This window comes from Taudactylus pleione, unplaced genomic scaffold, assembly GCF_031769625.1.
Source record: "Taudactylus pleione unplaced genomic scaffold, aTauple2 ptg000327l, whole genome shotgun sequence".
Lineage (NCBI taxonomy): Eukaryota > Metazoa > Chordata > Amphibia > Anura > Myobatrachidae > Taudactylus > Taudactylus pleione.
The window spans coordinates 1,688,520-1,832,698 of NW_028284728.1; positions in this window are offsets into that span (position 1 = coordinate 1,688,520).

Consider the following 144,179-nt stretch of genomic DNA (forward strand, 5'->3'; position numbering starts at 1 on the left):
AACCAAAAAAAAATTATTTTCTGTGTTTGTGAATTGTGTGCGCAGTAGCCGCACGTGCATCAACAAAGTAGTGCCAAGCGTGCGCCTGTGTCATAAGTAAAGGGCCGGCTGGCTTGACCGTTAAGGGTGCTGTAACCCCCGAAAGTACACTCCAGTCCAAACCAAAAAAAAAATTATTTTCTGTGTTTGTGAATTGTGTGCGCAGTAGCCGCACGTGCATCAACAAAGTAGTGCCAAGCGTGCGCCTGTGTCATAAGTAAAGGGCCGGCTGGCTTGACCGTTAAGGGTGCTGTAACCCCCGAAAGTACACTCCAGTCCAAACCAAAAAAAAAATTATTTTCTGTGTTTGTGAATTGTGTGCGCAGTAGCCGCACGTGCATCAACAAAGTAGTGCCAAGCGTGCACCTGTGTCATAAGTAAAGGGCCGGCTGGCTTGACCGTTAAGGGTGCTGTAACCCCCGAAAGTACACTCCAGTCCAAACCAAAAAAAAAATTATTTTCTGTGTTTGTGAATTGTGTGCGCAGTAGCCGCACGTGCATCAACAAAGTAGTGCCAAGCGTGCGCCTGTGTCATAAGTAAAGGGCCGGCTGGCTTGACCGTTAAAGGGTGCTGTAACCCCCAAAGTACACTCCAGTCCAAACCAAAAAAAAAATTATTTTCTGTGTTTGTGAATTGTGTGCGCAGTAGCCGCGCGTGCATCAACAAAGTAGTGCCAAGCGTGCGCCTGTATCATAAGTAAAGGGCCAGCTGGCTTGACCGTTAAGGGTGCTGTAACCCCCGAAAGTACACTCCAGTCCAAACCAAAAAAAAAATTATTTTCTGTGTTTGTGAATTGTGTGCGCAGTAGCCGCACGTGCATCAACAAAGTAGTGCCAAGCGTGCGCCTGTGTCATAAGTAAAGGGCCGGCTGGCTTGACCGTTAAGGGTGCTGTAACCCCCGAAAGTATACTCCAGTCCAAACCAAAAAAAAAATTATTTTCTGTGTTTGTGAATTGTGTGCGCAGTAGCCGCACGTGCATCAACAAAGTAGTGCCAAGCGTGCGCCTGTGTCATAAGTAAAGGGCCGGCTGGCTTGACCGTTAAAGGGTGCTGTAACCCCCAAAGTACACTCCAAACCAAAAAAATATATATTTTCTGTGTTTGTGACTTGTGTGCACTGTGGCTGCACGTGCATCAACAAAGGAGCAGCGCCAAGCGTGCGCCTGTGTCCCATAAATAAAGAGCTGGCTGGCTCATTTCTTAAAGGGTGGTGTAACCCACAAAGTGCACTACTCTCCAGCAAAAATAAAAAAATATTTTCTGTGTTTGTGTGCGCTTTAGCCGCACGTATATATATATCAATATAACATAAATGGAGGACCAAACTTTCTCCGATAAAAATAAAATAGGGAAAGATCAAGAACCACTTCCTCCTAGTGCTGTTGCTGCTGCTGGGAGTTGTTCATCATCCCAGAGAGGAAGTAGGAACATCACTACTTTTACTAAACAATTGACCATCCAACAGTCCCTAGCGATGAGGATGAAGTACGACAGCAGTCATCCTGAAGCAAAACGTATAACTGAGGCCTTGACTGCTATGTTGGTGTTAGACGTGCGTCCGGTATCCGACATTGGTGCAGTGGGATTTAGACAATTGATGGAGGTAGTGTGTCCTCGGTTCCAAATCCCGTCTAGATTCCACCTGCATCCTCAAAGCAGCAGCGACAAGCGTGCGTCTGTCTGTTAAAGGGTGGTGACACCCTCAAAGTGTGCTACACAAACAATTAAAATATTGTTCTTTTTTTTTCTGTCTTTGTGAATTGTGTGGGCTGTAGCCGCACCTGCATCCTTAAAGCAGCAGCGACAAGCGTGCGTCTGTCTGTTAAAGGGTGGTGACACCCTCAAAGTGTGCTACACAAACAATTAAAATATTGTTCTTTTTTTTTTGGTCTTTGTGAAATGTGTGGGCTGTAGCCGCACCTGCATCCTTAAAGCAGCAGCGACAAGCGTGCGTCTGTCTGTTAAAGGGTGGTGACACCCTCAAAGTGTTCTACACAAACAATTAAAATATTGTTCTTTTTTTTTCGGTCTTTGTGAAATGTGTGGGCTGTAGCCGCACCTGCATCCTTAAAGCAGCTGCGACAAGCGTGCGTCTGTCTGTTAAAGGGTGGTGTAACTCTCAAAGTGCTCCAAAAAATAAATTTTTTTTTTTTAATGTGTTTGTGACTTGTGTGCGATGTAGCCGCACCTGCATCCTTAAAGCAGCAGCGACAAGCGTGCGTCTGTCTGTTAAAGGGTGGTGACACCCTCAAAGTGTGCTACACAAACAATAAAAATATTCTTCTTCTTTTTTCTGTCTATGTGAATTGTGTGGGCTGTAGCCGCACCTGCATCCTTAAAGCAGCAGCGACAAGCGTGCGTCTGTCTGTTAAAGGGTGGTGACACCCTCAAAGTGTTCTACACAAACAATTAAAATATTGTTCTTTTTTTTTCGGTCTTTGTGAAATGTGTGGGCTGTAGCCGCACCTGCATCCTTAAAGCAGCAGCGACAAGCGTGCGTCTGTCTGTTAAAGGGTGGTGTAACTCTCAAAGTGTTCCAAAAAATAAAAAACTATTTTTTTAATTTGTTTGTGACTTGTGTGCGATGTAGCCACACTTGCATCCTCAAAGCAGCAGCGACAAGCGTGCGTCTGTCTGTTAAAGGGTGGTGACACCCTCAAAGTGTGCTACACAAACAATTAAAATATTGTTCTTTTTTTTTCGGTCTTTGTGAAATGTGTGGGCTGTAGCCGCACCTGCATCCTCAAAGCAGCAGCGACAAGCGTGCATCTGTCTGTTAAAGGGTGGTGACACCCTCAAAGTGTGCTACACAAACAATAAAAATATTCTTCTTCTTTTTTCTGTCTATGTGAATTGTGTGGGCTGTAGCCGCACCTGCATCCTTAAAGCAGCAGCGACAAGCGTGCGTCTGTCTGTTAAAGGGTGGTGACACCCTCAAAGTGTGCTACACAAACAATAAAAATATTCTTCTTCTTTTTTCTGTCTATGTGAATTGTGTTGGCTGTAGCCGCACCTGCATCCTTAAAGCAGCAGCGACAAGCGTGCGTCTGTCTGTTAAAGGGTGGTGACACCTCAAAGTGTTCTACACAAACAATTAAAATATTGTTCTTTTTTTTTCGGTCTTTGTGAAATGTGTGGGCTGTAGCCGCACCTGCATCCTTAAAGCAGCAGCGACAAGCGTGCGTCTGTCTGTTAAAGGGTGGTGACACCTCAAAGTGTTCTACACAAACAATTAAAATATTCTTCTTCTTTTTTCTGTCTTTGTGAATTGTGTGGGCTGTAGCCGCACTTGCATCCTCAAAGCAGCAGCGACAAGCGTGCGTCTGTCTGTTAAAGGGTGGTGTAACCCTCAAAGTGTGCTCCACAAACAATAAAAATATTCTTTTTTTTTTTCTGTCTTTGTGAATTGTGTGGGCTGTAGCCGCACTTGAATCCTCAAAGCAGCAGCGACAAGCGTGCGTCTGTCTGTTAAAGGATTACATCGGTGACAGCATCCAAGTAGGCATGTCAGACAGTCCGTACCTGTACTGGCAGGAAAAAGAAGCAATTTGGAGGTCCCTGTACAAACTGGCTCTATTTTACCTGAGTTGCCCCCCCTCCAGTGTGTACTCCGAAAGAGTGTTTAGTGCAGCCGGGAACCTTGTCAGCGAAAGGCGTAGGAGGTTGCTTCCACAAAATGTGGAGAAGATGATGTTCATAAAATGAATTATCAACTCTTCCAGGGAGACCAGCCTCCAGAACGTACAGAGGGACCTGTGGTTCCAGCAGGGACGAATTAATACTCTGTGAGGATGAGGATGTACACACTGAAGAGGGTGAGGAATCGGTGGATGAGGAGGATGAGGATGACATCTTGCCTCCGTAGAGCCAGTTTGTGCAGGGACAGATAAATTGCCAGCTTGTTTTGTGGGGGCCCAAACGAACCAATCATTTCAGCCACAGTTGTGTGGCAGACCCTGGCGCTGAAATGATTGGTTTGTTAAAGTGTGCATGTCCTGTTTATACAACATAAGGGTGGGTGGGAGGGCCCAAGGACAATTCCATCTTGCACCTCTTTTTTTTCTTTGCATTATGTACAGTTTGGGGCCTAGTTTTTCAATGCCATCCTGTCTGCCACTGCAGTTTCACGCCTAGATGGGTCACGTGTTTGTGCCGCCCACTCGTGTCGCTTAGCATAGTCATCCAGCTACCTCGGTGCAACCTTTTGGACATAAAAACACTATTGTGAGGTGTGAGGTATTCAGAATAGACTGGAAATGAGTGGAAATTAAGGTTATTGAGGTTAATAATAGCATAGGAGCAGAAAAACCTACAAATTCTGTGATTTTAGCTGTTTTTATGCTTTTTTTCAAAAAAATACAGATCCAAAACACAAAACCCAGAACCCAAAACACGCAAGGGTGGTTTTGGCAAAACCAATCCAGATCCAAAACACGAAGAAAGATCCAGATCCAAAACCAAAACACAAAACACGAAAAGTGGCCGGTGCACACCCCTAGTTTATACAGTTCATTCCTTGCAGTATTGTCATCAGGACTGAAAATAGCACAGTACTAAATTGTCCTATATAGACTAATTTGTATATATCACATGGCTGCATATATAATTCAAAGCAATATCACAGTTACATAAATTACTTACTACGAAACAATGTTAAACTGAGTAAAATAATAGCTAACTGACATTACAGTGTTAATTAATTTTCTAAAATAGCATTTTAGTGTAATGATTAAGATAGGGGATAAAGAGCAAAGAGCACATACAGTCAGGTGCATAAATATTGGGACATTGACAGAATTCTCATATTTTGGCCTCTATTCACCACCACAATGGATATGAAATGAAACAAACAAGATGTGCTTTAACTGCAGTCTTTCAGATTTAATTTGAGGGTAATTACATCCAAATCAGGTGAACGGTGTAGGAATTACAACGGTTTCTATATGTGCCTCCCACTTTTTAAGGGGCCAAAAGTAATGGGACTATCAACTCAAAAGCTATTTCATGGACAGGTGTGGGCTATTCCCTCGTTATTTCATTATCAATTAAGCAGGTAAAAGATCTGGATTTGATTCTAGGTGTGACATTTGCATTTGGAATCAGTTACTGTCGACTCTCAATATGAGATCCAAAGAGCTGTCACTATCAGTGAAGCAAGCCATCAATATGGCTGAAAAATCAAAACAAACCCATCAGAGAGATAGCAAAAACATTAGGTGTGGCCAAATCAACTGTTTGGAACATTCTTAAAAAGAAAGAACGCATCGGAGAGCTCAGCAACATCAAAAGACCCGGAAGACCACGGAAAACAACTGTGGTGGATGACAGAAGAATTATTTCCCTGGTGAAGAAATACCCCTTCACAACAGTTGGCCAAATCAAGAACACTCTCCAGGAGGTAGGTGTATATGTGTTAAAGTCAACAATCAAGAGAAGACTTCACAAGAATGAATATAGAGGGTTCACCACAAGATGTAAACCATTGGTGAGCCTCAAAAACAGCAAGACCAAATTAGAGTTTGCCAAACAACATCGAAAAAAGCCATTACAGTTCTGGAACAACATCCCATGGACAGATGAGACAAAGATCAACTTGTACCAGAGTGATGGGAAGGGAAGAGTATGGAGAAGAAAAGGAACTGCTCATGATACAAAACATACCACCTCATCAGTGAAGCATGGTGGTGGTAGTGTCATGGCGTGGGCATGTATGGCTGCCAATGGAACTGGTTCCCTTGTATTTATTGATGATGTGACTGCTGACAAAAGCAGCAGAATTAATTCTGAAGTGTTTCGGGCAATATTATATGCTCATATTCAGTCAAATGCTTCAGAACTCATTGGACGGCGCTTCACAGTGCAGATGGACAATGACCTGAAGCATACTGCAAAAGCAACCAAAGAGTTTTTTAAGGCTAAAAAGTGGAATGTTATGCAATGGCCAAGTCAATCCCCTGACCTGAAACCGATTGAGCATGCATTTCACTTGATGAAGACAAAACTGAAGGGAAAATGCCCCAAGAACAAGCAGGAACTGAAGATATTTGCAGTAGAGGCCTGACAGAGCATCACCAGGATGAAAGCCAGCGTCTGGTGATGTCTATGCGTTCCAGACTTCAGGCTGTAATTGCCTGCAAAGGATTTGCAACAAAGTATTATTAGTTAGATTTAGGATTGTTTAGTTTGTCTCATTACTTTTGACCCCTTAAAAAATGGGAGGCACATATAGAAACCGTTGTAATTCCTACACCGTTCACCTGATTTGGATGTAATTACCCTCAAATTAAATCTGAAAGTCTGCAGTTAAAGCACATCTTGTTTGTTTCATTTCAAAGCGATTGTGGTGGTGAACAGAGGCCAAAATATGAAAATGATGTCAATGTCCCAATATATATGCACCTGACTGTATAAATGTCAGTTTTATAAACTTATGATTATCATACATTTCATTACATGTTATGTGATGATAGTGTATACCAGGGGTGGCCAACCAGTCATAAGCAGAGAGCCCAAAAATATCTGTTGGTATATCAAAGCCGATATCATGCGCAAGCCGAAGTCGTATGCACAAAAAGGGGTGTAGCCTTGTGTCAGCTAGGCCATGCCCCTTGTATGATGTTTGTAGGAGCATGTAAAAATGCATACACATAATCACTGTGGAGGTAACTATTAAAGGGAAAGAAAAAGCCAGAACAATATAAAAACCATTGAAAAAAAAACAGATCCACATAAAATACACTGAAAAGCCACATCCGCAAATAATACATTTAAAAAGCCACATCCACAAAAAATACATAAAAAAAAATAAAAATTCACATAATACAATCCAGCCCCCCATGTGTCACTCCAGTCCCCCTTGTGTCACTTTAGCAGCCTCTCATGTGTCATTTTAGCCCCCCATATGTCACTCCAGCAGCCCCTCCATGTGTTACTTCAGCAGCCCCTCATGTGTCACTCCAGCCCCCAATTTGTCACTCCAGCAGACCCTCATGTGCCACTCCAGCCCCCTCTCTCTCCCCGGGCCACTCCAGTCCAGCCACCTTCCCCTACACTCCCTCCCACACCATGGGCCACTCCAGCCCCCCCACATGTCACAAATAAAATGAAAAAAACAAATAAACCCCCCCACAGCTCTTACCTTGTTGTGGATTGTCTGTGTCACGTAGGTAGGCTCTGGCATCTGCGACCGGGTCCTCCTCGTGGCTGCAGGTACAGTTACAAGTTGAACTACGCCTGCTGTTTGCGGAGTGACGTCACTATGTCGCCCATACTGTACATGTCTCCGGAGCGGAGAAGACTGCTGCAAAAAAGGACGAGCCTCCTCTGAACAGCTGTGCTCCTATCTGAGAAGGCAGCCAGTGTCAGTCAGGGGAGCCGGATCAGAATAACGGAAGAGCCACATGTGGCTCAAGAGCCACCGGTTGGCCACCGCTGGTGTATACAGATGAACACATTGGGGTAGATTTACTAACCAGTGGGTTGTCAAAGCCTATGACCAATATATTTAAAATCATAACAGAATTTTTATTGCTGATTTAAATCTATTTGATCAGTGTCTCTGACAGCCCGCTGGTTAATAAATGTGCCCCAATATCTGAGTCAGTTTCAGGACCTCACACTTGTCTGCCGTATGATCAGGATTTTAGTGCAGATTACACTAGGGAACAAAACAAATTTTTTTTTTCTTGCCAAGGATTTAAGGGCCTCATTCAGAGGCGGTCGTAGGATGCAAGCAGTCGTTCTGAAACAGGGCCGCCGCTTGCATCCTGAACGGCCGCCTCCATGTCGGTCATTAGGCTATGGGTTAACACCCACAGCTCTAACGACCACTAAGGGTGATGGTTGCGATGGTCAAGACCATCGCGACCATCGGGGCTAACGATGAGACCCTAAAGGAGGGTCTCGTCAACCTTAAGCCCCAGGGAGCTTCCTGCTCTGTTTGAGCAGGAAGCTCCCCACTGACATCACTGATGATGTCAGTGGGGCCGCCCCCAAACGGCAAGCATTCCGACAGGAACGCCTCCGTTTGGCCGGGCACGCCCCCGGCCCGCCCAGCAAACGGAGCGAGCTGTCACTCAACATCGACAGCTTGCCCCATCTGCTACGAGACCCCAACGACGGATCACCCGTCGTTAGCCGGGTCTCGTGCATGCGCACTGGAGCAACATCGACCCAGATGCGAGCTCGTAGAGCTAACGACCGGGTCTGAATAAGCTCCTAAGATCGGTTTGAAAGTTCCCACAGGTCCTATTTTCGCATTAGATCTTCGCTATAGCTGAATTGGTTTCAGTTTTCAAATTAAATGAACAATTATAAAAATCTATTATTTTCTCCATTTGAAGTACCTTACTATTCTAGGCCGGAGGAGGCGTGGCCACTGCTGAGCCTGCTGGGACATCCTCAGACCACAACCATGCCTCCTCCCAGCATACAGAGAGGAGCAACGGAGAGGGCAGAGTGACGCAGTTAGCACCTCCTGCTCCTTTGCTCGGCCCTCTCTCTGTCCCACCTCAACCAATTTCTAGACGTTTGGGTTTGTTTTGTTCAGTACGTCCTCGGCTTTTGTTGGGAGTTAGCACTAAATGTGTGAAACAAAACAATTTTGCCGCAAAATTAGTTCTTCTTGTAGACGGTGTACTAACAACACTGATGTTTTTTGTTATATTTGTGGCAAATATAGTGTTGCAAAAGAAAGAAAAAATGTAACTGTATTCGGAAAACAAGCGTATCAGGCTTATTTTGGACGCCACATAAGCCAGCAAGACAAGATTTGGGTGCCTCACAAAGTTTGTAAAACTTGCATGGAATCACTCCGCAATTGGACTAAAGGTTATCGAAAAGGACTGTCCGCTCGCAAGTGGGTCGATGTTATGGACTGAGCATGCGCACGACGGGGGGAGCTCCGTCGTGCGCATGCGCCAGACGCGACGAGCGAAGGAAAGTCCTTCGCTCCTTGTGTCTGATCAAAGGGGGCGTGCTGTCGATGTTGATTGACAGCACGCCCCCTTTGGTAGGCATGCCGGGGGCGTGCCTCCCTGACGGGGGCGTTCCCACGGGAACGCCTCCCATCAGAAGCCGGCCCACTGACATCACTAGTGATGTCAGTGGGAGTGATTTTGGCTCTGATAGAGCCAAAATCACTCAGGAGCTTGCGGTTGAAAACCTCAACCGCAGGCTCCGGTTCGCAATTTCGATGGTCGCGATGGTCTCGACCATCGCGGCCATCAAAATGCACACTCGTATAGCCTGTGGGTGGTGACCCACAGCTATACGAGCGTCCAGAAGGACGCTCCATTTTCATGGAGGCCGGCCCTCATTCAGAGCGTGCGCTCTGCTCAGAGCGTACGGCTCTGAATGAGGGCCTTAATTTCGGCATACCTATGATGTGGTGTGAGCCAAAAAATCACTTGAGTGACTGCTATTTTTGTGCTGACTGCTATTTTTGTTTCTTAGATTTAAGAAATGCAAATGGGAATACCAAAGTATGAATTCTGCAAAACAACCGATAACACATAGCGAAGATTTACCTGTACCATCATTCAGTACTTTGGGCCTGATTCAGAGCCGGTCGCTATTTGCGCTCGCTCGTCCAGAAAATAGGGGTGGCTATTCAAATGAACCGTTCGCTGTTTGCGGTCTGTTCACGCCTCTTGGTCTGAACGAGCGAACAAAACTTGCGTTCATTTTTTGGGAAACTACGCCCCCTGGCCGCTCGCATCCTACGTCATGTCCGCTATTTATTAGATTAATCGAGTACATCGAACAGGGTATGAGCTGCTCGCTATTCTTGTGGTTGGTTTTTGCTACCACAATTTTGCGAGCAGTTCTGGCTAAGAAAAACCCCAGTGACGTTGTCAATGACGCTGATGTTTTAAATATGCACACCCATAAAACGCCCGTTTTGACCTTTAAGCACGCCTGCGATCGGATCTCCACTCCCCGTTTTCAAGCACCTTCCCCTGTTACCACCCACATACGCCTCATTCTGTCACTCAAAATAGCAGGCATTCGCTATTTTGCGAGCACGCGATTTTCGTCCGCACTGACTGGTTCGCGCATGCGTATTACGATCCGTACGCATGCGCAGTTGGGCAAACATCGCTCGGAGCGAACGAGCAGCCACTTGCGTCCGGCTCTGAATCAGGCCCTTTGTGCGAAGTTGAATGTGATGATGTGGAAATGTTAATTTCATCCAGTGCAAGTGACAACACAGATGAAAGTGAGTTTGAAGAAAGTTCCCCTACTCCCTCCAAACAAATTTTCTCAAAAGGAACTAAACAATTTAATTCCTGACTTTCGAAGAAAGGAACTGAGGTTTAAGCATCCAGTCTTCAAGAAAAGCACTGTCTTGAGCCAGATCAGTGGCGTATCTATAATGGGTGCAGGGTGTGCGGGGAACACGGGCCCCTGGGTCCAGGGGGGCCCCGCACCGCACACCCTGCACCCATAATATTACTTACCTCTCGTCCCACGTTGGCGCTGGCATCCGGCACTGTAAAACTACTGGATAATGGCCACGGCAGCCATTTTCCTGTCATTTGCGCATGCGCAGTACAGGGAAAATGGCCGTCACGGCCATTTTCCTGGTGATCTGTGCACACACTATAAACTCTGGGCACACTCTAGTGCCCAGAGTCTATAACTCCGGCGCTGGCCGCGCACAGCTCAGTGCGCTGCAGGGGAGGAGAGGAGGGGGCCCGTGTCGGAGTCTGCACACGGGCCCCCTCCTCTCTAGAAACGCCCCTTAGCCGGATGTTACTATAACATCGTATCGAAATATAGAGCAAACCATATTGCCGTTCTTTAGCCAAGATAACAATTGTGTATTGCAACAATATCCCGGAACTTCTCCATATGATGGGCTTACCAGAATATTGAGCAGAAGACAGGCGGCTCTTTTTGGATAGTTCTAAAAGGAGCTTAAAATGTTTATTACTGCACAATGGAAATTAATTTGCATCGATTCCTATCGGTCATTCAACAAAACTTAAAGAACAGTATGAAAATATCAAGTTAGTCTTAGAAAAAATTGCTTATTCTCAGCATCAGTGGTCTGTTTGTGTCGATTTAAAAATGGTAAACTTTCTTCTTGGGCAGCAAAGTGGATATACTAAGTATCCTTGGCCCTCATTCAGAGCCGTACGCTCTGAGCAGAGCGCACGCTCTGAATGAGGGCCGGCCTCCATTTTCATGGAGCGTCCTCCTGGACGCTCGTATAGCTGTGGGTCACCACCCACAGGCTATACGAGCGTGCATTGTGATGGTCGCGATGGTCGAGACCATCGCGACCATCGAATTTGCGAGCCGGAGCCTGCGGCTGAGGTTTTCAACCGCAAGCTCCGGAGTGAATTTGGCTCTATCAGAGCCAAAATCACTCCCACTGACATCACTAGTGATGTCAGTGGGCCGGCTTCTGAAGGGAGGCGTTCCCGTGGGAACGCCCCCGTCAGGGAGGCACGCCCCCGGCACGCCCACCAAAGGGGGCATGCTGTCAATCAACATTGACAGCACGCCCCCTTTTATCGGACACAACGAGCGAAGGACTTTCCTTCGCTCGTCGCGTCTGGCGCATGTGCACGACGGAGCTCCCTCCGTCGTGCGCATGCTCAGTCCATAACATCGACCCACTTGCGAGCGGACAGCCGCTCGCGAGTGGGTCTGAATCAGGCCCCTTGTCACATATGCTTATGGGATAGTCATGCAAAACAAAAGCACTGGCAGCAAACCGTATGGCCTACAAGAGAAGTTATAACTACCGTGTTTCCCCGATAATAAGACACTGTCTTATTTTTTTTTTGGTTCCAAAAAACACCATAGGGCTTATTTTCGGGGTAGGTCTTATTTTAACTAACATTGACAGCAGTGCCCCTTATGCAGGCCCCCTTGTAGCAGTGCCCCTTATGCAGGCCCCCCTGTAGCAGTGCCCCTTATGCAGGCCCCCCTGTAGCAGTGCCCCTTATGCAGGCCCCCCTGTAGCAGTGCCCCTTATGCAGGCCCCCTTGTGGTAGTGCCCCTTATGCAGGCCCCCCCCTGTAGCAGTGCCCCTTATGCAGGCCCCCTTGTAGCAGTGCCCCTTATGCAGGCCCCCCCTGTAGCAGTGCCCCTTATGCAGGCCCCCCCCTGTAGCAGTGCCCCTTATGCAGACCCCCCCCCTGTAGCAGTACCCCTTATGCAGCCTCCCTTGTGTAGCAGTGCCCCTTATGCAGGCCCCCCCCTGTAGCAGTGTCCTTTATGCAGGCCCCCTTATTGCAGTGCAAGTACGGTACTTACCTGAGTCATCGCCGTCCGGGATGTCCCTCTGACTTGCGCACTGACTGGATCTAATATGATCCAGCAGGCGCGGCCGCACAGGATCCTCAGCGCGCGGGTGACGTCATGACGTCACCCGCGCACTGCATGACTGGGAACGCTGGTCTCTGCAGCGTTCCCAGCTCAAAAAGAAAAAAAGGGGTAGGGATTATTTTAGACAGGGCTACAAAAGTAAGGGTAGGGATTATTTTCAGGGTAGGTCTTATTATCGGGGAAACACGGTAGGTTAAGCCAACATCATTCATGAGCTCTTAATTGACAGGAAAAAAATCATACTGCCGCATTTCCATATCAAACTGGGTTTAATGTAACAATTTGTAAAAGCATTGGACAAGTCAGGCAATTGTTTCACGTATATTTGTTGAACATTTCCATCTCTTAGTATTGAAAGATTAAAGGCAGGAATTTTTGACGGCCCACAGATACGGAAATTGGTGAAGGATCCAAATTTTACCACATTTATGACTAAAACCGAATCTGAAGCATGGCTGAGTTATGTGTCTGTCATTCAAAAACCTTTTATGTTTGTAATGTGATATGTATGGTGTGACACTACTATGGTATGTATGTACTGTGATATGTATGGTGTGACACTACTGTGGTATGTATATAGATGAGAGGAGCAGCACACATATGCATACCTCCCAACATTTAAAGTTGTTAAGGAAGGACAGGTTGCGCGCTGAAGGCGTGTGCGGATGAAAAGGGGGTGTGGCTTAAGTAAAAGGGGTGGTGCTTCCGGAAAACTGGGCGGAGCCTTGTGGCTTCCCTCGTTTTTGTCACTTTGGAGGCGTGCCCAGTACTCTCTGAGACACTGGGCGGCCCCCAGGCTCTCCCTACAAAAGAGAACAGATGCCATGCTCATGCGCACGGCATCTGTTCTCCTCCTGCACACCCGCTGCTCTGCATGCGGTTTGTGCTCTCCCCAACTTCCCCCCCACCGCAGGACACTGCGGCCCGCAGGCGGGACAGCGGGACAGTCCCAGAGAGACGGGACTGTCCCGCTGGAAGCGGGACAGTTGGGAGGTATGCATATGTATGTATATAAATGAGCGGAGCAGTGGACACATGTATGTATATAGACGATAGCAGCAGTGCACATATGTATGTATAAAGACGATAGCAGCAGTGCACACATGTATGTGAGAGGAGCAGAAATGTCAACATGTTAGAATGTCGACATATCGCCCCAGGTGAACCAGCGGTGACTTACCTGCTCCTGACGGCTGCAGCGACTACAATGAGACTACCAGGTTTTGGCAGCCATATGACTGTGAATCAGGATCAGAGCTGTGTTCCTCCGCCGTTCCGTTGAGTATTTCTTTCCTATCGTTAACCCTGATCCCTACCCCAATCTTCCCTCTAGTGCCTAAGCCTGACACCCTCCCAAAAGCCTAACCCTAACCTCCCCTGTAGCCTAGCCCTAACCCCCCTTGCAGGCTAACCCTAACCCTCCTGCCCATAGCCTAACCCTAACCCCCCCGCAGCCTCTCCCTCCTGCCCACAGCCTAACCCTAATCCCCCCCACAGCCTTATACTACTCCCTCCCTGTACCCTAATCATCCTGCCCACAGCCTACACTAACCCTCCCATCTGCAGCCTAATCTGAACACCCCCCCACAAACTATCCCTAACCTCCCCCGCAGCCTATCCCTAACCCATGCCCCCCCTCCCCCAAGCAGCCTAACCCTAATGACGACATTCTGGCAATGTCGACATTTCACACGTCTACATTCTAAGAATGCTGACACGTTGCTTGTTGACATTTCAACAATGTCGGCATCATAACTGTCAACATTGTGGTGTCCACCTTTTGACTATATCCCCTTTTAAATCCCTCTTCACCACCACAGAAAAACCAGCATTTAGTAGAGATGTGTGGTTTGGTTCTCCAGAAATCCAAATCCACCTGAATTTTGGGAATCCGGGTAAATCCGAGGTGCGGTTCTGATCTCCTGAGGAGATCCGGGTATCGGTTCTGATCTTTTTGCGGTTCGGAATTCGGATTTTAAATCCGAATTTCGGTTTTGGATTGCATAAATTACATGATTTTAGCTGTTTTTAAAACTTTGTATCTATTTTTTTTTTTTTAAATCCAGATCCAAAACCAAAACACTTCGCAACCCAAATCCAGATCCAAAACCTTGAAGGAGATACAGATCCAAAACCAAAACCAAAACACGGGTGTCGGCGCACATCCCTAGCATTTGGTGAATATCTCTCTGTGTGTTTCAGGTCATGTTAAGGACACAGAGTAGCTTGCTGTAGCAACACCATGAATCCATTTACAGCTTACAGGCATATTGTAACATCATTTTGTTTTCCAGAGGTATCTTACCCATGTTTAATAAATATCATTATGTAATGTGTGGCCACGTGTTATTCTGCAATAATGACATTAGTCATAATTATTGTAATAGAAAATGTGTTACATGCTTTATGAATGTTATCAATTCCATGATACAGCTATATGCAAAGATGACTTTAGTAATAATTAATGTAATAGAAAATGTGTTACATGCTTTATGTATGTTATCAATTCCATGATACAGCTACATATACAGCTTACTCAGTGTGTGATGTGTAATCTCACGTTTCATTAATTGCTGACTCTTAATTGTCTAACCTGTCATGAGATCTATTATTAAGATACTGTTTAGGGCACCACTGCTATCCCTCAGTTACGGTGGTCACCTGTATGTAATTCTGGGTAACAGCATGTTTAAAAATATATAATTACTTTATAATAAGAGCATTTAATTAACCTGAGTGTGAGTTATGTGTGAAAATGAAGTGACCTCTCTGAACATCAGCTCTATGCTATTTCACTCTTGTGAATATTCTTTATCAACTGGCTTGGGAGGAAGGCGTCGCAGTGCAGTAATAAATTCCCACTCAATAAAGCTGTGTTTTATTAGAAGTCCTGACATGTTGTATTTGTTGATATGTCCTGTTGGTGTAGAACAATAGGCACCAGCTGATGAAAAGGAGGTTGGCCCAGATAGCTTGTCCTTACCCAGATAACTGGGTTTATTGTGCAACAGCAGGTACAGGGTTATGGAGGGTAGATGCAGGGGCTAACACCATGGGCATAACTACCATAGGTGCAAGGGGTGCATCTGCAATGGGGCCCAGGGCTGAGGGGGGCCCATCTTCCTTGTCAGAGTTACATGTGTTATATGCATTTTTCACCTTGGGTGGTACTTTGAGGTCCTTACAAACTTTTGCTATGGGACCTTCAAATGCTTATTTACGCCCCTGGTTAACACACAGTGCTATCGTGCAAGTACACAGTGCTGGTATTGCAGTGTCAGCCTGGAGCAAGCAAGGGGTTACCAGGCATTGTGGTGTGCCTGGCAGAGAATGCACCATCAGGCTCTGTAGTCACTGTGGGGCCAGCAGTATGCTAATAGAGCTAATCAGTGATGGTACAGTGGGCATAATGCTCGCAAGCGGTTCAATGGTGGGGTACTGCGCACGCATGCTGCGCGCATGCGCAAGCCCCGGAGCGAGAGAGAATTTCTCTTGCTCCGGGGCTCACTACAAAAGGGGCGGCTGTCGATGTTGATCGACAGCTCGCCCCATTTTGTAGGCGGGGAGGGGGGGTGGCTACACAAACGGAGGCGTTCCCGAAGGAATGACTGTCATTTGTGGGAGGCACCACTGACTAGACTGTAAGAGCAGGAAGCTCTCTGGGGTTTGCGACGGACGAGACCCTACCACAAGGGTCTCGTCGCAAGCCCCATCACCTGGCCGCTTGCAAAAGCTGTGGGTGGTCACCCACAGCTTAGCGAGCGGCCAGGAGGCCGCAACAAGAAGAAGAAGAAAAAACGCCCTGATTCAGAGCGAGCGCTCTTCAAGAGCATCCGGCTCTGAATCAGGCCCAGTGTGTGGCTGCAGTCCTTGTGGCTGTAGCAATGTCGAGGGAGCCCGGAGTGCATCCCAGTCTAATGGGCGCCAGAGGTAAGATGGCCGCTCATGCACAATAGCAGATTCAGCAGGACGGACCTAGTGCCCTCCGGTTCAAGCAAACAGTATTTAGATAGCGCAGAGCACCTATGATCTCCTTCCAGCAGTATTATGATTTCCAAAAGGCCTCTTCTGAGGGACTGTCACTCAAGGTAAATCTACTGTAGGGCCACCTATATTTAGCAAGGGTTATAGGTGTAACTTAATTTAATGATTTCACCTCACTCATCCAAAATATCATGACCTAATGCACTTATCTCGCTCATAGGAATATGTGTGGAAAATGAATTAAAATGGGGATTATATAGTCTTATTTTCATAATGTGTTACGGACACATTTGACACTGAGGATGCTGCGGGAGAACCCAGAGCTAAAACCTTTACCCTGACTGACAAGTGAATGGGCATGATGGGCAGAGCCGGATTAAGCTGTTGCGGGACCCTAGGCAGAAATCTGGCTCCGGGCCCTCACCTATGTGAGTGTACATATGAGCAGGCCCGATCGCACCTGCCACACAGCAGGTATTTACCCGGCAATCTACACATGCACGGTAGCAAAACTGCAGAATATTCTGGCACAGCGCCAGAGTCTCCTCGCTTGTGTCGCTGGCTAGAGAGAAGGGGGCTTAGACCGAGACTGCACACATGCCCCCTCCTCACTTCATACGCCCCTGTCAGTTGTTCATCAGCACCTGCCTGAGACAAATAACTGACATCCACATGCCTGCTGGAACTGGAAGCCTGACTCTATACAAATTAAATGTAAATACATTTAGTTAAAAAAAAAAAAAGAGAAGTTAAAAATAAACAAAACTAATGTAAATTGTAAAAAAACCTTTTAAAAAAAGTCTATATTTTAATAATAAATATTATTCCCTTTGGACAACCATTTGCTATTGCCATCCTGATAGGGCAGCTGCATTCCTTGAAATATCACTAGCCAACAGCTGCAGTTATTACTATTTCCTACAGTTGTACCCCTTTTATACTGACGCGAACGTGCATCAACCTGCAATTTTTGTCAGTGTAAACGGATCATCCCGGGTCCAGTGACCCGGGGGATCCAACACGGCTAGCTTACAGGGTTGGGCACGGGTCTTTCCCGTGTCTCCCTGCAGTGTAAACAGCGTAATCCGGGTCACAAAGACCCAGATTGTGCCGCATGCCGTTGGCCGGCTTCAGTGGCGCTTGGAGATTACATCATCTCCAAGCGTCCACTGCAACGTCAGAAGACCCGGGTCACTGCACACCCGGATCCGGTGTGAACAGTGCCGACCCAGGCATAGCCCGGGTTGGCTTCGCATTAAGAAAGGGTTCTGGCCCAGGTCAGACCCGGGACTTTGGTGTGAAAGGGATATAAGTATGTTTGAGGAAACCAGTTTTTTCATGTTTTTTTTTGACCCCTGAAATGCTGAGATTGTATTGATGTATTAGCTGGACAAACGCGTCATCTTCGAATGTTGTCTGCATTACTTCTATTTGCCAACGATTGTCTGTATGCATAATCTTAGAGAAATGGCAGTAACAATAGCTGGCATATTTTATTGCCCTTATTTTAATTTAATAGTTTTGAGAGGCTAAAATATTACGTAATATGTTTTGCAGCAGTTCCCTGTGCTGTGGCTGCAGTACTCGGATAGACTTTGGGCCGGATTCAAAGATTTATACAAATCCGATATTTTCTCAAATCGAGCAATTGTTTGCAAATGCACATGCATGAAAGCCACACTGTGCATGACAGCGATTGCATTGTGATTACTCTTGTACCTAGAAACTACTCGCATAGTGAGTGACAGGTACTCAGCGTTTGGGGGAGGGAATGGCTGTTGGTTAGGAAAACTAAAGCATGTCTGGACTGTTTTCTGGGCGTGCTCTAGTGAGACGCTGCAATTTCATCCGTAGCTGCAGTTGCCCGTGGCGTCTACGGAAAGCCGCTCTGTCTAAGACAGCATAGACTTACTAAAAGGTACGATGTGCGACTGATAATTTCCAGTTTTGTATGTGAGCTGCGGATGTCAGACGCCGGAGGCGGGCACCTCAGTGCACAAGATGGCGACTGAGACATTAGCATATTTTCGCAAGTCTGCTGTCTACGGAATCGCAGTCGTGACAGGATTTGCGTCTCTCTTTGAATCAGGCCCTTTGTAACTGACATTAGCAAACAGAAGAAACCATATATAAACCTTGTTATATACACATAAAAGCCACACATGATCCTTTATCTCCTTATATTAAACAGTTTTTACAGTCTTGCTTTACTGTCTTCATTACTGGCGGCCCAAATGAAAAATATGGTTCGTGGTCGTAAAAAAAGTTTAGAACCCTACAGCCGCTGGCTAAGAGGGTATGCAGTCCTCCAAGTGAACATTTATATCTACCATTAGAATTCATGGGGTTATTCAAATATATGTGATGGCAGCATAGTGCCCCTGGAACGGTCGGGAAAATACACTTTGCAAACAGCATTTTCAGTGATTTTTCCTTGCACCCCATAGAGGTACTTAGCAAAGGTAGAGACAATTGTCTAATATAATAGATGGTAATGTTTGCAGCCAGACATTGTGGTGATGGTTGGTGGCATATTGTCAGGAATAGAATACCCTTCAATATGACAGGCATGTATTTCCACGCTGTATATACGTAGAAGGATCAAAACGTCTTTTTATTAGAGATGTGCGCCGGCCATCGTGTTTTGGTTTTGGATCTGGATCTCCCCTGGTTTTGGATCTGAATCTGGTTTTGGATTTTTTCCTTGGTGGTTTTTTTTTTCGTGTTTTGGTTTTGGATCTGGATTTTTTTCTTAAAACAGATAAATCACATAAAATGGGCCTGTTTTTGTTCCTACAGTATAATTAACCTCAATAACATTTATTTCCAGTAATTTTCAATCAATTTTGACCACCTCACAATATTATTTGCTTCATCTAATTAAGGCCAAAAGGTTGCATCCAGCTAGCTGGCTGACTAAGCCACCCTTGAACAGATGAGCCAGCCGGCCCTTGACTTATGACACAGGCGCACACTTGGCGCTGCTACTTTGTTGATGCACGTGCGGCTACAGCGCACACAAACAGAAAAAAAGACATTTTTGTTGCACTTGGGGGGGAGCACTCCTGATGGACAGAGCACCCCCTGGACAACACTACAGCACCACTTTAGGACTACAGCCTTTATGGGACACTGCACAACACAGAACAGCCAGCCCCTATGGACTTTGGAGTGGACAGTCCCTATGGACAACAGCAGCACAACTCCCACCCTCCCTCTTCACTGTCCACAGCTGGAGTGAAAAATGGCACCGGCGCGGGGACTTTTTATAGAATCCAAAACCTGCGAGATCCGACAGTGGGATGATGACGTTTTGCCTTGATTTCGGGTCCGAGTCAGGCGGGAAAACCCAAGCCTGACTCGGTTCCCACCTCGGATCGGGGGGGGGGGGTTCGGATTTCAGAAATATATATATATATATATATATATATATATATATTAGAGATGTGCGCCGACCCTCGTGTTTTAGTTTTGGATCTGGATCCCCCCTGGTTTTGGATCTGGATTGGTTTTGCCAAAACCTCACCTCCGTGTTTTGTTTTCGTGCTTTGATTTTGGATCTGGATTTTTTTCTTAAAAAATCATGAAAACAGCTAAAGTCACATAAAATTGGCCTGTTTTTGTTCCTACAGTATAATTAACCTCAATAACATTTATTTCCAGTAATTTCCAATCAATTTTGACCACTTCATAATATTATCTACTTCATCTAGTTAAGGCCAAAAGGTTGCATCCAGCTAGCTGGCTGACTAAGCTAAGTGACACAATGGGCGGCACTAACATGTGGCAGTTCAGCTTCTAATTTCCAACATGGACACAGTGTGTTATACAGTGTGGGTTGGATACACCAATAGTGCACTTACTGTGACAGCAGTGTCGGCAGAGCGGGGGTGCCAGCGGTGTCTTTAGTGCAGATTTGCTGGCTGTGCCGGCAGTGCGGGGGTTGCTGACGGTGTCCTCAGTACATGGAATGGCATTGCGGGGGTGCCAGCGGCGTCTTTAGTGCAGGTTTACTAGCTGTGTCGGCAGAGCGGGGGTGCCAGCGGTGTCATCAGTGCAGGTTTGCTGACTGTGTCGGCAGTGCAGGGGTGTTGTCAATGCAGGGTGTCGGCAGTGTCGGCAGTGTGGGGGTTGCTGACGGTGTCCTCGGTACGTGGGGCAGCAGTGCAGGAGTGTCAGCAGCTGTGGTGTCGGCACCAGGGGGTGCCAGCAGTGTCAGGTGGCAGGTGCCATCTTTTTCTCTCTCCTAGTGCATTTTCAATAGGCTTAACGCTGATTGGCTGAGTTATAAAATAAGATTGAGCGCTAAAAGAATAATAAAATAAAATAAAAAACAATCACATATTTAGATGTTTATAGTCTATTTAGACTAATTTGAGGCAGTGAGCGTCCTGTTGGTATTCCGCAGCTATAATAGTCCGTGATGCCAATCCCTAATCTGACTGTCCCTACCTTACTGTCAGTGATGGATTCCTTCTCTCATCGGGGGCTTCTCCTTCGATCGCCGGAGTCAGCCGCTGGGTAACCGCTTCCTCCGGAGACTTCTTCCTTCCAGCCCAGCCTTGCACAGTCGCGGCGCCGGGTAGTGACATCAGACGCCGGGTGGCACGATCGGATTTGGCGGTCAGGTACTGCTGCTGTCCTCTTCTAATACTCAATCTGTACCAGAGACTCCGGGCTGCAATTTTTTCTAATCTAAAAATGTTCATTCCAGGGTCTGCGTGGTGTCAAGCTCAGGAGATCTGATCATTGCTGATTGGCTGAGAGCTGTGACAGACGGCTCTCTCAGCCAATCAGCGTTAAGCCCGCTCAAAACAAAACCTTGCGACCCGACAGTGGGGTCGCAAGGTTTTGCCTCGGGTGAGGGATCCGGGGCAGGCAGGGAGATCCGAGCTGCACTCGGATCGCCCCGGATCCCCGAAATTCGGGTGGGTTCAGATCTCAGATCCGAACCCGCTCATCTCTACTTTTTATACGTCAAGAGTAACTGGTGTGATAATAGTTCCCAATTTAAGGTCTCCTCAGTGCCAAAATCTCCATAGCCGCTAAGGACCTGATTCTAAGTCTAACGCTATTCCTATATTCACGTAAACTACCGATGTTACAGAGCCGTAACTAGACAGTTTACTGCACTGTGCCAGAAAGAGCATTGGTGCTCCCCCCCATATTGTAAACAGGGACAGTGCGTGTCACAGGTGCACAGCTGGAAAAAGGGCTTGGTCTTGTAGGGAAAGGGCGTGGCCACACTATAGTACCCCCAATTCACATTACGAGACACAGCAGTGCCCCTTATTTACATTAAACTACATAGTGTCCCTTACATGTTAGGCTTCACAGTAGTAATGCCCCTTACATATTATGACCACACAGTAGTAATGCCCCTTACATATTATGACCACATAGTAATAGTGCCCCTTACAGACTACGTCACATAGTAGTAATGCCATTTACCCATTATGCCCCACAGTAATAATGCCCATTACATATTATGACCACACAGTAGTAATGCCCATTACACAATATGACCTCACATTAGTAATGTCCCTTACAGATTACACCACACGGTAGTAATGCCCATTACACAATATGACCTCACATTAGAAATGTCTCTTACAGATTACGCCACATGGTAGTAATGCCCATTACAAATTATGACAACACATTAGTAATGTCCCTTATAGATTACGCCACACAGTAGTAATGCCCATTACACATTATGATCACACATTAGTAATGTCCCTTACAGATTACACCACACAATAGTAATGCCCCTTACAGATTACGCCACACGGTAGTAATGCCCATTACACATCAGTACCACACAGTAGTAATGCCCTTTACAGATTACGCCACACAGTAGTAATGCCCATTACACATTATGACCACACATTAGTAATGTCCCTTACAGATTACACCACACGGTAGTAATGCCCCTTATAGATTACACCACACGGTAGTAATGCCCATTACTCAGTATGACCAGACAGTAGTAATGCCCTTTAGAGATTACGCCACACGGTAGTAATGCCCATTACACATCAGTACCACACAGTAGTAATGCCCTTTACAGATTACGCCACACGGTAGTAATGCCCATTACACATCAGTACCACACAGTAGTAATGCCCTTTACAGATTACACCACACAATAGTAATGCCCATTACACATTATGACCACACATTAGTAATGTCCCTTACAGATTACACCACACGGTAGTAATGCCCCTTATAGATTACGCCACACGGTAGTAATGCCCATTACTCAGTATGACCAGACAGTAGTAATGCCCTTTAGAGATTACGCAACACAGTAGTAATGCCCCTTATAGATTATGCCACGCGGTAGTAATGCCCATTACACAGTATGACCAGACAGCAGTAATGCCATTTATAGATTACGCCACATGATAGTAATGCCCATTACACATTATGCCTACATTAGTAATGCCCATTACACATTATGCCTACAGTAGTAATGCCCATTACACAGTATGACCAGACAGTAGTAATGCCATTTACAGATTACGCCACATGGTAGTAATGCCCATTACACATTATGCCTACAGTAGTAATGCCCATTACACATTATGCCTACAGTAGTAATGCCCCTTACACATTATGCCTACAGTAGTGATACTCCTTACATATTATGCCCACAGTAGTAATGCCCCATACACATTGTGCCATACAGTAAATATCTCCCCTCCCCCAGGGTCTCTCTCCTAAAAGCAGCACATCTTTGTAACAAAGTTTCTCAGCATCAGCAAGTCACTTTGGGAGCCAGAGGGGGGCAGGGCTGCTATCAGAAATTGTGGGGCCTGAGACTGTCAAAATAAGCATGGCCCCCCCATAGCCACATTTCCCTCTGTCTTTCAGTGACCCCCCCACACACATTTCCCTGTCTCTCAGTGCCACCCCATATTCCCCTCTGTCTCTTATGACCCCCACATGCACATTTCTCTAGTAATCCCCCACATTCCCCTATGTGCAGGTTCCTCTATGACCCACTCACCTCTTGTGTGTCCTGGATTCTGCCAACCCCATCTTGTCTAGGCTGTGCCTGTTCCTCCCTTATCCGGTTCGGTGCTGCACTCAGGACCTCATTCAGAGTCGGTCGTAGCGGCCGCACAGTCGTATGCATCCGATGTTTTTCTTTCTGCGCCTGTGCACGGCTAGCTGTGCGCATGTGAGTACGAGCTGTACCGATGCAAAATACTGTCGGTCGTAGGGCTTCCGAAACGGAAGTGGATTGCGAAAGTTGATTGACAGGAAAGTCCGTTTGTGGGTGTATATGGGGGTGGTGGTCTGCAAACGGAGGCGTTCTTCAGCATTTCCAGGCGTTTTAGGGGAGTGCATAAATTATCTGCTTCGTACGACCATGAATTGCGGATGCATGATAACGTCACTCTACGAACAGGATGATCGTCCAGGCTAAGGTAGGCAAGAAGCGTCCGTAAGCCACAACAGTACAATCGTTAATCCGATGTTACTTGTGATGTTTCTAATTGGAACCACACAAACCAAGCAGCTAAGATTGGTGCATTGTAACTATTAACACTGCTAATTACCTTGTAAATGATTTCACTTGCATGTGCATTAGGGAATTTGTAACACAAATGTTTATTTGTGCTTTTTAAACTTATTTTGTTCGGACATTTTTTAAAACATCTAGCATTGTGTTTTGCGTAGCAGCCTTTTCAGATACCATACTTTTTAAACCATGTATACATTGATATAGTTAAATTTAGACATTTTGTAATAATTTTTTTTTATTTTTAGGAAATTAGCCTTTAATCAGAATTTTACTTACAATTGTTAGGGCAACATTTGCCTATAAATAAAAAATAAAAATAAAAAACACAATTCTAAAAAAAAATTAATAAAAAAAAAAAAGCTTGAGACATTGGTGACAAGAAATATGGGGACTGGACAAGAGGTGAGGGAGGAGATATCCAGGGCTACTTGCGTCGTTTGGGCCAGCTCAGAGGAAGAGGTAAGCTACGGACAGCCGACTGGCGTGTAACACGCCGACTGGCCTGGCCAGAGGTAAATGGGATTTCCTCAGGCCTAGGCATAGGGCTCTCCATGCTTGCGGAGGTGGCTGTTGGGCTGCCAGAGGTGGTGGTCCTGGGAGGAAGGGAGTCTCGCTCCATCATGGCAGGTGGGTTGGCCTGCTCCTGGGTATTGGCCCAACGATCTATGGCCCCAGCAATGGTCTCCAGGGCCACCACCACCCTCACCAGAGTGGTCTCCATCCTCAGAAGAACACATCTGTTCTCCTGAGTTTGGGAGACCAACCTGGTGAGGAGAGGCACTGCTCGTTCCGATGGTTGCCCTGGAGTTGACTCCACAGGGTCCCTAGATGGAGTACTTGGATCCTCCCCTGCAGAGTCTCCATCTGTGCTGGACCCAGACCTGACCTCAGGAGAAGGCACTACCTCCTCTGAGTCTGGAAATAATAAAAAAAAAACATTAGTATTTTTTTAAAATAAAAAAACGCATACACGTTGGAGCTTTATACTTTTTTGCTTCCAAATAATATTTACATTCTTGCACATGTGGAGCGTTGAAGTCGGCCATGTCAGTGTCCATAGTGGACACGCCGACTATCTCCTCTTCCATCACATATCCCTGAGCCAACGTCTCCAACCATGTCAAGGTCAGCTCCTCAGGGATGGGACCACCACCTGTCCCCGCAGCATGGTCCACCCTACTCCGTAGCTTCCTCTTCAACTGGTACTTGAAATCAGTCCATCTGACAATGTGATTTAGCATTTTTTAAGGTTTAGTTTATTTAATTAAGATCTCGCTTTTGATTTAGTACACTCACAATATCATTTTCTTACCGTTTTTTCACGACTTTCATGGTTCTGTGGGTTGTCCCCACAGCATTAACAGCCCTGGATATCTCCTCCCAAATCCTGTCTTTGGCTCCAGCCCCCTATTTCTTGGGGCATGGACAAGGTAATCCATTGTCATGGTCACCAATGTCTCAAGCTCTATCCTTGAAAACAGAGGATTTCTTGGCCTTGGCCTGCTTGGCCCCGCCTCCTCCTCCTCTAGTGGTGGTATTGGATTCCCAGAACCTACAATATTTTTAAATTTAGATTAAATTAAAAATGCATAATTTGAAAATATGAACAGTTCTTGTGTTTTTATCAAAATGTGTTTAACACTTACCTGCCTCATTTGGCCTCTGCCCACCATGCTCCTCGCTTGCCATTTTCCAAACTTGTGAGAGAGCATGAAGAATAGTGCTTGTGAAGACTATTTTATAGATGTGAGCGCATCCCTGGATTGGTTACCCGTGCATCCCTATTTGCCTATGTACAATGCACACCTTGCCTGCATTCCCTAATCACTGCGTGGGTTGGGCTAGATGTGAGCGCATCCCTGGATTGGTTACCCGTGCATCCCTATTTGCCTACGTACAATGCACACCTTGCCTGCATTCCGTAATCACTGCGTGGGTTGGGCTAGATGTGAGCGCATCCCTGGATTGGTTACCCGTGCATCCCTATTTGCCTACGTACAATGCACACCTTGCCTGCATTCCCTAATCACTGTGTGGGTTTGGCTAGATGTGAGCGCATCCCTGGATTGGTTACCCGTTCATCCCTATTTGCCTACGTACAATGCACACCTTGCCTGCATGATTCAATCATTGTGTTATTTTTGGCCTTATTTAAGGCAAAGCCAAATGTTCCCTTACTTGTGGGTTGTAGTTGGAGTGATTTGTGGTGCAGGAAGGGATTGCTAGTGTTTACAGTGTTTGGAGTTTTTGAGTGGTGCTTGTGTGTGTTTTTGGAGTGGTGCTTGTGTGTGTTGTTTGAGTGGTGCTTGTGTGTGTTTTTGGAGTGGTGTTTTTTTTAATTTGTTTTTGTTTTTTGGGTGGTGGGTTTTTTATTTGTTTTATTTGTTTTTTGTTTTTTGGGTGGTGGGTTTTGTATTTGTTTTATTTGTTTTCTGTTTTTTGGGTGGTGGTTTTTTTTTTATTTTTTTGGGTGGTGGGTTTTTTTTTTGTTTTTTGGGTGGTGGGTTATTTTTTAATTTTGGTTTGTCCATACATTTCCCAATGTGTGTTTGGGTGGCCGTGTTTTTTGAGGAACAAAATAACAACGTTCTTTGCAGACTCCAGTAAGTGTGCCAGCCTGCTGCAAGCTGTTTGTTTTTTGGTTGTTATTTAAAACAAAAAAAAGGACATTATTCAAACAATTATTGTCATGTTCTATTGTTTTGTTTTAGGTGTTTAACAGTCCAGTTTGTACTTCATTCAGGTAAGTGTCTATTTTACAAACCTAAAAGTTTGTTGTATTTAATAATGAAGTGTTTTTTGCAGTCTTTTTTACATTTAATAATGCATTTGTGGATTTTATTGTTAAAAAAATAATTATGTTTTCAATTTTTAAAATTGCCCAATTTCAAAGTTAAGGATAGTTTTAACAATAATAGTAGTAATAGTGGTGTTTTTTGCATAAAATATTATTATTTTTTTCTTCCATAAAATTAAAACCCGTACACAAACAACACCTGTAGGGGTTCCCGAAGATGGCACAGCCCGACCCTGTAAGAATAGGCACCATTATTACTAAGCTAAGTATTTTTGTAAAAATATTGAAAATTCATTCTCAACAACACTATTTTTTTTATTGTAACTTTACAGAGCGATATGGGCCACCTAATAGTGGCCATGTTGCCCCCCACCAACCTTCCTCAGCCTCCTCCTGGGCATAGGCATAGGAGGCGTGCAAGGGCCAAGATATATAGAACACGTGTCACCCTTTTTGGAATGCCTGATGATGTGGTCGCCTGCCTCCAAATATTATCCTAGACACTCTTTCAATAATAAAGAATGATCTAGAAAGTCAGATTCACATTCCTACAGCAATCACACCACTTACACAGTTGTTGGCAGTGTTACATTTCTGCGCCTCAGGGTCCTTCCAAACCACTGTGGGGCTGGTGGGTGGCCTCTCCCAGCCCTCATTTTCACGGATCCTGAGGCGTGTGCTAGATGCATTCTTCAATCATATAGCACATTTTATTAGTATGCCTTTGGATACGGAAGCCCTTGATGTAGTAAAGCAGAAGTTTTTTGAGATTGCAGGCTTTCCACACGTCATAGGGGTAGTGGATGGCACTCACATAGCACTTCAGCCCCCTGCATGCGTAAACATTTCCATTCGCTAAATGTAATGGTGCTATGTGATGCCTCCCTCCAGATCCTCTCCCTGAATGCCAAATTTGCAGGCTGCAGCCATGATGCGTATGTGATCCAGCATTCAGGGATTTGGCCAAAATGAAGCAAGCTTAATTTCACACTGCAAGCTGGTGATGCGTGGCTTCTTGGTAAGTATAAATCCAGTATGTAGCTATAGTAATAGTATAAACATGTTTTCATTGACAATTTATGGATCTTTTGGTGTCCCATTTCCATCAGGTGACAGTGGATATCCTTGCACGCCCTGGCTGCTGACTCCTTATTTGAATCCCACACCAGGGCCACAGAGTCAATATAATGCCGCATTTATTGCCACCAGGCAGGTGGTGGAGCACTGTATCGGCCTTTTAAAGGGCCGGTTCTGGTGTCTCCATCACTCTGGTGGTGCACTCATGTACTTGCCGGATATGGTTTCTCGCATTGTGGTCCTGTGTGGGATTTTACACAACATTGCAATAAGGAGTCGAGTACCCATGCAGCCAGAGGATGCCTTGCCAGAGGTTGGCCCCCCAGAGGAAGGTGTGATGCTGTCGGGGGGGGCAGACGCGATTCTGTTGTTTCCAGATTTTTTATGTAATAATTTTTAAATTTATTTTTAATTTTACAGTAAGAGCAAATGTATTTTAAGGTGAACCTAATTTTTATTTTTTTTCCTCCAAAATCACAACACTTTCCAAAAATGAAAAACTAATGGAACCCATTGGCAATACCCTGTACTGTTTTTGGACAACTAACATAATTTTTCCGGATACACCACCACATGTTTAGTTAATTTTTTTTAAAAATTGTCTGTTAAAAAGAAAAATTATGTTTGATTTTTGCTTTGGTTGTTTATGTCTGACTAAGCAAGATATTTTATTTTTGAAAACCCTGAGGCCATTTTTTTTGTGTGATTCTGTGATGAAATGCTTTTTACAATTAAAAGCATGTTGGCAACATGTTTGTTATTTAATAAATGTTTTACAAAAAAAAAAGGTTTGGTGTAAATGTATTTTGAAAGCCATTTTGAGGTGGATAATGTAGGGCAACCCCAAACCCAAAAAAAAGCAAAACATTAATGCAAATGTTCTTAAGGTTTACATAAACATTTTTGTATTAGTTACACTATGGAAAGGCACTCAGCTTTGTTCACAAAGTATTTGAAATGCAGAATTACACCATTTAATTTTTAAGAAAAAAGAGGACAAATGTTTTTCAAACAAAAACTTTACTGGAAATAACAGAAATTATAAATGTACAAAGAGAAAAAAAAAGCTTAAAACATTCCAGACTCCCCACAATCCTCTGTAGGCAGCAGTAGGCCTCCAACAGATGGCCACTTGTTCGAGTTAGCTCCTCCCGAATTCCCACAAGTATGTTGGTTAGATCTGTGGACAGAAAAATGTATTTGTAGGTTAAAAACATCTAAAAAATGACCCACATTTTAACATTAAACATTATTCAATGTCCCAAACAGTGGGTAGACACAGTGATGTTAGGGTGTGTTCTAAAGTTTCCTCCACACAACATTATTATTATGTCGAAACTTTTATGGTGTAAAAACACTTTCAAACCCTAACTATGTGGCATAACCAAAAAAACCCTAGGATGATTTATAAACAACTGGGAGGTGTATTCTTAAGTCATGATGACCATATCCTTAAAACACACTGCACGTATTCACTTCTAGAATGTTCTTGAAACTACAATGTGTTTGTTTGCTATGGCTAACATCACTTTTCCTAATGAAGTTACATATTAGTACATTTTAAACACAGTGTACACAACATTAACAAGGTTAGTCTGGTTCCTATCACCTTACAAAGTTCTATGACATGTTTTATTTAAATCTAAAACACAAATCCAAATGTAATCAATTTTTACACCAAATAAAAAGCATTTTGTAAACCCCAAAAGGCATACATTTTTGGGCACCCCAAAAAATAAAAGGGCCCAGGCACAAAACATAAGCACAAAATATTGAATAACAGGATTACTGCGCAATGATTATGACACCCATACTGTAAAAATGAAAACAAACACACAGCCAAAATATAAAAAAAAAAACATGGAAAACAACAACACTCCACAAAGATAAATAAACAAAAAAACATAATACCGTGTTTCCCCGATAATAAGACACTGTCTTATTTTTTTTTTGGTTCCAAAAAACACCATAGGGCTTATTTTCGGGGTAGGTCTTATTTTAACTAACATTGACAGCCCCTTATGCAGGCCCCCCTGTAGCAGTGCCCCTTATGCAGCCCCCCCCTGTAGCAGTGCCCCTTATGCAGCCTCCCTTGTGTAGCAGTGCCCCTTATGCAGGCCCCCCCCTGTAGCAGTGCCCCTTATGCAGCCTCCCTTGTGTAGCAGTGCCCCTTATGCAGGCCCCCCTGTAGCAGTGCCCCTTATGCAGCCTCCCTTGTGTAGCAGTGCCCCTTATGCAGGCCCCCCCCCCGTAGCAGTGCCCTTTATGCAGGTCCCCTTATTGCAGTGCAAGTACGGTACTTACCTGAGTCACCGCCGTCCGGGATGTCCCTTTCACTTGCGCGCTGACTGGATCTAATATGATCCAGCAGGCGCGGCCGCACAGGATCCTCAGCGCGCGGGTGACGTCATGATGTCACCCGCGCACTGCATGACTGGGAACGCTGGTCTCTGCAGTGTTCCCAACTCAAAAAGAACAAAAGGTAGGTCTTATTTTCGGGGTACGGCTTATTTTAGACCGGGCTACAAAAGTAAGGGTAGGGCTTATTTTTGGGGTAGGTCTTATTATCGGGGAAACATGGTATTAAAAAACACATACCATCAGAGCGTGGCAACGAAGCACCCGATGGAGATGGTGCTGGAGATGGAGATGGGGAGAAAGTTGGAGTTGGTGGAATGGTGGGAGGGGAAATGGAGGTGAAAAAATCAAAGGGAGGGGATATTTGGGATGAGGACTCGGGCACGGGAGTGGTAATTTGGGATGAGTGGACAATAGGGACAACATACAGGAGGGTTTGTTTTCATTTAATAAAAGAATTGGAAAAGGAACAGACATTTTTAACCGTCCAATAATTATAACTTTTATACATACTTACGTCTGCGTAATCGCGCCCGCAAATTTCCCAAAAGGACTGGCGACCGGTGGTGCAAATCCGACCACCGCCTCTCTAGTTGCGCTATATTGCGCCTAAATCCCGCACTGCGAAGGGTTCTCCTCACCTCCGCATAGGCCGCACGCTTTATGCGGTTGGAAATTGGAGGCTGGGCGTTTGTAAGCCGCCTGTCCATAATATTTACGAGGATCATCAATTCCTGATGGGTAAAGGCCGCGGCTCTCATGATGGCAATGGCCGATTTTACAGAAAACATGAAATATACATGGGGTAAAAGAAAGATGATTGGCTAAAATATTTACTCAGTTTCCTAAAAAAAAACACTATTGGCCAATCCTTTAATCATGTGACCCGAAAAAGATTAAGGTAAGATTTGATTGGATAAAACACGCAGTGTGCAATTGCAAACATAAGAGTGCAAATGATCCTAACGCAAAATGCACATGCATTTTTAAAGTTAACACAATTAGCAACAGTACATTCACAGATAATAAACATTACTTTGTTTTGGAAATTTTTAAAAAAAACGAGAACGGGGAAAACACTCACAAAAAACATGACATGTGACTATCAATACAACACATACGGCCGCAACCATCACAACATAATTAGCATACAGCGACTGACAGCGCCTGACTACGACTGCCTCGTTCGTTCGATCAGATCAGTCGGTAGCTAGAGGAGGTGCAGTGTTAACGAATGGGCGTCACTTGGTTTACGATCGACCAGCCGTACGATCGGATTTTGCGGCCGTAGCCCGTACGACCGTGCGGCCACTACGACCGACTCTGAATGAGGTCCTCACTGCTGGAGGACACCAGGGAAGAAGATTTCCGGCCAGCCCCAGCAGAGAGGTGTCATTGCACATCCAGCTCCATCACCATGGGTCCCTCTTCCTCGTCCTCCCTAGTCTCAAAGAGCCTCCCTGAAGAATATGATACTACTACCGGAGACTGGGATGGGGCGGACCACAGGGGCAGGCAGCTGCAGCACTGCCCGGCCCGCTGTAATGTGTATTAGTAGCGGTGCGTCCGGCAGATAAAGAGCCGGGCACACCGCTACTATTATACATTATAGCGGTCTGTTGAAAAGGTAGTGCCTGTTCACGGGTGGAGGAGGCCGGTTCCGCCCACAGGCATGTGCGCTCTGGGCCTGATTCAGAGCCGGATGCTCTGAACGAGCACCCGCTCTGAATCAGGGCTTTTTTTTTTTTGTTGCGGCCTCTTGGCCGCTCGCATAGCTGTGGGTTACCACCCACAGCTTATGCGAGCGGCCATGATGATGGTCGCGATGGTCAAGACCATCGCGACCATCGGGCTTGCGACGAGACCCTTGTGGTAGGGTCTTGTTGCCGCAAGCCCCAGAGTGCTTTCGGCTCTAACAGAGCCGAAAGCACTCCCACTGACATCACTTGTGATGTCAGTGGGGCCGGCCCCAGACGGTGGGCGTTACCATGGGAACGCCTCCGTCTGGGCAGCCACGCCCCCATCCCGCGCACCAAAGGGGGCGTGCTGTTACTCAACATCGACAGCACGCCACCTTTGGTACGAGACCCGGAGCGACGGCTTGCCCGTCGCTATCTGGGTATCGTGCATGCGCACGAAGGACCGGACTCCGTCGTGCGCATGCGCACTGGGCCACCATCGACCCGCATGCGAGCACATAGCGCTCGTGAGCGGGTCTGAATCAGGCCCTCTGTGCGGGCGCACCTGCCGCACCACCCTAGTTACGCCCATGGATATTTATTCCTCTGCACATGTCTTAGCCGCACTGCGCATACGTTCCTATTGTGTACGTACAGAGGGCCTGATTCAGACCCGCTCGCGAGTGCTATGCGCTCACAAGCGGGTCGATGGTTGCCCAGTGCGCATGCGCACGATGGAGCCGGCTCCGTCGCGCGCATGCGCGAGACCCAGATAGCGACGGGCAAACCGTCGTTCCGGGTCTCGTACCAAAGGGGGCGTGCTGTCGATGTTGAGTGACAGCACGCCCCCTTTGCTGGGCGGACTGGGGGAGTGGCTGCCCAAATGGAGGCGTTCCCATGTGAACGCCTACATCACAGATGATGTCAGTGGAGAGATTCACAAGTGATGTCATCACAAGTGATGTCAGTGGAGAGATTCACAAGTGATGTCATCACAAGTGATGTCAGTGGAGAGATTCCGGCTCTGTGAGAGCCGAAATCTTTCTGGGGCTTGCGGCCACGAGACCCTACCACAAGGTCTTGACCATCACGACCATCTTCCTGGTCGCTCGCTATAGCTGTGGGTAGTCACCCACAGCTATGCGAGCGGCCAGGAGGCCGCTCAAAAAAACAAGAAGGCCGGCCCTGATTCAGAGCGAGTGCTCTGTCAGAGCGTCCGGCTCTGAATCAGGGCCAGAGTCACAGTACAGATTTGGAAGCACAGTAGCAGAAATGTAAGGGGTATTCCTGGGCGCTGACTAGGATCTAATGGGGGTGGCTAAATGGATGCATTGAAAAGGTGCATCATTTGGGAGTGTCGCAGATGTGTTGCATACATAAATGCTCAACTGCCCACAAAGGAAGCCATACTCAGACAGAGCAGGTGCAAATTTCCATGGTGAGACCGATGGCGGGTCTAAAGACACACCAATCACTATTTCAGCGTCTATGAATGCTGACAGTGGGCGTGTCAGTCCTTGCACATACGCACAGATGTACTCCAGGGAAGGGCCTTGTTGCGGCAATAATAGACGCAGCCTCGGCCGCTCCTGCATCCAATTAAAGTCCTAAATGCGTTATACTATTAGATCTCTCAGGCTTTTTGAATAATCAGATAACAAACAACTGTTGAGTTTGTCATTGGTTAATGCTTTGTTTTGGGGGTCTAAGTTCGGGGGCATCATATTACTAATACAGCTGGAGGAGACGTACTTATTCTGACTGCTATTAATGTGACCTAAATTCATCCGTCTTAATACTGTATAAAGGAAATTGCCAGGAAACATCTCCTAGGCTACAAATTGCAAGAATGTAATTCATAGCTTCTATGTCCTCTACATTTGCTCTCTGAGTGACCCTTGACATAAAAACATGTTGAGAAGGATTGTAATGAATGATGGATATAGTACGCAGACGTGAAGTGTGCGCCTTTACAGGAACAATATGCATGTCACTGCGTAGTTAGATAAGGCAACAGAATATTGTAAGACTCATATTAAATAGATACGTAAATTGCTGATGCTAGGGAAAGGGCAAATTCTGTAATGTAACTGCGTGATGCTAATGATAACCCCCAGGTCACAGAGTGTCCGCCATGGGCAGTGTAAGATATGTGGGGCGTGTACAGATGTCTGTGGGCCCCCTCCTTGCTGAAAAAGAATGACGCTGATGCAAATACTCTGAAACTCTGCCATGCATCATAGTTCCAGCACTATCTGTGGGCATATGGGGCCGGTGGCATTGTGTCTGTCATTTCTATGTAATTATGGTGCTGTGCCATACTGGCAAATAAATTGGTGGAATAATGGCAGGTTAGTAAATACAATGGGTGCTAAGTGTGCAGTGTGTGACCCCCTTGACCCAGGAGCTCATGTACACCCTGCACACATTATAGATACGCCACTGCTTTACTGTATCTGAATAACGGTCTGGTGCCCATTCTGTTGTGTCAGCTGTACTGTTACTGCAATGTAAACACCATATCATTTGCAGGGGTACGAGGACAAGTGCTAATGAGGATGACGGTTGCCAGCTCTACCCAACCGTTTCTGATCGGCTGATCGGAAATACATCTCAGAAGCTGATGTCTAGCGTTGCACATTCTTTATTAGAGGGGATTTCTAAAATTTTAATTAAACTCATATGAATGTGTATTTCACAAGCAAAATAAATTGTTAATAACATAGGTGTAACTTTATGTGACACAGGCCTTCTCCAACTAATGGGTCCTACACACTCTGTGATATAAAATTTGGACATGAATTTTTAGGGGTTAATTAATAATGATGGGATAATATTGTATAGTGGCCACAAAATGCTGTCTGGGACACTGACTGTATTGTATGGCAGTCACTGAGATGTTCTCTGTAGTGAATTGAGGTCACTATAATGCACTTTGTATTGTACGCTGGTCACTGGAATCAGCTCTATATTTCATGGCAGTCACTGGGATGCTGTCTGTATTGTATGGCAGTAACTTTGATGATATCTGTATTGCATGGTGATCTCAATATTACTCTTTATAAATGTTATAATTCCCAAAGCATGCTCCGTGTGAACCCCCTAGAACTCAGGCTAGCGAGGTCGCTTGCCAATAACAACCGCCCATTGTTCTCTTAGAACTAGCATATGTTCACCAGTACTTAGGCGGCCGCCTGGGCTTATAACTCGGGGTAGTAGAGATTCACACGAAGGTACAATGGGATTCAGTGGTGAAAAGGATTGACAGGAACAGAAATAGGTTCAGGTAGACTTGGGAGTCGATGATATGATTTAGTGAACTAATGGTGCAGCTTGGAGCCGGTAGCAGAAGAAAGCATATAATTGATGAGGCCTCGAGAGCCAATTGTGTAGCTTGGAGCTGGATACAGAAGAGTGTGCACAATTGATGCGGCTTTGAGAGCCGATGGTGCGGCTTGGAGCTGGTAGCAGAAGAAAGTATACAATTGATGCGGCTTTGAGAGACGATGGTGCGGCTTGGAGCCAGATGCAGAAGTGAGTAATAATCAATGCGGCTTTGAGAGCTGATGGTGCGGCTTGGAGACGGTTACAGAAGATTGTACACAATTTATGCGGCTTTGAGTGCCAATGGTGCGGCTTTGAGAGCTGATGGTGTGGCTTGGAGCTGGATGCAGAAGAGAGTAACAATTGATGCTGCCTTGAGAGCCAGTACACAAGTTTGAGTACTACTTTGTGTACTAAATAGTGTACTGCGTACATAAGAGTTGGTACACAAGTTGGTGTACAAGTTTGTGTACTGATTAGTGTACTGCATCCATAAGAGTTGGTACACAAGTTGGCATACTAGTTTGTGTACTGCGGCTTAGAGAGCTGGTACACAAGTCTGGGTTCGATGGTACGGCTTTGAGAACTGATGGCAGCACAGATGCTGCTGATGCGGCTAGATAGCCGTAGGAGAGCCGCCGACAGTACGGATGCTGCTAATGCAGCTAGGGAGCCGTTGGAGAGGCTGGAGAGCCGGTGGCAGCACGGACACTGCTGATGCGGCTAGGGAGCCGTAGGAGAGGCAGGAAAGCCGGTAGCAAGGTAATACCGCTGGAATACCCTTCTACGAGGTGATACAGAATGATGACGTTGCGGCTAACCGAGAGGACCTTCAGGAATGCTATGGTCGGTGAGACGGCAAAAGGCCAGTGTGTACAAATAGGAAGACAAACCACTCACTCTATGCTATGGATAACATTTGACCTCCTGAGGCGTGCAACTGAGGAAACCGGAACAACAGCATCATGACAAGGTAAACTGCTAGAGAGAGACAAGTCGTGGCCGCGACTTGTAACAATATCATATATCAGTCATTAGAATGTTTTCTGTATTGCACGGGGGTCTCTGAAATGCTCTCAGTTTTGTATATCTGTCTCTGGCATGCTCTCTGTATTGTATATCTGGTGTCTATCTAGACATTGTCTATCTAATTACTGTCTATCTATAGTCCAGAACCCATTTTATTCATCTTTGAATGCATGCAAATGTTTTTGTGAGCTCAGTATAATTCTGGTTTTTTAATACTCTTATTTCAGGTCAGTCAGTTACATTAATGGTGGCCTTTAGTCAACTAATTTTCAATTCAATTCAATTCTGATTAGGCTTTGATTGCAAATATAGGTCCCAGACAATTTATTCTGACTATACTGGATATGGTACCATAGCAATAATACAGAACAATTTGCTAGAGCAGAAAGGGCCGTTGTACAGTAAATGATAAATAGGGTCAATGGCATAGAAGCAAAAGTTGAGCAGAGGACAACCATACAGCACTGAATGCAATATCACATCCCTCTCTTAACATCTCCCACGCAAACAGATAAAACTATTTCTGTAGCAGATTCTTCAATGCTGTCTGGCCCTGATTCAGAGCCGGACGCTCTGACCAGAGCGCTCGCTCTGAATCAGGGCCCACCTCCATAAATATGGAGCGTCCTCCTGGACGCTCGTATAGCTGTGGGTCACCACCCACAGCATATACGAGCGTGCAGGATGATGGTCGCGATGGTCTTGACCATCGCGACCATCGAAACTGTGAGCAGAAGCCTGCGGTTCAGTTTCTCAACCGCAAGGCCAGGAGTGATTTTGGCTCTATCAGAGCCAAAATCACTCCCACTGACATCACTAGTGATGTCAGTGGGGCCGGCTTCAGACGGTAGGCGTTCCCTTGGGAACGCCTCCGTCTGGCAGGCACGCCCCCGGCACGCCCACCAAAGGGGGCGTTCTGTCAGTCAACATCGACAGCACGCCCCCTTTGATGAGACACTACGAGCGAAGGAAAGTCCTTCGCTCGTCGCGTCTTGCGCATGCACACGACGGAGCTCCCTCCGTCGTGCGCATGTGCAGCGCAGACCATCGACCCACTTGCGAGCGGACAGCCGCTCGCGAGTGGGTCTGAATGAGGGCCTCTGTCTTTCCAACAGTATAGTATATTGACTGATCTCATCTGCTTCCAATTGTCTTATATATCTTTGGATTGTCCCATATTGTCTGCTTCCTCTTGTTGGCCTCCTAAACATGCTGAGAGCTGGAGAGTCCACTCATGGTGATTAGTACTTTTAAGTTGTAATGGGCCCCATCCATCTGTGATGGATTGCCGTGATCCCGCGATGCTGCAACCCGGCATCGCAGGATTGCAGAAATCCAACATGTTGGATTTCGTCGATTTGACGATCGCAACCAAAACATGATCACAATTGTCAAATCGCGGACATATAACATGACAAATGTCTGCGATCCTGCGATGGTTCACAGAACATCGATGGTGGGCAATTGGAAATTTCCGATGGTGATTGCATCGCGGCGATCCGTTGCAGATGTATGGGCACCTTAAGTCTTGTAGTATACAGGGCCCTGGCTAACAGACACATCTTTATAAGATCAGATATAATTAGAGTTCATATCCTGGGACCCAATGAGTCAGTTTTTTTATTTTGTTCAGCTCTTTACGTAACCAGTGGAAGTGATCCACGCATGTAGAAGTGTTTGTGACAGGTGGGGAATTTGCCCATACTGCAGCAACCAATCGGCTTCTAGCTATGAGTTTTAGAGAATGTCCTGTACTTGATAAATATAGTTAGAAGCTGATTAGTTGCCACTAGTAACTCCTCCACTTGCCCTTTTTAGAATGTTTAATGGGCTTCCACCTAAATAAACCTTTATTTTCACATCTAAAAACTTTAGCAGGTATAAATGTCATACCATAGAGCGGATGGATATTACTAAAGATAGAGGGGGCTACAGAAAAGCCCCGACATGGCTACTTGTGGCCCCTGGGCCATTTGTTGGACAGCCCTGATTTGAAAGTTGATAAATGTAAGCATAGTAGTGGATTCTCTATGTAATATTGTACTGTAGGGGTATGTCATCTTCAGGCTGCAGTGGTCTCCACTAATGTGTCAGGACAGAGTTTTCTGATAATAGCTAAAAACACAAATAAAGTTGCTATTTCCAGTAGTAGCTCATTATTCATATGAGCTGTAACTTAAAAACTGGATTTTAAACATACTGAAATGGTATTCATGATTCTGGTCTCATGTATTATACATGTTGACTTGGCATCACATGATAAAATGAATCATGTACTATTGTGCAGGCAGATGTGTCACAACACCAAAAAGTTTGGGAATGGCTGCCCTAAGGAAAGGGACACACCTCTACATTAATCTATCAACTAATTTGGACTTTGCTGCAAAAGTCTAAATAAGTTATCTCTATCTAGCTGGCAGATTAAATAGTAACGTCACATTATTGCTAAGGTTCTACTTAATAAGAGTCACCAGGGTATAATTAAGGTCATACTTGGATACTTTTGGTTCTGCTCTCCGGGAAAAGCTCGGTGAGGAGACGCAGTTGACCACTTTCGGGGGCAGGGCCGGACTCTCATGTCACTAGGATGCGGGAGCACCGGCCACTCTTCTGGGGGCGAGGGGGATCTGAAAAATCATGAGAATCCCGCACCCTCCAGGGGAGTGGGCTAGTATGACTAAGGTGTGTTTAATCAGCCAGTAAATTCAGACGCAAAGGCAGAATAGGACAGTATTGCACTCTATGGGCCTGATTATGAGTGTGTCTAGCCAGATTTAGACAACTGTTCATGTGCTGTAGGATAGGCATCTTTGAGTATCTCTACATGTGATTCTAAGTAGGATCGATCTCCATTGTTACTCTCCACCTGCGAAATGGGCATTTCTGGGTGTCAACTGGGTGTACCATCTTGTGTCATGGTCATATAACGAGAGTTACACCATATTCGTGATAATGCCAAGAGGGCGCCTATTTTAGATGACTTTCTTGCACCTAGTATGGGGTTAATGTAGGCGACAGCTGCTCTTGCAAACAGAGGGCTAGGGGTGGTACAGTCGCAGAGATCAATGGAACTATGAATACGGGCTGATACATTCGATTTCCGCAGAATGAGTACAGTAAGGCAGAATCGGTATGAAATACCGCCGGCAGCGCCTGGCCGACAAAAGCAGAGTTCCCAGCTGCGGAAGCCCTACAGCGCTGGAAATCCCGATCGTTGCTAAGGTAAGTATAAACTAACCTAACCTAACCCACTAACCCTAACCCTCCTTAGGGGTGCCTAACCCTAACCTCCCCCCCAAGTGCCTAACCCTAATCCCCCCTCTAAGTGCCTAACCCTAACACCCCCTTCCTCGCGGCGCCCGGCATCCCTTCGATCGGGATGCCGGGCGCCTGTCTCCCGGCGTCGGGGGAAATGACAGGCATTTCACCCTCACATGTCGGGAAGTCGGGACACAGTCGGGAAGCAGGCTGTCGGTATTAAGGCAGCCGGTTTCCCGATTGTATACCCAGTAAGGCAGACTGACAGGGAGAAGCAATTGTGGGTATCTGAAAGCAGGTCCAAATACACACGTATGGTAGTGGTGGACCGCTTGCCAGCTCTATCTAGCTGCTTCTGATTGGCTGATTGTGGATTCACCTCTGAAGCTGATAAGTGCTTTTTGCATTGTTTATGGCTATATAATATTATTTTAGGGGAGCAGCTAAACTAGATTTGTTTTTCTTTCTTTTCACCGTGAGCGCCATAGCAATTCAACATTGCTCTGGCATGGAGATACCTGATCCTAAGATCAGCTGTCCCCGTGAATCCTTTCACTGCTACATTTTATTTTCATTTTCACCTGCTTTTGTATAAATTAAGTAATGATGAATAGACCCCCTATATCACCACCCCCTCACTCTGACACTGGTGGGAGGGGCCAGAGGTCATACCAACTGTTATTACATTCCAAAGTGATGACATCATTTTTATTAGCAGTCAATTTTATTATGTATATGCTGCTACTAAATTAAGCATTACATTTCCCAAAAAGTAATATCAAATAATAAATATTCAGTTGACCATGCAATAAAAATAGTTATTTCCAATAAAACTGCTAAAGTTCAAAATGTGAAGTTTAGCTTGGTCATGAAGGGGAAATCCTGCCACTATGTAATACGCACAATTGTTCTGTAACCCTCAGGGGTCTATTCATCATCACCTATTTTCTACAAAAGCAGATGAAATTAACATTGTCACCTACTTTTGTATAAATTAAGTAATGGGCCAAGTAATTATAAAGGTAATGCAGAAAATATCACTGATATCTCCTGCTTACTTTTCAGCGTCGATGTGGCCCGCTGTCCCTATATACTAGTATGGGGACCGGCTTGCGAAGATGGATTTGCCCCTGTTCGGGTACTTCCACTGAATGCCTGGGCTCTGTGCTCATGCGTGAACCCCAGTTATACTCGGCCGTGCAAAGTTTCACTGCTATAGAATTATCGGTGAACCGGATCGTGGGGATAGCTGATTTTCGGATGAGCTGCCTCTGCATCAGAGCAATGTTAAATTGCTCCAGTGATTTTATATCCACCGCTGCTACTCGCTGTGAGTTGGAGAATTAACATAATGAATAGGCCCCTCAGAAACCAATCAGTTGTTTGTTTTTCTAAACTAACTTTGCAACATTACAATCTGATTGTTTTCACCATATTTTACTTCTTTTTTTTCAGTCCACCGTGTAACATTGTTTTGTTTTTTTAAATATTTTTATTGGTGTTTTATAGACAATACGAACATTAAGTAATTTCAAAAATGAGTCATATTCTTCCACTCAGAAACAACAGAATACATGCTAATTCATATAACTGAAGTATTGTAAAGGAATATTATTACAGTTTCAGTTGCAAAATTATGTTTTCAAAAAATCAAAATTACATAGTGACAATACAACCGGGTCCTTCCTTTGTTTTAAATGATTTGTTTATTCTGGAAAAGGTCTCATCCTAAAATGGATTAATTTTTCTACTATTCCAAATACAATGAATAAGGGCCCTGATTCAGAGCCGGACGCTCTGACCAGAGCGCTCGTTCTGAATCAGGGCCCACCTCCATTAATATGGAGCGTCCTCCTGGACGCTCGTATAGCTGTGGGTCACCACCCACAGCATATACGAGCGTGCAGAATGATGGTCGCGATGGTCTTGACCATCGCGACCATCGGAACTGCGAGTAAAAGCCTGCGGTTGGGTTTTTCAACCGCAAGGCCAGGAGTGATTTTGGCTCTATCAGAGCCAAAATCTCTCCCACTGACATCACTAGTGATGTCAGTGGGGCCGGCTTCAGACGGTAGGCGTTCCCGTGGGAACGCCTCCATCTGGCAGGCACGCCCACCAAAGGGGGCGTGCTGTCAGTCACCATCGACAGCACGCCCCCTTTGATGAGACACTCCGAGCGAAAGAAAGTCCTTCGATCGTTGGGTCTCGCGCATGCGCACGACGGAGCTCCCTCCGTCGTGCGCATGCGCAGTGGGGACCATCGACCCACTTGCGAGCGGACAGCCGCTCGCGAGTGGGTCTGAATGACCCCCAAAGTTACCATCTGGTATTTCGCATTTCAGACACCTTTCTGATTCTCCTGTAACCATATGTTTTCATTGAACCTGAGAGATATATGGTCCATTCATTTCTTTTGGCGTAATAAGAGAAACTGGTATCCTTCATCGTTCCATCAAATTATTATAACACTGTGTCTGTGTCAATTGTTTCTGAATGGTCCTTCTCACTGTATGGACGTGTATGAGACCAACATGCCAGACTGTCCACATAGGCGAAGTACTTCTATTGAGAACTCATTTAAAATGTAAATGTTTCATCAAAATGTATTTTTTTTTCCTATTGCTTGAGAAACACATAAAATAGATTTTACTAGTGAATTATATAAGTACAGTGAAGATACAGTGAATGTGGAAATGAGAGTTGGTTATAGAATATATGACAGGATTAAGCTGGTTAAGATTATACCCACAAGGAATTATATTTACAGATTTGTGGATCTTTCCTGATTTCATCGCACATATGTTCCCAAGAGCTATGAGCGTCCTTAAGTGGGCTTGGTACAATATCCCAGCAGTGACCTTCCCAAAGGTCACAATACCGGCAGCGAAATCCTGACTGTATAAATCCTAATGAATTTTGGTGAGAATTCTAACCGTAACCCACCCTTCCCGCAGCCTAACCCTACCCGTTTTTGGCAGTCTAACCCTAAACATCCCCTTCGGCAGCTTAACCCTAACCATCCCCCTAGTGCCTAACCCTAAATCTAACCCCAATACTCATCATCGAGATTCATCAGTATTTTGACGTGTCGGGATTCTGCTCCTGGTATTGTGACCGAACAGGACTTTGTCATAGGTAAATATATATTATGGTGGCAAAACATATATATGTACAATATTCCTGGGAAATTAGCCAATCCAATTTTAAATACATTCACTGGGAAAAGGCAAAAATTTTTAAGAAACCAATATCACCTTCTATAGTACCATATTACACTAGAGATTCTAGTGCCAGAGCTAATATTAATGAAGAGATTGGGCAGCTGCGTCTTCTGCATTTTCAGACTTGAACAGGTGTGGGAAGAAATCCATTAGTAACTATTGAGTCATATAATTAGAATTTATAGTAATAATGAGCACTGTATACATTTGGGATGAAATATCAAAAGATGATCCCATGACAGATCAAACTACTTTTCACTGTCCCAGGGTATGTAATTTTGGAGTTATCAAGTTACAGGATTACCAAACTCAGCATTTTTCTGGACCAGTTTGATCTTTGCCTATGATTGAGGGTAAAATTAGTGAAGATCCTGGTAAGTATTATACATTCAACATTTAATAACTGGTCTATAAAGAGCAGGTAATTCCAGATCGCTCTGCATTTGTAACAAATGGCTGACACTGAGTTACTGTGACCTCACTGACAGGAGCTTCACTTAGCAATTAGGAAAATTAGAAAAGGGAAAAACCCTTGTGATTAGCTGAGAAGATAATAGAACTCTCAATTAGTTCAGGTCACAGGAGTTGCCTTGCCTTTATGGGGATTTTTTTAGACTGAAGAATTTCCCATTATATTACGATTGACAAGATTAAAGAAAGATGATTGAATTTTAGAATTAAATGGTTAATGAGGGCTTGGTGAGAGTTTTATTCAAACAGCGCTTGGGTTGATTATGGATTCCATTTCAATGGCCTATTCATTTCAGTGGGGTTTCTACTAGGGGTGTGCACCGGCCACTTTTCGTGTTTTGTGTTTTGGTTTTGGATCTGGATCTTTCTTCATGTTTTGGATCTGGATTGGTTTTGCCAAAACCACCCTTCCGTGTTTTGGGTTCTGGGTTTTGTGTTTTGGATCTGTATTTTTTTGAAAAAAAGCATAAAAACAGCTAAAATCACAGAATTTGTAGGTTTTTCTGCTCCTATGCTATTATTAACCTCAATAACCTTAATTTCCACTCATTTCCAGTCTATTCTGAATATCTCACACCTCACAATAGTGTTTTTATGTCCAAAAGGTTGCACCGAGGTAGCTGGATGACTATGCTAAGCGACACGAGTGGGCGGCACAAACACGTGACCCATCTAGGCGTGAAACTGCAGTGGCAGACAGGATGGCATTGAAAAACTAGGCCCCAAACTGTACATAATGCAAAGAAAAAAAAGAGGTGCAAGATGGAATTGTCCTTGGGCCCTCCCACCCACCCTTATGTTGTATAAACAGGACATGCACACTTTAACAAACCAATCATTTCAGCGCCAGGGTCTGCCACACAACTGTGGCTGAAATGATTGGTTCGTTTGGGCCCCCACAAAACAAGCTGGCAATTAATCTGTCCCTGCACAAACTGGCTCTACGGAGGCAAGAAGTCGTCCTCATCCTCCTCATCCACAGATTCCTCACCCTCTTCAGTGTTATGTACATCCTCATCCTCACAGAGTATTAATTCGTCCCTGCTGGAACCACAGGTCCCTCTGTACGTTCTGGAGGCTGGTCTCCCTGGAAGAGTTGATCATTCATTTTATGAACATCATCTTCTCCACATTTTGTGGAAGCAACCTCCTACGCCTTTCGCTAACAAGGTTCCCGGCTGCACTAAACACTCTTTCGGAGTACACACTGGAGGGGGGGCAACTCAGGTAAAATAGAGCCAGTTTGTACAGGGACCTCCAAATTGCTTCTTTTTCCTGCCAGTACAGGTACGGACTGTCTGACATGCCTACTTGGATGCTGTCACCGATGTAATCCTTTAACAGACAGACGCACGCTTGTCGCTGCTGCTTTGAGGATTCAAGTGCGGCTACAGCCCACACAATTCACAAAGACAGAAAAAAAAAAAGAATATTTTTATTGTTTGTGGAGCACACTTTGAGGGTTACACCACCCTCTAACAGACAGACGCACGCTTGTCGCTGCTGCTTTGAGGATGCAAGTGCGGCTACAGCCCACACAATTCACAAAGACAGAAAAAAGAAGAAGAATATTTTTATTCTTTGTGTAGCACACTTTGAGGGTGTCACCACGCTTTAACAGACAGACGCACGCTTGTCGCTGCTGCTTTAAGGATGCAGGTGCAGCTACAGCCCACACATTTCACAAAGACCGAAAAAAAAAGAACAATATTTTAATTGTTTGTGTAGCACACTTTGAGGGTGTCACCACCCTTTAACAGACAGACGCACGCTTGTCGCTGCTGCTTTAAGGATGCAGGTGCGGCTACAGCCCACACAATTCACAAAGACAGAAAAAAGAAGAATATTTTTATTGTTTGTGTAGCACACTTTGAGGGTGTCACCACCCTTTAACAGACAGACGCACGCTTGTCGCTGCTGCTTTGAGGATGCAAGTGCGGCTACATCGCACACAAGTCACAAACACATAAAAAAAATAGTTTTTTATTTTTTGGAGCACTTTGAGAGTTACACCACCCTTTAACAGACAGACGCACGCTTGTCGCTGCTGCTTTAAGGATGCAGGTGCGGCTACAGCCCACACATTTCACAAAGACCGAAAAAAAAGAACAATATTTTAATTGTTTGTGTAGAACACTTTGAGGGTGTCACCACCCTTTAACAGACAGACGCACGCTTGTCGCTGCTGCTTTAAGGATGCAGGTGCGGCTACAGCCCACACAATTCACACAGACAGATAAAAGAAGAAGAATATTTTTATTGTTTGTGTAGCACACTTTGAGGGTGTCACCACCCTTTAACAGACAGACGCACGCTTGTCGCTGCTGCTTTAAGGATGCAGGTGCGGCTACAGCCCACACATTTCACAAAGACAGAAAAAAAAGAACAATATTTTAATTGTTTGTGTAGCACACTTTGAGGGTGTCACCACCCTTTAACAGACAGACGCACGCTTGTCGCAGCTGCTTTAAGGATGCAGGTGCGGCTACAGCCCACACAATTCACAAAGACAGAAAAAAGAACAATATTTTAATTGTTTGTGTAGCACACTTTGAGGGTGTCACCACCCTTTAACAGACAGACGCACGCTTGTCGCTGCTGCTTTAAGGATGCAGGTGCGGCTACAGCCCACACAATTCACAAAGACAGAAAAAAGAAGAATATTTTTATTGTTTGTGTAGCACACTTTGAGGGTGTCACCACCCTTTAAAAGACAGACGCACGCTTGTCGCTGCTGCTTTGAGGATGCAAGTGTGGCTACATCGCACACAAGTCACAAACACATTAAAACATTTTTTTTGATTTTTTTGGAGCACTTTGAGAGTTACAACACCCTTTAACAGACAGACGCACGCTTGTCGCTGCTGCTTTGAGGATGCAAGTGCGGCTACAGCCCACACAATTCACAAAGACAGAAAAAAAAAGAACAATATTTTAATTGTTTGTGTAGCACACTTTGAGGGTGTCACCACCCTTTAACAGACAGACGCACGCTTGTCGCTGCTGCTTTAAGGATGCAGGTGCGGCTACAGCCCACACATTTCACAAAGACAGAAAAAAAAAGAACAATATTTTAATTGTTTGTGTAGCACACTTTGAGGGTGTCACCACCCTTTAACAGACAGACGCACGCTTGTCGCTGCTGCTTTGAGGATGCAGGTGGAATCTAGACGGGATTTGGAACCGAGGACACACTACCTCCATCAATTGTCTAAATCCCACTGCACTAATGTCGGATACCGGACGCACGTCTAACACCAACATAGCAGTCAAGGCCTCAGTTATACGTTTTGCTTCAGGATGACTGCTGTCGTACTTCATCCTCATCGCTAGGGACTGTTGGAGGGTCAATTGTTTAGTAAAAGTAGTGATGTTCCTACTTCCTCTCTGGGATGATGAACAACTCCCAGCAGCAGCAACAGCACTAGTAGGAAGTGGTTCTTGATCTTTCCCTATTTTATTTTTATCAGAGAAAGTTTGGTCCTCCATTTATGTTATATTGATATATATACGTGCGGCTAAAGCGCACACAAACACAGAAAATATTTTTTTATTTTTGCTGGAGAGTAGTGCACTTTGTGGGTTACACCACCCTTTAAGAAATGAGCCAGCCGGCTCTTTACTTATGGGACACAGGCGCACGCTTGGCGCTGCTCCTTTGTTGATGCACGTGCAGCCACAGTGCACACAAGTCACAAACACAGAAAATATATATTTTTTTGGTTTGGAGTGTACTTTGGGGGTTACAGAACCCTTTAACGGTCAAGCCAGCCGGCCCTTTACTTATGACACAGGCACACGCTTGGCACTACTTTGTTGATGCACGTGCGGCTACTGCGCACACAATTCACAAACACAGAAAATAATTTTTTTTCGGTTTGGACTGGAGTGTACTTTGGGGGTTACAGCACCCTTTAACGGTCAAGCCAGCCGGCCCTTTACTTATGACACAGGCGCACGCTTGGCACTACTTTGTTGATGCACGTGCGGCTACTGCGCACACAATTCACAAACACAGAAAATAATTTTTTTTTTGGTTTGGACTGGAGTGTACTTTCAGGGGTTACAGCACCCTTTAACGGTCAAGCCAGCCGGCCCTTTACTTATGACACAGGCGCACGCTTGGCACTACTTTGTTGATGCACGTGCGGCTACTGCGCACACAATTCACAAACACAGAAAATAAATTTTTTTTTGGTTTGGACTGGAGTGTACTTTGGGGGTTACAGCACCCTTTAACGGTCAAGCCAGCTGGCCCTTTACTTATGACACAGGCGCACGCTTGGCACTACTTTGTTGATGCACATGCGGCTACTGCGCACACAATTCACAAACACAGAAAATTATTTTTTTTTTGGTTTGGACTGGAGTGTACTTTGGGGGTTACAGCACCCTTTAACGGTCAAGCCAGCCGGCCCTTTACTTATGACACAGGCGCACGCTTGGCACTACTTTGTTGATGCACGTGCGGCTACTGCGCACACAATTCACAAACACAGAAAATAATTTTTTTTTTGGTTTGGACTGGAGTGTACTTTCGGGGGTTACAGCACCCTTAACGGTCAAGCCAGCCGGCCCTTTACTTATGACACAGGCGCACGCTTGGCACTACTTTGTTGATGCACGTGCGGCTACTGCGCACACAATTCACAAACACAGAAAATAATTTTTTTTTTGGTTTGGACTGGAGTGTACTTTCGGGGGTTACACCACCCTTTAACGGTCAAGCCAGCCGGCCCTTTACTTATGACACAGGCGCACACTTGGCACTACTTTGTTGATGCACGTGCGGCTACTGCGCACACAATTCACAAACACAGAAAATAATTTTTTTTTTGGTTTGGACTGGAGTGTACTTTCGGGGGTTACAGCACCCTTTAATGGTCAAGCCAGCCGGCCCTTTACTTATGACACAGGCGCACGCTTGGCACTACTTTGTTGATGCACGTGCGGCTACTGCGCACACAATTCACAAACACAGAAAATAATTTTTTTTTTGGTTTGGACTGGAGTGTACTTTCGGGGGTTACAGCACCCTTTAATGGTCAAGCCAGCCGGCCCTTTACTTATGACACAGGCGCACGCTTGGCACTACTTTGTTGATGCACGTGCGGCTTCTGCGCACACAATTCACAAACACAGAAAATAATTTTTTTTTGGGTTTTTGGGGGTTACAGCACCCTTTAACGGTCAAGCCAGCTGGCCCTTTACTTATGACACAGGCGCACGCTTGGCACTACTTTGTTGATGCACATGCGGCTACTGCGCACACAATTCACAAACACAGAAAATAATTTTTTTTTTGGTTTGGACTGGAGTGTACTTTGGGGGTTACAGCACCCTTTAACGGTCAAGCCAGCCGGCCCTTTACTTATGACACAGGCGCACGCTTGGCACTACTTTGTTGATGCACGTGCGGCTACTGCGCACACAATTCACAAACACAGAAAATAATTTTTTTTTTGGTTTGGACTGGAGTGTACTTTCGGGGGTTACAGCACCCTTAACGGTCAAGCCAGCCGGCCCTTTACTTATGACACAGGCGCACGCTTGGCACTACTTTGTTGATGCACGTGCGGCTACTGCGCACACAATTCACAAACACAGAAAATAATTTTTTTTTTGGTTTGGACTGGAGTGTACTTTCGGGGGTTACAGCACCCTTAACGGTCAAGCCAGCCGGCCCTTTACTTATGACACAGGCGCACGCTTGGTACTACTTTGTTGATGCACGTGCGGCTACTGCGCACACAATTCACAAACACAGAAAATAATTTTTTTTTTGGTTTGGACTGGAATGTACTTTCGGGGGTTACAGCACCCTTAACGGTCAAGCCAGCCGGCCCTTTACTTATGACACAGGCGCACGCTTGGCACTACTTTGTTGATGCACGTGCGGCTACTGCGCACACAATTCACAAACACAGAAAATAATTTTTTTTTGGTTTGGACTGGAGTGTACTTTCGGGGGTTACAGCACCCTTTAACGGTCAAGCCAGCTGGCCCTTTACTTATGACACAGGCGCACGCTTGGCACTACTTTGTTGATGCACGTGCGGCTACTGCGCACACAATTCACAAACACAGAAAATATATTATTTTTTTAGCACTTGGGGGGAGCACCCCTGATGGACAGAGCACCCCCTGGACAACACTACAGCACTCCTTTAGGACTGGGACACTGCACAGGACTTTGGAGTGGACACAGCCCCTATGGAGAACTGACTGCACAACACAGTCCAGCCAGCCCCTATGGACTTTGAAGTAGTGGACACAGCCCCTATTAACAACAGCAGCACAGCACAACACAGCCAGCCCCTATGGACTTTGAAGTAGTGGACAACAGCAGCACTACACTACACTACACTACACTACACAGCCCTAACTCCCACCCTCCCTCTTCACTGTCCACAGCCGAGTGAGAAAATGGCGCCGACGCGGGTACCTTATATAGGATCCAAAACCCGCGAGACTCGGAAGGCGGGATGATGACGTTTTGCCTCGATTTCAGATCCGAGTCAGGCGGGAAAAGTCGAGCCTGATTCGGATCGGACTCGGATCGGGGGGGCTCGGGGGGGTTCGGATTTCAGAAATCCGAACCCGCTCACCCCTAGTTTCTACATACTGGAAACTTTGACAAGAATAGGATATTTAAATTAATGGGAAATGCTCTGTGACGCTTGCATATGCACTCAGGAACCATGTATATTAACTGTGGACGTAACATAAGTGAACCAGTCATCAAACATTTAAGCTGTGTTTTGACATGCAATTTGCACTTGAATTTTTTGACACAAATGCAACACTAGTGGGTAACAGGGCAACCAGAGAACAGAACTGGCATTGTGGGAGAAACTTAACTCTAGTGGTGGCAGCGGGCAATCATAGTGAGCAGTTGCGGAGGCTTTTAAGGGTTTTTCTTTTAAATAATCGTTTAAAATGTCTGTATTGTTTTTTTTGGGAATTAAATGGACATTATTTATGTATTTTGGGGACATTAAAGCACATTTGTGTTCCTGAATCTTTTCAAGTTATAAAGTGTGGCCAACAGATTCTTAGTGCCTAAACCTAACCCTCCCCCCTTAGTGCCTAAACCTAACCCTCCCCCCTTAGTGCCTAAAGCCGCGTATCCACTAGGCGATTAAAATGAGCGATTGAACGATAACAACATCGTTATAGTTCAATCACTCATTAAACGTTCATGAATCGGGCATAAGAAGGTCGAAAACGACCAGCGATGCGCGCTCCGGATTGGTCGTTTTCGCCATCAGTCATGCTGGTCAATCTGCTGATAACGACAGATTGAGCATGTTCAGGGATGAGAGAGGGTGCCTGCGCTGAACGACATATCGTTCCTCTATTTGCTAGTGGATACGCACCTTAACCCTATCCCCCATGCCCCCCGTGATGCTTAAACCTTAACCCCCCTGTCTGCAGCCTAACCCTAACCTTCCCCCCCGGAGCCTATCCCTAACTCCCCCCGGTGGTACCTAAACCTAACCCTCCCCGCCCCTGCGGCGTAAAACTATACTTACCCGCTATAGCTACGTTCGGGATACCGGCTGTCGGGATTCCGGTGTCGGCATCTCAACTCATGTCGGGATTACGGCGCCGGCATCCCATACGGCGGATTCTGGTGTCGGGATTTCGACTGCCGGCATCCCATTAAGGCAGCATATTAATTACATCCCATCCTGCCATCTATCACATGCATAGCAATGTTTTTTAACGTTAATAAGTCCATAGGCTTCTAGACCACTTTTATGCATATGGGGTTTGCAGCAGTTTTCAGAGGTGTGACCGTAATAAGCCCTTTGTTGAATAGCACCTCTGGGGTGGTGGGAGTGTGGGTAATGGTAACTGAAAGAATAATTACACTACAGAACCAATTTAATTCAGCACAATATTTGCCAGTGCACATATCCGCCATATATGGTACCCTGAACACCTCTATGGGGTGCAAGGCAAAACTTGCTCTGTTGCTGATTATGATGTGCCATTCAGGAACAGCGCCATAGACAGGGCCATAGCTAGGAGTATGCCGAACGGTGTGGCCGCACAGACCGCAGGGCTTTGTGGGCGGCACCATTGCCACCCCACGGACCCTGCTTCTGGCTGCAGGGTGCCTGGAATGGCACCCTGCAGCCAGGATCGCTGGACAGTGCTACCTGTAGCGTTCAAAGGATGCTACAGACAGGTAACCTGCCTTAATTACAGCAGGCTTGCTGACTTCCTGGCTGCCCCCTACACTGGCTCCACCCTCTCTACACCCCTGTGCCCATGTAGGTGTTTTCCATACATTAAAACATATGTCCTAACTATGATGATATTGTTGGGACTGTCCAGAATTGCGGACCTAGAAAGGGGCTGAGCTTACACAAAAATGGGTGGTGTTTACCCACAAAGTGGGTGTTTCGGGTGGATTTGGAAGGTTCAGGTGGGTATTCTCTGTCCCGATTTTGCATGTTTGAATGTTGGGAGGTACAGTATTTGACAAACATGAAACAATAGAGAACATATAACTCTTTGAAGATGAACAGGTGCTCTACACTTATCCAACAATAATTACATATAAAACAATAACAGCAACAATAAGGATATCGTCCATGTACAATGAAACAAATAACAGATATTTGTGTTATTATGATTGTAAACAAAGTAAATAAAGTAATGTAATATCAATAGACCGAACCAAAAGATGCAACAACAATCACTCTCACCTGGGAGGAGAAGTGAGTAAAGAATTTTTTTTCTAAGGTGAGTGGGGATTGGATTTTATATTTTTACGTTCAATTTTAAACTTAGGCCCGTATTCAATTAGAGCGAAAAGCCGCGATCGGCGATAAGCGCAATGTTTTCGCCTTATTCGCCTGTTTTGAGGCAAAGTTTTCACCTACTTACACAATGCGCGCTCCCGCTTTTCACCCTATTTAGGCCCGTATGCAATTTGAAGCGTTAAGTCCGGATCCGCGTTAAGTTACCGCCGATGACGTCATTATCGCCTGTTTTGGTTTTACCCCATATTCAATTTGAAAGACTTTCCGCCTAGGTGGAAAGTCAATGCAATGTAATAGGCGGTAAAGTATCGCCTATGAATGGCCGCCGGAAAAAAATGCAGAATTGGGGTTTTGGGGTGCAAAGTTTCGGGATCCCCCGAGCAGCCTTCAGACAGTCCCCCAAAGGTAATCTCTGTCAAAAAAAACAAACTTAAGGACACCCCAAAAATTGACTTTGAAAAAGGGGGCGAAAAAAAAAATGTTGGGGGACAAACTTAGAAACTAGCGAACTTGACTCTGGGGGGGTCCCCAAGTATGCCCCAATTTTTTTTTGATTGCAGGTGTTTGCGGCAGGTGGATTTTTCACGATTTTTTTAAGTTCACTTTTTCAACTTTAAATATGCTGGCCCCCATTTTCAAGTACCCCAAATTTGCTGGGATAAGTTATTTTCTGGAAAAAATACTCCTAAATACTATTCTGCATCAGGTATAGAAAAACGCTATTTAGCAGTTATTGAGCCTATTTAAAAACACCAAATACCTTCAGCGAGCCAAATCGGGGGGTACCATAGTGAACCCCCATGTCAGAGCATCATTTGGGGGGTGACAGGCAGATTTTCCCAAAAATGACAGTACTTTCTGCTAGTTACAGTATCGCCGGGTGCCGTTTACGCGTACTTTCAAATTGAATACGGGGTAAAGCGTGCACGCGTGCGATATTTTAACGCCTACAAAACAGGCAAAGTCGGCGTTAAGTCTGGGCCACGTTAAGTTAGCGCGGCTCGGCTCAAATTGAACACGGGCCTATATTGCAAAACAGGCGAAAAAGCAGATGTGCAAATGTAGGGAGTAGCGAAAGTAGCGAATAGGACAGGTTATTTGGGGGAAATCAGTCTGTACCATACATGCCTTCTGGGAGGGGGCTGGAAGGTCGGTCCAGCAGGGAGGGTAGGGATGGCTGTAATGGGCAGAGCGGGGGCGTGACTGCGCATTCGCGTCATCGCGGCCCCCCCGCTTTATAATGCCGATATTACCGGCGTTGCAAAGCAGGGGGCGGGGTTACAATGACGCAATTTAGCGTGAGTCTCGTCATCGCCACCCGAACCGCCTGCTTTTCCATGCGGTCGTGGGGGGCGGCGGACGATGCTGGATACTTGCCTCCTCTTGCGGGGTGTCGGGAGCGGCACCCGATTTTCGGAAGGCTCCCAAGAGTAGGCAAGTATGGTCTGTACCCCCTAAAAAGCCTAACTGACCAGGGGAATCAATATAGAAGTGTATTAATAACCTAATAAAAATAATTAGGGATCTCATATTGAGTCAAAGGGCTGTAATATGCATATTTGCATAAGTGTTGAAAAATTATGTAAAGCAATGTCTTCTGTGAAACAAAAATTGCTGTAGTTAAATTGGGGGTTCATCTAAATGGTTACTAGTATATTTTGGTGTCTGTAAAGTACAGATTTAAATTTTCTTTAAAATACACCCCAAAATATCCGACCAAATACTTACAACCCATTTTCAAACACTTTTTACATTTTCACCCCAAAAATTACATACCTTTTTTTAGGGGGTAGTAGTATATATTTTTTTATTTTTAGCCTAATTAGTCATTAGGGGGGTGCCCAAAGGGTTCTGAACCAAGGGCTCGATTCAGACCCGCTCGCAAGATGTGTTCGCACGCTGCTTAAGTATGCAAATCCCACGATCGCATAGAAAGGCATTAGCACACCCTAATGTGTGTGCGATCGCGGTGTGTATGTAGACACCCACCAGCTTGTCTTAAGTCAGCCCACTTTCCCTTAGTAACACACGTCATCTCCAGAAAGTGTATGCAACAATCGGTAATATCGAGAACCATCGGATGCATACGCAGCACTTGTGGCAGACCATACCCTACCGCAAGCACTGCGAGTGCTTCAGTGTAAAATTCAGCCAAGTGACGAGTACTATGACGCTGCATCTTAATTATGCACGCCTTTGAAACGGCGTTAAAACGCTCAAACACGTGATGCGTACGCATGCGCACATTGCAACCATCGGCAGGCTGCATGCAAACGCATCCTAGCGAGCGGGTCTGAAATAGGCCCCAAGTCCCTAAATTTTTACTCAAAAATAGCGATTTTGCACATCTTTTCTCCTGGCTTTGGGTGGAGAAACTTTATCGCCAGTTTTTGCCTATGGAGTTTTCGCACATGCGAAAACGTCCTGGAATTGAATAGGGCAATACATCGAAAAGTGGTGAAAACCGCGCATCTGCAAAATTTTTTGCCGATTTCGGCTTTTCGCCTCTCATTGAATACAGGTCTGTCGTAGTTTCTCAGGTGTCTATTGTATAATATTTTGGAAACCACCTTTAAACTGGCTGCAACTTTGTATCATTATGTGCGAACCCGAGACCAGATCAGTCACTGTAAATTAGGCACCTGAATAGGACAAGCATTCCATGTCATCCTGCTCTCTTGGAATGTCTGTGAAACCTCAATTTGGTGACGCATTTTGCATTGAAGCACATTATCGTGGTACCGTTCCTCCCCCCCCTTCCTGTAGCACAGTGCTTCGGAACATGGCGTTGTACAACGGGGTGGATCAGTGCTGATGTGATTTGCAATGATATGTCTCCCGAATGGGCCACCTTTATGACCCCTCCATGATCTCTCATAGGGGACATTTAAAAGTAGGCAAGTATGACTTGGAGGGATCAATCTGTTCTCCTGTCTCTGTAATGATCGGTCCATACCCAACCAGTAATGTTGGCGGATTTTGGTTGCCAGTTTTAGATGGACGGGGCCTTACATTTCTTCAGATTGACCAACAATCTATTTTCAAGATCTTCCGGTTTTTTAGGCTTCTCTTGAAGAGATAACAAGATAATATACTGAAGAAATAATAAGATAATATACTAAAGAGATATCTGTGATTCCGCCTCATTTTTGTGCTCAATAGCAGCGACATCGCTACCCATGCGAGCATTAGAAGTTCCTTGATTTATTTAAGGGCTCTGACCATATACTAAATTACTAATACAGTGCCGATACTGAAAGCTTTCTGGCAAACCAGTGATCACAGAAGCCTCTCCTCTTGCACATTTAGGATCTGATTCAGACCTGCTCGCTAGCAAGCGGCCGCTCCTTGCAGACGAAATTCGCTAATGTGCGCATGCGTGTAGTTCGCAGTGCGCGTGCGGAAACTAGTACGATCGATCGGAATGTGCTCGCTCGCCCTGCAAAGACAGCCCAGTGGAATGAGTGACAGGAGAGGCCGTTTGTGGGTGGTAACAGGGGCAGGCCAGTAGTAATGGGGGAGTGGAGTTGCGGTCGCAGGCATGCCAGAGTGTTTTCACGCCGTTTCTGGGGCGTGCATAATTATCAGGCAGCATCATAGTACACGTCACCGGCTTGTGCTCGCAGTGCTTGCGGTAGGGTACAGTCAACCGTAAGCGCTCCGGTCAGATCCGATGGAACCCGATGTACCGATGGTTGTATATACTTCCAGGAGATGACGTACGCTAGTGGGCGGCTAAAGACAGGCTGGTGGGCATCTGTAAACACAAAGTGATCGCTCGCCAAAACATAGTGGGCGTGCTTATGCCTTGCCGTGCGAGCGGCTGCCTTGACGTCACTTAGTTGAATTTCCATACGCTGGGAGCGAGCTGCCGCATCTAGCGAGCGGGTCTGAATCGGGTCCTTAGTCTTAGCTAGGGCAGGTGAACCCAGAATGTATGCATGTGGCTGTGCAGGTCTTTATTGGTGTGATCTGTATTTTTAAGGATCAAAGGGGTGATATAAATATGTGGATCCACTGCCTTCCCAGCAAAGCTCCCTTGTTATGCAGCCGCACACTGCACGCTGGGTTCGGAAGTCATAACCTTGTTTTAATTAAAAGGAAAAGGCGGCAGTTGGTGCTGTAAAATTTTGCTGAGTGCTAAACACTAACTGACAGATGAGGCTTTTCATGCACATACATGCAGCCCGTGAGTGGTTAATGCTGCTGGCGTGTTTTATGACTAGAGTACAAAGTTCTTTATTCAGGTGACTTCGATCACTAGGCTGAACTGAACTTTTGTTTCCTCAGCTACACCTACGTAAAAGGCACAGAGCCAGATGCAGCGCCCACAGGGGAGTTAGACCAGTCAAGAAGAGTTAAAGAGAAAGTCGTGTCAGTATTTTAATGCATATAAATTAAAGGCCATACAATATACTACTGAGCTGAGTAATAAGTAATGAAATAACTTTAATATTTATACTTAAGTTAATATGTCCACCATGCTCTCTTACTCTTTATCAGCAAGTTGCCATGCTAGGAGGGAGGAGCTTCTCTAACTGAACAGGCAGACAGTGATTGACAGCTTGGCAGACTTACTTTATAGAAATGCACAATATTTATTGTTTGACCTGTTTTTAAAGGGCTGGGGCAGGGACAGTAATGCCACAATAAAGCCTGTCATACATTATGCAATTATCCGGTCCATCCGTTTATTATCAGTGGATCAGGACGATAATCGCATAGTGTATCGCCGCAACTGATCAGCAAAGATCAGATGGTCGGGCATGAGAAGTCTTCCAACTTACTCGACTGATCCGATCATCGGTCGGCTGCATCTGGCAGTGTATGCTGCACTGGCGCATGGCCATACACTGTGAAATATCGGTCTCACAGACATTTTATCTGACAAAGTACAGTATGCCCAGCATACCTCAAGCCCCTGGTGTCTCAGCATTTCCAGCTACGTAGAAGGCAGAGGACCAAACTAGGGCCGAAGTTTGATAAATGCTGAGGGTGTACCAGACCTCCCCCTTATTATTTATGTATGACATTTATGAAGGTGACTGTGTTTATTATTAATAATAGGCAGTAATGGGTTGGCAGCCTCCAAATGAGTTATGGTATGGCTAGAGCTGGCATGTGCTAAGCTGGTTCTTTCCCACCATGTTGCACATGTTGTTAATTATTTGGATTAGAGGTAGCAGGTTGATGTTATTTGGTTGGAATAAGGGGAGGGCATCAAACATTAATCAGGTTACAAACAAAAAATATGGCGGTCTGAGAGTAGCGCTGTCCTCGATAATGATACGTGTAACTCCCTTCCATCAGAAGTACTATTCTCAACAGGGAAAGAGAAATGAACATACAATGGAGAGTATTATATGCACCAGGATTATGGGAAATTTTCTCAAAATGGATGATCACGAAGTGTAACCAACTCACCCCAAAGTAGTGAGATGCATTCACAAAAAGGTATCTTTCATAAAGCTTCTTTTTGCAGTCATATACCCCTCATCGCCCCCTGCTGGGTCTGAACTCACCTGTGAACAGATGTAGACATTCCCCAAAAGGTTTCTTTTTGCGTAGGGTGGTGTCCGGTCTATGGATAAAATATCCAACACCAATATCTTGGGGTAGCCAAAACACCAGAGAGGATGATTTTCCGAAGAATATTTATTCCAAACAAGATAAAAATACAATAAAAAATACAATAAAACAGTATAGTGCTGGGAAACCCACCAAGTGACCTGGATATGTGGATATATAAAATATGTCAACCTCACCCAGACTCTGATAGACTAGGTACAGCCACCAGATGTGAGTAGATGGAAAAAATGAAGGTAAGTCCACAGTGGTCAGGGTCCCCAAAAAAACATCAACGCGTTTCAGACTTGAGCAGTCCTTCCTCAGGATGTATACTAACACTCTTTTAGACTCGGTTTATATACCCCTCATCCCCTCAAGTGGGAGGGGTTCATCATGGAGGTATACAAAACATGGAAATATACAAACATAAAACAATCGTTATACAAATCCCTAAAGTACAACCATGCAGTTATCCCCCTTATAAAAAACACTGGTATACTTCCGTGCTGAACGTGTGTAATCACTCCACTTTATAAATCAATAGAACCAGAGTGTAAGACATGAGAAAATAAACAAAAGTCCATGGAAAAACCTCTTATTAATGTAATCCAGTCCACTTTTTCATTCAACCAAGAAATGATTCATCAAGTGTTTTCATGTTTCTCTGCACTCACGTCCCGGAAGTACTGTGAGCGTCTGCATCTGGCTCGTCGCTATTGTGGCTTTTAGTAGCTGTTTATTATGGATAGCGCAACGCCGGAAGTGATGATCATGGACTTCCGTCCTATGAGCCGCAAACCACGAAGCTGGCATCATGTGGTCCTATGTGCTCTAGTGTTGCATGGGACGCCATTTTGCGGGTTTTTTTTCGTAAGAACACAATGATTGTAGAAATGGCCAGAATTGTAATCCAATGATCCCACATAATTTAAAAAGAAAAACAACATGTTACTGATGCAGAACAGTCAGACATCCCAAAAAACACTAATAAGATTAAAAAATAATGACATTAGAATTTATAAAGACTCATAGGAACCATTTCATTTCGAAATCAGCGTTTAGGCCTCTAGGGACTAAACATTTCAATAGGTGTATCATTCTCATTTCTTCTTGTGCCAATCTCTGGTCCCTATCATTAATTCTCCAGTTAGGCTTCACAATTTTTATACCACAAAATGATATTAGGTGTTTAATCTCACATGCATGTACTTGTTTAAAATGTGACGAGACATAGTGTGTATCCAAACCTTTTTTAATGTTTTGCACATGCTCTGCCAATCTTTCTTTCAAAAGGCGGGTGGTTTTCCCCACATATTGGCTCCCGCATGTGCATTCTAATAAGTAGACACAATATTTGCTATTGCATGTTATAAAATCATTTATTGAGAACAATTTCCCCGTTTGTGTAGATTTAAAATGCGTAATTTTGGTAATGTCAGATCTACAAATTTTACACATGCTACAAGTACCGCACCGAAAAAAACCCTTAGATCTAATGTTACCCCCTAATATGGGGGGGGTTATTACACTTCTCAGTAAATTATCTTTAATATTGTGAGCTCTTCTATACACAAAGGTGGGTTTGGTCTCTATATGTGTTTTTAATAAAGGATCATTCCTCAATATTCCCCAGTGTTTGGCTATGACACTTTCCAATTGTTTATACTGATTATTAAAACGTGTAATGAAAGGGACTAACGGTTTTCTGTCACTAATTCTTTTTTGTTTGGTGGTAGATATTGCTTCTATTCTGTCAAGATTTGCCCCCCTTACTCTAGCTTTCCTTACTATATCAGCTGCATAGCCCTTAGTAATGAATTGTTCCTCTACAATTTCCGCATGCACATCAGAGATCGATATATCCGTACAAATGCATCTAATGCGCTGAAATTGGCTACAGGGAATACTACTTAGCCAATTTTGGTGATGATTGCTATCATAATTTATAAATGAGTTGCAATCCGTTTGTTTTACAAAATTCCTTGTTTTAGTTTGGTCACCCTCAACATATAAGGTTAAATCCAAAAAATCAACCGTATTGGGGTTAATATTAAAGGTTAATGTAATATTGGAAGTATTACTATTAAGGTATTGACAGAACAAATCCAAACTGGTACGATCTCCACTCCAAATAAATAAAATATCGTCTATGTAACGCCGCCATGTCACCAGACTGGACCCAAAGTGGTGGCCACTCCAAATCAAGTGATCCTCCCACCATGCCATGAAAAGGTTGGCGTAGCTCAGGGCCAGTCTGGTGCCCATGACGGTACCCGTGAGCTGGAGAAAAAAAGTATTTTCAATCCAGAAAAAATTATTTTGTAATATCATGGTTATACCTTCCAATACAAAATTTTTATAATTCTCTGATGTTTCTTTTTTATCCAAAAAATACTTAACCGCATCAATACCTAATTGGTGTCTAATGATGGTGTACAAGGATGTAACATCAGCTGTTATCATCCAATAACCCGTTTGCCACTTTATATTTGAGACCATTTCGATCACTGATATGGTATCTTTTAAGTAAGATCTTGTTTCCTGTACTAAGGGCTGAAGTTGGTAGTCCAAATAATGGGATAAGTTAGACAGAACCGAATTGGTCCCTGCCACAATTGGCCGACCAGGGGGCTTTTCTTTGTTTTTATGCATTTTAGGTAAAACATAGATAACTGGTATAGCAGGTACATCTATTTTCATATATTTTTGTACAGTTTCCGTGATAATACCCTTTGAAACATATAACATTAAAAAAGTCTCAAGTTTATTTGTACTCATCATCGTGGGATTACCTCTCAATTTTTTATAGGTTGTAACATCGGACAGCTGTCTAATGATCTCATTGTAATCTCCAACGTCTAATACCACCACACTGCCACCTTTGTCGGCTGGCTTAATCACGATTTGTTTATTCTCCTTAAGTGTTTTTATAGCCAACCTTTCTTCTTTAGATAAATTGGTATGTCTAATGGGTTTAAAGGTAATCCTCTCTAGATCATCCCTAACTAAACGCTCAAAAGATTCAATAAAGCAGCCTTTTTTATGTGCCGGGTAGAAGGTGGACTTTTTTTTAAAAACAGAATAAGAGGTATCATTTTCATGATAATTAGCATTCGCCGGGCTTTCAGCAAAAAATCTTTTTAATGTTAAGCGTCTAATGAACCGCTGCAGATCCACAAAAACCTCAAATTCATTTACATGGCTAGAGGGGGCAAATTTTAAACCCCTTTCTAGAACATTCAATTCATGTTCATTCAGTTCATATTTACTTAAGTTAAATACTTTAGTTTTGCCCGTTTTGCTGTCCTCAACATTTTCCTTAGAAGTATGACTGGCACCAACAACATTAATAAGCTGATTTTTTCGTCTATTAATACGTTTTAGTTGTTTACGTTTTTTATAAGAAGTAGTTCCCCCTCTTTTACCCCTCTTTCTGTTGGTTATCTGTGGAGTATTGGAGGCCTGGTTCGATCTAAAAAATCACCTTCATGTTCAAAAACATCAAACCTGTTTCTATTTCTCCACTTATCATCTCTCCTATGTGGGGATGTATTGCTCTCCCTATGATGGTATCTGTTAGAGTATCTTGGTTGCCAAACCTCCTTAGGTTTATCATACCTGTTTTTGTCAATGGTGAAATTTTTCTCTCTCCAGGCTCTCCTATTCCTGGTTTCCATATTGTTCCCCTTATTGTTGTTATAACTAGGGGTGTCAATGCTGATCACAGGTTTGACTGTATTAAATGTGGGTTTATTATAATTATCACCCGCAAACCTTTTTTCTTTCTTAGTTATTAAATGTTGTGTACCTAAATTATAATCTTTTTTATCTCTCCAATATTTTTTCTTTTTTTTCAATTTCAAATCCCTTTCATTTCTTTCTATTTTATTAATAATATTACTTTCTATTTCTTTATAATCCTGTGAGCCGTTAAAAGGCTCCACTAGGGTTTTGTATGCATTAAGTTCTTTAGTTCCCTAGTTCTTTCCTTTATAATGAGTTCCATCAATGAAAATGAACACACATCCAGAATTTTTAACCATTCATTTTTAAATTCTTGCGTAGCATTGTCGAAAGATGGAACTTTGTCAATCCTTAAACCCCTCGGTATTAAGTGTTCAGAGCTATATTTTTAACAAAAAAAACAAAAGGGTGTTTGTAACATTTGGGGATCTGGTGCTCCTGGGTGTGTACGGAGCTGCAGTCCTGAGGCGCAGGTGGTTTGTTGTATTGCTGTTCTTATAATTAATCAGGTTACAGATTCCTTTAGGTCACTGTACTAACTAAGTTTTTGGGAGGGACATTCGCTCTCATTAGTGATGCAGATAGGTAATAATTTACTTTTTATCAGAGCTGCAGTAGGATCTCATGTTAACAATGAACAATGGGACTGATTCAGACCCGCTCGCAAGCGCATTGTGCTCGCAAGCAGGTCGATGGTGGCCCAGTGCGCACACGCGGTGCGTGCACTGCGCGTGCGCGAGCCCCGGAGCGAGCGCAAAAAGTGCTCGCTCCGGGACTCACTACAAAAGGGGCGGCTGTCGATGTTGATCGACTGCTCGCCCCATTATGTAGGCGTGGCCAGGGGGGTGGCTTCACAAATGGAGGCATTCCCATGCGAACGCCGGCCGTTTGTGGGCGGCCCCACTAACATCACCTGTGATGTCAGTGGGAGAGCTTCCGGCTCTATTTGAGCCAGAAGCTCTCTGGGGCTTGCGGCCACGAGACCCTACCAAAAGGGTCTCACCGCAAGCCCGATGGTCGCGATGGTCTTGACCATCGCGACCATCATCATGGCCGCTCGCAATAGCTGTGGGTGGCAACCAACAGCTATGCAAGTGGCCAAGAGGCCACATCTAAAAAACAAGCGCCCGCCCTGATTCAGAGCGAGCGCTCGTTTTTTTGCGAGCGCCTCTGAATCAGGCCCTATGTATTTTACCTCCATGATTCATATCGTACTAATTCAGTTTGTGGGATTAGTGGTCTTTATATGATTCCTAGGTCACTATCTGACTCTGGGCCTGATTCAGACCCGGTCGCAAGCGCTGAGCGCTTGCAACTGGGTCGATGGTGGCCCACAGCGCATGTGCACGACGGAGCCGGCTAGCGACGGGCAATCCGTCACTCCGAGTCTCGCACCAAAGGGGGCGAGCTGTCGATGTTGAGTTACAGCTCGTCCCCTTTGGTGGGCAGGCCGGGGGGGTGGCTGCCCAAACGGAGCCGTTCCCATGTGAACACCTGCCGTTTAGGGGCGGCCCCACTGACATCACGAGTGATGCCAGTGGAGAGATTCCGGCTCTGTGAGAGCCGAAATCTCTCTGGGGCTTGCGGCCACAAGACTCTACCACAAGGGTGTCGTCGCAAGCCCGATGGTCGCGATGGTCTTGACCATCGCGACCATCAACCTGGCCGCTCGCTATAGCTGTGGGTGGTCACCCACAGCTATGCGAGCGGCCGGGAGGCCACACTAAAAAAATGCCTTGATTCAGAGCAAGCGCTCTTTCAGAGCGTCCGGCTCTGAATCAGGGCCTCTGGGCCTGATTCAGACCCGGTCGCAAGCGATGAGCGCTCGCAACCGGGTCGATGGTGGCCCAGAGTCGGCTCCGTTGTGTGCATGCGCGAGACCCGGCAAGCAAGCCGCCGCTCCGGGTCTCGCACCAAAGGGGGCGTGCTGTCGATGTTGAGTGACAGCACGCCCCCTTTGGTGGGCGGGCCGGGGGGGTAGCTGCCCAGACGGAGGCGTTCCCATGAGAACGCCTACCGTCTGGGGGCGGCCCCACTGACATCACAAGGGATGTCAGTGGGGCTGCCCAGATGGAGGCATTCCCATGAGAACGCCTACCGTCTGGGGGCGGCCACACTGACATCACAAGTGATGTCAGTGGGAGAGCTTTCGGCTCTGTTTGAGCCGAAAGCTCTCTGGGGCTTGCGGCAACAAGACCCTACCACAAGGGTCTCGTCACAAGCCCGATGGTCGCAATGGTCTTGACTATCGCGACCATCTTCCTGGCCGCTCCGTATAGCTGTGCGAGCGGCCAGGAGGCCGTTCAAAAAAAAAGACCGGCCCTGATTCAGAGCGAGCGCTTTGTCAGAGCGTCCAGCTCTGAATTAGGGCCTCTGTTCTATTTCATGCTCTGCAATGAACTCCAGTTGTGGAGGTCAGCAACGGAGGGTTCAAATGGGCTTTGCCCACAAAAACAGCCTTGAAAAGTGAAATACTATAATGTGTTCCTAGAAAGAACAGGAACGTTTAACAAAAAAAACAAAAGCTGGAAGATAGGCATTGAACAGGACAGAACAGGACAAGCTAGAAAGGATACCCTACAGTTTTATACAAATCATTTTATGAAGATGACCATATCTCTATTTTATAACTACATAATTGCTGGCCAAATAATATTGCAAATATCATATTATCAAAAAGAGTGTACTAAAAACATTTTTATTGTCCTTCAGTCTGGTCTCCACAGAATTGGGACATTGGAGCAAGTGTGGGCGTATGGAGGAGCAGTACATGTGCGGTGAATCTTCATTCGCGTATGCGCATTTAAGTACTACATGGGGATTTGTACCGCTTGCGCCAACCCCAGGAAGGGGGATGCCAAGGACCCCAGCACTGGCCCTGCAGTTGTGGGGTCCTTGGCATCCCCCTTGGCATTGTGTTTATGATTGTAACAAACACATGTACAACAAGTAAGTATATGGGAACATAATATAACATATGTATTTATACAATCAATGTAAGAATTATTAGATTGACTTGAGTAATGCTGGCTATACAAGGTACCATTGTTGGCACAGGGCCGTATAAGGGTACTTCAGAACTGTGCCAATCCCTGCGTCCAGAACATGTAACATCATATCGTCAGGTAGGGGAAGCAGGGTGGAGGTCGGGTGCAGCCAGGTAGCTGGGCTCAGGGTGGCTCCTAAGGATGTGCTGCTGAAGAACTCTCCAGATTGCAAGGTGCCGTTCCAGGTATCCCACTAGCTGGAGGAGGGTGACATTGAGGCACTTGTGGTGCCATCCCCTCGGTCTTGAGTCCTTGGTGGCAACACCACTCCTTACACCCATTGTTTGACCTAGTATCAGACCTATTTAGCCATACATGTAAGAGCCTCAATCCAGCCATTCAACACGTAAGCCAAAGAGCATGATTACTTCAGGCATCACAGGGGCTTGTCGGAATATGACAATGGAAGATGGCCTCAGGTTTATCTGTTGTCATGTTCTGGTCACATTAACCACATGCCCAATAATGATCCAACCGATTGCATCAGATTACTTATGGGACAAGGGGATCATTATGGGATCATACATGCTGTAATATTAGGCAGATAGAGTGATATCGCTGCAAATATCACTGCATCATGTGTGGCCAACGTAAGACCTGCTACATGTGCAATTGCACATAATAACTGACATGACTGAGGGTCTCATTCAGAGCCGCTCGTAAGCGGACGTTCGTTCGTTCTGAGCGATGTTCGCACATCTGCGCATGCGTATGGGTTTTAGTACGCATGCGTGAACCAGTCAGTGCGGTCGAATTTCGTGTGCTCGCAAAATAGCGAATGCCTGCTAATTTGAGTGACAGAGTGAGGCGTTTGTGGGTAGTAACAGGGGAAGGTGCTTAAAAACGGGGAGTGGAGATCCGAACGCAGGCGTGCCAAACGGTCAAAACGGGCGTTTAATGGGAGTGCATAATAAACAAACAGTGTCATCGACCACGTCAGTTGGGTGTCTTTTAGCCAGAACTGCTCGCATGATTGCGGTAGGAAAATGCAACCACAAGAATAGCGAGCAGTTCATTCGCCTTTCGATGTACTCGATTAATCTAATAAAAAGCTGAGATGACGTATTATGCGAGCGGCCAGGGGGCGTTTTTTTACAAAAAAACGTCTGCATGTTTTGTTCGCTCGTTCAGACATAGAGGCGTCAACAGACCGCAAAGAGCGAACAGTCAATTTAAATAGCCAGCCTCTTTTTCTGGACGAGCGAGCGCAAATAGCGTCCGGCTCTGAATGAGACCCTGAGATCCGTGGATGATAGCAATTAGAGCCTTGAGTAAACTATACAGCTGTTTGATAAAAGTCATTTTACAATATTTACAACAGGTGGGTAAGATCAATGCAAGCTATCACTAACATTGCTCAATAACACTAATCAGTAACATTTATTCAATAAACCAGGAGATAAACGTATAAATTCCTCTAGTGATAAGTATATAAGTGAAAAGTGAAGGGGGAGTGATCAGATGATGAAATGTGTCTGTACAAACAGCAGTTACTGTTTTCTGTAGAAGGTGCCTATCTCATCTCTTATCTTGTGACTGTAAAAGGCCATTAAACGCAACCTGAAACAATAAGAAAATGAATCTTGAAAAATGTGCGTTGCCATAAAAATGTGATCCCGTTGCTGTAATCTGTCTCACCAACGTTCACTTAATAACAGCAAAAGACTGTATCCGTGCAATGATTCTTTTGTGCAGAAATATACCTACAGTACTTGGAAATAAGTGTGTGCACTGGCACTTTTCGTGTTTTGTGCTTTGGATCTGGATCTTTCTTCGTGTTTTGGATCTGGACTGGTTTTGACAAAACCACCCTTCCGTGTTTTGGGTTCTGGGTTTTGTGTAGAGATGTGCACTGACCCCCGTGTTTTGGATCTGGATCTCCCCTGGTTTTGGATCTGGATTGGTTTTGCCAAAACCTCACCTCCGTGTTTTGTTTTCGTGTTTTGGTTTTGGATCTGGATTTTTTTCTTAAAAAATAAAAAAAACAGCTAAAATCACATAAAATGTGCCTTGTTTTGTTCCTACAGTATTTATAACCTCAATAACATTTATTTCCACTCGTTTCCAGTCAATTTTGGTTACCTCACAGCTCACAATATTGATTTTTTTCATCTAGTTAAAGGGCCAAAAGGTTGCATTCAGCTTGCTGGCTCAAAAACTGATTGATATAATTATTAATAGAACAGAGTTGAGGACTGTGCAAAGATGATGGTTGGGATACCCTTGAGGATTGAAGGCATGGGCCTTCATAGAGGACAAGGAAGTTGACGGCCTTGCATTATCATGATGACTGCTGGCGGCAGCTACAACATGTGGTTCTTGGCCTTGCTCTCCTGTCATGTGACAGCCCTCCATATTTTCTGGGGTCTTGAAGCAGTGTCACAAGCACCAGTAGTGTAGCCAAGTTACGGTTACAAAATTCACACACGTGCAGTCGTGCACACACAGAAAAAAAATATACAAAAGACACTATTTTTTTTTTTTCGGGTCCAGAACTTGGGCCCAGAGCACAGATTGGTGACAACTGGAGTCGGGCAGCACTAGGTTGCGTTGCTGTATCATCTGTGGCTAAGCCTAACAAGCACACACACAGAAAATAAATAGACAAAAGACACTATTTTTTTTGTGGTTTTTTTTCGGGTCCAGAACTTGGGCCCAGAGCACAGATTGATGACAACTGTAGTCGGGCAGCACTAGGTTGTGTTGCCAACCTGCTAGATCTTGTGCGGCTAAGCCTAACACGCACAGACACACAGACAATTATTAGAAAAAAAGACAATTGATTTTTATTTTTTTTCAGCTCCAGAACTTGAGCCCAGAGCACCGATTGATCACGACTGGAGTCGGGCAGCATTAGGTTGCATCTTGCGTTGCTGGCTGGATCTTGTGCGGTTAAGTCTAACATGCACGCACACACACAGACAGTAAAAGATAAAAAAAAAGACAATTGATTTTTATTTTTTTTCAACTCCAGAACTTGGGCCAAGAGCGCCGATTGATCACGACTGGAGTCAGGCAGCACTAGGTTTTTCTGCCCACACAAAGCGTCTCCTGCATGCCCCTGTCATTTTTCAGAAAATTCTGCACCACCAAATTTATTGTGTGAGCAAAACATAGGACGTCCTGGAATTTGCCCTGATGTAATGCCCGCACAATATTGGTGGCGTTGTCAGATATCAAAAATCCCCAGGAAAGTCTAAGTGGGGTAAGCCATTGGGTGATGATTTCACTCAGTTTCTCTAAGAGGTTGTCGGCGGTGTGCCTCTTACTGAAACCGGTGATCCAGAGCGTAGCCTGCCCTGGAACGAGCTGGCGTTTCTGAGATGCTGCTACTGGTGACGCTGCTGTTGTTGCTGCAAAAGGCGATACATTTACCCAGTGGGCTGTCACAGTCATATAGTCCTTAGTCTGTCCTGTTCCACTTGTCCACATGTCCGTGGTTAAGTGGACATTGGGTACAACTGCATTTTTTAGGACACTGAGGACACTTTTTCTGACGTCTCTGTACATTCTCTGTATCGCCTGCCTAGTGAAGTGGAATCTAGATGGGATTTGGTACCAGGGACACACTACCTTCATCAATTGTCTACATCCCACTGCACTAATGGCGGATACCGGATGCACGTCTAACACCAACATAGCTGTCAAGGCCTCAGTTATGCGTTTTGCTTCAGGATGACTGCTGTCATACTTCATCCTCCTCGCTAAGGACTGTTGGAGGGTCAATTGCTTAGTAAAAGAAGTAGTGGTGTTCCTACTTCCTCTCTGGGATGATGAACGGCTCCCAGCAGTAACAGCAGCAGCGGCAGCAGTAGACCTAGCAATGCAGGATCCTCCTGAGGAATCCCGGATAGGAGAGTCAGTCATGCCAGTGACATGGCCTGCAGGACTACTACCGATCCTGACTGAGGAGGAAATTGACGAGGAGGGAGTTGACGGTGTGGTTTGCAGGCGCTTGGATACAACAGGACAAAGAGATTTAGGTGTCCCTGGACTGCTTACGGTCTTAGCCAAAGTTTCTGAACTTGACAGTAACGTTTTATGAACGCGCTGCAAGTAACGTATAAGGGAGGATGTTCCTAGGTGGTTAACGTCCCTACCGTAACTTATTCCACCTTTACATATCGTACATATGACATGACAGTTGTTGTCCGGATTTGGATAAAAATATTGCCAGACCAAAGAGGTGTAATGTTTGGTCTTCTGCCCAAGCATGACCGTGATGGGACTTTTCATCCCACGGACAACTGTCTCCCCTGGTGCCTGATTTAAACAAACCACCTCACCATCAGAATCCTCCTCGTCAACTTCCTCCTCGGCGCCAGTTACACCAGTATCCTCATCCTGTTGTACTTCAACAGTGACATCTTCAATCTGAATATCAGCAAGTGGACTGTGGGTGCTCCTTCCAGCACTTGCAGAGGGTGTGCAAATGGTGGAAGGAGCCATCTCTTCCCGTCCAGTGTTGGGAAGGTCAGGCATCGCAACCATCGCCACACTTGGACTCTCCTTGGGGATTTGTGATATCTTCTTAGAATTAGAACGCACAGTTCTTTGCTGTGCTTTTGTGAGCTTAACTCATTTCAATTTTCTAGCGGCAGGATGGGTTCCATCGTCATGTGAAGCTGAACCACTAGTCATGAACATAGGGAAAGACCTTAGCCATTCCTTGCCACTCCGTGTCGTAAATGGCATATTGGCAAGTTTACGTTTCTCCTCAGACGATTTAAATTTATTTTTTAAGGTAATTTTCCTGAACTTTGCCATTTGGGATTTTATATGCCCTCTACTATGACATTGGGTATCGGCCTTGGCAGACGACGTTGATGCTATTTCATCGTCTATGTCATGACTAGTGGCAGCAGCTTCAGCACTAGGAGGAAGTGGTTCTTGATCTTTCCCTATTTTATTTTTATCGGACAAATTTTTATCCTCCATTTATGTGACATTGATATACATGCGGCTAAGGCGCACACAAACACAGAAAAATATTTTTTTTTTATTTTTGGAGTACTTTTGGGGTTACAAAGAAATCCGAACCCGCTCATCCCTACTTGGAATGCATCTCTAGGTGGAAGACCCCTGTGAATCCAATCAGCACTTAGGTCTTGATTCAGAGGCGCTCACTATTTGCGAGCTCTCGCTCTGAATCTAAAAAAAATCCGCCACCAGGCCGCTTGCATACCTTGTGGTAGGGTCTCATCCACCGCAAGCCCCAGTGAACTTCCTGCTCTAATAGAGCAGGAAGTTCACTACTGATATCACGTGTGATGTCAGTAGGGCCGCCCACAAACGGCAGGCGTTCCTTCGGGAACGCCTCCGTTTGTGCAGCCACCCCCTACCCCACCTACAAAACGGGGCGAGCTGTTGATCAACATCGACAGCCGGCCCGTTTTGCTGCAAGCCCCGAGCCAGTGAAGTTGTCACTCCCTCCGGGGCTCGCGCATGTGCAGTGCGCACTGCCCGACCATCAACCCGTTTGCGAGCAATATGCGCTCGCAAGCGGGTCTGAATCAGGCCATTAGTTTTAAGGATTGGCGGATGCACGGGAAAATGCTCACTGTGAAAATTCTAAAAAGGTCACATTGCAGTCCAACTTCCACTTCAGGGAAAACTCCTGTATTAATGTAACCTCTTCTGATTTACTGCTAAAATACTGCTTAGTATAGCATTAGTTATGGCTTATATGAATAAAGAGGGTGGGAGGATATCCAGGGCCAGATTAAAAATGGGCTTGATTGGACTACAGCTCCAGGCCTCCTCACATAAAGAGGCCCATTGTCTTGACAGCCTGATGATGACAGATGCCCAGCTGCCAAATTGATATGATTTTTCCACTTTTACGCCTTTAGGGAGACATTGGGCAGGTAGTGTAAGGGGTGTAAAATACCCACATGGCCACACCCACACCGCACTGGTCGCACCCACACAGTACTGGTCGCACCCACACAGCACTGGTCACACCCAAACAATACTGGCCACACCCACACAGCACTGGTCACACCCACACAATACTGGCCACACCCACACAGCACTGGTCACACTTCTTCTCACAATAGGTCCTTGATCTGTTTCAGCCTCAGGCCCATATGACATATGGTTTTTGTTTTTCGCAGCCCCAGAGCACAACCAATTTTTCCTAAAATCCATATTTTTAGGAAAAATGGTCAGGAATTGTACTGGGGCCTCTGCCCCCCCATGTCTACTCACCCTCCGAAGCGGTGTCTTCTTCATCCAGGCTGTAGGGGTCTGGTCTTCTACAGCAGCGTGTGTGAGTGTGAGTAAGTATGTGTAAGTGCGTATGTGAGTGATAGTGAGTAATCCTTAGTGATTGTGTGAGTGTTTGTGTGACTCCCGTGTGTGCGTGAGCCCCCTTGGAGGCAGCAGCAGGGAGTACTACATCTCCCACCGGCCACCTCACCTCCCAGCAGCCCCCTCGACCCCTAGCAGCCTCCTCCCAGTACAAAGGTGGAGGGGAAGTAACCGGGGGTTGATCAGACCACCGGACCAGTAATTAATAGTTTTTTCTCGCACCGCGGGGTTTTCAGTGGTGAAAACCCTGTGCACATTTTATTTATAGTTGGATACCGTGGGTATCGGGATCGCACATACCCACGGTAATCCAAAATTGTCTGCGAGGTCTGCGTGATTTTTTGTAATGAAAACCTCACTCCCAATTGCATGTTCCCCCTAGTGTTGTGCAATGGAATCACAATAGAGTGCATGAAACACTTTTACCCTCTCTAATCTAAAATCCTTTCTTATCAGCCATTTTAGGCTTTGAAAGGCTCCCAGTGATAGTGATAACTTTCCTGCAGACCTCTCTGCCCTGCATCATAAATATACCCCCATGGTGTGGCATAACTCCCGGAGGCAACATAAGATAGGAACAGATGCAGAAAACTGATCTTTGTTATCTGGCCCACACTCTATATGTAGCATTACAGAGGCAATACATTACCTTTTACACAGGCTGCATTGACGATTGTGCACCTGAGTGTCCCTGTAGCAGCACCGGTAAGAGAAACAGAGGGCGGGTGCGGAACTGTGGGGAAGACTTGACCCCGGGCCCTTGAGACAGTGGGGGGGGGGCAGTGTATGAAGGGGTGTTATGGGGTTTAGTTGTATCAGTGCACGTTATTTGTGCTGATACCCCTTCTTCCCCATGTATTAATGTGGGGTTGGGTTATAAATGACAGGGGCGCTAGGCGCCACTATGGTGGTACTGCTTCCTGCTTCACTTCGGTAAAGAATGATCCGTGCCACTATAATACATCCCCCCCTTGTCTTTTGAAGTGGAAGGAGCAGTGACTTTAGCCATCACAGGATAAAGTATTGTCAGATTGATGCAGGAAAGTTGTGGTTTCAGATTCACCTCTTTATGGGCTCTATTCTATCCCTAATTTCTACAAAAGCAGGTGAAAAATTAGTAGAAAATTAGTTATCAGGCCATTCATCAATAAGGTAATGCAAGAGATATCACAGATATCCCCATACTCTAGTATCACAGACATCCCCATACACTAGTATCACAGATATCTCCTGCTTACCTTTCTCTCCCTAAATGGCCACCTGTCCCCATACACTAGTATCACAGATATTTCCTGCTTACCTTTCTCTCCCTAAATGGCCCGCTGTCCTCATACATTAGTATCACAGATATCTCCTGCTTACCTTTCTCTCCCTAAATGGCCACCTGTCCCCATACACTAGTATCACAGATATTTCCTGCTTACCTTTCTCTCCCTAAATGGCCCGCTGTCCCCCTACACTAGTATCACAGATATCTCCTGCTTACCTTTCTCTCCCTAAATGGCCACCTGTCCCCATACACTAGTATCACAGATATTTCCTGCTTACCTTTCTCTCCCTAAATGGCCCGCTGTCCTCATACATTAGTATCACAGATATCTCCTGCTTACCTTTCTCTCCCTAAATGGCCAGCTGTCCCCATACACTAGTATCACAGATATCTCCTGCTTACCTTTCTCTCCCTAAATGGCCCGCTGTCCTCATACATTAGTATCACTGATATTTCCTGCTTACCTTTCTCTCCCTAAATGGCCCGCTGTCCCCATACACTAGTATCACAGATATCTCCTGCTTACCTTTCTCTCCCGGAATGGCCCGCTGTCCCCATACACTAGTATCACAGATATCTCCTGCGCACCTTTCTCTCCCTAAATGGCTCGCTGTCCCCATACACTAGTATCACAGATATCTCCTGCTTACCTTTCTCTCCCTAAATGGCCAGCTGTCCCCATACACTAGTATCGCAGATATCTCCTACTTACCTTCCTAGTGCGGAATGGCCCGCTGTCCCCATACACTAGTATCACAGATATCTCCTGCTTACCTTTCTCTCCCTAAATGGCTCGCTGTCCTCATACACTAGTATCACAGATATCTCCTGCTTACCGTTCTCTCCCTAAATGGCCCGCTATCCTCATACATTAGTATCACAGATATCTCCTGCTTACCTTTCTCTCCCTAAATGGCCCGCTGTCCCCATACACTAGTATCACAGATATCTCCTGCTTACCTTTCTCTCCCTAAATGGCCCGCTGTCCCCATACACTAGTATCACAGATATCTCCTGCTTACCTTTCTCTCCCGGAATGGCCCGCTGTCCCCATACACTAGTATCACAGATATCTCCTGCGCACCTTTCTCTCCCTAAATGGCTCGCTGTCCCCATACACTAGTATCACAGATATCTCCTGCTTACCTTTCTCTCCCTAAATGGCCCACTGTCCCCCTACACTAGTATCACAGATATCTCCTGCTTACCTTTCTCTCCCTAAATGGCTCGCTGTCCCCATACACTAGTATCAGAGATATCTCCTGCTTACCTTTCTCTCCCTAAATGGCCTGCTGTCCCCATACACTAGTATCATAGATATCTCCTGCTTACCTTTCTCTCCCTAAATGGCTCGCTGTCCCCCTACACTAGTATCAGAGATATCTCCTGCTTACCTTTCTCTCCCTAACTGGCTCGCTGTCCCCATACACTAGTATCACAGATATCTCCTGCTTACCTTTCTCTCCCTAAATGGCCCACTGTCCCCATACACTAGTATCATAGATATCTCCTGCTTACCTTTCTCTCCCTAAATGGCTCGCTGTCCCCATACACTAGTATCACAGATATCTCCTGCTTACCTTTCTCTCCCTAGATGGCTCGCTGTCCCCATACACTAGTATCAGAGATATCTCCTGCTTACCTTTCTCTCCCTAAATGGCCCGCTGTCCCCATACACTAGTATCACAGATATCTCCTGCTTACCTTTCTCTCCCTAAATGGCCCGCTGTCCCCATACACTAGTATCACAGATATCTACTGCTTACCTCTCTCTCCCAGAATGGCCCGCTGTCCCCATACACTAGTATCATAGCGTTCCCACTAGGCTGTTTTAGAGGGGAGCGACGGCCTGCCCACCTTCTGGAGGGCAAAAAGCACCCTGCCCTCCAGAAGGAGAGCAAGAAGCGCACTGCCCTCACAGCCTGCGGGTGCCCTCTTCACCCGCGGGACACAGTATCACGCGGGTGGAGAAATGTGCGGTGACCCGGTCACCGCCGGAGAATAGACGCCGGGCGCATACGCCCGGCATTTATTCTCCCTATCTGCAGCGCTTGGGGACTGCCCGGTGTGTCCGTAAGTGCTGGGCACGCCCCCAAGAATGACAAAAAGGGGACGCGTCTTATAGACACGCCCCCTTTTCATGGCCACGCCCCCTTTTCGGGCCCACGCGCCTTAGGCCCGCGCACAAAGTTGCCCTCTCTAGCTCCGGCGCCCTGCCTGCCGCCGGAGCTAGAGTGAACACTAGTATCAGAGATATCTCCTGCTTACCTTTCTCTCCCTAAATGGCCCGCTGTCCCCCTACACTAGTATCACAGATATCTCCTGCTTACCTTTCTCTCCCTAAATGGCTCGCTGTCCTCATACACTAGTATCACAGATATCTCCTGCTTACCTTTCTCTCCCTAAATGGCCCGCTGTCCTCATACATTAGTATCACAGATATCTCCTGCTTAGCTTTCTCTCCCTAAATGGCCAGCTGTCCCCATACACTAGTATCACAGATATCTCCTGCTTACCTTTCTCTCCCTAAATGGCCCGCTGTCCCCATACACTAGTATCACAGATATCTCCTGCTTACCTTTCTCTCCCTAAATGGCCACCTGTCCCCATACACTAGTATCACAGATATCTCCTGCTTACTTTTCTCTCCCTAAATGGCCCGCTGTCCTCATACATTAGTATCACAGATATTTCCTGCTTACCTTTCTCTCCCTAAATGGCCAGCTGTCCCCATACACTAGTATCACAGATATCTCCTGCTTACCTTTTTCTCTCTAAATGGCCACCTGTCCCCATACACTAGTATCACAGATATCTCCTGCTTACCTTTCTCTCCCTAAATGGCCCGCTGTCCTCATACACTAGTATCACAGTTATCTCCTGCTTACCTTTCTCTCCCTAAATGGCCCACTGTCCCCATACACTAGTATCACAGATATCTCCTGCTTACCTTTCTCTCCCTAAATGGCCCGCTGTCCCCATACACTAGTATCACAGATATCTCCTGCTTACCTTTCTCTCCCGGAATGGCCCGCTGTCCCCATACACTTGTATCACAGATATCTCCTGCGCACCTTTCTCTCCCTAAATGGCTCGCTGTCCCCATACACTAGTATCACAGATATCTCCTGCTTACCTTTCTCTCCCTAAATGGCCAGCTGTCCCCATACACTAGTATCGCAGATATCTCCTACTTACCTTCCTAGTGCGGAATGGCCCGCTGTCCCCATACACTAGTATCACAGATATCTCCTGCTTACCTTTCTCTCCCTAAATGGCTTGCTGTCCTCATACACTAGTATCACAGATATCTCCTGCTTACCTTTCTCTCCCTAAATGGCCCGCTGTCCTCATACATTAGTATCACAGATATCTCCTGCTTACCTTTCTCTCCCTAAATGGCCAGCTGTCCCCATACACTAGTATCACAGATATCTCCTGCTTACCTTTCTCTCCCTAAGTGGCCCGCTGTCCCCATACACTAGTATCACAGATATCTCCTGCTTACCTTTCTCTCCCTAAATGGCCACCTGTCCCCATACACTAGTATCACAGATATCTCCTGCTTACCATTCTCTCCCTAAATGGCCCGCTGTCCTCATACATTAGTATCACAGATATTTCCTTCTTACCTTTCTCTCCCTAAATGGCCAGCTGTCCCCATACACTAGTATCACAGATATCTCCTGCTTACCTTTGTCTCTCTAAATGGCCACCTGTCCCCATACACTAGTATCACAGATATCTCCTGCTTACCTTTCTCTCCCTAAATGGCCCGCTGTCCTCATACACTAGTATCACAGATATCTCCTGCTTACCTTTCTCTCCCTAAATGGCCCGCTGTCCCCATACACTAGTATCACAGATATCTCCTGCTTACCTTTCTCTCCCTAAATGGCCCGCTGTCCCCATACACTAGTATCACAGATATCTCCTGCTTACCTTTCTCTCCCTAAATGGCCCGCTGTCCGTATACACTAGTATCACAGATATCTCCTGCTTACCTTTCTCTCCCTAAATGGCCCGCTGTCCCCATACACTAGTATCACAGATATCTCCTGCTTACCTTTCTCTCCCTAAATGGCCCACTGTCCCCCTACACTAGTATCACAGATATCTCCTGCTTACCTTTCTCTCCCTAAATGGCTCGCTGTCCCCATACACTAGTATCAGAGATATCTCCTGCTTACCTTTCTCTCCTTAAATGGCTCACTGTCCCCATACACTACTATCATAGATATCTCCTGCTTACCTTTCTCTCCCTAAATGGCCTGCTGTCCCCATACACTAGTATCATAGATATCTCCTGCTTACCTTTCTCTCCCTAAATGGCCCACTGTCCCCCTATACTAGTATCACAGTTATCTCCTGCTTACCTTTCTCTCCCTAAATGGCTCGCTGTCCCCATACACTAGTATCACAGATATCTCCTGCTTACCTTTCTCTCCCTAAATGGCCCGCTGTCCCCATACACTAGTATCACAGATATCTACTGCTTACCTCTCTCTCCCAGAATGACCCGCTGTCCCCATACACTAGTATCATAGCGTTCCCACTAGGCTGTTTTAGAGGGGAGCGACGGCCTGCCCACCTTCTGGAGGGCAAAAAGCACCCTGCCCTCCAGAAGGAGAGCAAGAAGCGCACTGCCCTCACAGCCTGCGGGTGCCCTCTTCACCCGCGGGACACAGTATCACGCGGGTGGAGAAATGTGCGGTGACCCGATCACCGCCGGAGAATAGACGCCGGGCGCATACCCCCGGCATTTATTCTCCCTATCTGCAGCGCTTGGGGACTGCCCGGTGTGTCCGTAAGTGCTGGGCACGCCCCCAAGAATGACAAAAAGGGGACGCGTCTTATAGACACGCCCCCTTTTCATGGCCACGCCCCCTTTTCGGGCCCACGCGCCTTAGGCCCGCGCACAAAGTTGCCCTCTCTAGCTCCGGCGCCCTGCCTGCCGCCGGAGCTAGAGTGAACACTAGTATCAGAGATATCTCCTGCTTACCTTTCTCTCCCTAAATGGCCCGCTGTCCCCCTACACTAGTATCACAGATATCTCCTGCTTACCTTTCTCTCCCTAAATGGCTCGCTGTCCTCATACACTAGTATCACAGATATCTCCTGCTTACCTTTCTCTCCCTAAATGGCCCGCTGTCCTCATACATTAGTATCACAGATATCTCCGGCTTAGCTTTCTCTCCCTAAATGGCCAGCTGTCCCCATACACTAGTATCACAGATATCTCCTGCTTACCTTTCTCTCCCTAAATGGCCCGCTGTCCCCATACACTAGTATCACAGATATCTCCTGCTTACCTTTCTCTCCCTAAATGGCCACCTGTCCCCATACACTAGTATCACAGATATCTCCTGCTTACTTTTCTCTCCCTAAATGGCCCGCTGTCCTCATACATTAGTATCACAGATATTTCCTGCTTACCTTTCTCTCCCTAAATGGCCAGCTGTCCCCATACACTAGTATCACAGATATCTCCTGCTTACCTTTTTCTCTCTAAATGGCCACCTGTCCCCATACACTAGTATCACAGATATCTCCTGCTTACCTTTCTCTCCCTAAATGGCCCGCTGTCCTCATACACTAGTATCACAGTTATCTCCTGCTTACCTTTCTCTCCCTAAATGGCCCACTGTCCCCATACACTAGTATCACAGATATCTCCTGCTTACCTTTCTCTCCCTAAATGGCCCGCTGTCCCCATACACTAGTATCACAGATATCTCCTGCTTACCTTTCTCTCCCGGAATGGCCCGCTGTCCCCATACACTTGTATCACAGATATCTCCTGCGCACCTTTCTCTCCCTAAATGGCTCGCTGTCCCCATACACTAGTATCACAGATATCTCCTGCTTACCTTTCTCTCCCTAAATGGCCAGCTGTCCCCATACACTAGTATCGCAGATATCTCCTACTTACCTTCCTAGTGCGGAATGGCCCGCTGTCCCCATACACTAGTATCACAGATATCTCCTGCTTACCTTTCTCTCCCTAAATGGCTTGCTGTCCTCATACACTAGTATCACAGATATCTCCTGCTTACCTTTCTCTCCCTAAATGGCCCGCTGTCCTCATACATTAGTATCACAGATATCTCCTGCTTACCTTTCTCTCCCTAAATGGCCAGCTGTCCCCATACACTAGTATCACAGATATCTCCTGCTTACCTTTCTCTCCCTAAGTGGCCCGCTGTCCCCATACACTAGTATCACAGATATCTCCTGCTTACCTTACTCTCCCTAAATGGCCACCTGTCCCCATACACTAGTATCACAGATATCTCCTGCTTACCATTCTCTCCCTAAATGGCCCGCTGTCCTCATACATTAGTATCACAGATATTTCCTTCTTACCTTTCTCTCCCTAAATGGCCAGCTGTCCCCATACACTAGTATCACAGATATCTCCTGCTTACCTTTGTCTCTCTAAATGGCCACCTGTCCCCATACACTAGTATCACAGATATCTCCTGCTTACCTTTCTCTCCCTAAATGGCCCGCTGTCCTCATACACTAGTATCACAGATATCTCCTGCTTACCTTTCTCTCCCTAAATGGCCCGCTGTCCCCATACACTAGTATCACAGATATCTCCTGCTTACCTTTCTCTCCCTAAATGGCCCGCTGTCCCCATACACTAGTATCACAGATATCTCCTGCTTACCTTTCTCTCCCTAAATGGCCCGCTGTCCGTATACACTAGTATCACAGATATCTCCTGCTTACCTTTCTCTCCCTAAATGGCCCGCTGTCCCCATACACTAGTATCACAGATATCTCCTGCTTACCTTTCTCTCCCTAAATGGCCCACTGTCCCCCTACACTAGTATCACAGATATCTCCTGCTTACCTTTCTCTCCCTAAATGGCTCGCTGTCCCCATACACTAGTATCAGAGATATCTCCTGCTTACCTTTCTCTCCTTAAATGGCTCACTGTCCCCATACACTACTATCATAGATATCTCCTGCTTACCTTTCTCTCCCTAAATGGCCTGCTGTCCCCATACACTAGTATCATAGATATCTCCTGCTTACCTTTCTCTCCCTAAATGGCCCACTGTCCCCCTATACTAGTATCACAGTTATCTCCTGCTTACCTTTCTCTCCCTAAATGGCTCGCTGTCCCCATACACTAGTATCAGAGATATCTCCTGCTTACCTTTCTCTCCCTAAATGGCTCGCTGTCCCCATACACTAGTATCACAGATATCTCCTGCTTACCTTACTCTCCCTAAATAGCCCACTGTCCCCATACACTAGTATCATAGATATCTCCTGCTTACCTTTCTCTCCCTAAATGGCTCGCTGTCCCCATACACTAGTATCACAGATATCTCCTGCTTACCTTTCTCTCCCTAAATGGCTCGCTGTCCCCATACACTAGTATCAGAGATATCTCCTGCTTACCTTTCTCTCCCTAAATGGCTCACTGTCCCCATACACTAGTATCACAGATATCTCCTGCTTACCTTTCTCTCCCTAAATGGCCCGCTGTCCTCATACACTAGTATCACAGTTATCTCCTGCTTACCTTTCTCTCCCTAAATGGCCCGCTGTCCCCATACACTAGTATCACAGATATCACCTGCTTACCTTTCTCTCCCTAAATGGCCCGCTGTCCCCATACACTAGTATCACAGATATCTCCTGCGCACCTTTCTCTCCCGGAATGGCCCGCTGTCCCCATACACTTGTATCACAGATATCTCCTGCGCACCTTTCTCTCCCTAAATGGCTCGCTGTCCCCATACACTAGTATCACAGATATCTCCTGCTTACCTTTCTCTCCCTAAATGGCCAGCTGTCCCCATACACTAGTATCGCAGATATCTCCTACTTACCTTCCTAGTGCGGAATGGCCCGCTGTCCCCATACACTAGTATCACAGATATCTCCTGCTTACCTTTCTCTCCCTAAATGGCTTGCTGTCCTCATACACTAGTATCACAGATATCTCCTGCTTACCTTTCTCTCCCTAAATGGCCCGCTGTCCTCATACATTAGTATCACAGATATCTCCTACTTACCTTTCTCTCCCTAAATGGCCAGCTGTCCCCATACACTAGTATCACAGATATCTCCTGCTTACCTTTCTCTCCCTAAGTGGCCCGCTGTCCCCATACACTAGTATCACAGATATCTCCTGCTTACCTTTCTCTCCCTAAATGGCCAACTGTCCCCATACACTAGTATCACAGATATCTCCTGCTTACCATTCTCTCCCTAAATGGCCCGCTGTCCTCATACATTAGTATCACAGATATTTCCTTCTTACCTTTCTCTCCCTAAATGGCCAGCTGTCCCCATACACTAGTATCACAGATATCTCCTGCTTACCTTTGTCTCTCTAAATGGCCACCTGTCCCCATACACTAGTATCACAGATATCTCCTGCTTACCTTTCTCTCCCTAAATGGCCCGCTGTCCTCATACACTAGTATCACAGATATCTCCTGCTTACCTTTCTCTCCCTAAATGGCCCGCTGTCCCCATACACTAGTATCACAGATATCTCCTGCTTACCTTTCTCTCCCTAAATGGCCCGCTGTCCCCATACACTAGTATCACAGATATCTCCTGCTTACCTTTCTCTCCCTAAATGGCCCGCTGTCCCCATACACTAGTATCACAGATATCTCCTGCTTACCTTTCTCTCCCTAAATGGCCCGCTGTCCCCATACACTAGTATCACAGATATCTCCTGCTTACCTTTCTCTCCCTAAATGGCCCACTGTCCCCCTACACTAGTATCACAGATATCTCCTGCTTACCTTTCTCTCCCTAAATGGCTCGCTGTCCCCATACACTAGTATCAGAGATATCTCCTGCTTACCTTTCTCTCCCTAAATGGCTCACTGTCCCCATACACTACTATCATAGATATCTCCTGCTTACCTTTCTCTCCCTAAATGGCCTGCTGTCCCCATACACTAGTATCATAGATATCTCCTGCTTACCTTTCTCTCCCTAAATGGCCCACTGTCCCCCTATACTAGTATCACAGTTATCTCCTGCTTACCTTTCTCTCCCTAAATGGCTCGCTGTCCCCATACACTAGTATCAGAGATATCTCCTGCTTACCTTTCTCTCCCTAAATGGCTCGCTGTCCCCATACACTAGTATCACAGATATCTCCTGCTTACCTTACTCTCCCTAAATGGCCCACTGTCCCCATACACTAGTATCATAGATATCTCCTGCTTACCTTTCTCTCCCTAAATGGCTCGCTGTCCCCATACACTAGTATCACAGATATCTCCTGCTTACCTTTCTCTCCCTAAATGGCTCGCTGTCCCCATACACTAGTATCAGAGATATCTCCTGCTTACCTTTCTCTCCCTAAATGGCTCACTGTCCCCATACACTAGTATCACAGATATCTCCTGCGCACCTTTCTCTCCCTAAATGGCCTGCTGTCCCCATACACTAGTATCACAGATATCTACTGCTTACCTTTCTCTCCCTAAATGGCTCACTGTCCCCATACACTAGTATCATAGATATCTCCTGCTTACCTTTCTCTCCCTAAATGGCCATCTGTCCCCATACACTAGTATCACAGATATCTCCTGCTTACCTTTCTCTCCCGGAATGGCCCGCTGTCCTCATACACTAGTATCACAGATATCTCCTGTTTACCTTTCTCTCCCGGAATGGCCCGCTGTCCCCCTACACTAGTATCACAGATATCTCCTGCTTACCTTTCTCTCCCGGAATGGCCCGCTGTCCTCATACACTAGTATCACAGATATCTCCTGCTTACCTTTCTCTCCCTAAATGGCCACCTGTCCCCATACACTAGTATCACAGATATCTCCTGCTTACCTTTCTCTCCCTAAATGGCCCGCTGTCCTCATACACTAGTATCACAGTTATCTCCTGCTTACCTTTCTCTCCCTAAATGGCCCGCTGTCCCCATACACTAGTATCACAGATATCTCCTGCTTACCTTTCTCTCCCTAAATGGCCCGCTGTCCCCATACACTAGTATCACAGATATCTCCTGCGCACCTTTCTCTCCCGGAATGGCCCGCTGTCCCCATACACTTGTATCACAGATATCTCCTGCGCACCTTTCTCTCCCTAAATGGCTCGCTGTCCCCATACACTAGTATCACAGATATCTCCTGCTTACCTTTCTCTCCCTAAATGGCCAGCTGTCCCCATACACTAGTATCGCAGATATCTCCTACTTACCTTCCTAGTGCGGAATGGCCCGCTGTCCCCATACACTAGTATCACAGATATCTCCTGCTTACCTTTCTCTCCCTAAATGGCTTGCTGTCCTCATACACTAGTATCACAGATATCTCCTGCTTACCTTTCTCTCCCTAAATGGCCCGCTGTCCTCATACATTAGTATCACAGATATCTCCTGCTTACCTTTCTCTCCCTAAATGGCCAGCTGTCCCCATACACTACTATCACAGATATCTCCTGCTTACCTTTCTCTCCCTAAGTGGCCCGCTGTCCCCATACACTAGTATCACAGATATCTCCTGCTTACCTTTCTCTCCCTAAATGGCCACCTGTCCCCATACAGTAGTATCACAGATATCTCCTGCTTACCATTCTCTCCCTAAATGGCCCGCTGTCCTCATACATTAGTATCACAGATATTTCCTTCTTACCTTTCTCTCCCTAAATGGCCAGCTGTCCCCATACACTAGTATCACAGATATCTCCTGCTTACCTTTGTCTCTCTAAATGGCCACCTGTCCCCATACACTAGTATCACAGATATCTCCTGCTTACCTTTCTCTCCCTAAATGGCCCGCTGTCCTCATACACTAGTATCACAGATATCTCCTGCTTACCTTTCTCTCCCTAAATGGCCCGCTGTCCCCATACACTAGTATCACAGATATCTCCTGCTTACCTTTCTCTCCCTAAATGGCCCGCTGTCCCCATACACTAGTATCACAGATATCTCCTGCTTACCTTTCTCTCCCTAAATGGCCCGCTGTCCCCATACACTAGTATCACAGATATCCCCTGCTTACCTTTCTCTCCCTAAATGGCCCGCTGTCCCCATACACTAGTATCACAGATATCTCCTGCTTACCTTTCTCTCCCTAAATGGCCCACTGTCCCCCTACACTAGTATCACAGATATCTCCTGCTTACCTTTCTCTCCCTAAATGGCTCGCTGTCCCCATACACTAGTATCAGAGATATCTCCGGCTTACCTTTCTCTCCCTAAATGGCTCACTGTCCCCATACACTACTATCATAGATATCTCCTGCTTACCTTTCTCTCCCTAAATGGCCTGCTGTCCCCATACACTAGTATCATAGATATCTCCTGCTTACCTTTCTCTCCCTAAATGGCCCACTGTCCCCCTATACTAGTATCACAGTTATCTCCTGCTTACCTTTCTCTCCCTAAATGGCTCGCTGTCCCCATACACTAGTATCAGAGATATCTCCTGCTTACCTTTCTCTCCCTAAATGGCTCGCTGTCCCCATACACTAGTATCACAGATATCTCCTGCTTACCTTACTCTCCCTAAATGGCCCACTGTCCCCATACACTAGTATCATAGATATCTCCTGCTTACCTTTCTCTCCCTAAATGGCTCGCTGTCCCCATACACTAGTATCACAGATATCTCCTGCTTACCTTTCTCTCCCTAAATGGCTCGCTGTCCCCATACACTAGTATCAGAGATATCTCCTGCTTACCTTTCTCTCCCTAAATGGCTCACTGTCCCCATACACTAGTATCACAGATATCTCCTGCGCACCTTTCTCTCCCTAAATGGCCTGCTGTCCCCATACACTAGTATCACAGATATCTACTGCTTACCTTTCTCTCCCTAAATGGCTCACTGTCCCCATACACTAGTATCATAGATATCTCCTGCTTACCTTTCTCTCCCTAAATGGCCATCTGTCCCCATACACTAGTATCACAGATATCTCCTGCTTACCTTTCTCTCCCGGAATGGCCCGCTGTCCTCATACACTAGTATCACAGATATCTCCTGTTTACCTTTCTCTCCCGGAATGGCCCGCTGTCCCCCTACACTAGTATCACAGATATCTCCTGCTTACCTTTCTCTCCCGGAATGGCCCGCTGTCCTCATACACTAGTATCACAGATATCTCCTGCTTACCTTTCTCTCCCGGAATGGCCCGCTGTCCTCATACACTAGTATCACAGATATCTCCTGCTTACCTTTCTCTCCCTAAATGGCCATCTGTCCCCAGTGGCAAACGCAGAATTTTGAAAGGGGGGTTTCCAAACTGACTGAGATATATATATATATATATATATATATTGTACTTTCCGGACTCATTACCTTATTAAGTGTCCAGCATCATTCCCTACCATCCAAGTGAGCGCAGAGAGGTAATATAACCATGTGGCGAGCGCAGCGAGCCCGCGAGGGGACAACTTTCACCGAAAGTTCTCTATAATAAGGTAATGAGTCCGTAAAGTACACAAGTACAATATATATATATATATATATATATAATATATATTTTTTATAGACAGTTCACCATTGCACACACACTGACTACATACTGACACACACAAACTGACAGATTACACAATGTCACACACATATACTGACACACACACTGACAAAGACTACACACTGTCACACACACATACTGACACAAACTGACAAAGACTACACACTGTCACACACACATACTGACACAAACTGACAAAGCCTACACAATGCCACACACATATATACTGACACACAAACTGACAAAGACTACACAATGCCACACACATATTTACTGACACAAAAACTGACAAAGACTACACAATGCCACACACATATATACTGACACACAAACTGACAAAGACTACACAATGTCACACACACATCTACTGACACACACAAACTGACAAAGACTACACACACACATCTTTCACTTAAAAGTTAATGCAGTCAAATAAATACAGCATAATTTATTAAAGATTCCCACCTCCCCCACCAACAACCCCCATCCCCGTACCCGGTAACCACCCCGCACTGGCAAGACACCACAAACACATCCCCGCCGGCACCTCCTTTCCTCTGCCGTGCATCCCCACGTGTAATAAAGACACCTGTGGGGCTCCGGGGGAAAGTGCCATGGATACAGTCACTGGGCGCAGCTTATCATTCAGCCTCCCACGATGCACCGTCAGAATAGCCTGGGAGGAGCAACGCACTGCAGCTGCAGCTCCCCTTCATCAGCTAGCCCAGCCAGTGCAAAAAGCTGGCTGCTCCTTCTCTGCGCGCTAATAGAGCGGCGGCCAGGGGGGGGGATTGTAGGTACTCGGAAACCCCCCCTGCGTGCGCTGGTGGTCCCCATACACTAGTATCACAGATATCTCCTGCTTACCTTTCTCTCCCTAAATGGCCCACTGTCCCCATACACTAGTATCACAGATATCTCCGGCTTACCTTTCTCTTCCGGAATGGCCCGATGTCCGCATACACTAGTATCACAGATATCTCCTGCTTACCTTTCTCTTCCGGAATGGCCCGCTGTCCCCATACACTAGTATCACAGATATCTCCTGCTTACCTTTCTCTCCCTAAATGGCCCTCTGTCCCCATACACTAGTATCACAGATATCAGAAAAAAAGAGAGATTTGCCCTCCAGCACACTGCTGCAAAACCAATACTTAAATCCTACATGATAATAGAGATTTAGAGGTATTGGTTACACATATTTGCAAATATATGAATAAGCGCCATGGCCACTCGTCAAGGCTCCTCTATACTGGCGTCCCTAATATTAAGGGGCTCACGTCCGAGAAGCAAGGCACCCCAAAAAAATTCCAACAAAGGGCCATCCCCAGGGCATCACACGAAAAAGGGAAAAAGGTGATAGTGAAGTATGTAGAAAAGATGTGTAAAGATAAATCAGTAAGTGTTAATGAAATGATAAAGAATTCAAATGACATATATAATGTACAGACAAATAGAGAAGTGATAAAAGTATTCTACGTGAATTAAGTGGTGATGCCATGAGAAAGGCCCAGTCAGAACCCCCCCGGGGGCCCCACTCCCAAACGCTCACCCCAAAATAATTATTGCTACATATTGGTAGCACCCACTCTGGGTCATATAATTACAATTGATGTACTGCGTGATAACAGTACATATGTAAGCTGAGAGCTAACTTACCTTGGAGGTACCCCAAAAAAACATCCACATGGCACTATAAGCATCAGCACCTCCTCCTAATGCTGACTGCCTTCATGCCTCTCCATATTTACAAAGAAAAATGGTAGTTGCTCAGATCAGCTTACTTGCATAACACAGGTGCTTGTAAAGGGCGGGGTTTACACTGAACACAGAAAAAAAGAGAGATTTGCCCCCCAGCACACTGCAGCAAAAACAATACTTAAATCCTACATGATAATAGAGATTTAGAGGTATTGGTTACACATATTTGCAAATATATGAATAAGCGCCATGGCCACTCGTCAAGGCTCCTCTATACTGGCGTCCCTAATATTAAGGGGCTCACGTCCGAGAGCATTATATATGTACATAATATATGTCATTTGAATTCTTTATCATTTCATTAACACTTATTGATTTATCTTTACACATCTTTTCTACATACTTCACTATCACCTTTTTCCCTTTTTCGTGTGATGCCCTGGGGATGGCCCTTTGTTGGAATTTTTTTGGGGTGCCTTGCTTCTCGGACGTGAGCCCCTTAATATTAGGGACGCCAGTATAGAGGAGCCTTGACGAGTGGCCATGGCGCTTATTCATATATTTGCAAATATGTGTAACCAATACCTCAAAATCTCTATTATCATGTAGGATTTAAGTATTGTTTTTGCTGCAGTGTGCTGGAGGGCAAATCTCTCTTTTTTTCTGTGTTCAGTGTAAATCCCGCCCTTTACAAGCACCTGTGTTATGCAAGTAAGCTGATCTGAGCAACTACCATTTTTCTTTGTAAATATGGAGAGGCATGAAGGCAGTCAGCATTAGGAGGAGGTGCTGATGCTTATAGTGCCATGTGGATGTTTTTTTGGGGTACCTCCAAGGTAAGTTAGCTCTCAGCTTACATATGTACTGTTATCACGCAGTACATCAATTGTAATTATATGACCCAGAGTGGGTGCTACCAATATGTAGCAATAATTATTTTGGGGTGAGCGTTTGGGAGTGGGGCCCCCGGGGGGGTTCTGACTGGGCCTTTCTCATGGCATCACCACTTAATTCACGTAGAATACTTTTATCACTTCTCTATTTGTCTGTACATTATATATGTCATTTTAATTCTTTATCATTTCATTAACACTTATTGATTTATCTTTACACATCTTTTCTACATACTTCACTATCACCTTTTTCCCTTTTTCGTGTGATGCCCTGGGGATGGCCCTTTGTTGGAATTTTTTTGGGGTGCCTTGCTTCTCGGACGTGAGCCCCTTAATATTAGGGACGCCAGTATAAAGGAGCCTTGACGAGTGGCCTGGCGCTTATTCATATATTTGCAAATATGTGTAACCAATACCTCTAAATCTCTATTATCATGTAGGATTTAAGTATTGTTTTTGCTGCAGTGTGCTGGAGGGCAAATCTCTCTTTTTTTCTGTGTTCAGTGTAAACCCCGCCCTTTACAAGCACCTGTGTTATGCAATTAAGCTGATCTGAGCAACTACCATTTTTCTTTGTATCACAGATATCTCCTGCTTACCTTCCTCTCCCTAAATAGCCCTCCGACCCTGTATGGCTCCTTCCGCCGGATGCCGGGGCTTTTGTGCAACTGCGTGAATTCTAGGTCACGCAGGCGCACTCGTTTCACTACTCCGCAAGGAGCAGTGAGAAGATTCGGGGAGACACCTGATTTTCAGATCAGCTGTCTCCGCGCCGGAGCAATGATGAATTGCGATAATTAACATAATAAATAGAGTTCTAAGGATTAATATTAATACTTACAAATTGTTCAAAACAGACATCCTGATATGAAAGTTTTAGCCAATCTGTGTATGAAAATGTTGTTATGTTATAACTTTGCTTGAAAGCTGATTCATATAATCTTCAAGAGTTAAGCAGTGGTACAAAGCCAATAGTCGATACATAACTATATGTGATAATAATAATAATAATAATGATACAGCTACTGTACGTGCACAAATGGTATCTGGGGACACTGGCAGGTGGAGTCTGTCCATTGTATCCTTGTGTCAGTTTTGAATTACTTAACACTTCTTTCTCTGAATCTAATTGCATCCACCCAGCAGTTTCTCAGGAACTCATGTGCTGCTAGGAATGACTCAGAATGAACTGTGGAATGTATCCATGGTATTATTACTGCTGAAGATCTCAGTTTATAATGGTGGGTGTGTGAACTGTAGACTTTTATACCTGAGCTGAGGTGGTCTACATGATGTAGAGATAATAGCCGGCAGAGTGCAGTGGTAACTGTAACCATTCATTTTTTTGTGTCTTGACAACAATAATGTGCAATAGCAATTCTGAAAACCTAACCATGTCAATTTAGCAGAATATACATAATTACACAACTATATAAACACATACTTGCCTACCTTTTACTTTCTCTTCCCGGGAAAAGCCTGGGTAAGAGAAGCAGGAGGGTGGCGACGGGGCCGGGGCCTGATGATTCACGTCATTACGCCCAGCCCCTCGTGGCAAAGTGCCGCGATTGGCACAAATGTAAATAGGGGGCGGGGCCACATGACACATCATGAAGAATCGCGTCATGAAGCCCCGCCCCCTGCAGAGACCCGCGATCGCGGCGGAAATTCTTCTCATTCTACCCACTTCACTAGGAAGTGGACAGGAATGCGGGAGAAATGCCTACTCTACCGGGTGTACGGCGGGTTACCCGGAAAACCGGGAGCCTCCCGCGACTTCCGGGAGAGTGGGCATGTACGTATAAACATCTTGATGACATCATCCATATCAGCCACTGGAAAAGTGGATGCAAGTGGACACACAAAGCTCAGTAGCTGATATTTTATATTTATTAACAGTTATTTATAAAGTGCCCATATACTGTATTACACAGCACTTACATAGAATATTTCATCACTCACATCAGTCCCTGCCCCAATGGAGTTTATAATCCATATTCCCTACCACACACACACTAGGGACCTTAATCTGTAGCTAATTAGAATACCAGTATGTTTTGCCATGTGAGAGGAAGCTGGAACACCCGTAATACAACGCTATATTGATAATTTGACTGAGGAGCTAAGTGCTTGCTGAGGCTGATATAAAAGCTAACAAAAATGAATATCAACAAGATAAAACATATTTGTAGGGTTGTTACGGGTGACTTTATCCCATAGACCAAAAACCCATTGGTAGGTTAATTGGATTTTGACTAAATTAGCCTTGGCATTCAATGTGTGTGTTTATGTGGTTCCGATAGGAAAGATACATTGGAAGCTCCACTTAGTCAGGAACCTATGTGCCTGATTGTACAGTACTGTGGAACAAGTTGGTGCCTATAAAGGATAGAAATATTATTTATATAGTGCAAGATACCTATCAAACTACCCTGTAAATAGCAGACAGGTAACTGATAACCAGCTCCTAAAGCTACCCTATCATTTACCAGTTAAATATTCTACTTAACACTATAGGTCCAGAGGTTACTTAGTACAGCTGTTTTATCCAGGGCTACTCCTGTTATTCTCACAGCCCCTGCCTAAAACCCATGAGGTGCGAGTATGAGACTCCAATCATAAGCTGCTATCAAGAGATGGCAGCTTGGGATTGGTTCCCCCTTCTTAAGCTGCCATTTAAAGTAGTGAACAGCATTCTTTGTTGTAGGGGTGGCCATTGAAAAGGAGTCAACCATCAATGGTTTCCATCTATGGTGTCATTGGAGCTTAATGTCAATGTCATGAAACTAATGATAGTTTGAACCATTGATGATCATCTCTGCTGCGGGACAATTTAATTTTGAACATGTTGACATTCTCAATGTCTACATAATGTCTGTCTATCTATCTATTGTAAAGGTGCCTATCCACTAGGTGATCTGAAAGACTGAACGTCTAGCGTTCAGACCAACAGGTTGCCGAGGTGCGGTACCCGCACTGAACGGCGTTCACTGAAAGTCATTCAGTGCAGGAGTCCTCTCTCTGAACATGCCAAACCTGACAAGCGTCATCAAATTGACGGGCATGTTCAGTAGATAGTCGGGGACGGCAAGGACCCAGCGTGCAAGCGTGTCGGATTTTTCACAAATTCGTGTAATGGATAGGCCGGGTTAGGCCCCTTTACATATTGATTTGCAGGGCTATCACAAGAGCCTTGTATGGAAGCAGTGATATCTGTAACTTCATTCACTTAAGGAGGTTTCTGTAATCAGAGCTATTAACTAATTAGTGGTCATATGAAAATTATTATTTGCTACATAATAAAAAGGGAGAAGCTGTTTATTTTAAACAGACTCATTACATGCAGATCTAGTTGGCAAATTTGGACTGCAAGCAAACAATAATTTGCAAAGATCAAAACCCAATTTAATTGGATTGGATGTTATTAGTTTAAAGGGCATGTACAGCATTACCTGGCTAAATGCCCAAATCACTATGAAATTCCATGTTGCTTCGGACTTTTATCATAGTAATACTATGCCTCATGTCGTAGGGTTTGCTTACAACTAGGGATGGTCATCGGTGGGTTATCCATCGATGGTCACCATTGATGGAGCCATCGATGCATAACAATAATGGCATGGAACTATCAATGGTTTGCACCTATTGATCTACACCCCTGCTGTGGGGAACTGCAGGCAGATGGGTCAATCATGAAGTGGATGAGGCTTAGTGGGGCCCTTGGTGCGGGTATAATCTCCATGCCTTGGGCGCCGAGTAGAAAACAAATAAAAACATTGCTGCCTTTTAGCCATCAATGGTGGAGAGCCATGAAATCTCCGCCATTGATGTCAAAATCATCGACCATCAGCAGCCATCTCTACTTATGAATTTAGAAGTGAAAGGTGTGGGGGTCACAAGCCAAATTGCATCATAACCCCAGCTGTGGAGTGCCACAATTTGTGGCATCGGGTAGCAGGGGTCCTGATGACGATATAATGATTTGACATGAACGGGTAGAGCTAGATGATGATGTGAGATGATGTTGTGTTCTTGCAGCTTGCTAAACTGACTTAGGCCCTGATTCAGAGCCGGACGCTCTGACCAGAGCGCTCGCTCTGAATCAGGGCCCACCTCCATAAATATGGAGCGTCCTCCTGGACGCTCGTATAGCTGTGGGTCACCACCCACAGTATGTACGAGCGTGCAGGATGATGGTCGCGATGGTCTTGACCATCGCCACTGCGAGCAGAAGCCTGCGGTTGAGTTTCTCAACCGCAAGGCCAGGAGTGATTTTGGCTCTATCAGAGCAAAAATCACTCCCACTGACATCACTAGTGATGTCAGAGGGGCCGGCTTCTGACGGTAGGTGGTCCCTCGGGAACGCCTCCGTCTGGCAGGCACGCCCCCGGCACGCCCACCAAAGGGGGCGTGCTGTCAATCAACATCGACAGCACGCCCCCTTTGATCAGACACTACGAGCGAAGGAAAGTCCTTCGCTCGTCGCGTCTCGTGCATGCGCACGACGGAGCTCCCTCCGTCGTGCGCATGCGCAGTGAAGACCATCGACCCACTTGCGAGCGGACAGCCGCTCGCGAGTGGGTCTGAATCAGGCCCTTAGTTTGCTGCCCCCACTGCGGTCTATCGGAATGGCTGTAAGCACACTTATACCCCTTTTACACCGACCTAAAAATCCCGGGTTGATATGCATCAACCCGGGATTTTTGTCTGTGTAAATAGATCCACCCAGGTCCAGGGACCTGGGGATCCATCTATGGTACTTTGCAGGGTTGGCCACGGGTTGTTCCCGTGTCTCCCTGCAGTGTAAACGGCGTGATCCAGGTCACAATGGCCCGGATCGTGCCACATGTGGCCCGACTGGCCGGCTTCAGTGGCGCTTGGAGATTGCATCATCTCCAAGCGTCCACTGCAACGGCAAAATAGCCGGGTCACTGCAGACCCGGTTTCGGTGTGAACGGCGCCCTCTCTGGAATATCCTGGGTCGACGCCGGTTGAACCATATTCCAACCCCCGAGTCAGACCTGGAACTTTGGTATAAAAGTGGTATTACAGCATCTAAAAAAGCTCAAAGTGGGCATCCCAGCCCTTGCAAAGTCAGATTCGCGCTTGTACATTAGGAGAACTGCTGATACTAGCATTAGAATAAAGTCGCAGATGCAAGATTGTATCCCAGGTAAAAGACTAATACCAGCATTAGCATAAAGTCCAGATGCACACTTGTACACCAGGGGAAGGACTAAAACTAGCAATAGCATAAAGTCACAGACACATGGCTGTACACCAGGTAAAGGACTAATACCAGCATTAGCATAAAGTCCCAGACACATGCTTGTACACCAGGGAAAGGTCTAATACTAGCATTAGCATAAAGTCACAGACACGCACTTGTACACCAGAGAAAGGGCTAATATCAGCATTAGCATAAAGTCGCAGACACACGCTTGTACACCAGGGGAAGGGCTTATACCAGCATTACCATAAAGTCGCAGACGCACGCTTGTACACCAGGGGAAGGGCTTATACCAGCATTACCATAAAGTCACAGGCACACGCTTGTACATCAGGGGAAGGGCTAATTCCAGCATTAGCATAAAGTCGCAGACTCACGCTTGTACACCAGGGGAAGGGCTAATACCAGCATTAGCATAAAGTCGCAGACACACGCTTGTACATCAGGGGAACGGCTGATACTAGCATTAGAATAAAGTCGCAGACACACGCTTGTACATCAGGGGAACGGTTGATACTAGCATTAGAATAAAGTCGCAGATGCACGCTTGTACAACAGGGAAAGGGCTAATACTAGCATTAGCATAGACTCCAGATGCACATTTGTACACCAGGAGAAAGACTAATACTAGCATTAGCATATAGTCACAGACACATGGCTGTACACCAGGGAAAGGGCTAATAACAGCATTAGCATAAAGTCGCAGATGCACACTTGTACACCAGGGGAAGGACTAATACCAGCATTAACAAAGTCACAGGCACACGCTTGTACACCAGGGGAAGGGCTAATACCAGCATTAGCATAAAGTCGCAGACTCACACTTGTACACCAGGGGAAGGGCTAATACCAGCATTAGCATAAAGTTGCAGGCGCACACTTGTACACAAGGGGAAGGGCTATATCAGCATTAGCATAAAGTTGCAAACGCAACCACAGCATAAGGCGCTAAAGCAGTCCCAGTAGCATGAGACTCAAAATCAGGCCCTAATGTCTTGATAAATATTATGAAGTGGAGGTCAAGCTTATTATTGCTTCATAAACGCCTTGTTCCTACATTTTTAGTGCAATTTTCAACCTGCAATTCACTTCTGAAATCTCGAACAGCCTTTCAGTGTGTGGAGGTGCAGTGGCATTATTTGTGGTGTGTTTTGCCATCTGTGGTTTATGCTGTATAACACTAAGTACATTGTAAATGATAATTACTAGCTTGTACACATGTTCATTGCTGTGATGCAATCTACGTACGTTGGCTGGTTTGTGTTCTGTGTGATCAGTGCTTACATCATTGCAGCCACAGGGCACCGAGGGTGCTGGCTTCCAGTAAGTAGGACTTGTTCAACAGCCGCTCCTTGTCTTATGCAAATGTCACTCTGTTCCTAGAGACTAGATGTTCTGCCACACAGTTATTCTAAATAATCATTACAACGAAAGGTATAATATGGAGAAAAAGTGGAGCGCTTAATTTAAGGTGATAAAAGTTAACACAGTTTTATTAAAATGTCACAATAATTAGCGATATGAAACAATAAGGAGCACATAATTTATATAAAAAAATCAGAAGCCTGCAAATGATTAAATAATAACCATGCTATGCATTCTGAATAAGGACAAATATGCAAAAGTCCCAATTTTAAAAGGGAGATATCCACCAGTTTATCAGTGTATTAAAGAAAAAGTAATGGCCCGTACACACGGGACGATTAGACAATGATCAGATATCGTTGTCTGATCGTCCTGCATGTTCGATATCCATCATTTGGTCGCTGGAGGGGTTAAAAAAAAGGACAATGTAAACGATCAAATGATAAACGATATCATTATAGTTTATTTTGTCCTTTTTATCTGACCGTGTGTATGCACCATCATTCCACCTGATCAGACCGCGTCTATTAGGAAATCGTGTGGTACTGGTACCTGCACCATTAAATTATCCAGTATTGGTATGGAGAGATGCCCAGCCAGGAATTGTCCAGAGCTCATATGGTGTGAAGGATGTTAGGGAGCAGATGTGTAACCGGAGCTCTGTCGCCATGCTGCAGGAACACACGTGAGTGGGTGCATGTGTAATAAAAGAATAATACATTTGGTATGTATGACGTGTCTTTATTTTAATATTTCTTTTACGGGACATTATAGGTACCAGTGGGCCCTTAATGCCCCACATGCTGGTACTTGTGGTTCTTCAAGTAATGGCATGCAGGGAGGGGGCTTGTAAAAGACAATACTTTAAAACTATTCTTTACACCTTTCAATCCTGCAACCACCGCCCAGGGGTGCGAGGGATAGCCCCCGGCTTCAGTCCCAGCCTTTGGCAGACTGGAGAAGGGGGACCCCTTCATTGGTGGGGTCCCCACCTGCCCAGAATTCCCCTGTCTTGGCTGACTAGTTGGGAGGGGGGGGTGCTTTGGCTGGGGACCCTGTCAAGTGTGTCCTCTGGCTGTGGTATTACCACCCCCCAGCTAGTGGGGCCCGGTGCTGGTTCATTAAATACGGGGGACCCCTACACATACTATATATTCCACTGTATTTTTTGAACCAGGGCCAGCTCAAAGAGCCTGCGGCTGGCTATGCTTGGTAGGGAGGACCCCACAACATTTGTCTTTAAATTAACACTGTAAAACTTGATTTCCATTTAGAAGCATGCATTGATCACAGTGATCTGGGCATGGTTCTACTAAACATGCTGCTCACAGGCAGCTCTATTGTGTTCAGTCCGAATACGACTGAACACTCACACTTGCAAACACGAATGCATACACCATCGATAGACACGACTCAGTCAAACACGTTTCTCAGTAAATTTGTGAGTTTCTTTGGGCTCTATTCAACATGTTAATTATCGGGTTCCTATAATTAACGTGCTTTACCTTTTTGATGAATGGACCAACTAGTATTAGTCCTTCCCCTGGTGTTCATTTTCACCTGCTTTTGTAGAAATTAAGTGACGATGAATAGAGCCCTTTGAAACAAACTCACTTGTGTCTATGGGTCTGATAGAGCCCTATGTGATGTCATGTGTGTTTAATACTCGGCTAGACACAATTCTTAGTAAATTCACTCCCAAGACTCTCTAACCCAAGATGGAAATGGACAAAGGACATATCTAAGGACTGCATAGTGGGACCGTACAAGGCTGTGTGACCAGTAACAGCACAGGTTTGTTTACTTGAACCAAAACTCTGAAGCATACTTGCCGACTTATAAATTCTCCTCCCCGGGAGAAGTCTGGGGGGGAGAAGCAGGTGGGCGGGGCTGGCCTGGCCGGGTCACTGCATTAAGCCCCGTCCCCACAGATATTTACAATAGGGGCGGGGCTAAATTACGTGATTCTCAGAATTGCACTATTAGGCCCCGCTCCCAACGCAAGGGCCCGCCGATCCCCGGTAATATTCTGCCCACTTCACAAGGAAATGGGCATATTGCGGGAGACGTGCCTATCCTTCCAGGGGTGCGGGGGGTTACCCGAAAAATCGTGAATCCGGAATAGTAGGCAAGTATGCTCTGAAGTGCCCGCTCATTCATATCTATATACCTTCCTGAAAGGGACCTTTTAAGAGATAGGGGGACCGTGTACATTGGTTCCGCCCACTGTGCATGGGGCACTCCATCCATAAGTGTTGCCAGTGGTGTCTTCTTTCTGGTGATGGCAGGTACGCAGAAGATAGAAAAGACTGAAGTGCCAGAAAGAAGGAACTGCCGTTAACAAGTATAAATGTGGTGCACCGAACACAGTGTGAAATCTATCCTGGGTGCAGGGTATGTAGCACTGGGCCCCCTTTACCCATGAGCCCGTGTGTACTGCACACCCTCCACCTATTATAAATAAGCTATGGCCCTAGATATTAAGGCGCACATAGAAGGCAGCTACACTGATACCTTCTCAGCCCTCCCCAGCACTGGCTACACTGCTCAGGCTGCTGGCAACTGGTGCAGGAGCAGCTGCTGGATAAATCTGACCCCTACCAATGGGAGCAGGAGATATATTGGGTGATCTGTATAATCCCCAATTTCTACTGTCAGAAACAAATCTCTCAGCTCAATCACATGTGGTAGAGACCATTCCAAACTGAAAATAATATGATCTACAAACTATCATAGTTTTCCATTTTATATTTGATTTTTACCAAATCCTCTTCCTTCTGTCCAATAGACTGAGGGCCTGATTCACTACGGATCGCTATTGCAATCACAGCTGCGATTAGGTCTTCTGCAAAAATATGCTAATGAATGCAATCGCAAAGCTGTCACACAGCCAGCATAGAGACGCCCACTACCGCTAACTCACATCCGTAATACCTTGCAGTCCTGCGTATACATCTGTAACATCGAGTAGCATCGGCCCCCCAGGCAGAATTAAAGCAGGTCTGACCTTACTCTGACCACGTTGCACGCAGTGAGTACTCAAGCTGCATATGCTGTCGCAGTGGCTAATATATTCACGTCCATGCAACGGCGTTCAAATGGACAGGCACGACTGCGTTTCTCTGACCACTCCCCCGTCTCCACTCCCAAACGCTGACCTCCCATCACTCACTTTGTGGATGGGTTTCTGTCTGCGTAAGTGATCGCAATGCTACCTCACGCACGCGCACTGCAAAGCATCCGCATGCGTACTACGCACCATCGACCAATCTGCGTACGCTGTTGCAGTTGTGATCCGTGATGAACCAGGTTCTGAGTCCCCATATTTGGTCTGGCTTCTGGTAACCAATTAGAGAATCTTCCTCACGCTCTGTCCTATCAGAGGAAAGGTGCTCTGGATTGGTCAGTTGTTGGCAGGTCTTCCAGCCAGTCATTCATTATGGTGTTCAGTTCAGTTGTATTAATTTGGGTCTTTGCCAGGAGAATGAGAAGGTAGAGCTCTAGTAGTGTGATCATGGGCGTATCTATAATGGGTACAGGGTGTGAGGTGCACACAGGCCCCCGGCCTTAGGGGGGTCCCGCACCGGACACCCTGCACCCATATTATGTAAAACTTACCTCTCCAAGGTACCGCGTCAGGTGTCTCAGCACAGCCATTTTTCCGGCGTTTTGCGCATGCACTGCATGCGCAGCGAGGAATTGTCTGTGAAAATGGCCGCCGTGCCATTTCCCCGGTGATCTGCGCATGTGCAGTAGACTCTGGGCACACTCTAGTGCCCAGAGTCTACTGATACTGCGGTGGCCGGCCAGTCGCATCAGTCGGCAATGGGGGGAGGGGAGGATTACGCTTTCTTATTCATTTATTTTTCACTGCAATGATCCACATTGAGGACCATTATTGCTGATCACCCGTAAGAGAAACTCCTGCTGCCAAGTGCATATTCAGATGTGCTCATAACCTAACTGCACTCACCTTACTCTTCCCCTCCCCTGTTGCATCTCTCTACAATGAAGAGTCATAAGAGTGAGATAGGGCTGAATCTGTGTACAATCATTTACATACGGATCGTTGGCGCGCGTGCGCAGTACAAAAATGTGTATTTTACGCAGAAAAGGGACTTACGTCTAATCTCTACATAAGGCTCTTGGGGGCAAATGTACTAAGCTCTGCAAAGTGTTAAAGTGGAGAGTAATAAACTACCAAACAATCAGCTCCTAACTGTCAGTTTTCAAACACAGCCTGTAACATGACAGTGGTCGTTTAACACTTTCCAGAGCTTAGTACATCTCCCCTATGAGGACCTAATGTGTTTAAATGTTGTTCTTTAATCATAAGGAAGCAAAATATATCAAATAAGGAAGATTAATTTAGGATTAAAAATAATTATTCTCCTGTAGCTGCCTGCCGGAGACTTACAAAGTTTTTCCCCTCTCTCACTTCCTCTTCTCACTTTTGTCACTTCCTTCTACATGGTTACTTTCTGGTTTTCTAGATGGGTTATGTTATAAACAAAAGAATGAAACATGTGGACAGTAGACTTTATGCTTTTAGAACCAATGATACAACCAAATATCCGGCTCTGGGCTGACATCAGACGACGTGATGTGAGCTAAACATCTTGTTGCCCTGGATATTGCCCAGAGCAGTTTCTTAGAAATTGTTGTTCTGCAACTCGTTGTCTTCTCCTCATTCCTTTGCAAAGAGATCACAACAACAAGATACAAACAATATAATACAGCATATAATGGCAGGTTCCAGTCAATAACAATGTCTAGATAGACACCAAATAGTAGACAGTCTATAGGTAGACAGGGACAAAAGGTTGACAAGTACAAAAGGACGACACACAAAAGGTCGACATGGATGAAGATAGACAGGTACAAAAGGGCGACATGGTCAAAGGTTGACATTGAAATTGTCAACACAAAAATGGTTGACAAGTTTTTTTTTTATTAGTGTTAGGCACTTATTGGACGGTTAGGAATAGGCTCTAGGAGGGATGGTATGGGTTAGATACTTACCCAGATGGTTAGGGTTATGCACTAGGAGTGATGGTTAGGGTTAAGCACTTACCGGGGGGTTAGGGTTAGGCACTTACCAGAGGGTTAGGGTTAAGCACTAGGAGGGACAGTTAGGGTTAGGCACTTACCCCAACGGTTAGGGCTAGGCACTAGGAGGAAGGGTTAGGGTTAGGCACCAAGGGGAGGGTTAGGGTTAGAGTGAAGATTAGGTTTAGAAAAAAAAACGTGTTAGCCATTATTGTGTTGACCATTTCAATGTTGACCTTTTGATCCTATCAACATTCTATATGTATCTATCTTGATCCGTGTCGACCTTTTGTACCTGTTGACCTTTTGTCCCTGTCTACCTATTGGCTGTCTACCATTTGGTAAACATTGTCGATCTTTTTCCTATAGATTTTTTATACCAAACCCTATAATGGCATACAGATATCTAAAGACTTCCCTCTAGACCTGTTTATACTATGATGAGCAAATGTAGTGCTAACATTTTTAGCACTGCACAGGGACACAAACACAGGGACCAGTATGATTTACCGCCGGCCATGCGGCAGTGTTTGTGTTCTAATCCCGACAACGGAAGCCTGGCAGGGGCGAAGAACCCGAAACTACTAAAGGTAAGTATAAACTAACCTTCTTTTACTCCCTAACCCTCCCTTAGGGGTGCCTAACCCTAACCTGCCCCCCAAAGTGCCTAACCCTAAATCCCCTCTATGTGTCTAAACCTAACCCCTCCTTCCCGGCAGCCTAAACCTAAGTCTCCTGGGCGGGGGTGCCTAACCCTAACCTCTCCCCGGGGGAGCCTAACCCTAACCCCCCTTCGGCTAGCCTAACCCTAACCTCCCGTGGGGGGTGCCTAACCCTAAGTCCCCCCCCGGGAGCCCCTAACCTAACCTAACCCCCCTGCGGCTGTCCGCACCAGACGCTCGGCTTACCTTCAATCAGTAAGTCAGGTGTCGGGCTCCCGGCGTAGGTCTAATGACAGGCGTTGGGATTTCGACGCCTGTCATTTGAACCTTGCCGGGATTAGACAGTCGGGAAGCCAGCGGTCGGGATTTCGTCCGTCAGCTTCCCGACTGCTTCCCCAAACACTAGTAGAGGAGGATATGCATATATTGTTCCTATATATAATGTAGGTAGAACTTGTATATGGGGGTAGTGTTAAATTGTCAGTGTCTGCTTGCATAGTTGTAAAGCTGCATCTGCACAGTTTTGCTTCCACTGCTATATTTGTGGTTACACATATCTTCAGATACGTGCCAACCTAAATGTAGCATATACAGTATACGGCAATCATCATCGTCAACTTAAAAAATCTGCATATCTTGTGTAGGAAAACTTATTCTTGTTAAGTAACATATTTTAAAGATAAACGTAACCCAAAATAAAAAGCTCCTATCACTATATAACTCTCAGTCTGTGGCTTCCTGCTGCCTCCATTCCCCTCCTGACTGGAGTCACAAGAGGGGTGCAGGGGGTGTGGGCCGCTCCGGGTGAAACCATCCGCGGGGGTGACACCAAAATAGCAGAGCTGCTCTGTTATTTTGGTGTCACCCTGTTGAATGATGCCCCCGAGCAGCCACAACGAGACGGAGAGGCTATGGGCTGCCCCCAGCAGCTGCCAGAGCGCTGGATAAGCCCACTGTGTGCCGAGAACGGGAGGCGTGACATGCGCTCACGCCCTCAAGGTCGGCACACAACTCCATACTCTCCTACCAGACGCATCGGGTGTCAGCAAATAAGTGACCCACTGCCCCTCCTCACGTCATGCTCTAGTTATATGCAGCCTTGTCCTCACTGACACATCACTTATCTCCTGGTATACTCTGTGCTGCTGGGAGACCCGCCCCCTCCAATATGTAACTCAGTCTGTGGCTTCCTGCTTTATATATCAGATTACTTTGGTCTGGTATACCTAAATATATTCACATGGTTTGTGATTACGGTTACATTCTAGTGTCTGTAGTTGTCGCACGAGTACACTATGCATCTGGGGCCTTTGAGGCGATCCTAAAAGATCTTTCAGATAAACACATTGAATTTTAATTTGAGTTACAGTACTTATCCATTTTACTGTGATATATATGTGCATTTCCATATTGACATGTACTATGGACGCCCACCTGTCTTTTTTTTATTAATATAGATTCATTATGATTGAATCCCTCTGCTGATGAGGGTTTGGAGTGGAGAGGTGCACTGTAAAGGAGGAATTCACACTCACTTTTTATTGCAAAGAAAAGCTGGTAGTATGGAACCATTCTAGCAACATTTAAATAAACGATAATAACAACAATAATACTACCAATTAATAGGTAAGTACAGAACATAGAGAATTGCCTGCAACAGCTTAATACATCTCTAGCATACTTACCTACTCCCCCGGAAGGTGCATGAGACTCCAGATATTTTGGCTAGTCCCCAGCACTCCAGGATTGATGTGATGATGATAATACCGGGAATCGCCGGGCTTGCAGGGAGGGGGATCGGGCTAAAATGATGTAAAGACCCAGCCCTGCCCCTAAAGTGATCAGCTGCATTTCCTGTCCGGGCTTCTCCTGGAGAAAAGAAGTTATAATAAGTAGGCAGGTATGATCTCTAGTCTAATTGCTTTTACAACTCCCTGTATGCACACTAAATATACTGGCCCTGGTAATTCCCCAGAACAGACGGCTTCTCCTTTGTCCTACTTTCTGCAGTGATGTCACTAGTTCCTGATAATAATCCTGCAACTTCATGAATATTCATTCAGCCCTAAAAAGACTGTGTTGATTCTTTCTTGGTGTTGGAGGAGGGGGATCACAATAATTGCAGTGATACACAATCTGAACCATATGCACCACGACAGCATACTTGCTGACATTTTGGCTGCAGCCAGGTTGGAACTGCAGGGGACAGGACTCGGCAGAGGTGGGTGGGGGTGTAGCTTGGTTGAGGTGGGCGGATCTGGGGGCGTGATGATGTGATTGCGTCATCATAGCCCCGCCCTTGACATGCATTGATGAGATTACTAACATTGTGGAGCTGCGGCTACGGTGATACGATTCAGCGCAAATTGCGTCATCAGCCATCTGTGCGCGGCTGGGTGGCCCAACACCCGGGAGACTTGTCCACCTTTCCGGGTGGACAAGTATGCATGACAGCAGGCAAATCAAAATAGCATTTTTCTAAATAGAACAATATTAGAGTTTAATAACTTGTTACTAATATTAGAGTCCAATCACTTGTTACTTCCATAGTTGTATTTAAGGTAAACCCATGGTTTCTGATTCTTGCTGCCCTTGTAAAGCTGGGTACACACCTGTACACACTTTCGATACAATTTTACTTTCGATGTCACTAACATTCAAGGGTCCCGATCAAAGTGCCAACAACACACCTATGCAATCTAACTTGCGACCTTGCTGGAGGAGTATGGGCAGAAGCATTGGGCAGAACGGTCGAAAATGTGTACAAGAGAGAGATAAAGTGGAGATAGAGCACCAATTAATTAGCTCCTAACTGTCACTTTACAGGCTGTGTTTGAAATGTGACAGTTAGGAGCTGATTGATTGGTACTTTATCTCTCTCCACTTTATCTATCTCAGAGGCTTAGTACATCTACTCCTTTATCTGAAATTGTACCATTGATTCAGATGAAAATTAAACTGCACATAAAACCTGATCTTTCGATATGACCAGTTTTCTTCTGAGAAAACATGATGGAAGATATCGCTCAAATGGGTCGAGAATTGAAAGAGCGGACCAGCGATCCTTTAGGTGTTTTTACCCAGCTTTAGTAAAGCTAGGAAGGAGTGGGGTGGTTCCGACATTGGTCACCAGCAGATTAACCTGTGTTGATGTCCTCCAGCAGTATCTCAAATAGCCAGGAAAGTGGGAAGATGCTGATCATTGTAACAGGAGCTTTGTAAACAATTTTGAAACTTCGAAAAACCCTGAAATAGGATTTGAAAAAGAAAAAATTTCATTGTTCTGATACCCGGAATACTCACATACTACAATGGAAGCGCACTGACCTTCAAGCTCTCTTAGGACCTAATGTCTCCCTAGAGACTGAATTCATTCCATGTTTATAGAAAGAAGACAAAATGTTACATGCTGAAATGTAATCGTGACAAAATAGAAACCGAAATTCTGTAACCTGCAGACATGGATACATTTAGTTTATTTATTAATCAGGCCGGTTATATATTGCTATGAATACTGTAAATGGCTTATTAGACACTTAAATAGTATTAGAGATGAGTGGGTGTGGTTCTCTGAGAACCGGACCCACCCGAACATTACAAATACGTACCGGATCTGAGTCGGGCTCGAGTCTTCCCGTCTGACTGGGATCCGAAAAAGAGGCAAAACTTCATCAATCCTGCGTCGGATTCCCATGGGTTTTGGATTGCATATAAGTCCCTCCCCACGGTGATCAGCGCCATTTTCTTCACTCCGGCTGCGCTGTATGGGCTGTGCTGAGTTCATCCAGGGGCTGTGCTGTCTGTCCAGGGGCTGTGCTGTCTGTCCAGGGGCTGTGCTGTGCTCCAGTGGCTGCTCCTGTGCTCAGAGCTGTCCCGTGTCCATCCACTCCTGTGCTGCTGACGCACCTGTCCAGTGTCCATCCACTCCTGTGCGGCTGACGCACCTGTCCAGTGTCCATCCGCTCCTGTGCGGCTGACGCACCTGTCCAGTGTCCATCCACTCCTGTGCTGCTGACGCACCTGTCCAGTGTCCATCCACTCCTGTGCTGCTGATGCACCTGTCCCGTGTCCATCCACTCCTGTGCGGCTGACGCACCTGTCCAGTGTCCATCCGCTCCTGTGCGGCTGACGCACCTGTCCAGTGTCCATCCACTCCTGTGCTGCTGACGCACCTGTCCCGTGTCCATCCACTCCTGTGCTGCTGACGCACCTGTCCCGTGTCCATCCACTCCTGTGCTGCTGACGCACCTGTCCCGTGTCCATCCACTCCTGTGCGTCTGACGCACCTGTCCCGTGTCCATCCACTCCTGTGCGTCTGACGCACCTGTCCCGTGTCCATCCACTCCTGTGCTGCTGACGCACCTGTCCCGTGTCCATCCACTCCTGTGCTGCTGACGCACCTGTCCAGTGTTCATCCACTCCTGTGCTGCTGACGCACCTGTCCAGTGTCCATCCACTCCTGTGCTGCTGACGCACCTGTCCCGTGTCCATCCGCTCCTGTGCGGCTGACGCACCTGTCCAGTGTCCATCCACTCCTGTGCTGCTGACGCACCTGTCCAGTGTCCATCCGCTCCTGTGCTGCTGACGCACCTGTCCAGTGTCCATCCGCTCCTGTGCGGCTGACGCACCTGTCCAGTGTCCATCCACTCCTGTGCTGCTGACGCACCTGTCCAGTGTCCATCCACTCCTGTGCTGCTGACGCACCTGTCCCGTGTCCATCCACTCCTGTGCTGCTGACGCACCTGTCCCGTGTCCATCCACTCCTGTGCTGCTGACGCACCTGTCCCGTGTCCATCCACTCCTGTGCTGCTGACGCACCTGTCCAGTGTCCATCCACTCCTGTGCGGCTGACGCACCTGTCCATTGTCCATCCACTTCTGTGCTGCTGACGCACCTGTCCTGTGTCCATCCACTCCTGTGCTGCTGATGCACCTGTCCAGTGTTCATCCACTCCTGTGCTGCTGACGCACCTGTCCAGTGTCCATCCACTCCTGTGCTGCTGACGCACCTGTCCAGTGTTCATCCGCTCCTGTGCGGCTGACGCACCTGTCCAGTGTTCATCCACTCCTGTGCTGCTGACGCACCTGTCCAGTGTCCATCCGCTCCTGTGCTGCTGACGCACCTGTCCAGTGTCCATCCACTCCTGTGCTGCTGACGCACCTGTCCAGTGTCCATCCACTCCTGTGCTGATCACTTTAAAAAAAAAAATTGTAAAAAAAACCCCCACAGCACTTACCTGCATCCAGGGACCGGTGATCAGTGCTCCAGCGAGATCCTCTGGGATCTGGGACTCTGATCAGCTGGTCTCCGTGCTCCTGCACGCTCAGCTCCTCTATGCCGGCATCTCAGTTTACAGCATCGAGCATCTGACGAGGTTCACAGTGCAGGAGCCCCAGGAACAGCTGACTGGTGTCCCTGAGGACCTCACCGGAGCACCAATTACCAGGCAGGTAAGTGTAAGCTGAGCAGGGGAAATCGTGGTCAAGTGGGGTCGCGGGTGGGGTTGGGGGGGGGGTAGCCGCAGTCACGCTGTCAGGGTATTTTTCTTATCTTCTGAAAAAAGCTGTCCTTTACAATGTGGGGACTTCCAGGGTATTATTCTGCTGATGACCCTTTGGTGTCCTTCTGTGCATGCGTGAGCTGCTGAGGACCCTGGGAGGGATCCTATTGGATTATTGGATCTCTCTTGGGGAAAACACCAAAAAGAATCACATAGGCTTCTATTAGGAAATGTCACCTGTAGATGATGTCACCTACTGGGAACAAGCTCCAAAAAGTTTTGCTTTCCGGAGGTTGGTGCATATGCAAAATGCAGGCAAAACTTAAAAAACTGCATTTTATGAGGTTTGAATGCATCCCGCCTGTAACTGGGTGTCCAACTGGTGCCTGCTACCGCAGGAGAGCAATGAATACCAGCGCCGTAACTGGGTGTCATGGTGCGCTGTGCCAGCCACGCCCCCGAGCATGTGATATCATGATGTCATGCCGAAGGATTCCACTCAGGATTCCAAGTTTTTTACCTCTGAGTTTTTATTATATCTGGCAAATATTAATGCAGTGACTTATTTATTTTTGAATCAATGACAATCTTATCAATACATGCTAAATTTTGCGTTTTGTATTAGTATAAGAGACTAGACTACAAGATTTACCATAATATTTATCCCCAGTGTAATTCTTGATTTCACAATAAGTGTGCATTTATATGTATTATTTCTCCTAATGATTTACATGTTTCCTGGCACTCAGCACTTTGAACTTTTTCGATTAGATCAATTCATTATTTATGAACTTTATCATTTTGTATATATTCAGTATGGGCTCTATTTATTATCATTATTTTTACTCAAATAAAGTGAAAAAGGGAGTTTTCACACCCTTTTCACATTATTTTAGTTTCACCTAAAGTTACTAAAGGGCAATTGGAGTAGAATTTGTAAAATTGTAATGGGAAATGCAATCTGCCTGGTAGTTACTAAAAATAAATTGTGAAAAAAATACCGGGAAAAGCCCTGTGATAATAACGCCACCTTGAGGTGGCGCTATCCAGGGTCTTCCCCGGTTACCGGACTCCTGCTCCACTCTTACAGACAGAGCAGAGCCCGGAGCCGGCCCCAGTGATTAGCTGACAACACGCTGATACACTGCAATAAAAAACAAACAAAATAACTTACCAGATTTCAGGGCTCCGGTGATGTCCTCCCTCCGGTCAGCTGGTCTCCCATCCTGCACTAGGGCCCGGTCATCAGGTGACTGGGTATCAGTGCAGGACGGGATGTCAGATGACCGGAGCCATGGAGGACATCACCGGAGCCCTGATCACTGCAAGTTAGTACAATTAAGTACTCAATCGCAATTGCAGGGCTTAGCGATGGGGGGCGGGGCTTAATGGCGACTGGTTGGCGCATGCGCGGGCACTTGTCACAGTATTTTTTGCAAAAATACTGTGATCAGTGTGCGGAGGGGATTCGCAGGAACAGAGCTTTATCGCAAGCTCTGTCCCTGCAAGGGATTTTTAGTAAATCCCTGTGATATTGCCTGAATCGCAATGCAAATTTAGTCGGTAATATCACACTACAATCTGCATTCAATATGTGGATTTTAGTAAGTAGAGCCCTAAGTGTAAACTATGAAGATAGTGTCACTAATAGGTATACTTAAATATTATTTATTTTACACATGGTTGCTGTCTCCTAGTTTGTACCTTTCAGTGAAAGTTTCTTCGTATACCAGTCTTACATAAATACAATTACTACTAAAGTTATACCTTTACTTTCGGATGCACAGTTCGATAGTAAATCCTGGCTCAACGGGTTGTCAAGTCAAGCAAAATAAACAACATTAAATATTGTTGAACTTAGGCAAGAGATTAAAATATATTTCAGATTTTCCCTATATTACATTGCCTTACACAATGCAACTTATGTCATCACATAGAGGAATTAACAGAAGTTACAGTGTGTCATTCACCATAAATAATCTTTATAACTCCCTTTAGTCATTGAGATTGCCTGGTGTATAGACTCCGGTTAAGTATACCAGTTGTAGAAAAGGAGAATGCAGTGGTTGCAAATGATACTAAGGGCCAATATATTGTATTAGGGTGAGAGTTTAGAAAATGTGAGCGTTTAGCAGTAAGCTCTCACATTTGTTGAGTTTTTCTTCAAAATGGGGAAAAAAAATCAGAATTAGAGTTTAAATCGTGAGTTTTTTAAGTCTAAAAACATTCAAGTTTGCCTGCTCTCGGACTCTATTACATTGGGCGTGTTTAAAAAGTGTCAGTCTACTGCTAAACTCTCACATATTCTAAATTCTCACCCTATTACATTTGGCCTAAAATGTTCTTTGCTGATTAGGCAGTGTCCATGAATTGTATCCAAAGGCCCTATTTACTACAATCTGCATTTAGGGGCATATTCAGTTGGGCGCGAGGTTTAGCGAGGAAAACACCTTGCGCCCCTCGCACCCAATTTTGGATTACCGTGGGTGTGCGCGCTCCTGATACCTGCGGTATCCAATTTTAAAAAAGTGCTCAGATGTGTATGTGCAGTCCACGGGACTAGGTATGCGCAGCACCCCCTGCACTGGCCGGCAGCTCTCCGGAGATATCGCAGGGACCCCGTGTCCCTGCATTTCCCAAATGATACATCCGGCCGATAGGATCGCTTATTGCAATGCGATCATGGGCGTTACTGGCATGCTCTGATCGCATTGCAAAAGCGATCATTGATAAATGGGCCCCTAAAGGTCTGTGTAATTCAGTCAGCTTTTAGTGTAGATGCGCCCCCTTTTACCGCTACCTCAGCGACCCGGCTCTCCTATGCAGCAGCAGCTCCATCTCCTCTCTTGCGACCGGAGACTATATCCATTGTACGTCCTGTACATCAGGCCGCTCCTCCTCAGACCAGGTCCCTTTAGTCAGGCACCCTTGCCGCTTAAGTAAGCGCTTCTTTCAGTCGCCATCACAGGTGGCACTCTCCCCCGTTACCGGGCCGCTCCTACTATAGTCCTTATGTTTTGGGACCGCGAGGTGCACTCTGCCTAAGGTAATACCGGATCCGCTATTTATACTTGTAAGGCGCTGCGGAACACTTGTGGTGCCATATAAATAAATGATAATAATAATAATACTCCCTGTGCTCCCTGTGCTGTGTGACCCTTTCCTTCCTGCAGTTACCTACCTAGTGCTGCTCCTTCCAGAACCCTCTCCTATAGCGCGAGCCCCCGTATCCCCACCATAGAGCGATGTATCAATGTATACAGTACACAATAGGACCATACCTCTCCCTGGCCAAGCTTACACCGGAATACATATACTTATACCAGTGGCGTAACCTTGTCCCAGTTGCCCGGAGGCAAGATAAGTGTTGGTGCCCCCCCCACCCCCCAAAAAAATAAAAAATGCTACTGGGGAAAAATAGGAGGAGCAGTGGGAAGCACTGCAGGGAGCAGGATGGGAGGAGTAGTGAGAAGCTCTGCAGGGAGCAGGATGGGAGGAGTAGTGAGAAGCACTGCAGGGGGCAGGATGGGAGGAGTAGTGAGAAGCACTGCAGGGGGCAGGATGGGAGGAGTAGTGAGAAGCACTGCAGGGGGCAGGATGGGAGGAGTAGTGAGAAGCACTGCAGGGGGCAGGATGGGAGGAGTAGTGAGAAGCACTGCAGGGGGCAGGATGGGAGGAGTAGTGAGAAGCACTGCAGGGGGCAGGATGGGAGGAGTAGTGAGAAGCACTGCAGGGGGCAGGATAGGAGGAGTAGTGGGAAGCACTGCAGGGAGCAGGATGGGAGGAGTAGTGAGAAGCACTGCAGGGGGCAGGATAGGAGGAGTAGTGGGAAGCACTGCAGGGAGCAGGATGGGAGGAGTAGTGGGAAGCACTGCAGGGAGCAGGATGGGAGGAGTAGTGGGAAGCACTGCAGGGAGCAGGATGGGAGGAGTAGTGGGAAGCACTGCAGGGGGCAGGATGGGAGGAGTAGTGAGAAGCACTGCAGGGGGCAGGATGGGAGGAGTAGTGGGAAGCACTGCAGGGGGCAGGATGGGAGGAGTAGTGAGAAGCACTGCAGGGGGCAGGATGGGAGGAGTAGTGAGAAGCACTGCAGGGGGCAGGATGGGAGGAGTAGTGGAAAGCACTGCAGGGGACAGGAGTAGTAGTGAGAAGGGACTCACCGGGAAGAAGTCCTCTATGCAGATCCCGGGTCCTGGCCAGTGGTTCTCTTCCTGGGGAGAAGTGAGTGCAGTTCAGCAGCTGGGAGACTGCACCGACCGCCGGGGACTGGCTGCTGACACCACGTGCCCTGTCTCCCGGGTCTCGGCCACTCTCCACTCTCCACCAAAGTCTAGACTCAGTGCCACTGCCAGCCGCAGGTGCACTGTCGGAGGCTCCTCAGACAGAAGGGGCAAGCAAAGGGTGAGGTCGTGGGCGGTCACATGATACGTGACGTCCGCGACCCGCCGAGACCACAGAGTGTAGTGGAGCCGGAGGAGGAGCGCCGCTGATGCTGATTGGCGCTCAGCTCAGCGGCTCCTCGTTTTCCTTTTACCGAAGAAGTGAACGAAGCCGGCGGTACTATATGTGTAGGTGCGGTGGAACATCCGGGACCCTGGAGACAATGGAGCCAGATGCCCCCTTCAGGGCTGGACCCCGGCGGCAACTGACTCCATTGTCTCCGGGAGTTCCCCCACTGACTTATACTATAGACAAATGTGCCATAAATACTGTTCTTCAGCATTACTACCAATACTTGTGTTACAAATGAGTTGTGAGTGTCTGCAATATCAATATGTATCTATCAATTGTATTTGGCAGAATCAAGCCCTATGAAAGTTATTATCCTCTCACTGGCTACACTTCTATCCATCAGTAAGTCTCTGAATGGCATCATGGTGACCGGGCTTCTTTCAGCTAAGGCTATTGACAAATAAATGTAATTATTATTGCTATAAGTTTAGATATTATCTGTGTATAATTAATATAACTACTATAATTATTATATATTTACAATGATTCTATTGAGTCATTGAGGAGGGGCTGAGGTCAAGTTGCCTAAGGACACGTTCAGAAAGAGACGAAAGGACTGAAGTGATCAATATACAGGACATGATGAAGGTTTTGGATCCCCTGGGCTAACATATGGGCACAGAGCACAGGCCCATCAGTAGCATTTCTTCAGTTCCTGGGACTGTTGCTGAAGTCTGGTCTTAGTGGTCTTTAATATTGTAGTTTTGACTACAGAATATGAGTAAGAGAGACTTAAGGCATCTTCTGGAAAACCAATCTTAGGCACGTCATTCTGACGGTAATGTGCGTGGCCAGACATCAAGGTAGCACATCACACTGAATTAAATTCCCCATTAACACTAATAACAAATAATACATCAAAATATTAATGCTGCATCTCATGTTACTGATCAACAATAATTGCTTTTTGCATATTATCTATGGTTAATAATTGCTACAATATTTCCTTTATCTTTTCAGATGAAACTTACTACGAGACCATCGATGACAGAATGCGATCAGGGTGCAAAAGTGGGAATTCAGGAAACCTACAGCAAACCCACTGGCAGAGAGAAGGGAGAGGTGGAAGTTGGACTCTCAGAGGAGAGGGCTCTATTTACTACAATCCACATATTGAATGCGGATTGTAGTGTGATATTACTGAGTGAATTCGCATTGCGAATTCAGGCAATATCACAGGGATTTACTATAAATCCCTTGCAGGGACAGAGCTTGCGATAAAGCTCAGTCACTGCGGATCCCATCCGCACTCTAGTCGCGGTATTTTCGTAAAAAATACCGCGACTAAGAGCCCGCGCATGCGCCGACCCACCGTCGCTGCTACCCCCCACCGATGCTAAGCCCCGCCCCCCGCGACCCCCCCCTGCCTTCATTACACTTACCTGCATCCTCCTGGCCTCCGGTGATCTTCTCCGGGCTTCCCGATCAGATGATCTCCCATACTGCACTGGGGCCCGATCACCTGATGACCGGGCAGCAGTGCACTGTGGGAGACCAGCTGACCGGAGAGGAGCCATCACCGGAGGCCCGATCACCGGTCCCTGGATTCAGGTAAGCTAAAAAAAAATGTTTCATTTTTTTTTTTCTTTTTTTTACAGCAATCAGCTTGCGGTCTATTTAGACCACATAGCTGATTACTGGTACCGGCTCCCGCCTCTGCTCTCCCCGTTAGAGCAGAGTGGGAGCCCGGTAACCGGGGGAGACCCTGGATAACGCCACCTCCAGGTGGCGTTATTATCACAGGGCTTCCCCCGGTATTTTTTTACAATTTATTTTTAGTAACTATGGTCGGATCACATTTCCCATTACAATTATGGGAAATGCGATCTGCTTTACTAAAAATAAGTGATAATTACGGGTTGGAGTAGAATTTTACTAATTCTACTCCAATTGCCCTGTAATAACTACAGGTGAAACTAAAATAATGTGAAAAGGGTGTGAAAACACCCTTTTTCACTTTATTTTAGTAAAAATAATGTTAATAAATATGGTGAGGAGAGACATCACTCCAGGGAGTACATTTACTAAAGTGAGAGTTTTTAGAAGTGGATATGTTACCCATAGCAACCAATGAGATTCTAGCAGGTGCTAGTTAAATGTTAAATAGAATCTTATTGGTTGCTATGGGCGGAATGGGTATGAAATACCGCCGGCCATTCCTGTCAGCGGCAGCCCGACAGGAGCAGAGTGCGAAGCAGTGGAAGCCCGACAGCGCTGGAAATCCCGATCGTGGATAGGTAAGTATCCACTAACCTAACCTAACCCCCCTAACCCTCCTTAGGGGTGCCTAACCCTAACCACCCCCTTCCCCGCTACCTAAACCTAAGTCCCCCGGGGGGGGGCCTAACCCTAAGTCCCCCCCGGGGGTGCCTAAATCTAACCCTCCCTCCCCCTAGCCTAACCCTCCCGGGGGGGTGCCTAACCCAAAGTCCCCCCCGGAAGCCCTAAGCCTAACCCTCCCCCCCGCAGCTGTCCGCTCGCGGCGCCCGGCATCGCTACGATCGTGATGCCGGGCGCTGGTCTCCCGGCGTCGGGGAAATGCGGGCGTCTACATCTAGACGCCCGGCATTTCACCCTAGCCGGGATAAGACAGTCGGGAAGCCGGCTGCCGGTAATTAGGCAGTCGGCTTCCCGATTGCTTCCCCTATGGGCAAAATCTCCACTTGTAAAAGCTCTCACTTTAGTAAATATAACCCCAGGAGTCCTATACAAGCTGAGAGACCTAGAATGATAAAAAGACCAAATTCCATCACAGGTACAAATCCATCTCTCCTCAGCAACTGGCCAGCCTGCTGGTCAGACAAATAGATAGACCGTCGAGTCACCAATACGCAGAGGGTTAAACACCAGATTCCAGCGTCGCCTGTATAGTGGAATATGAAATTGGGGACCAAGGGCCTGATTCAGAGGCGCTCGCTGTTTGCGAGCGCTGGCTCTGAATCAGGGCGTTTTTTTGTTTTGTTTTGTTTCGGCCTCCAGGCCGGTCGCAAAGCTGTGGGTGACCACCCACAGCTAGTACGAGCGGCCTGGCGATGGTTGCGATTATCGCGACCATCGGGCTTGCGTCGAGACCCTGCGGGAGGGTCTCGGCTCCCACAAGCCCGAGCGGACTTCCTGCTCTAATAGAGCAGGAAGTCCACTACTGACATCATGAGTGATGTCAGTAGGGCCATCCACAAACGGCAGGCGTTCCTAAGGGAACGCCTGCGTTTGTGCGTTTGTGCAGCCACCTCCCCTCCCCGCCTACAAATCAACATCGACAGCCGCCCCGTCTTGTAGTGAGCCCCGGAGCGACGGAGCTGCCGACGCTCGCTGAGGCTCGCGCATGCGCACCGGAGGCGGCGCATGCGCAGTAGGGGGAACATCGATCTGCTTGCCAGCGCTATCAGCTCGTGACCGGGTCTGAACCAGGCCCCAAGTCTGTGAGAACCCATACGCTTTATGGAGAAATAAAACGTGCAAGGAATTGTGGGTACACAGGACGCCGACCTCCACAATTCTACTATCTCTGCCAGCGCTTCACCTTTGAGCTAACTAATGCAGACATTGGGCACACAGTGGATGCGCTGCTCATATATATCGTGACTGCAAGCCTAGTGCACAGCAAGCGGGAGCTAGTGTGTTGGTCGGAGGTATTATTGCAGACCTAATAAGAAATAGAACCATTACGCCACCCAGAAATTCTTCCCACTACTGCCTGCAGGAACAACTGGCAAACACCAGCGGGCACACAATATACAAATTAGCCGGAGGAACTTCTCATCTTACATTAATGTGCCATGATTCATTCTGCAAACTATTAAGTCACTCTGGACAATATTAGTCAATTTGAAGTTCCCCATAACATTAATAGGAATATATTTTGTTTAAGATTGGGAAGTAGGGCAAAACCGATAAAAACTATAAATTGTTTAAGTGTGCATATTAACAGATTATTTACATTAGTTGAATTAAGAGGAATATATGACTAAGGAATGACCTTTCATCTACATCATGTTTTGAGTGATATAGTTATCATTCATAATAGAATTATCCTAAAGCTTATAATTACAATTATCAGCATCCTTAAGCAGATACCTGGGATTTATGCTATTTATTCTAAGTAGGACTATTTTTAATATGCAAACGTGCCATTTTTTTATTCTGACACCTAATGAACATTAATTTGTTACATTTGTTTATTATTAATAAATGTTATTTCTGATTATATAAACCTTACTCCTTAATTTATGCAGACATTCGTCAGCACAACCTGAATTCCTTCTGCAAGTCTGTGAGTTGCCTGCGCACATGTATTTCATCAGTCATGCATGGCACAGTGGATAGAGAATAAACAAACAAGTGCCCTCTATGCTGTGCCCCTTGCACTCTACTACGCACATGGGGACCTGGATGTCCTATCTCCTCGGTGCTTTCCACCATGCACATGGGGACGTGGCTGTCCTATCTCCTCGGTGTTTCCCACCATGCACATGGGGACGTGGCTGTCCTATCTCCTCTGTGCTTTCCACCATACACATGGGGACGTGGCTGTCCTATCTCCTCAGTGCTTTCCACCATGCATATGGGGACCTGGCTGTCCTATCTCCTCAGTGCTTCATGCACATGGGCACCTGGCTGTCCTATCTCTTTGGTGCTTTCCACCATGCACATGGGAACCTGGCTGTCCTATCTCCTCGGTGCTTTCCACCATGCACATGGGGACCTGGCTGTCCTATCTCCTCAGTGCTTTCCACCATGCACATGGGGACCTGGCTGTCCTATCTCCTCAGTGCTTTCCACCATGCACATGGGGACCTGGCTATCCTATCTTCTCAGTGCTTTCCATCATGCACATGGGGACCTGGCTATCCTATTATCTCAGTGCTTTCCACCATGCATATGGGGACCTGGCTGTCCTATCTCCTCAGTGCTTCCACCATGCATATGCAGACCTGGCTGTCCTATCTCCTCAGTGCTTCCACCATGCATATGGGGACCTGGCTATCCTATCTCCTGAGTGCTCTCCACCATGCACATGGGGACCTGGCTGTCCTATCTCCTCAGTGCTTTCCACCATGCATATGGGGACCTGGCTGTCCTATCTCCTCAGTGCTTTCCACCATGCATATGGGGACCTGGCTATCCTATCTCCTGAGTGCTCTCCACCATGCACATGGGGACCTGGCTGTCCTATCTCCTCAGTGCTTTCCACCATGCATATGGGGACCTGGCTGTCCTATCTCCTCAGTGCTTTCCACCATGCATATGGGGACCTGGCTGTCCTATCTCCTCAGTGCTTCATGCACATGGGGACCTGGCTGTCCTATCTCCTCAGTGCTTTCCACCATGCACATGGGGACCTGGCTATCCTATCTTCTCAGTGCTTTCCATCATGCACATGGGGACCTGGCTATCCTATTATCTCAGTGCTTTCCACCATGCATATGGGGACCTGGCTGTCCTATCTCCTCAGTGCTTCCACCATGCATATGCGGACCTGGCTGTCCTATCTCCTCAGTGCTTCCACCATGCATATGGGGACCTGGCTATCCTATCTCCTGAGTGCTCTCCACCATGCACATGGGGACCTGGCTGTCCTATCTCCTCAGTGCTTTCCACCATGCATATGGGGACCTGGCTGTCCTATCTCCTCAGTGCTTCCACCATGCATATGGGGACCTGGCTGTCCTATCTCCTCAGTTCTTTCCACAATGCACATAGGGACCTATCTGTCCTATCTCCTGAGTGCATTCCACCATGCATATGGCTGTTCAATCTCCCAAATGCTTTCCAATACACCATACCTGGCTGTCCTATCTCCTCAGTGCTTTCCACCATGCATATGGGGACCTGGCTGTCCTATCTCCTCAGTGCTTCCACCATGCATATGGGGACCTGGCTGTCCTATCTCCTCAGTTCTTTCCACCACGCACATAAGGACCTATCTGTCATATCTCCTGCGTGCATTCCACCATGCATATGGCTGTTCAATCTCCCAAATGATTTCCAAATTCCACCATACCTGGCTGTTCAATCTCCCAAATGCTTTCCAATACACACATGGAGACCTAGCTGTCCTATCTCCTGGGTATATTGCCCACATGGTCCAATATACTCAGCAATAAAGCAGAAATACAGCATCACTTTGAGAACTGCAGTTCTCCTCAACACCGTCTGCCTCCAGCAGCAGTGAAAATCTGACTCGGCAGTGCTACTGCGCGTACCGTGAACGACGGTTCTCGCATGTGCGACATACATGCAGACGGGGGCAGGGGGCAACCCGGGACTCCGTCAGTTAGGAAAGAGCTGCAGTCCGGGAAGAAACGCCATCTGAAGATGGCATAAGTTCCCACAGTCAAACTCTGAAAATATATTACTTTCGGTGTTTGATGAATATTTATCCCCATACTAGCGTATGGGGACAGCAGGACAGATCTGTGATATTTCCTTCGTTACCTTAATGAATAGCCCTGACACTACTAAAAGTGATGATAAATGGACTCCTATATAACACTGTGCAATCAAATGTTAGCTTACAGCAGCTTTCTGCCATATGACGTGCTAAAGCTTTGGGGCATGTGTCTAATTGTGACATATTTCAGGAACATAAATTAAGTTGATAGTTCCTACACATACACTCACTCTCCTCAGTGCTTCATGCACATGGGGACCTGGCTGTCCTATCTCTTTGGTGCTTTCCACCATGCACATGGGAACCTGGCTGTCCTATCTCCTCGGTGCTTTCCACCATGCACATGGGGACCTGGCTGTCCTATCTCCTCAGTGCTTCCCACCATGCACATGGGGACGTGGCTGTCCTATCTCCTCGGTGCTTTCCACCATACACATGGGGACGTGGCTGTCCTATCTCCTCAGTGCTTTCCACCATGCATATGGGGACCTGGCTGTCCTATCTCCTCAGTGCTTCATGCACATGGGGACCTGGCTGTCCTATCTCTTTGGTGCTTTCCACCATGCACATGGGAACCTGGCTGTCCTATCTCCTCGGTGCTTTCCACCATGCACATGGGGACCTGGCTGTCCTATCTCCTCAGTGCTTTCCACCATGCACATGGGGACCTGGCTGTCCTATCTCCTCAGTGCTTTCCACCATGCACATGGGGACCTGGCTATCCTATCTTCTCAGTGCTTTCCATCATGCACATGGGGACCTGGCTATCCTATTATCTCAGTGCTTTCCACCATGCATATGGGGACCTGGCTGTCCTATCTCCTCAGTGCTTCCACCATGCATATGCGGACCTGGCTGTCCTATCTCCTCAGTGCTTCCACCATGCATATGGGGACCTGGCTATCCTATCTCCTGAGTGCTCTCCACCATGCACATGGGGACCTGGCTGTCCTATCTCCTCAGTTCTTTCCACAATGCACATAGGGACCTATCTGTCCTATCTCCTGAGTGCATTCCACCATGCATATGGCTGTTCAATCTCCCAAATGCTTTCCAATACACCATACCTGGCTGTCCTATCTCCTCAGTGCTTTCCACCATGCATATGGGGACCTGGCTGTCCTATCTCCTCAGTGCTTCCACCATGCATATGGGGACCTGGCTGTCCTATCTCCTCAGTTCTTTCCACCACGCACATAAGGACCTATCTGTCATATCTCCTGCGTGCATTCCACCATGCATATGGCTGTTCAATCTCCCAAATGATTTCCAAATTCCACCATACCTGGCTGTTCAATCTCCCAAATGCTTTCCAATACACACATGGAGACCTAGCTGTCCTATCTCCTGGGTATATTGCCCACATGGTCCAATATACTCAGCAATAAAGCAGAAATACAGCATCACTTTGAGAACTGCAGTTCTCCTCAACACCGTCTGCCTCCAGCAGCAGTGAAAATCTGACTCGGCAGTGCTACTGCGCGTACCGTGAACGACGGTTCTCGCATGTGCGACATACATGCAGACGGGGGCAGGGGGCAACCCGGGACTCCGTCAGTTAGGAAAGAGCTGCAGTCCGGGAAGAAACGCCATCTGAAGATGGCATAAGTTCCCACAGTCAAACTCTGAAAATATATTACTTTCGGTGTTTGATGAATATTTATCCCCATACTAGCGTATGGGGACAGCAGGACAGATCTGTGATATTTCCTTCGTTACCTTAATGAATAGCCCTGACACTACTAAAAGTGATGATAAATGGACTCCTATATAACACTGTGCAATCAAATGTTAGCTTACAGCAGCTTTCTGCCATATGACGTGCTAAAGCTTTGGGGCATGTGTCTAATTGTGACATATTTCAGGAACATAAATTAAGTTGATAGTTCCTACACATACACTCACTCTCCTCAGTGCTTCATGCACATGGGGACCTGGCTGTCCTATCTCTTTGGTGCTTTCCACCATGCACATGGGAACCTGGCTGTCCTATCTCCTCGGTGCTTTCCACCATGCACATGGGGACCTGGCTGTCCTATCTCCTCAGTGCTTCCCACCATGCACATGGGGACGTGGCTGTCCTATCTCCTCGGTGCTTTCCACCATACACATGGGGACGTGGCTGTCCTATCTCCTCAGTGCTTTCCACCATGCATATGGGGACCTGGCTGTCCTATCTCCTCAGTGCTTCATGCACATGGGGACCTGGCTGTCCTATCTCTTTGGTGCTTTCCACCATGCACATGGGAACCTGGCTGTCCTATCTCCTCGGTGCTTTCCACCATGCACATGGGGACCTGGCTGTCCTATCTCCTCAGTGCTTTCCACCATGCACATGGGGACCTGGCTGTCCTATCTCCTCAGTGCTTTCCACCATGCACATGGGGACCTGGCTATCCTATCTTCTCAGTGCTTTCCATCATGCACATGGGGACCTGGCTATCCTATTATCTCAGTGCTTTCCACCATGCATATGGGGACCTGGCTGTCCTATCTCCTCAGTGCTTCCACCATGCATATGCGGACCTGGCTGTCCTATCTCCTCAGTGCTTCCACCATGCATATGGGGACCTGGCTATCCTATCTCCTGAGTGCTCTCCACCATGCACATGGGGACCTGGCTGTCCTATCTCCTCAGTGCTTTCCACCATGCATATGGGGACCTGGCTGTCCTATCTCCTCAGTGCTTTCCACCATGCATATGGGGACCTGGCTGTCCTATCTCCTCAGTGCTTCATGCACATGGGGACCTGGCTGTCCTATCTCCTCAGTGCTTTCCACCATGCACATGGGGACCTGGCTATCCTATCTTCTCAGTGCTTTCCATCATGCACATGGGGACCTGGCTATCCTATTATCTCAGTGCTTTCCACCATGCATATGGGGACCTGGCTGTCCTATCTCCTCAGTGCTTCCACCATGCATATGCGGACCTGGCTGTCCTATCTCCTCAGTGCTTCCACCATGCATATGGGGACCTGGCTATCCTATCTCCTGAGTGCTCTCCACCATGCACATGGGGACCTGGCTGTCCTATCTCCTCAGTGCTTTCCACCATGCATATGGGGACCTGGCTGTCCTATCTCCTCAGTGCTTCCACCATGCATATGGGGACCTGGCTGTCCTATCTCCTCAGTTCTTTCCACAATGCACATAGGGACCTATCTGTCCTATCTCCTGAGTGCATTCCACCATGCATATGGCTGTTCAATCTCCCAAATGCTTTCCAATACACCATACCTGGCTGTCCTATCTCCTCAGTGCTTTCCACCATGCATATGGGGACCTGGCTGTCCTATCTCCTCAGTGCTTCCACCATGCATATGGGGACCTGGCTGTCCTATCTCCTCAGTTCTTTCCACCACGCACATAAGGACCTATCTGTCATATCTCCTGCGTGCATTCCACCATGCATATGGCTGTTCAATCTCCCAAATGATTTCCAAATTCCACCATACCTGGCTGTTCAATCTCCCAAATGCTTTCCAATACACACATGGAGACCTAGCTGTCCTATCTCCTGGGTATATTGCCCACATGGTCCAATATACTCAGCAATAAAGCAGAAATACAGCATCACTTTGAGAACTGCAGTTCTCCTCAACACCGTCTGCCTCCAGCAGCAGTGAAAATCTGACTCGGCAGTGCTACTGCGCGTACCGTGAACGACGGTTCTCGCATGTGCGACATACATGCAGACGGGGGCAGGGGGCAACCCGGGACTCCGTCAGTTAGGAAAGAGCTGCAGTCCGGGAAGAAACGCCATCTGAAGATGGCATAAGTTCCCACAGTCAAACTCTGAAAATATATTACTTTCGGTGTTTGATGAATATTTATCCCCATACTAGCGTATGGGGACAGCAGGACAGATCTGTGATATTTCCTTCGTTACCTTAATGAATAGCCCTGACACTACTAAAAGTGATGATAAATGGACTCCTATATAACACTGTGCAATCAAATGTTAGCTTACAGCAGCTTTCTGCCATATGACGTGCTAAAGCTTTGGGGCATGTGTCTAATTGTGACATATTTCAGGAACATAAATTAAGTTGATAGTTCCTACACATACACTCACTCTCCTCAGTGCTTCATGCACATGGGGACCTGGCTGTCCTATCTCTTTGGTGCTTTCCACCATGCACATGGGAACCTGGCTGTCCTATCTCCTCGGTGCTTTCCACCATGCACATGGGGACCTGGCTGTCCTATCTCCTCAGTGCTTCCCACCATGCACATGGGGACGTGGCTGTCCTATCTCCTCAGTGCTTTCCACCATACACATGGGGACGTGGCTGTCCTATCTCCTCAGTGCTTTCCACCATGCATATGGGGACCTGGCTGTCCTATCTCCTCAGTGCTTCATGCACATGGGGACCTGGCTGTCCTATCTCTTTGGTGCTTTCCACCATGCACATGGGAACCTGGCTGTCCTATCTCCTCGGTGCTTTCCACCATGCACATGGGGACCTGGCTGTCCTATCTCCTCAGTGCTTTCCACCATGCACATGGGGACCTGGCTGTCCTATCTCCTCAGTGCTTTCCACCATGCACATGGGGACCTGGCTATCCTATCTTCTCAGTGCTTTCCATCATGCACATGGGGACCTGGCTATCCTATTATCTCAGTGCTTTCCACCATGCATATGGGGACCTGGCTGTCCTATCTCCTCAGTGCTTCCACCATGCATATGCGGACCTGGCTGTCCTATCTCCTCAGTGCTTCCACCATGCATATGGGGACCTGGCTATCCTATCTCCTGAGTGCTCTCCACCATGCACATGGGGACCTGGCTGTCCTATCTCCTCAGTGCTTTCCACCATGCATATGGGGACCTGGCTGTCCTATCTCCTCAGTGCTTTCCACCATGCATATGGGGACCTGGCTGTCCTATCTCCTCAGTGCTTCATGCACATGGGGACCTGGCTGTCCTATCTCTTCGGTGCTTTCCACCATGCACATGGGAACCTGGCTGTCCTATCTCCTCGGTGCTTTCCACCATGCACATGGGGACCTGGCTGTCCTATCTCCTCTGTGCTTTCCACCATGCACATGGGGACCTGGCTGTCCTATCTCCTCAGTGCTTTCCACCATGCACATGGGGACCTGGCTATCCTATCTTCTCAGTGCTTTCCATCATGCACATGGGGACCTGGCTATCCTATTATCTCAGTGCTTTCCACCATGCATATGGGGACCTGGCTGTCCTATCTCCTCAGTGCTTCCACCATGCATATGCGGACCTGGCTGTCCTATCTCCTCAGTGCTTCCACCATGCATATGGGGATCTGGCTATCCTATCTCCTGAGTGCTCTCCACCATGCACATGGCGACCTGGCTGTCCTATCTCCTCAGTGCTTTCCACCATGCATATGGGGACCTGGCTGTCCTATCTCCTCAGTGCTTCCACCATGCATATGGGGACCTGGCTGTCCTATCTCCTCAGTTCTTTCCACAATGCACATAGGGACCTATCTGTCCTATCTCCTGAGTGCATTCCACCATGCATATGGCTGTTCAATCTCCCAAATGCTTTCCAATACACCATACCTGGCTGTCCTATCTCCTCAGTGCTTTCCACCATGCATATGGGGACCTGGCTGTCCTATCTCCTCAGTGCTTCCACCATGCATATGGGGACCTGGCTGTCCTATCTCCTCAGTTCTTTCCACCACGCACATAAGGACCTATCTGTCATATCTCCTGCGTGCATTCCACCATGCATATGGCTGTTCAATCTCCCAAATGATTTCCAAATTCCACCATACCTGGCTGTTCAATCTCCCAAATGCTTTCTAATACACACATGGAGACCTAGCTGTCCTATCTCCTGGGTATATTGCCCACATGGTCCAATATACTCAGCAATAAAGCAGAAATACAGCATCACTTTGAGAACTGCAGTTCTCCTCAACACCGTCTGCCTCCAGCAGCAGTGAAAATCTGACTCGGCAGTGCTACTGCGCGTACCGTGAATGATGGTTCTCGCATGTGCGACATACATGCAGACGGGGGCAGGGGGCAACCCGGGACTCCGTCAGTTAGGAAGGAGCTGCAGTCCGGGAAGAAACGCCATCTGAAGATGGCATAAGTTCCCACAGTCAAACTCTGAAAATATATTACTTTCGGTGTTTGATGAATATTTATCCCCATACTAGCGTATGGGGACAGCAGGACAGATCTGTGATATTTCCTTCGTTACCTTAATGAATAGCCCTGACACTACTAAAAGTGATGATAAATGGACTCCTATATAACACTGTGCAATCAAATGTTAGCTTACAGCAGCTTTCTGCCATATGACGTGCTAAAGCTTTGGGGCATGTGTCTAATTGTGACATATTTCAGGAACATAAATTAAGTTGATAGTTCCTACACATACACTCACTCATAATACTGTGCCTGAACTTCTCCTGATACATGTGCTGTGCGTTGCTGATCCTCCGAGCTGCATTGCATAACACACGTCAGCTCTAGGTGCCAAAATAACTTGACATGTCTTATCTGGTGCTCAGCAAATGCATTGGCTGCAAACGATACAGCGAGCGCAGTGTCTACGAGGCAGAGATCTCGTCTCAATGTTTAACCCAGGTTCTGTCAGTATATGAAAGGAGTTAATCTCCAGAGATATGTATTTTATGGTATTAAGTTCATTTGTTTTAGCAGGGAGACATGCTGTGCTGCCAGGAGCTGGGAGCTTGTAAAGGCTTGCAGCTGCCTTTATACATTCCTGGGAGTACTGAGCAAGTAAGGACAGGGAGAGAGCACCGCTCCAAATGGGCTTTCTTAAAAGTCGATTTGCTTACAGTGCAAATAAGAGTTTCTCCTCTAATTTCCCTGCCACTTCTAGAGAGACGCTTTGGTGACTCCGTAATGATTTTTGTGTGTTTGTCCTCTGTGCTATCCTGTAATCAATGGTGCAAATATAAATGTCAGATATTTTTGTTTTCTGTGCTGCATTGATTTGAAATAACTCAGGGGGAGATGTATCAAGCCTTCGAAAGAGATAAAGACAATTTGCCCACAGCAACCAATCAGCTTGTAGCTATCACATACATGCCGACATTCAGTTCCCTCCTTCCGGGAGGGAGCTGAATGTCTATGCACAGCGGGGGGCGTGGCCGGGCGATGACGCGGTTTTAGGGGCGGAGCTGGTGGCGGAGCCACACGATCGCGTCATCGTGGCTCCGCCCCCTCTTCACAATGCCGAAAATATTGGCATTGTGAAGCAGGGGGACGGAGCCACGATGACGCGATTCAGCGTGAATCGCGTCATCGGGCCCCCCGCTGCGGGGGTTTCTTGTAGTAGTTGGGGGGGGGTTTCAGGCGGCAGGAGTGGCACCCAAAATTCGGGAGGCTCCTGACCAAATCGGGAGGGTAGGCAAGCCTGAGCTATCATCCTTCTACCACAGTCTATAAAATGACAGTTAAGCTGATTGGTTGCTATGGGCATCTTCTCCACGTTTTCTCTCTCGAAGGTTTGATACATCTCCCCCTCAGTATTTTTATTACTATCCTTTATTTACAATGTACCACAAGGTTTCCACAGCGCTGTCCATGGGCATACATCTGGCAACAGCATACATAATAAAGACCAATACAGACCATACTTGCCGACAATCAGTTCCCTCCTTCCGGGAGGGAGCTGATTGTCAGCTAACAGCGGGGGCGTGCCCGGTAATGATGTCACTTTTGGGGGCGGAGACGGGGTGGAGCTGCGTGATCGCGTCATCGTAGCCCCGCCCCCTCTTCACAATGCCATTATTTTTGGCATTGTGAACCAGGGGGCGGGGCCACGATGACGCGATTCAACGCGAATCGCGTCACCGCCCCCCCCCGCTGCGGGTTTTTTTCGCTTATTCTTGGGGGTGGTTGGGAGGGTTGCCGGCTGCCGGGAGGCTTGCCTGCCTTTCCGGGGGGCCGGGAGCGGCACCCAAAAATCGGGAGGCTCCCGGCCAAATCGGGAGTGTAGGCAAGCCATATACAGACAGTATATAAAGTAACACAGATATACATTACAGTGTACAGTTAACCAGGACCATAACTAGGAGTGTGCAACTGGTGCTTCCGCACATTGCTTGCTTATGGCTAGCAGGGTGTCTGGAACAGCACCCTGCTGCCAATAATGCTTTGGATGCTACAGGCTGGCACCCTGCCATGTATACAGCTGAACAAAGGGTCTTCTACATGTTTCCGTGCACTGCCACAATTCTGGGTGCTGGCGGGCCTCTCCCCCATATGCATGCACAAAGGGGGTGAGCCGGGCACAGGGTGCATTAAAGCCTTGTTATGGCACTACATTTAATGTAATTATATAGAGAAAACAAAGGGAAGAGGGCCCTGCTCGTACAAGTTTACCCTCTATTGGTGATATTGGTGGACACAATGGGGAGTATTTACGAGCTGTGTCTCAATGTGCAGATTTCCGGATCCATCTGAAAATGACCACGATGGAAAGAATGAACATCCAACACTTTGGGTCCATGTCCCTTACACATATGAAACCTTCTAAAACAGTGAGGAAGTTGCCCATCGCAACCAAACAGCTTAGAGCTAACATTTATTTAAAACTATATGTAAAAGCTAATTGGTTGCTATGGGTAACTTCTCCACTTGTCTCCACTTGTCCACTTCTCCATTCTTTAGAAAATATGATACATTTCCCCCTTAGGCTGTTTCATTTTTCTTAGAAAATGTCTCTCGGTTTATTATTATCATCTTCATGAGTGTTTATTTATAAGGTTTCATAAAACTGCAGCATAAGCAAGTCAGTAAAACAAATCAAATATAGATACGGAACAAGAACATACAAGGTTGTATAGATGGAGCAGTCATGAGACAGACATTAGGGAGACAGGGGGAAGGGAGGGCCCTGCTTGGTTCAGATCTCTGGTTACCCATGAGAGTCAGGGGACCACAGAACTGTGGGCCTGATTCAGAGCCGGACGCTCTGACAGAGCACACGCTCTGAATCAGGGCGTCTTTTCTGTTTTATGGAGCGGCCTCCTGGCCGCTCGCATTTCTGTGGGTTGCTACCCACAGCTAATGCGAGCGGCCAGGATGACGGTCGCGATGGTCAAGACCATCACGACCATCGGGCTTGCGATGAGACCCTTGTGGTAGGGTCTCGTGGCCGCAAGCCCCAGAGAGCTTTCGGCTCAAACAGATCCGAAAGCTCTCCCACTGACATCACTTGTGATGTCAGTGGGGCCACCCCCAAATGGTAGGTGTTCTCATAGGAACGCCTCCGTCTGGGCAGCCACCCCCCGGCCCGCCCACCAAAGGGGGCGTGCTGTCACTCAACATCGACAGCACGCCCCCTTTGATGCGAGACCCGGAGCGACGGATTGCCCGTCGCTATCCGGGTCCCGCGCATACGCACAACGGAGCCGGCTCCATCGTGCACATGCGCTCTGGGCCACCATCGACCCGGTTGCGAGCGCTCAGCGCTTGCGACCGGGTCTGCATCAGGCCCTGTGTTTATTATGTGTCCCTTTTGTATGCTTGAATGTTTTTTCTTTGGTTGAAGTACAGCTGCAAATCCACTTTTATTTAATACAGCAACTGGATGGTGCAGGATTGGTCCTGTTTAGTACGTATGAGTCCACCTCTGCCAGCTCAGTGGCGGTGATAATGTCAGATCTTTTTGTGGAGAGAAATAGGCTGTGTACCCTCGCACAAACCATGGAACTGTCCCCTTAATGGGTCCCTTTATCTCATCTAATTTTGTTTTGCAAAACAATTATGATTTCATATATTGGTGCAAACCAAGTGGATTAATGATTTTAAGCCAATGAGGAGTGCCTCATGTCTACCAAAAACCATCGGCCAGACAAGTGTTTGTAACCCCACAGATTTTGTCTCACAACCCCCTGCGCTTACCCATAAAAACATCTGTATTTGTGTAAGAGTATATCACAAAACAGAATGTGCACTAGGATTTTGCACTTCAAAAATGAACCCTCTGTGTGAGCAGGTCCAATGCCAACTGTCAAAATATTGTGGTTGATAGGTGTCGGGGTATGCCATGGCACACAACAGCAGATTTTACCTTGTGATATTTCCTGCTCTATTCAATCAAGGGTCTATGGGGGTCATTCAGACCCACTCGCGAGCGGCAGTACGCTCGCAAGTGGGTCGATGTTCCCCACTGCGCATGCACACGACGGAGGGAGCTCTGTCGTGCGCATGCGCGAGACCCGGCGAGTGAAGGACTTTCCATCGCTCCGGGTCTCGCACCAAAGGGGGCGTGCTGTCGATGTTGATTGACAGCACGCCCCCTTTGGTGGGCGTGCCGGGGGCGTGCCTGCCAGACGGAGGCGTTCCTATGGGAACGCCTACCGTCTGAAGCCGGCCCCACTGACATCACTAGTGATGTCAGTGGGAGTGTTTTTGGCTCTGATAGAGCCAAAATCACTCCAGGGCTTGCGGTTGAGAAACCCGACCACAGGGTTTCACTCGCAAGTCCGATGGTCGCGATGGTCAAGACCATCGCGACCATCTTGTTGGACGCTCGTATATGCTGTGGGTGGTGACCCACAGCTATACGAGCGTCCAGGAGGACGCTCCATTTTAATGGAGGTGGGCCCTGATTCAGAGCGAGCGCTCTAATCAGAGCGTCCGGCTCTGAATCAGGGCCTATATTCTATGGATGTGTGAATGCAGCTTGCTACACATCACATTATTGCCAATTGTCTCAATATCACCATGTACCAGTCTGTGTGTGTGCAGTCATCCACAAACAGATGAGTCTGCCCAATTTGGCCGCAACCCATCAACATATGCCAAGCACTAGTGATGGCATTATCATCTGGCGCATGAGGACCCAGCTGCACATTATCTGCCAGTGCCATGCGGTGAGGGCAATGGCTGGGGAGGCACACATGGAGATGGCTATCAGGGCACACTCCTGTGCTGTATTGATGGCTACAAAATTAGTATTGGAGAAATAGGACAAACTGATTACATCTAAGTGAGATCATGATCATATGTGAAATTTACATTAATGTCTCAATTAGCAGACAGACCACCATATATTTACCCATTTAATATATCTGAAATAGATGTATTGATGTTGATATTAAAACTAAAGTTTATTAAATTCTTAAAATGAAACATGGACACTCGAAATCAACTTATTATACAAAGACAGCATAGACAAATAAGAACATTAATAGTGTATGATACACTATATCTATTAACAGTGATCCACTATATCCAGGTCTATTTGACAGTACTGGAAGTATAGTTATAAATATTTGCTAATGATATACACAATTGAAATCGACAATTCATCGAAATGCCACCCTAAATAGTACACATGCCATACTTCACTAATCACAGAAACCATGCATATGGTGCTGGGGGTATAGTTATAAGTATATGCACAATTGGAATAGATAATTCATCAAAGTACCACCCTACCTAGTACACATATTAAGATGCAATATTTCAATGATCACAGGAAACATACATATGGTATGTCTAGTGAAAGTAGTCCCTCAGTAATCCACCGGAACCAGTGAAAAAATAATACATAGGATGAGCCCACCACACAGCCTTCTAATGTGATATTAGTTAATAAAGGTGTAATGTACTGTTATCTAGGGTAAGATATTCTAAGGTTGAGTGGATCCACCTGTATATTTAGATATACAAATAACATATAAATATAAAAAACATGTATCACAATTGACATACAAATACAAAACTAAAGGCGAAATAATAAACAAATACATACAACATGCAAGAGGTATAATGATACCACAATATTAAAATGCTGAACACCACGGATACCACCTATATATATAATATGGAGGTTATTAGAGGCGTCCCTCTATTCCGATCTGGGAGAGTACATATGGTACTAAATATTTTCCTGATATAGATACAGGTATAGAGTGGTGTGCTTATATGCCCAGGATCTGCTGTTGCCGGTCTTAGATATTAGAGGACAGGGAATGAGAGTCCCAGGAACTGGCACCAGAAATTAGACAGCTGCTTCTGCTGTTACAGCCCAGTCTCACCTGTATCCCTGTTGCCGTACAGCAGCGCAAGGAATCCAGGCAGCTGGCTATAATGAGAGAGCAGGAAAAAGTAGAAGGAAGAAAGTACCTGCCAATATTGTCTCCCTTCTGTATGATCGTCCGTGGTGCAGGGGTCCAGAGTGCGCACTGTGGAGCCCACCAGCAGGCTGTTTTTCTCTCCTCTTCTAAACCTTGATAATATTTACTCCTGGGATGCACCTCCAGTTTTTGAAATATACCTAGATACGTGTATCCAATAAATCTATAATTAGATCGTTAGAATTAACTGTTTTCCTGTGCAATCAATCTTCTTCCCCTTTCCTGTATGACACATGGAGATGGGTCAGAGTGCTGGGACCCTGTCTCACCCCCTACTGACTGTAAATCTCCCCTCACTACACTAAGCTTCAGTGTCCATTTGATTCTCCTACCTGCATCACTGTGTCTTCCCTTGCTGCTGAGCTCCGATCTCTAAACACTGCAGTGCACTTCCTGGTCACAAGACACATGCAAGGTGTCAATCACTGCTCAAGGCATGCCCCCTATACTCAGAGGCATGCCTCTATTAGCTCTTTTTCTGTGCTGCTTACTGCCCATGGAGGGCTCCGCCCCCAGCTCTGCAAGCAGTGTCTGATTATACAGAAGCGAGGCTGAACTGTCGCTGCCTCATCTCTCATCCCCCTGCTCCACAAAGTTGGTGAATGTTAACTATAAAAATTATTACAATAAACAAAGAAGATGTTTATAAGTTATAAATATCTTCTTTGTATTATTATAATCATTTTTATATCAAATCTCAGGAGGATCACAGGGGAGGCTCTGCCTACTCTATCTGCACGACCATGTTATCTACAGGGCAGTAAAAGTGATTGAGACTTAGGGGCATACCCAATAAGGCGCAGGGTTCACCGCGCTGGGAAAATCTCTGGGTTTAACGCCCAGAGCTATTCAATTGTTATGCATTGTCCCCATGCTCTAACCAATAGATTATGGCCCTCATTCAGAGGCGCTCGCAAAATGCGAGCAGTCGTTCTGAATGTGGGAGCGGCCACTTGTGTTTTGAAGTGCGACCTCCTGGTCGCTAGCTGGTCGTTAGCGACCGAACAGGTTGATGGTCACGATGGTGAAGACCATCGCAACCATCGGGGCTTGCGACGAGACCCTAAGGTTGGGTCTCAGCAGACGCAAACCCCAGGGAGCTTCCTGCTCTGATCGAGCAGGATGCTCCCCACTGACATCACTGCTGATGTCAGTGCGGCTGCCCACAAAATGGCACGTGTTCCTTAAGGAACGCCTCTGTTTGTGAAACCACCCCCCCTCCCCGCCTACTAAACGGGGCGAGCTGTCGATCAACATCGACAGCCGCCCCGTTGGTAGCGAGCCCTGGAGCGAGAGAACTTCTCTCTCGCTCCGGGGCTTGCGCATGCGCAGTGCGTCCGCTGCACGTGCGCAGTGCGTCTGCTGCACGTGCGCAGTGCCTAAACATCGACCCACTTGCGAGCGCTGAGCGCTTGCGAGCGGGTCTGAATAAGGTCCTATGTGTAAATAGCTGGAATGTATTAGTTTCCCTGTGCATTAAATCCCAGAGGGTGAATTTTAACAGTTCCTGAGGCTGAAGGAAAAGTGCACCGTCTGGGACTTAATGCGCGGGGATGCAGGACCCCATGGCTAATTTGATACTGCTCTCAGGGGCCTATTTATTAACAATCCTCCCCACTGCAGTAACAAGTATAATTTATTTCCGCTGTTCGCAACATTGATAGGAAATCACATACTGGCTTCATTTATACAGTTAACCTGCAGAGACTGCTGTAGGAGAGCGGAATCAGTCCTGGGTCAGTCCTTTTCACAGGCGAGCACATGTGTGAGCGGCCCAGCTGGTTCATGTATCCGCAATAGGACTGAAAACATTCAGTAACAGTAGTTAAAACAAATAAATAAGGCATTAAGACACAGACACATATCATGGCAAAGTTTTACTAGTTTTGCCTTTGATGGCGATATTATAGTTGGAGGTAACCAGTGGCGTCCCTCCATGCGGCTTCTGTCACTGAAGGGGAGCCTGCACCTTGGTGTCACCCCTCAGAGGGTGACACCCGGGTGCAGCCTGCACCACCCATACCCCCCTTATGATGCCACTGGATGCATGACGGTGAGATATGCCGATAATAAAAACACCCATTTTCTCTAGCAATAAAAGTCTTTGCCATTTTTATGAATATTATTGTTAAGTTATTTATATAGCGCATACAGGACCTGATTCAGAGCCACTCGTAAGCGGCCGCTCGTTCGCTCCGAGCGATGTTCACACATCTGCGCATGCGTATGGGTTGTAATGCGCATGCGCCAACCAGTCAGTGCGGTCGGAAATCGTGTGCTCGCAAAATAGCGAATGCCTGCTAATTTGAGTGACAGAATGAGGCGTATGTGGGTGGTAACAGGCGAAGGTGCTTGAAAACGGGGAGTGGAGATCCGAACGCAGGCGTGCCAAACGGTCAAAACGGGCGTTTTAAGGGTGTGCATAATTAACAAAGCAGCGTCATCGACCATGTCACTTGGTTGTCTTTTAGCCTGAACTGCTCGCATGATTGCGGTAGGAAAATGCAACCACAAGAATAGCGAGCAGTTCATACGCCTTTCGATGTACTCGATTAATCAAATAAATAGCGGAGATGACGTATGATGCGAGCGGCCAAGGGGCGTCTTTACAAAATAGTGAGCGCATGTTTCGGACGCTCGCTCAAACATACAGGCGCAAAGAGCGAGTGCTCAATTTAAATAGCCAGCCCCTTTTTCTGAACGAGAGTCCGCAAATAGCGTCCGGCTCTGAATCAGGCCCATAGTACGTATTCCACAGTATTAGGCCATTCATATCAGTCCCTGCCCTAGTGGAGTTTACAATCTATATTCCCTACCACATGTGCACACACACATTTACACTAAATTAATTTTTAATCAGTATCCAATTAACCTACTAGCACGTTTTTGGATTGTGGAAGGAAACTCATAGAAACATGTGGAGAGCCTGCAAACTACACAGTTCACAGTCTCGGTTAGGAATTGAACTCAAGACCTCAGTGCTGTAAGGCAGTAATGCTAACCACTACACCAACCAAGCTGCCCAAAATAGACCCCATAAAAACAGAGAATATGAGAGAGATAATCTCAACAAAGTATTTGGGGAAAGAATAATTTTATATAATTGGAAAAATTAAAATGTTCTAAAGTTTTACTATGTGGATAGAAAATTTAAGCAGTGAGAAGCGATAAACAATTAATTCCATATGCCAATGTGATTTACCACTGAAATAAGAAAAAACAAACTAGAAACCAAAAGCCATAGTGCGTGAGAACAGATGAATGGCTGACCTTTAGGATAAATTTTCATTCAATACTAATCCAGTAATATTATTACATAGACTTGCAACTGAATTCATACAGAATTTTGCAGAAGGCACTAGCAAGATAAAAATACTTATTTAATTTACATTAAAACAGTATAAATCCCATCAGTTTTATTTTTTTTTTAACATAAATCACAGTGGCAAGCTATAATATGAATCTTGTAAAGAAACGTTTATCCTTGGTTTATATTTCCAGACTACTATATTTAATTTCTAGTTTTGCTGGTTTCCACAGTGTTATGTGACTGCCATGGCAGTGAGCAGAGAAGCTTTGGAGTGCCCCTCTCAGCTCTATCTTTAGTGTAAAATCCTCCCCCTCCGTCACCTTCCTCTGGAACCTCCTAACATGACGAGAGTTGTGAGCCAGTCAGTGTAGGTGGTAACCATATTTGTTGTCTTCCACAGAGATTTTGAAAAGGAAATAATGAATTAGAGGAGGACAGCTAAGAAACAGGACAGATTAGATGGATGCATAAAGGGCATGCTTGTCTACTCCCTCGGAAGTTGCGAGAGGTTCCCAATTTTTCGGGTAGCCCCCCGCACCACCGAAAGAGTAGGCAGATCTCCCACATCCCGCACACTTCCTGGGGAGATTTCACAGGGAATTTGGGGGTCCGTAGGGAGGGGGTGGGGCTAAAATATGCAAATTGCATCATTTAGCCCTCCTCACAGGCTTCCCTTGTAAAAGGGGCGGGCCTAATGACGTCTACAGTCTGACCCCGCCCCCCCACAGCAGACAGTAGCATCACCTCTCCGGGCTGCTCCCGGAGAGTATTTTTGGAAAGTCGGTAAGTATGATAAAGGGTATTGGAATTGCTATTTTAGCTAAAAAATACCTTTCTATATGGGTTTTTTTTGCATTACTGTACTGAGCATGTGCACCAAAAATGCATACTGTACATGCTGCGACCATATGTAGCTCTTCTTCTGTCTGACATATACGACTGCTTGTGGCTAGAGAGACGGAAGGAGAGATGCCAGAGTACAGTAATGGCGTCTACATGTAATTGCTACTACAGTAGAACGGGATAAGGACGCATATACACTCGGGCTTGATTCAGAGTTGTACGCTAATGCCGAGAAAGTATACGCAGAGGCTACGCAAACATATGCAAATGTTGCTGTTGCCGGGAGATGCATTGGGACGCCCGCCTGCGGCTTTGCAAATCCAAGCACCTGCGTAAAACGTTGCAGCATCAGACACAGATCGTTCAATTATTGCAGTCCTGAGCGTGTCTATGGTCCCACAGAATGGGCATGGGAATTGAGACATGGGATCGTAGTCACAGGATGAGACACCCGGAAACGGTCGCGACTCGCCTGCATTCCTTGCTGCCACTGTTACCTCATCCAAACCCCCCCTAACTGTCAATCACACTGTGAATAAATACTCGCTGCGATCAACTACAGTAATGTACTCTGCTGCATGCACAGTGTGACTCAGATGCATGTACAGATGGCTGATAATCACTCAACTGCGAAAGCATCGGCATGAATATAGTAATGACAGGTAGGCCCGCCATCAGTGGGGGACTGTTGAGACTGGAGTCCCGGGCCTGGGTAGGGAAGGGGGCCTGCCCACTCGGTACCACTGCCACCCCCTGGTCCCGCTGCCCGCTGTGCTGCAAAGCCTTCAAGAATTTTTTTTTGTTTAGACTTTGGAGAGAGACCCGGCGTCCGGTGCCCGTGATATCATCGTCACGTTGCGCCACTGATAGAGAAGCCGCAGCTGAAGTCTGAGGAGCAACAAGCATCAAGTGAGTGAGTGTGAGGCTGGGGCTAGCTATCTGGGGCTGGGGCCATCTGTCTGGGTCAGAAGCAGGCTGGCTGCCTGGGACAGGGGCTATCTATCTGGGGCTGGGGCTGAGGCTGGCTATCTGGGGCAGGCAGGCTGGCTGTATGGGGCAGGGGCTGGCTTGGGCTAGCTATCTGGGGCTGGCAGTCTGGAGCTGAGGCTGGCTGTCTGGGGCAGGGGATGGCTGGCTGTCTGGGGCAGGGGTTGACTGGGGCTGGGGCTGACCCAGCTGCGGCTGGACTTTCGACAACAGTCGGACAGCAGGGCTGAGCTGGAGAGACAGAAGGGGGCTAGAGGATTCAAAATTGAAAAGGAAGTCAAAAAACTGTGCTGCCTTCAGTGATAGACAGAAAGATCTGAATTAGCAATGGCATATATAATTATTAATACCCCCATTGAAAATACTAATACCCACACATAATTGCTGCTATTCAAAATAAGGGGAGGGGGGCCCTGGCTATTTTGTCAGTCCGGGGCCCCACCACTTCTGATGGCAGCCCTGATGATAGGACTTACTCAAGGATGATAGAATACGCTGTGCACTGTTACACGGCAGAAAATAACACATCATGTACTTCTAAAATATTTTGGTTATGTTTTCAAGCTTAAAACATGATACACTCCAGTATACAGTCATCCAGTACTGGCAGCTAATATGCCAACAGAACCGCTGCTGTTAGTTTAATCAATATATTTGCTTTTAACTACTTCAGCAACAAAGGATTTAGCAGATACATTAATTTGCTAAACGTCCTCAGCATTTTCATCCTACATTTGCCATAGGTCATTTGTAATGTTAATGTTTTATTTACTCAAAATGCTAATCACAGCACTATTATGGGTCTTTAATAATTGTTATGCTGTTATATTTGCATAGTCTGTAACATCTAAAGATATTGGTCCTTTTAAACAGGCTAGAAAAAGAGAGACAGCACAGATTACAGCTAACACTATCTATCTATCTATCTATCTATCTATCTATCTATCTATCTATCTATCTATCTATCTATCTATCTAATATCCATCCATCCAATTTATAATGGGTGCAGGTGGGGCTAGCAACACACATCCTGCACCCATATCATACTTACCACTCCAGAGTCCCATGTCAACACTGTAAAAAACGGCTGGAAAATGGCCGCTGCGGCCATTTTAACGGCATTTTGCGCATGTATGGAAAATACAGGGAAAATGGTCGACCCCGCCATTTTCTCTGTAGACTCTGGGCACACTCTAGTGGGCGAAAAATTACAAAGTTGAGGTACAAACTTAAAAATTAGCTAAATAGACTTTGGTGGGTCTGCAAGTACGGGGGAGTTTTTTTTTTTTGATTGCAGGTGGTTGCTGAAGGTGCGTTTTTTAAAACCTCACTTTTGCAATTTTAACCATGCTTGCAACCATTTTTATGTACCCCAAATTTGCTGGGACTAGTTATTGTCACAAAAAAAACCTGCTAAATGCTATTCTTCACCACTTGTGCAAATACGCTAATTAGCAGCTATTGAGATCATTTAAGTACCCCAAATACCTTCTCTAGGCCTATTCGGGGGTATCTATAGTGATCCCCAATGTCAGTGCATCTTTTGGGGGGTGTCAGGCTGCTTTCCCCAAATCTGACAACACTTTTCGCCTGTTTGCGTTTCGCCGGGTGCCGTTTTCACGGATTTCTAATTGAATACGGGGATAAGCGGGGACGCACGCGATACTTTTTCGCATGGAAAACCAGCAATGTCGGCGAAAAGTCCGGCATGCAAAAAGTACGGTACTTTTCGCGTCTAATTGAATATGCCCCTAAAGCTGAGCAAAAAAATTACAAAAAAAAAAGAGTCAAAACAAAACCAACTTTAATAATGTTGTTTATGAACATATTCTGCAAACAAATAATAAAACAATAACAAACTGAATTAGTATATTTCTTATACGACTTTTTGTGTCATTCAAAAACTTTTTTTTTTTATCCTGCAAGTACTTTATATTTTCCCAAATAAAGAATATTTGTCCAATATTTTGAATTGCCGCATGGACTACGGGAGATTCAATTGTCCATCGATCATGGAAAGGGTCACAAACAGTGACAGTGAATACGTTACTTAGCTCATTGCTGTTGTAAGTTGTTTTTATACATGCTGCTGTATTATACCGATGTGTGTTGTGTGTTCATCTAAGTGCAGGTCATGTGATGCATGGATTAAAAATCTCAGACATTTCTCATTGGACACCTTGCGATGTTGAGTCAACCTTTAAATCCACTCACATGTGCAATACAACATTGATTAATATTCCTCTGTAGTAATTTGATGAGCTGTTTCAGTGAATCACTGATTATCAGTTGGGGAAAGACTTGTATGTCTGCCTTTATTTTGCCTGCCATTGTGCTATAATTACTCATAAGACAGATAAGTAAATCATTGTTTCAGATCATATTGGATATAGTAGAAGCACATGCATGGGAACATGGTCCATGCACTGAATAGCCAAGACAATTATTTTATTCATTTATTACTAGTAACAGTTATTATTAACAGAGAATATTTAATCATTCACCTCAGTTAATGCCCCAGGGGAGCTTACAGTCTAACTTGTTTATTCCCTACACAACGATACACACTAGGGATAATTTAGTCAGAATCAATTAACCTATCACACAGGCAGGGTCCTGTTTGGAATAAAACCAATGATGCCAGCACTGTGAGGCAGCAAAGTGTCACAATCTGCGGCATCTCTGTCACAGACCCCTATAATAGATCACCAGATCAGCTATGACATTAGAGCCAATTTAGGAAAACATCTTGCCGGCAATACGCTTCATTATCTTTCATCTCTCTTTCTTCCCCACTGAGGCGCAGGAGGGGTGGTCAGCTGGAGGTCAGTTCCTGGCAGGGGTTGGTAAGGTTTCCAGGGAGTCCCATGTTGTTACTCTGAATCTCACTGGTTGATGTATCCTGACTGTGGTACTTTTATAGACGTTTTGCACAACTCATCGACCACATATACCCATCAAAACAATTTCAGTACTTCCAGATTATTGTGTCCATGAACCAGTATCTAAAATTTCCTATTGTGCTCAGGACTGACTTCAAGTATAGCACATTTTTGGCTTTAACCCTTTCTTGCTCTTTGATTATTTCCTGGTTTGTTAGTATACTGAACCTCTGTCTGTGCTTGTTAAACCTCTTATTTCCTGAACATTCAGTACTAGTCCTGGTTACTACGTACTATCCCAGAAGATCCCATAGCGTACAGAATTAGACCCTACAGCTCTTATTCCCTATAGCTCTTCTCACCTACAACTCTTCGACACCTACAGCTCTTCCAACTTTACAAGTCTTCTTCCATACAGATTTGCCATACCTTCTCTTCTTCCCTATAGCTCTGCAACCCCTACAGTCCGGCCATCCATACATCCTGCCACACCTACAGCCATTCACAACCCTACTCTTCTTCCCTACAACTGTCACTCCTACAGCTCTTCCACCCCTATAGGTCTTCTATCATACAGCTATTCTACACCTGCTGTATAGCTCTTCCACATCGACAGCTCTTCAACCCCTACAGTGCGGTTGTCCCTACAGCTCGGCCACTCCTACAGTTCTTCTTTCCTACAGCTCTTCCACCCCTAGAGGTCTTCTTCCATACAGCTTTGCCACACCTACAGCCATCACAACCCTACAAATTCTTCTTCCCTACAGTTCTTGTCATGTAGAGCTCTTCTTCCCTACAGCTATGTCATTTCTAGAATTCTTCTCCCTAAACTCTTCCACCCCTACAGCTCTTCTTCCATACAGATTTGCCATACCTACTGTACAGCTCTTCTTCCCTATAGATCTTCTCCCCTACAGTTCTGCCACTCCTACAGTCATTACACCCCTACAGTTGTTCTTTCCTACAGCTCTTCCACCCCTAGAGGTCTTCTTCCATACAGCTTTGCCACACCTACAGCTCCTCCACCCCTACAGTTTTTCTCCTCTACAGCTCTTCCAACCCTACAGCTCTGAAACCCCTACAGATTGGCCATCCCTACAGTTCTGCCACTCCTACAGCCCTTACACCCCTACAGTTCTTCTTCCCTAAAGCTCTTCTCTCCTAGAGCTCTTCTTCCCTATAGCCCTGTCACTACTGCAGTTCTTCTCCCTTACAGCTTTTCTCCCCTACAGCTCTTCCACCCCCACAGCTCTTCTCAACTACAGCTCCTCCACCCCCACAGCTCTGCTCCCCTACATCTCTTCTCACCTACCGATCATCCACCCCTACATCTTTTCTCACCTACAGGTCTTCTTACCTACCGATCCTCCACCCCTACATCTCTGCTCCCCTACAGTGACCCTTACAGCTCTTTTCTAATATTGTTCTGCCTCCCCTGCAACTCTTCTCTTCTACAACTCTGCCGCCCCTACAGTTCCACTTTCCTAGTCTATGTGGCCATCATACAAACTTAGGCCTCTATAAAACCAGAATAACCATGACTAACCTGTTATAACTAGGGATGTGCGCCGGACCATTTTTGCCGGATTTGGATTTGGTTCTAATTCGTCGTCCGGCTTTGGATTTGGATTTGGATTTGCCAAACTGCGGTGACTGGCTTTGGATTTGGATTTTTTTACAAAAATTGACAAAAAAAGCTAAAATCACATAAATTGGTCTTTTTTTTCTTCCTAGAGTATTATTAACCTCAATAACATTAATTTCCAGTCAATTTAGACCATATCACAGCTTATAATATTGTTTTCAACATTATTGGCCAAAGGTTGCAGTGAGCTGACTGGTTACTAAGCGACAAAGCAGCGGCACAACGACACAGACACCACAGTATAAAGCACATCTATGACACATTGCCACACAGCAGTGGCAGAAATGAAAAGTAGTGCACCCACCCAGTGGGGTACGGCCAGCAGAGTCACAGTACTTGTTTACATAGTGGGCTACGGCCCTAGGAGTCACAGTGCACAATCTTATTAGCATTACACCGCACATAGGGCCTGATTCACATTACACCATAAAGTAGTGTCTCTTATTTATGTTACGACACACAGTAGTGCCCCTTTTACACAATGCCCACAGTAGTGACCCTTTTACACAATGCCCACAGTAGCGGTGTCCCTTACACAATGTCCCCTAGCAGTGGTGCCCCCTATGCAGTCCCCTTAGTAGTAGGGTCCACTATGCAGTGCCCCCAGTAGAATGCCCCCCAGTAGTATGCCCCCCATTAGCAGGCCCCCCCAGTAGTATGCCCCCCATTAGCAGGCCCCCCCAGTAGTATGCCCCCCATTAGCATGCCACCCAGTAGTATGCCCCCCCAGTAGTATGGCTCCCCCAGTAGTAGGCTGCCCCAGTAGCAGGCCCCCCCAGTAGTAGGCTGCCCCAGTAGTAGCCCCCCCTGTAGTATGGGCCCCCCCTGTAGTATGGCCCCCCCTGTAGTAGGCTGCCCCAGTAGCAGCCCCCCCCCAGTAGTAGTAAGCCCCCCCAGTAGTATGGCCCCCCCCAGTAGCAGGCCCCTCAGTAGTATGGCCCCCCCAGTAGCAGACCCCCCCAGTAGTATAGCCCCCCCCAGTAGCAGGCCCCTCTGTAGTATGGCCCCCCCAGTAGTATAGCCCCGCCCAGTAGCAGACCCCCCCAGTAGTGCAGACCCCCCCAGTAGTATAGCCCCCCCCAGTAGCAGGCCCCTCTGTAGTATGGCCCCCCAATAGTGCAGATCCCCCCCAGTAGTATGGCCCCCCCAGTAGCAGACCCCCCCCCCAGTAGTATAGCCCCCCCCCAGTAGCAGGCCCCTCTGTAGTATGGCCCCCCCAGTAGTATTGCCCCCCCCAGTAGCAGCCCCCCCCAGTAGTGCAGACCCCCCCAGTAGTATAGCCCCCCCCAGTAGCAGGCCCCTCTGTAGTATGGCCCCCCCAGTAGTATAGCCCCCCCAGTAGCAGACCCCCCCAGTAGTGCAGACCCCCCCCAGTAGCGCCCCCGGACCTTTGACAAGTAAAAAAATAAAAAAAATAAAACTTACCTGATTCCCCGCTCCCGCGCCGTCCGCTCTGTCACACGCTGAGGAGGGAGCTGGAAGACGGAGCTCATGTGTGAGCTCCAGCCGGCTCCCTCCGTGCAGCAGCCAATGAGAGTCTGTGTGACTCTCATTGGCTGCTGTAACAAACACACAGCTGCCGCTGGCGGCTGTGTGTCTGTGTCTGTGTAGGGCAGAGCGCTATCACTGCGCTCTGCCCTACACGCGAGGAGACCTGATGTCGGATTCTCTAGTGAGAATCCGACATCAGGCGGCCGCCGTTCGGCCCCGAACGGGGATCCGAGTCAGGAGGTGAACACCCGAACAGGGTTCGGGTGGACTCGGATCCCCAATGTTCGGAGCGGTTCGGATTCCACAGAATCCGAACCGCTCATCTCTAGTTATAACCAGGGAATATAACCAAAACTCATAATGAGCAACGTATACCCATATGATATTTAACTGGTGCTGGGAGTTTAGTAATATTTCCTCCTCAACTGTCTATTATTCTGAAACAGACTGTAGACTGCTGAGATGAGCAGTGTACATGCTATAAGGGAAGCGAGATAAACACTATACAGGATGTAACATTATCCATCAATTATACATCTTCTTCCCTCTCTTTCCTTCTTTCCCATGGAACAAGGTGCTACTGCATTATTTTCATATTTCAAATCCAATGAACCAAAATAAGCTTAATAATGGTTTAATAAACCACGAGATTCATGGTCATAAGATGAGAGAAAAAAAGGCTCGCTGGCAATTAATCTATTTTAGCATGATACAGTGTCATTACAATTAAAACCATTACACTGAAGACAGCTTCAGTATTATATCCATACAGTTTGTGATACAGCCTCTATATATACATATATAGGTTATACCACTACATGGAAACAGATGTGCTGTGCCCATACCATCCAATCACAGGTTTGCTTTCATTCTAAGCTGCACTATGAAAATGGTAGCTATGATCTGAATGGTTGCTATGGGTTATCATACATTTTGGCCCATTCCGTCATGTAATTAAATATATCTTATACTAATATTAATGGACACAATTGTGAGCTGCACAAAGAATGATGGTGTCCTTGTCACATCATTAGACTGGTTGACACATTTTGCATGCCAAGGTGATATATTACATAGGGAGGGTGGGCCTCTGATAGGCTAACATGCCCTTACAATGATAGTATATTTGTATGGACTCAACTACATGTATAAATTGTAGTTAATGTTATAGATGCTTTCAGCAAGCGTTTGTGCTAATAATTACAAAACACGCTTGAATACGCTCCCTGCAAATGGTCCTGTCTATGACTAAATAGATAGATGGCATGTCCAAAGCCTTTCGTATAAAAAAATCCCCAGCATGACGTTATAAGGGAAGTGTCATCAAAGTATGTGGGAAAATTAAATATAATCTAATTATATCATGCAAATTATATCACTAATCTAATACATTGTTTTGATTATATTTACTGTTTTGTAACGTTTTGAGCTCCTCTTAACTGTTTTCAAAAACCCAATTTAAAATGTGACTTTTGTATGATGGAATTATTAAAATTACAAATTAAACTTTACTGGAATACTGTATCTCCGTCCCCACGCTTCCATTGCACAGGGCCGTGTAGAAAATACACAACTCTTCTTGTGTGACATAAAGTCCTTAATTTAGGAAAAGTTACAGGAGTGCAGGCACAAGACAGGGACTGAAAGTTGTTTGAACATGGTCACATGAACAACTTGTGAATAAGCATAAATATTTCAGGAAAATTTCCAAGGTCCATTACAAGGTTCCATACCGTCATATGGCAAGCTTTTTTAGCTGTTGTGGGACCACAGATACCAACATGTCTTACTAGCCACACCTGGAGATACACGTTGCCTTTGCTTTATATCACTTATAAGAGGGAAACCCCCCCCCCAAAAAAACGCTATTCTGCAATTCCCCTGTTCCCCAGTGTCCCTTCATGTCACTACAGAATAGCAGCGTTCATGTTACAAAAACGACCGAGGCTTTTGTGTTCCTGTGTTATCTGAAGGGACTCTACATAAACTGTGGAAATATTTACATGTGCCTTAGATGCAGTGAATATGTGATCCTCTAATTAAAGCCAGTCTTATCGTGCGATGTGTAGGAGTATGTAGTAAGCTAATGGTTTCCTATTTGTGTACAAACCACAATACCCTGGTAGTGGAAGCATTTCCTTCAATGATGCACATTCCTGTTTGCTAGAAAAGGGAACTTGCCTGATGGACTAAGGGTCTGATTCCAAGATATAAGCAAATGCAATCGCATCTGCATACTCTCTGCCTCCCAAAGCACAGCCAAGCATAGGGACGCCCACCGCTGCCTTCTCAGGTCTGTCCGGCGGCGTGCAACAGCTTAAACATCTAGACGCGCATCGGCCAGTCACGCAACGCGTGCTGCAAGTCTGATCTGCCTCAAACACTGCAGCTCTCCTGACACGCAGAAAGAAATCATGCTGCACAGGAGAACGCAATGACTAATTATTATGCACGCTCACAAAACGGCATTTAAATGGTCAGACACACCTGCGTTATTTTAACCTCCCCAAATGATATATGACTGTCTGGCACTCACTTTGTGAGTAGGTCCTATGTACAGGGGTGCCGAGAGGGGGGGGAGCGGGTACAGTTTATACCAAGCCCGGGCTTTCAGAGGTGCCCGGCGGGAGCCCGGGTCTGGCGCCGCTCCCCCTCACTTCCTCCCTCCCTCTGCAGCAGCCCAGCACACAGCGTGTGCTGGGCTGCAGTGGGAGATTGCTTGCTCGCTCGCTAAGCAGCAGCCACAGCAATCTCCTGTGCCTGAAGGGGGGAGCAATCACACTGATCGTGCCCCCCTCTGGCTTTGCGCCGGGCTGAGGGGCTCACAGCGCCCCCTCCCCAGCGCGCAGCGGCTCTGCAAAACAATATTTTTTTTCCAAGGGGGCGTGGCCACGCCTCCCACAATTAGGCCATGCCCCCTCTTTACCAGGGCCCGGCGTGGCTCTCTACGCTCCTGCCTATGTATGAACGTAATCACAATTTGATTGCTTGTTCACGCATGCACAGTTGCAAACAATCACTCATTCTGCAAATATTTTGGCATTGCATCCGTCTCTGGATCAGGCCGTAAAACCAGAATTACAGTGGCAGGCGATACTGGCAAAATGATTCGATATTGCCATTAGTTGGGTTACAGCAGCGGCTACTGCCTCTTACCTGTGGCTCACTGTCATTGTCCAATAGGAAGCCACCTCCAGTCACAGTGCAGCCAGTGCAGTCACAGATTGTGCTGGCTCACTGAAGTGGCTGATTTTACTGGAGGGTGGGGCTGCAGCCCCACAGCCCCTTAGTAGAATACGCCACTGGTTGGGTCCATGAACTATTGTGACCCTGAGAATGGTCCATTTGGTGTTGATCAGCTTTGTTTTAAGATTGCTCATAAATCCAGATTAGCAGAGCATGACCCGTCAGCTCCAAGAGTGGTTATCTACTGCTAACCACCCTAAGAGGAGCAAACGTGATAGAACCATGCGGCACAAAGCTGATCGATTGGATTTGTCTACTTTTCCCGACCACTCATGATCGAATTGGAAACATCTAAATGCTCAATGCTAAGAGTCTCTGGCATAATTGCTCTATTTAATTGGTAAAACTTTTGATTGTTTCCATCATTCATTGTTCACAGACACACAGCTGCAAGCAAGGGAGGCCATGGTCAGACAGTGAAACTGACACAGGGCTGGTGCATACTTTGATAGTGTAACCGATAGTGGCGCATAAGGACGCACCAAACGGTATTACAGTGTGTATGGCGCTAAAGGTGAGCGTCTCAGTCCTTGCACAGTCAGCCGCACAGATGTACACAAGGGAAAGAGTTTGTAGCGGCATTTGCATAAACTCGCAGACGGGCGAAGAAAATGACATTGTTCGACTCGCACACCCAAGCAATTTGGGTACTTATTATGTGCACTATACGGCCATTTACTGTCATGTGATTGTGTATATATATTTGTGAACTACGATTTTTAACATCTTTTGCTGCTACAGTGAAGCCACAAGTCCGGTCATATTCCTGGCGCATCTGATCCAGTTATGCGTATTGGGAGGAAGACAAACTTGCTACTTTGTTCATGCGCCAAACACAAATAGATCACAAAAATGTGACTTTGTTTTCTGAACGCATTTTGCGATTACATTTGTGTCCAACCATGAATGAGTTCCTCTGTGTAACGTTTTTTTCTTATATCCAAATGTTGTACCCTTAAATGGATCTTATTATAATTTTCTTTTACTATGTTTTTACTCAGTTGATCTATTTTTTTTTACACATAAACAGTACCTAACATGAGATCAGAACCATATAGTATTACACCATATTAATAACCACATAATAACAAGTATCACTACAGGCAAGATAAATAAAAACTCAGGAACTTGCAGACTTCTCACCTTTTTCCCCTTTTTGTCTCTTTGGAGATCGATGCCTCTATTTATCTGTCCTACAACAGACAGACGGAAATACATTACAATAGAGAAAACTGGGGGAGGAAATTGTGTATGAAAAAACACCAAAAATAAAATAGCCATGAATTAATTAAAGTCATATTAAAATTTGTGTAACTGTATCTGTGTCACACTAGAGTCATGAGTGTCCGATAGCAGCCAGAAACAGAAGTGAATGGCAACATAACTTACTTCAGGTCCAGCCCATAGTGGCTAGTCACTTCCTAGGTATATACTTAGAGTAAGAGGTTGTGAACAATTGTTACTGATCCTTGCGTCTTGTGGTTTATTGTAGGCATTAGGACACTGTCTTTGGGCCAGATGTACTAAGCTCTGAAAAGCGATAAACTGGAGAGTGATAAACCAGCAGCCAATCAGCTCCCAACTGTCATTTTACAAACACAGCCTGTGACATGACAGTTGGTAGCTGAGTGGCTGGTCGTTTATCACTCTTCAGAGCTTAGTACATCTCCATGTATTTTCCCTTTGTCTGATGTCGATCATATTTATGGACCTCTGACTAGACACTGCCCCAGATATATCATACTATGGGCCCCATTTATCAATGAGACAACCTCTTTAGCACTCACTAAAGAGGGTTATGTTCAAGCTGTAATCTAAGCTTACTGCTGTTTGTCACTGTATTGCTTACACCATCTGGCAGCAGCATTTACATCTTCAGCAAAGCCTTCCAGGCACGGCCGTGTGAAAGTGCCATGAGCACAGCAACCCGTCGCTGGCAGCGATACAGAACGGAGGATGCCGTTGAGGAGGGGGGGGGGATCACCAGAGAGGTAAGTTATCATGAATACCAGTGG